Source organism: Malus sylvestris, chromosome 17 (assembly GCF_916048215.2).
Source record: "Malus sylvestris chromosome 17, drMalSylv7.2, whole genome shotgun sequence".
Lineage (NCBI taxonomy): Eukaryota > Viridiplantae > Streptophyta > Magnoliopsida > Rosales > Rosaceae > Malus > Malus sylvestris.
In genome coordinates, this window is record NC_062276.1 from 6,281,830 (window position 1) to 6,425,088 (window position 143,259).

The window sequence follows — 143,259 nt, forward strand, 5'->3', positions numbered from 1 at the left end:
CGGGGCATGACAGAATGATATCAGAGCATAGAGATTAGACAACCTTGGATAAAGCTGTGGTGTCGTTCAGATAAGTTGGACTTAAAGAAATTAGAGCCTTGGTAATTGGAACTATGTATTAATGGAGGTTGATAGTTGACTGGTGATATCACTTTGAGTCCATTAGTAGGAGAGACTAGTACTGTAGTTATGACGGGTAGTGTTAAGGGTTGTTAGAAAGTGACATATTTCATTTCACTGATTGTTTATTTTGAATTTTATCTTTGTTTTCATCATATGTTAGTTAGAATTCAATCAACTAGTCGGAATTCCCAGTCATGATCTCATATTGTTGGGTATTCTTTGTTGCTCAGTGAATTGTTTTGGATTATATGAAAGTGGTTATGAGCTAGATTCTTTCTGTTGAGGTTTAGTAGATGAAAATGGCTACCATACTTTTGTTTGCTTAGTTTTGCAAACGTGATCCCTCTTGGAGAATTGAGAGTTAAGGGTTGTGTTGGTTTTAGTAACGGGCTAAATGGGTATTGCCCGTGAGTTTACGGACCTACTAAATGAGCCGACTAAAACAATATTATCGGGCCACAATAAAAACCTAATTCTCTTTTTCTTTTTCTTTTCTATTTTTCTCTCTTCGAGTGACCTAGAGAAGTGATGGATAATCGAACTGTCACATGGTGTTACTTCATTCATGCTATAACATCTTTCTAGACATAAACTACTCTTTTTTAATCCACGTAAAATGAAAAATTATTCTCCCCACAAAAGTGACAGACGTTTATAAAAAATCACCTATTAATCACATACAAAAAATTCTCTTAAATAGTGGCCCATTTGTCAAACAATAGGATATTTAAATATACTTGTACAACCGGTCCATTAACTCACCCACAACAAGCCAAATGAATTATAGACAATGTAAAACGGGGATATTTGCAACATTCTCATTAGTTTGGACATTCTCAGTTTTTTGTAGAATCCTACGATATCGCTTGATGGTCAGAAATTTTGTTCTAATAATATAATTCATGATATATAGTTTATCAGTATCCAGCCCCTTCCATTGCTTGATCAATGGTGGGATGGTCAAAAAGGAGGAGAGTGCGTTGTGAGCGGGAATGAACTCTTCACACGAGATGGTAGAACATAAGTAAAGTAAAATAGTGTGGGTAAAGATCATACCCTCAGAGGTAGCCACATATACTGAGATTCTCCAAGAATCCTCGTCGATACGAACTTTCACCAATTAAAACCTGGAGGGGCGCAAAATAGAAAACATGAGTGGGCAAAAACAAAACTTTTCAAAACCATTTCTTTTTCCAAAAGTAATAACCCCTTGCCATAAAACATGTATAATTTCCCAGAAAATAGGATGCGTACATATAACAAAACCATACTCAAATTACCAAAATCCACATATATATCATGTCAAATGTCTCAGCATAATGAAATAAGTAAACCAGATGAAACAAATCAATGAAAGTAACATGTCAGCCGGATCCACCTATTGTGGTATGTACGGTTGAACGTATAGCTCATCAAGTATGCCTACACACGAGTCGGAACCACCTAATGTGGTTTGTATGACAGGGCTGGGTATAAAAATAAGTACTCTCAAGTGCTACGATCATGTGAAGGCTGTGCGAATAATTGCAGGTCACCTACAAGTCAAAACCACCTATAGTGGTATGTACGACAGAACTGTGCACCAAACTTGGATCCAAGGTGAGCGTGCGTTGCGGAAGGTGAACATCACATGAAAGACTGTGCCTTGACCACAGGCGGGAGCACTAACACCGGGGTGCAGGTTTATGAGCTCTAAATGCATTTATGTATAACCATCATAATGCAACTCACAATCATCAATACCTATATTCACCTGGAACTTACCTGTGCGTCCGCAGCGTCAACAATACCATACACAACTACTAGAAGCATATTCTAAGATATAAGGCACTTGACATGGCATTTAAATCATAAAATCATTTAAATCAACTTTTCTGGGAAAAACGTAAAGCATATATATAAATACTGAAAACCAAAAGCCCACTCACTGGTATGTGGCAGGGTCGTAACCCCCGAGTTTTGCCTGGCCCCGCTCGTCCTCAGGAAACGTCTCACCTATATGTGAAATAACTGATTAAACATTAATTCGATACCACATACATAAAACCTAGGATCAACTTCTCATATGTCGCTCAATTGAGATGTTTGAATATACTATCGTGGCCTACTCAACACCACGAGCATCTCCATATTTTTAGAATTTTTTTTTTTTGGACTTAATCTAATTTAAGTGAAGCCTAAATTAAAACTAAGTGGACTTAATTCACTTTAAATATAAGGCCTAAACCAATTAAATGGCTTAGGTCCAAATTGAAATGACTTAAAAGGTTGGGCTGGCCCAACAGATTTCAAAATATTATTATTATTATTATTATTTTATATATATATATATATATATATATATATATATATATATATATATTTTAATAACTGAACTGGGTTTTTGGTTTGGGCTGTCAACACAGCACAATAAATTAGGTTTTGGTTCTGGACTCATTTTTAACAAGGCTAATAAACTGGGATAGGACCACTTTAACCCAAAACAAATTGTGGCCCGCTGAAACTATTAGAGAAGAACACCGGAATTTGGTGTTCTTGCCGAACAATTTCTCCAACTCCGATTCAGGGTCAAAACTCAACCAAAAACCGTCATTCAAAAGCCAAAATGAAGATCAAGGAGTAAGGATTCGAGCCTTATCAAGATGACGTGACGTTGCCATCGAGATTGTCCGGAAAAAGCCCTAAAACTCATGGCCACCCGCCGGAAAAATTCTAGAAATGTTTTTCCCCAAAGGTTCTGCATCCACACCACTCCAAAATGTCTCAAAATATAATTATCTTGTCTAAACATAATTTTATAGCGGTCTAAGGTGCTTACCTTAATCAAAAGGTTCGAGATCTCGTCGGAGTCACCACACCATGACTACACAATATTGGGGGTGAAAAAGGATGAGAGTAGGACGTGAGGGAGAAAAGGGAAAGGTCCTGATAGTTGTAGTGTGTGCGCGAGCATGTGTGTGTGTTGTGTCTGGGACGAGAGCACCGAGAGAGGGAGAGGTGCAGAAGAGCGTGAGGGAGAAAAGGAGAAGTTTCTGGAGTGGGGGAAAAGGCACGGGTAGGATGGGTAAATAATAAGGCCCTTGATTGGGCCATAGGATTTAAGCCCTAAAAATGGGTCCAAAGAAGAAATAACCCCACCCAAAATAGAAATTCGCCCATTCTCGTTCTTAATTCATGCCATTGTGCTCGTGACGTCAAGCACCATTTAATTTTGCGAGCAAGAAAACAATTTAAAACTATATATATCCATCCACGTCACTAAACTACGAGGGTATTATCGATATTTTACATACTCGGGGATAAAATATATAATAATTTGGGACAAGCTGTTACAACCTACCCCCCTGAAGAAAATTTCATCCCCGAAATTTAAATCATTCACCAGACAAAAGTAGTGACAAGACAGTAGAAAAATGAATACGTGAAGGAGATATCAAGTTAAAGCGGTTACATAAAAGAGAATGTCATTGCGTCGCGATCGGATTGCACTTATTCCTCTTTCATGCCTCCAAACTCATACTTTCCTTCTCCTTTAGTATAATACTTCAATATAAAATTCTTTATGAAAACCTCAAGTCAAAAAAATAGATATGTAAAAACATAATTTCAAATTACGTGTGTGTGTATATATATATATTATAACATAAAATTAAAGTAATTATACTGAAATAAAAAACCAAACATAGAAAAATTTCACCTATGCTTTCGCCAACGGACCTAGATACCCACTTGCGTAACGAAACCAACAATAAGTTATTGATATCACAGTCTGCAACCCGAAATACCAATAACTCACTGTCGTCTCGACAAACAAGTAAGGAATTCCAGGGTGCAATATTACCATCTTGCCCCCTTATTGGGAAATACATATACATCGCCTAAACAAAGCCTCGATCAAGCTCACACACTACCTTCTCAAGACACATCATCAATATCATAAAAATTTTCATGTCACAATCTCGATCATTCAAATACCTGTTTGCAATACTCTTCTGTAAATCGCCTACTGCGCATAAATATTTATACCATTTCTCAAATGATGCCATCATAACCAAGAATGTAACCACAGTTACACATAACTTTAACCAGGGTAAGTGCCTACCAATTACGTACTGTGCATTATATTGGTTCCAATGACATCATATCTAAACCAAAATTGTATCCATAATTACAACCAACTAAAATAAAGATAATGGTATGTTGCAACCAAGCTAATGGTGGAATGAACAAAATGCAACTCGTCCACTAAGGTTTGAGTAACTTGTTTCAGTCTAATCATTAGTCTTAGGGGTGGAAATATGATACTAAACAACATCTAATACTCATAACCTTCGTAAAGACTTCCAAAGGCTTGGAAGTGAAACATGTAGCACGATGAAATATAAATATGCCAAGATGATAATCTTGTCGAGTTTCTGTTTGCCTAAACTTGTATAGAAGTCTAGAAGCAGCTTTCTCATAATACCATCATCCTCCGAAAGCAAACAGAGAAGAAAATGTGGTTGTCTAGGAAGTTTGGATTTTATTTCTTCAAACATCCTTTCTACTCTAACCAAAGGCGAGGCGCGCCTAGACTGAGAATTCTCTTCAAACACCTCAAGTGGAGCCTAAATTTTAATCTCTTTCCTATCTTCACATTTGATCATATCACATACACGAACTTTTAGATTACATTGCGTGGAGAAGTTAACAACATCACACTTCTATCTTAGTTGTCTTCACAATTGTTGTTGAAATTTCAACGCCCATTTTAAGGAAATAAATCATCACCAATACTTTAAGCTTTGAGGCTGGAAAAATACGGCTTTTCACTTAAGTAAAGCTACCACCAATTGAAACACCACATAAGCATAGCATTGGTTCAACATCATGATTATTGAATTTCACATTCTCTACACGTACAAAATACCTCGTACTGAGAGCATATAATGATACTTCCCAACTCCATTCATTCAAAAAAAGTGATTATAACTATTCGAACTATTTCTTGATGGGTTAAAGGTAACGCCATATCGATACTTGAATTTTCCAACTGAAATAGAATATGATAAGCTAAAAGTGGTCAAGGGTAGATATGTCATTTTTTTACAACTGGATTGATACACGATGATGGGTGACCCACTGAGAAGTTTTTGTGTGAGTTCTCAGAAACAAAATCGTGAAGGCGTGGTCAGGGCCCAAAGCGAACAATATTGTACTACGGCGGAGTCGAGCCCGAGATGTGGTCGGGGCCCGAGCCAGGATGTGACAATCATTGTTACATCCCACATCGCCCAGGGGAGTGGATCCTGTAAGCCTTATATGTATATTCTCATCTCTACCTAGCACGAGGCATTTTGAGAGCTTACTGGCTTTGAGTTCTGTAGGAATTTTGAAGTTAAGCGAGTTCGTACTAGAGAAATCCCATGATGGGTGACCCACTGGGAAGTTCTCGTGTGAGTTCCCAGAAACAAAACCGTGAGGGCATGGTCGGGAGCCAAAGCGGACAATATCGTGTTACGATGGAGTCGAGCCCGGGATGTGGTGGGGGCCTTGGTCGGGATGTGTCAATTTGGTATCAGAGCCAATCCCTGACCGATAGTGTGCCAATGAGGACGTCGGGCCCCTAAAGGGGGTGGATTGTTACATTCCACATCGTCCAGGAGAGTGGATCATATAAGTCTTATATGTATATTCTCATCTCTACCTAGTACTAGGCCTTTTGAAAGCTCACTGGCTTTGGGTTCCGTAGGAACTCTGAAGTTAAGCGAGTTCGTGTGAGAGCAATCCTATAATGGGTGACCCACTGGGAAGTTCTCGTGTGAGTTCCCAGAAACAAAATCGTGAGGGCATGATCGGGGCCCAAAGTGGACAATATCGTGCTACAGTGAAGTCGAGCCCGGGATGTGATGGGAGCCCGGACCGGGATGTGTCACTCATCCATTCCTTCCTTCAACCTTCGTGCATGGTGGGGGACTGGGAAAGATTTGTTTCTAACTTCTGTTAGGAATTTGAGCATGAAAGAAAATGAAACTTTAACTAACCGTGACTAGTAATGCATGTCACTTATGAACAATAAGAATATATATGACGAGTCGTGTGGGATCCGTGTCCATGGATTCGCTGAGGTATCTGGTTTTATGACGACTTAGTTCAATGGGCTGGAAGATGGTTTAAATTGCATATTATATATCAAAGGTTCAAAATTCCATAAACTTAAAGATTTGTGGAAGAAGTTCAAAATTGAAAAAATAAAATAAAATAAGATGATTAATTGCATTTCATGAAATTTCAGAGAACTCAATTTCGGTAATTATTCACTAACCAGAGATTTCCAGAAGAGGGTTATTTTTATAGAAAAATTAATAAAAAGGGCTTGAAAACTTTGAGTTTTAATGATAAGGACAAAATAAAGGGTAAAGTGAATAGTACTAGGATTAACTTTTTAGTGTAAAAATGTGGTTTTTCGTTAAAATGAACAGTACCATGTGCTTTTCGTTAAAGTTCCCTTTTTTTATTGCATGGTTTTATCTTTTGTCTATAGTTTCAACGCATTCTTTGTGTTTTAGGTACATTGAAAAATTTCATGTTTGGACAAATTGTCCGACCTCAAGTTTTCCTGGTCATCCCACTATTTTTTTTTTTTGAACAAAATGATATTATCTACATTAAGGGGGAGGAGATATGCTTAGCCTCACAATAAACTAGCAATAAGGTGGTTCAAATTCGCCTTTGGTGAGAATTGAACCTAAGACTCACTTACAAGTAAGGAGGAATACAATTTAATCGTAGTACTTAAGTGGCTGGTCATGATGAGGGAAGTAACGCTTTAATCAAATCAAGAAAAAAGAAAACGGCAACAGAATAATTGGACAACATGAACTAGAAGGCAGGAACAACATTGGTGATAAGTTTCATCCGTTGACTCCAATCTCATTATCTTCTCAATGCTTGACATCAATCATCAAAGTGACTCAGACGCAAATTAGACCAGATAGTCACGATAGTGTGTTCGCCTCTACATGTTTAAATATCCCTCTTTGTAAATCAAACAGCATAAGAAACTTTTAATTTGGACGGCTGACTAATTCTAGCTCAGGTTAGATGAGAATAATCTGCGTGACAGCATATGCTGAGTTCGAATCCCACCTTTCAGATAACTTTAATTCTTTCAGAACGATCCCAATGTTTCTCATTTTGTTTATAAAGACCTTGTACGTGCCGAAGGAAATCACATTCACGTCCATTGATCCACAAACATTGTACGAAATTTAGAAGAAATATGGCAGCCAGATCTCTTGATCCAAGGCTTAACCTCCAAGCAACTAGAAAACCTAACCAACATGGAGTTGTACTCAAAGAAATCGAAGGTCTCATCTGAGTTCACAAAGACGGATAAGTTGAAAGGCCTCCGATGATCCCAAGTGTCCACAGCACTCTAGCTCTACCACCTGGTGTCGTGGCCAAAGACGTTGTCATGGACAAATTTACCAACACGTATTTATGTTCTAAGCCACCCCAGAACCCCCCCCCCCCCAAAAAAATCTTTGTGACAAGGTTCTAAAAAACGATAGGCACTAGTCGGGCGGCAGCCTAGGCGGATTTAGGTAATTTTCTTGTATATCTTGTAAATAAGTGCATATTGACGCTTACAAAAAATTATACTTGTATGAAATCCATGGATAAAATAACAAAAAAAATGATAAAATGCAAAAAGAGTATCCAACAAGTCCAAAATTTAAAAACACATTAAGCATATATGTCATATAACCATAGTCAGGAGTATTGTAGGATAACAAATGTACAACAAGTTCATAATTTTAAACCACTTAGACTTGGATAGGATTTTTTATTTTATTTTTTAATTTCATTAAAAAAAAAAAAAAAACCGCCTAGCCCCGCCTACCCCGCCTAGCCCACCTAGGCGGCTGCGTAGAGCCGATCCGATTTGCAAGAAAACGCCTCGACTCACCACTACCTAGGCCGTTTTTTATAACAGTGCTCTGTGAATTACCCTTTAGCCCCCGACAACCGTCTCCCTGCTGCTTATGATGACGGATTCAAAGCCCTTATGTGGGTAAAACAACAAGCTCTGAATGAGTGTGGTGAGCAAAAATGGTGGTTAAGTAAGTGTAGCTTGTCCAGCTTGCTCATAGGTGGTGATAGTGCAGTGGCTAACATAGCCTACAATGTCACCACACAGTTAGGTTCATATGACCCCTCAATTTTAAGGCCATTGAGTCTCAAAGGCACCGTCTTGATCCAACCCTTTTTCGGATGAGAGGCTCGAACTTGGTCTGAAAAGTGTGCAACTCAGCCTCTATACTCCGCCCTAACTCTGCCAAATTCGAACACGTATTGGCGGTTGTCTCTTCCCTTAAGGGCCAGCATAGACCATCCGCGGTGCAACCCTCTAGCGAAGGCCAGCGTGGCCAAATTGTGCGATTTAAGTCTCCCGAGCATGATGGTATGCGTATCGGAATTGGATATATTGAAGGATAGGAATTTCGAGTTGCGACGCGTTGAGCAGCATGGGGAAAAGGGTGGAAACTACAATGCACAAAGAAGTTGGACATGCATTCCAAGTTCTGCATAACTATCAGCTCTCTTATTCCCGGACCCAAGAATTGATATCTCACATCAAGGCCTTCACGATCAAGCAATGATAGCTATTTCATGGATTCTTTTTCTAGTTTGATCTTTTATTAGGGTATTATGTAATATATTATGCTGAAATTAACTTAATATCGAAACTTGTTAATTACTTGTTATGTATTATATTTTCATGCTATATGAATTTTGTTCACTTGGTAATCTGTTGTGTGAGTTCGAAAACGTCATATTTGATGGAATCAACAACCCGCAATGAAGTCTTGATGATCCATCAGATGAAGGATTCATATGTGGATGATTGTCAAAACCTCTACAACAACTTGCATGTGATTTTTTTAGTTTAAAAGATTGATCCAGAGAATGGCAGCAACTTTCTCGAGGTATAAAGTTTGATTATTCCCATTCTTTTGGATATAGTAGACCAGATATGAGTAGATGGTCAAAAATTTGGAAGATGTACTGCAATTCATGGTGAGTGAGAGATATTATCTCTAAGAGTAAGAGCCCTTTCTCTCCGTGATGAGAGCAGTAGCAACACTAATGATTTTCCTCTTGCCACCGACCCTAATTCTGATTAGGGTCGGTGGCAGCCCTTCCTTCTTCCTCTCTGCTTCATCTTCTTTCTTTTTTCTGATGTTTTCCCCTGCTTTCCTTCCTATTTTGCTTTCCCTTTACACCTCAATTTTCACAGGTATATGCTGCTGCCCTCAGATCAAATCATCCATCCATCCATCCATATACATGTTCTTATTTTGGCTTCCACTGACTCCATCTCTGCTCTGATCTGTAATCAATTTTAACCGCGAAGTGATGCGGTCTTCAATTGAGAATGTGCGTAGAGTTCCGACGTTCACTCCTGCTCGAATGGCAACACCACCTCCTTCTCTCTGACATTTTTGGCAGTGCTGCTTGTGGCGATCCCACAGGCTTCTTTGGTTTCTCTTAATCTGTGGCTGCGATCGGTGAGATGTTTTCTAGTGGAAAGTGAAATTTATCTTCTTTTCATCACTGAGGTGTGGGTTTCTGGCGAAAGTTGGTGGTGGAGGCCCATGACCATCGTGGAGTGCAGTTTCGGTGCTTTCGGCGGTGTCGTTGGAAGGATGTAGCTAGGTTTAGCTTCTGTGTTTTTAATTTTTTTTTTGTTTTGGGCATTTGGGTCACTATTGAGGTCCATTCTTTTGCTTGAGTGGTTAGTGTACTTGGGCCTTAATTTGTGTAATTAATTGAGTTGTGTTAATAAAGTAACCTCTGACCAAAAAAAATATTAAATTCATGATACTTCAAAATCATCTACTCGTGGACAAGATAGTCAAAAATTTGACAACTCTCTATTTTATGATATTAAAAATTCAACAATATGGAGATTGAGCTCGTTCAGTCCAAGTTTAGCATAGTTATAGATGAGATGGTGAAGTTTAAGTATTTATTTTACTTTGCCACTGTTAAACTTTGCAATTTTTTTTAAATTAGTTCCTAGGCATTGGGCTAGGTCACAACTTCTACTTAAACAGAAAATAAAACCTCAATTTATACAACTATTTCTTGTAATTCTATTTAGTTTGAAGAGCTTTGTGATTATGTGAAATCTCAACGGTACATTATTTCAATTGCCAAACATGTATCCTAGGGCACGTTTGAGAAGTGATTTCAAGCATTTAAAAGCTTTTTTCAAACGAACTCCGATTATCTAATCTAATATTTGGGCCAACACGGTTATCGATCATGATCACATTTGAATAAGAGTGAGACCGACCGAAATGTTTTTTATTCAACCCAATGTTTTCCTACATTTGTGTCTTAAAGACTTTTCGGCCCAATTAAGAAACCCAAAAAATTACCGACCGACCAATAGCCCAATTTTGATCAAATTCAATTAATTGCAGGCAAAGAAATCAATCTGCCCTAACTCTGCGATTTTCCTCTTTCGCGAGCTTTTCCGTATCAATCAGGTAATCAATCTTTTCTGCATCGAATTTTCTTCAATTTTTCAAATTATTATACGAATTTGTTTTCTTCTAATTCGGTTTGGATTTAGGGTTTGCCTTTTAGTATTTTCCTTGTCCGAATTGGTTTCCTTCCTGTGGATTGTGTTGGTCTGAATTGTATGTAATTCAGGACACTGAGTAATTTTTTGTGTGTTTTGTGAATTCAACTTCAGAGACGTATTATTGTTATGGATGGAATTGGGATGTTGATGAACCCAATTTTATAAAGACCTGGACTCTTGAAGGAGAAGCCGATGATGAAGAGACGGGTATGGACGTTGACGGAGAAGCCTATCTCACTGACAAAGAGGATGGAGCTGTCTTGGAGGTTGATTCCGAGAATCAAACAGCTGCACCTGCTCTGCAGGATGATGAAATTGATCCATTAGACGCTTTTATGATTTCTACGGTGCCGCCTGAAGTTGAGAAGCTGGCCAATGTTGCGGAACAAACAATAGTTTCTGTTGAAAAAGATTCAAATAAATCTTTAGGCAGAATAATTCCTGGGAGGATTCAGACTCGGGTTATGGGGACATTGGGAATAATGACAATCCCTTGGAAGACGAAGACGACGATGAGTCCACTCAAAGATAACCCCAGGAGATGTGGGTGCATACCGAAAACAGTTGGAATTGAAGATACATGGTAAGGATGTCCCCAAGCCCATTAAGACCTGGCACCAAACTGGACTTACAAATAAAATCTTCCAAATGAGAAAGAGGCTCGGCTATGAAAAGCCAATGCCAATTCAGGCTCAGGCATTGCCGATAATTACGATCGGTCGAGACTGCATTGGCATTGCAAAAACTGGCTCAGGCAAAACCCTTGTATATGTGCTGCCAATGCTGAGGCATAGCAAGGACCATCCACCTGTGGTAGCTGGATGGGCCTATTGGTCTTGTAACGGCACCGACAAGGGAGCTTGTGCAGCAGATTCACAGTGTTATTAACAAGTTTGCCAGGGCACTTAGTCTCGGGTGTGTGCCTGTAAATGGAGGTTCTGGTATTGACCTACAGACCGGGGAGTGGAAGGTTACCCACAAGGAAACTTTGGGCCCTATATCAGAGTTGACTGGAGCTGCCATTACTATCAGGGGTCAATATTTCCCGCCAGGCAAGATTCCAGGGCCAGGAGATTGCAAGGTGTTCCTGTTTATTGAGGGTCTTACTGAACAATCTGTCAAGAGAGGTAAAGCAGAAATTTTTTGGGATAAAACTTGAACTTTGGGGTTAAGAAGAGGTTAGCCCAAAAAAAAGCCCAAAAGGAGGTTCAGAAGAAGGAAAAGTCCAAGGCCCAGCCGAAGTCCAAAAGCAAGAAGGGGCTTGGTTCCTGACCAGGTGCAAATCATTCAAACCACTTGCTCACCTACCTTGAGGTCAAGAAGTGTCTTTCAGCGGTTAGGAGGGGATTCCCAACCTAGAGCTTTATCAGAAGTGTTTCGAAATCACGAAGCTTCTGAGGAGGCAGAAGACAAGGAGGCTAAAGGTATAAAAGAGAGAGAGATAAGGCATCCTCAATATGGCCATGCAGGGAGAGAAGATAAAAGAAATGATAGGATACCAAATCCTGTAAAAAAGGAGAACCTTGCCCGTCTCGGACAAAAATGGTACGTGGTCGGGAAAAATGGCCAACCCACCAAACAAATGGGAACATCTATGATAAGAAGGGTCCAAGGGCAGCATAAAGCCTATATGAATTCTTTAAAGATTCCCGTGACATCTGAAGCCTCAAAAAATCAGAAGTTTGAAAAAACACCCTCTGGGGGAAGTAGTCAGTTTAACTGGAGGAGTAAAAAGGAGGTGCAAAGGGCTAATAGCAAAACAGAGGGTGAGAGAAACCATGTACCACAAAGCCTATACCCTGTGAAGTACAGGATATTGAGGAGAGCTCAAGAAGATATGATAATGATGCCCACTCCTGGATTGAGGACAGAGCCAATTTGTTTTGGAATTGTTTCGCCTGAGAGGAAGCTCCCTTCTATATCATTGGATCCTTTCGGTGAAGTTCCCAAGCAGATACCAGATTCGGGCATAAATCAACAGGAGGGAGCACCAGAACCTTTACTCCCAGAAGATGCGATGACCTGGTTAGACGAATTTATGGAACAGATCGGGAGCAAGAAAGAAGACTTTCCAGAGCCTGGTACCTTTCATATCAACATGACGTATGTGTTATCCGCCATGTTTGGTGATGAGCCTGATCAGCCCGCCACTATGGAAGGTGACTATTTGACAACAGAACCAATGATGGCCCATGTCAGCGTTGAAGTAGTCGAAGAGGAAGAATTAGGAAAAACTGAATCATCCAAGACATTCCAGAATGGTTCGTTAAGAATCTATACTAAAAAAATGGTATTCAGCCGCCCAAACATGTTGCTAGCCAACCATCTTAAGCCAATATATGTTGCAGCTCATTTGGAAGGAATTCCCTTCAAAAGAGTTTTGATTGATGGAGGAGCAGCTATTAACGTATTGCCCGCCAAGCAAATGAAGAAGATAGGAAGAGGTGTAGAAGATCCCATTCCCACAGATTTCACGGTCTCGAGCTTCTCCAGCGCTATCACCAAAACTCATGGAATATTACCTTTAGAAGTGGACTTGGGATCCAAGCAAATCATGCTGGCATTCTTTGTGGTGGATTGTGCTTCCACCTATGGAGCATTACTCGGAAGGGATTGGATCCACCAAAGTCTTGCCATACCCTCCACTCTACATCAACAAGTTGTTGTTTACCATGAAGCAGGAACAGAGGGACCCGGCTTTTGGGAGATGGTGGAGGCCGAGTCACGGCCATTTCTTCCTACAGCCAACAAAGCAGAAGCAAATTTCTACGATCCCAATGTAGGAATTCTGCAATGTTCAAGATCAGATAAGAACGGCCGTCCTACCAAGGTGACGACCCAAAAACTCTTAGAACAAGGAATGTTTCTCACTAGAGAAGAATGGGATAGACCCTGTATCGTCCCAACACCTCAATACCATCAATGACAGAACAAAAGAGGAATGATCAGGTAACGGCAGTCAGGTCCCTGATCAAAAGACTGTTGGTGTATGGAAGAGAAAGAAAACAAGAAAGGGAGCTCTTAGGAAAAAAAGACCATGAGCGGTAGCCAGAAACTTCAACCGGCCAGGATGAAAGCAGGGAAGAACTTTGCAGAGAAGAATTGGAGGTGGCCATACGAATGACCGAGTGCATATATGATTTGGATGGACCAGACGACTTGCCCGAGAGCCCGGAGTCAGTTGAATTTTTGTGTACAGAACCTGACAAGCCACCACCAGAAGTTCAGGATCTTTTGGAAGTTATTGATCTCGGGACAAAGGAATATCCAATACCTATACAAATTAGTGGCTTATTAGAAACTAATGATCGGGCAAAGATTGTCTGTCTTCTGCAAGAATTTAAATATTGTTTTGCTTGGCATTATACTGAGATGCCAGGTTTAGATTCAACCTTGGTGGAACACAGAATGCCCATCAAGGATGGATATAAACCTGTCAAGCAAGCACCACGAAGGATGTTAAAAGAGATAGAAGAAAAGGTCAAAGAAGAAATTGAAAGACTAGTGAAAGTTGGATTTGTTAGACCTACCAAATATGTAGAGTGGTTAGCCAATATTGTACCCATTTTGAAAGCCATAACAAAAGCAGTACGATGTTGTGTTGATTACAGAAATATTAATGGCGCCACACCAAAAGATGAATATCCCATGCCCATAGCTGACCTGTCCATAGATGCGGTAGCAAAACATAAAGTCTTATCTTTTATGGATGGAAATGCCGGATATAATCAGATAAAGATGGCCCAAGAAGATATACATAAAACAGTTTTTAGGTGTCCCTGTCATGTGGGGGCATATGAATATTTAGTCATGCCGTTCGGACTCAAGAATGCTGGTGCAACCTACCAAAGGGCGATGAATGTTATTTTTCATAATTTGATTGGCCATAACATGGAGGTGTACATCGATGACATCGTGGTGAAATCCAAAACAGAAAAACAGCATCTGATAGACCTCAGGCAAGCATTGACAAGGATGAGAATCCATAAACTCAAGATGAATCCAAAGAAGTGCGCATTTGGAGTAAAAGCGGGCAACTTCTTGGGATTCCTGGTTCATCAAAGAAGTGTAGAAGTGGACAAGAACAAGTCTCAGGCAATAATGGAGTCACTTCCGCCCACCAACAAAATGCAACTTCAGAGACTGCTAGGCAAAATTAATTTCTTAAAGAGGTTCATTGCCAATTTAGCAGGCAAAATTCAGCCGTTGACTCCTCTATTGAGACTAAAGGATACAGAAAGTTTCGAATGGGGACCACCACACCAGAAGGCTTTTGACAGCATCAAAGCCTATTTAACTTCTCCACCAGTGTTGGCACCACCTCAAAGGGGAAAACCCTTAAAGCTATATATCTCTGCTTCAGAGAAATCAATCGGGAGTTTACTAGCTCAAAACAATGAAGGCGAAAAGGAACAGGCAGTATACTACCTCAGTAGAATTTTGACTGAGGTAGAAACAAGGTACTCCCCTGTAGAGAAGTTGTGCCTAGCTCTGTATTTCACTGCTAGTAAGTTAAGGCATTACATGTTACCTTGTCATGTGCACATCATTGCTAAAACAGATGTGATAAAGTATATGTTGTCAAAACCAATGCTAACAGGAAGGATTGGGAAATGGATTCTAGCATTATCAGAGTTCAGCGTTCAATATGTACCCCAATGGGCGGTCAAGGGCCAAGCAATTGCTGACTTCTTAGCAGAGCACCAAGAGTCTCAAGAAGAGATCGTCAATGTACCAGGGATCCTTGAAGTAATTAATGTTTAGATCCCACCAGGCAAGGGCATCTCGGGCAAAGAAGAATGGGTCCAGCAAGAAACAAAAAGGGTAACTAGTCTTTGGATTACTCATTGGAAGCTTTATTTTGATGGTTCTTACACTCAGAAAGCTTCTGGAGCAAGGATTGTCATCATAAATCCCCATGGAGTTCACAATTATGATTTATTCCTTCTTGATTACCAAAGGAATACCAACAATCAGGCGGAGTATGAAGCCTTAATAATTGGCTTGGAGATCTTAATAGAGTTGGGGGCAATGGAGGTAGAGGTATTTGGTGATTCAAAGTTAGTGATAAACCAGCTAAACAGAGAATACAAGTGCAGACATATCACCATGGCTGGGTATTACTTGGCGGCCACACAATTGTTGAGCTATTGAAATTCTGAAGTATCAGTTAATCATGTTCCCAGGGAATCTAATCTGGCTGCCAACGAGATGACACAAATAGCCTCAAGAGTACCAATCCAGGAAAGGAAGTATGGAGTAGATGTCGAAGTTCAAAGAAGAAATCTTCCTTCTATCCTAGAAAGGGGATTCAGTCTAGATGTAATGGTCCTAGAAACCGAGACGGAAGACTGGAGATCGCCTCTCATTCATCATTTGAAAGATCCTTCTGCACCTACAAGCAAGAAGAATAGACAACAAACAACTAAGTATGTCTTATGGGAGGAGAACCTGCTAAGGAAAACTCCGGATTGGCTCTTACTGAAATGTTTAGGCCAAGAAGAATCTATGAGAGTAATGGCCGAGGTACATGAAGGGATATATAGGGCACATCTAGCTGGAACGAAGATGAGGTGGTTAATTAGGAGGTATGGGTATTTCTGGCCTGACATAGAAAAAGATTGCAAGTCTCATGCCCGAGGTTGTGAGGAATGTCAAAGGCATGGACCCCTCCAACATGTGCCTTCAGTACCTTTAAATCCAGTGGTTAAACTTTGGCCCTGTAGAGGATGGGTAATGGACTTCATCGGACAGATTTATCCATCTTCTAGTAAGGGGCATACTTTCATAATTGTGGCAACGGATTATTTCACCAAATGGGTAGAAGTATCAGCTGTAAAGACCATCACTTCAGCTGCAGTCAAGAAGTTTATTGAGACCAAGATTCTGCATAGGTTTGGGGTGCCCGAAACCATAATCATGGATCGTGGGCTATCTTTTATATCAAAAGAAGTTGAAGAATTTGCAAACAAATACAAAATAAAGATGATCCAGTCCAGTCCTTATTACCCTCAGTCAAATGGTCAACCAGAGGCCAACAACAAGATTTTGATAAACATTATCAAAAGGATGGTGACAGATAGCCCGGAGAAGTGGCATGAAAAGCTAGGGGATACTTTGTGGGCATACCGAACCTCTAAACGGGCAGGAACGGGGACAACTCCTTTTACTTTGACATTCGGGCAAGATGCGGTTCTTCCTATGGAAATCAATGTAAGTTCTATCAGAATTCAAAATCAATTCAGGTTACATAGTGAAGAGTACATAGAAGCTATGTGTCAGGGGATTGAAGATTTAGATGTAACCTGAATTGAGGCCTTGAACCAGATTCAGGAAGGGAAGAAAGCTGTTGCCCGAGCTTATAACAAGAAGGTAAAACTGAAGTCTTTCAAGGAAGGAGATTTAGTATGGAAGGCAGTCCTCCCTCTAGGAGCTCAACTTAGGGGGCTTTGGGAAATGGAGCCCGACATGGGAATGTCCTTTTATTGTTAGTCAAGTATTAGACAATGGAGGATATTACTTGGCTGATCTTGAAGGAAATTAGCATAAACATCTCATCAATGTCAAATTCTTAAAAAGGTATTACCCTACATTATGGGATGTTAGGGATTGTTATATTGAAGAAGATGAAAAATAAAGCAGGTGTTGGAATGCAGTGTATTCATCAACCATTCAAGAAGACAGAAAGATAAAAGTTGTTAAAATGATGCTTCATTCATTTCGACGAATTGATAAAATTACATCGGAGTAAGTCTCAATGTGTCATGTTTCATTCCTTCTACGTTGTGTTGGTGTCTCGACTAGTTTCTGGTATCTTCATGGACAAAACCTGGTCAGGCAGGTGATCGGGTTGTGCAGCCAAGATAAGCTTGGTAGAGGACCCTCGATAAGGATCATCACCAGATATAATGGTGAAGCCCGACTTATCAAAGCAACGAGCAGGAAGGCAAACCCTCAGAAGAAAACCACATGACCAAAGGTGTTGGGGATAGCAGGGTGTCTAACCAAAGGTGTTGGAGATATTAAATATTTGATGAAAATCCTTTTTCTCACAAAAATGAAGTTTTAGGAAACCCCAATTGAATCCAGAGGAACCCATTTTCCAGGTTTAGAAGAAGACTAAGAAGGTAGAAACGTCCGAGGGTGATAAAAGAAAAGGTTGAAGATGATCTGTTGGCTGGACAGGAGAAGTTTTGAGCTAGAATTTATAGGAACCTCAGAGGATAGTTCAAAGGTCATGAGAAGAGCAAGAGATGCAAGATTGCATTCATCACATCTGGAAAACACAAGTTCCGAGAGTAGGTATACATGCATGCAGCTATTCAATCAATATTAGCGTTTATAATTCTAGCCTGAATATTAATTGAAGGGGGCACTGTTTGGGATAAAACTTGAACTTTGGGTTAAGAAGAGGTTAGCCCAAAAGAAAGCCCAAAAGGAGGTTCAGAAGAAGGAAAAGTCCAAGGCCCAGCCAAAGTCCAGAAGCAAGAAGGGGCTTGGTTCCCGACCAGGTGCAAATCATTCAAACCACCTACTCACCTACCTAGAGGTCAAGTGGTGTAGACCAACCAGCTAATCAGCCCAAAAGTACTTTACAAGGGCAGTACAAGTAAAAAGTTGATGAGTCACTGCCCTTCAGATGCATTTGGGCAAAATCAACACTGCAGACAACCAAGCCAAATCGTCTATAAAAGGAGGAAGAAAAATTAGAGACAAGGACACTCAATCAAACAAACAAATACAAGCACAAACTCTGCTCAAACCAGATTTGCCTTCACGAAGCTATAGTTAACCCCCAAGCCTTCATCCTTTTTAGGATCAGCCCTCACAAAAGCCATCTTTTATCTAGTATATTAGCTATGCTGCTCACTTGTAGTATTGATCTCATTTGTAGTCTTTATGTACAACTCATTTTCAGTCATTTAAATTACAAGCAATCTGCAATATTAGTCACTTTCCTCTGTCATTTACATTTCCGAGCAACCTTATCATTTACATATTGTTTTATCTCTTCATATAAGTAAAGTCCTTATTTTTAAGGCAAAGGAAGGACCTTAATTTGAGCAACTCCCACTCAAATGACACAATCTCTTGATTTGAAGTCAAAAGGCGCAACCTCAATCATTCAAATCCCGTCTACTAGCGGCATCTAGTAGTGGCATGCCCGCACCCACCAATCTCGTATGTGAAGTAAATCCCCGGCTTGCCCGCGAGACCCATGGCGGATTTAGGGAGCAAACAGAAATAAAACGCAAGTAAGAAGAAATCATGAATTAGGCATTACCACTCTCGGGCGGTTCTTAGCAACGCATATATCAAGCTATATAAGTGAGAACGTGATTCCTACTTACTTTTTGCATAATTTTATCTGCGTTTGCTGAACTTAATCTGCCTCTCAGTTATTGGTTTATTATTTCTCAGTCACCTAATGAGTTTTCTTTTTGAATTTTTCTATTTACTAGAATATTTTTGTCATTCCACATGTCCTATCTATCCTACTGATCTTCAATATTCAACTTACCATACAAGTTTTATTAAGAAGTCATTTTATTTTAGGGTGTGCTATCCACACACCCCTTTTTACTTCTCCCACACCCTTGTTAATTTTTGTCATTTGATCTTCTTCAATTCATCCGATCCGACGACCGAAAATTAAAAGAGTGTGAGAGAAGTAAAAAGAGGTGTGTAGACTAGAAGATTCTAGAACACTTACATCCCTTTTTACGGCCGAAAATATTGTCAGTCACACGAGCATATGTTCGGCCAAACATATGCTCGCATGCTCAATATTTTCTTTGCCTTTACGAAGTTGTGCATGAGATACGATCATGGTGTGATTCTTCAGTTTAAAGGGATGTAAGTGTTCTAAAATCTTCTAGCCCATGTTGTTTTTTTCTTCTTCATGAGTTGTAGGACCTATGAATTCATTCATTTGGGTTCTTTCTTTGGTGCTTACCCAGGTTTTGTTTGGGAATTGCTGGAGCCGATCAGCTGCCCTCTAAAATGGATTTGCTTTTGTGGCATTGTTTGCTATAACGGGTTATTGAGTTCTGCAGAGATAACTAACCTTGCCACGCCCTGATCCCGACATATGTCCAGAATCGACGCGTGACAGTAGACTGTAGGGGGATGCTAGGAAATACCAACTGAAATACTAAACTGAAAACAACTATAATTACAACTATTTAAGGAAAAGTATAAGGGTAACCTAACACTCTAAACCCTCTGAACTCTGTCTACTACCCCAAAGCTCCTCGTATCTACTAACACCTGCACAATCGCCCTTACAAACAACGACCCGGATAAGCCACAAAGCTCGTGTGACTGACAATAATTCTACATATATGATACTATTAAAAACCAACCATCGATTTTGAAATCGAAGTCATGCCATTGAAATATCTCGAAGAAGTCACTCAGACATCCAACGGCTCGTCTGAAACAAATCACAACAGCTCACAACCATAAACTCATACAACACAATGAAAAGTAGGGCTAAAGCGACATAGTTTAGTCAAAGCATACATCTATAAAGCTATTTCAATCCAAACTTAATCCGAAGAATCAATAAAGCAATTAATCGGGTTCTGGACCTCTCAACGGAACCATAATACCAAACGGGATTCCGGACCACTCAACGGAATCCAAACCAGGATATGATTCTAGACCACTCAAAGGAATGGCAGAGTAGAAAGGATTTCAGATCTCTCAACAAAATTCGAGTGGATACGATTCTGGACCACTTAACGGAATCGTGGAGTATAATGGATATTGGACCACTTAATGAAATCCACAGCGAGATACGATTTTAGACCACTCAACGAAATCGTGGAGTACAATGGATATCGAACCATTCAACGAAATCCACAGCAGGATACGATTCCGAACCACTCAACTGAATCGCATTAGAATTGTACTTCTCCATGGTATATACTTCAAAGGGTACTTCTCCAAATTCGAAAGTACTGTTTTCTTTTTCTATCTAAACAGTGGAAAGGAAACATTAGAATTGTAAAAGTTGGAACTTCGAATGGGAATTGCAATGTTATACCACTCGATATGTTCAGTTATACCACAAGCTTGATTTCTTTGCGGAAATATGGTAATTAATTTGATCCAAGGAGATGTAGGCCAGATAAATCTCTTTGACATGGGAAAATTACAGAAGTCTAGTAGTGTGCCGCGGTATTTAAAAAACAAATTAATAGTAATCATCATTTAAGTCTTTGACACAAAAAATCCCGACTTATTTTGTTCCTTGGTTCATTATTGGTTAATTCAATCTTGTTGTGAATACGATACTTTCCGCCACCAATAGCCTTCGAAATCAATGTCATCCTCTGGACTCCATTGTCGCATCTCATGTTGTAGCTCCAATGGAAAATAAAGAATACCTTCAAATAGACATTCTACATTTTTTTTTGTTCGCTGAAAAACTCTCAAATAAATGAAATGTAATATACTCATCTTGATCTAGAAGTGTAAATAAAAACGTAAATTTACCTCTTTTCCTTTACTACTTTACTGGTTAAAGATAGAAAAGTAAATAGCATCTCAAAATTACATATTTTATGGTAATTACCCACAAAAAAAAGGAAATATTAAAAAACATAGTTTCTAATTGTTTAATGTAGTGGAGTTTCAATAATTGTAAAACGTGCGTTATAAAAAATTTATAGTATTCAACACTGTTCTAGTCTTAGTTTTTGAGGTCTTTAATTTCCTATTAGGATGATGTTGGACCACCTTGGTTTATGATAGAATCAAACTCTCTCTCCCTCTCTCGTTTTATTAAATACATCTAATTAAGTTTTCTTCTTGATTGTCTTTTGTTTCGCTAACCACTGGACTATGGAGACGCCGAGTACCACGAAAAGAATCATGAGGCAGTGCTACATAGCAAGAGCGCAACATAGTTGGTGGACGTGCCTTCGGCCAAACTTCTACTAGCGTAATTAGCCCAAACGCGTCCCTTATGCTTCCAATTCTTGTTTCTGAGCTGTATATGGTATAGTTTCGGAACCTCAGCTTGGGTGCAGGACCAAAGCTGAACACTCATCTAATTACGGCTGCTTGGGCACTATGTCGTTGGAATACTAGTATACGAGCTATGATCAAGGGACATAAAATAATTACTATCTTCAACAATGCATAAATTTTAACCTAATTGTGGGTAGACCTATAAACGGGTCGAGTTTATTGAGCTTGGATCGGTTTTAACCCGACCCGTTAAATTAACGGTCACCCGAACACAATCCGTTAATCTAATTAGGTCATCTATTTAACCCGTTAACAATTTTGTTTTTGTTTTTTGTTTTTGTTTTTAATTTTGCATTCCAATACAAATTACAAGTATTAACTTCCACAGCTTCGTTTCAAAACTTTTATCATGGTTTTCTGATGACCATCACTTTTGCACCATCAGTATATGGTATGTAATGGTTGAGAAGAAATTTACTTCGAATGCAAACAAATTCATTACTCAACATCAGATGCACCTCAATCAGGTCATCTAAGATTTTAGCCTAAAACTATTAAGCATCCAAACAAATATACGAACTCATATACACAATGATTTGGAGAAAGGACATAAAAAAAACTGGTTCTTTACATTCAAACCACTGCCATATATGTATGTATCCTTATTTACATTTTCCTTGCTGTGTGGAGTGCAGTGTAACTAATCTAACAGACACATTGTTCAATGGTACGATTACTTTTACGGCCTTACTTGGACCGGATCTGTTTTATAGGATCGTAGCTGTGTATTATTGATTAATGTAGTTGTTTTAGGCACATAATATGTACTAAGATTTCTTTAAACAGGTGGTGATCAAGTACGCGAAAGATAGACCGATCCTGCTTTCGAGCTTTCAGCCTGAGAAAATTGCGATCACATACCCTGTTAATATTTGTAAAAGGTATCTTGAGAAATCCAGGGGCAGTGACCAAGTTTAAACAGGCCAAACTTTGCATTATAACCTATGGACAATTAAAGTAAGCCATCATTAGTTTGGTAAAAGCACTTTTCAGATCAGAAGCACTTATTCAGCTAATAATATGATCATATCCTTTGTCAGCTAATAATATGATCATATCCTTTGTCACCACCGTATGCTTCAAAGTTCAAAGAACCAGTTCCTAACTTCCTAAAGCAGCACAAACAAAACCCAAAAAACCCCAAAATCTCCAATCCAATCACACAAGAAAGCATCATTTGCACAACAAAACAACAATCACAATCGAAATTCTCAAACACAAATCAACTACTTACAAATTAATTCGAAGCTGTTGTGAAGAGCACCACCTAAAACCAAGCTCAAGTAAAAAACTGAGAAAAAATAGACCAAAAGTCTAATCTTCAGAAACGTAAATAATCACCATGGAAGAAGATGTGGAAGGGAATCGGTGTTGACCGGAGAGAGGTGGAGAGTTCAGCAAAACCTTGATTTTTGAGGAAGAAGATGAGGGAGAGAATGGGAGCCAGAAGCAAAGAGAGCCAGAGAGCAAACGGCGCGAGACATAGAGAGCGATGGTTTCTCGATTACGTCTTTTGAAATTACGCAAAAGCCCTCAATGACGGGTGTTAACGGATTTCGTGGGTTAATGCTAAAGATGAAGGTGAGACATAACAGATAAGCTGAACGTTATCGGCTAGTGTGTAAGTCATCACATTTTCCACTAGTGTGTATACACTCAACTGTAACTCTTATCCTTTCAGTGGAGAAATATACAAGATATTCCTTGTATGGTATCACCCGCCTCTCTGAATAACCGCTTCTCTTCGATCCTGATCTGCTTCCTGCAATTTTCTTTAATCACCCAAAGCTGAATTGTCATCTTCTCTTATCTTCTTTGATCTTTCTCTTCTCTGATATTGCTCAGCAATTCCATGCGGTCTTCAAGTTCTTTGCCTGTGATCCATCCAGAGTTCATCGTTCCCAATTCTACTCCGATGAATCCCAAGTCTTCAGTTTTTTCAATTGTAATATTAGTTGTATGGTTCCTGCGACGCTTAAGCGAGACAATTATCTCATTTGGAAGGCATTTTTTGATCCTATCTTTTGTCGTTACAAGCTCATCGAAATTGTCAACGGCTTTGAGACCTGTCCGCCACAATTCCTTCTTGATCAATCTGGAAACTGCACTGGAATTCTTATTCCAGCATTTGAAGTCTGGTATGAAAAGGATCAAAATATCCTCATACAAGATATTTCTTATAGTTTCTTCAGTAACAGAAGATAACCAATTAGATATATGGTTTTTGGAGAATTATTATGATAGGAAGAAACTCGTGGGAAAAAGGACTACAACATACACATCAAGGTGAGTCCTAGTATGATAAAAAAAATTCATAGTCCTCTTTGTTAGGGTACTTTGCGCGATCTGTCGTAGGTGCTTGGAAGCATGGCATATATTTCAAAGGGTACTCCAAATTTGTAAGCATTGTGTTCTTTTTCTATGGAAACATTAGAACTGTACAAGCTGGAACTTCGAATGGGAATTGCATATATTCAGTTATACCAGAAGCTTGATTCCAAGGAAAACCGTTTTCCGCGATGAAATATTTGGCCACGGAAGAAGGCATGGCAGTTGGAAGACTGAGAAATAGAACAAGGGTTTGCTTATAACTTCACTTGAATCTTTGATTATGTACATGTACTTAACCATCTATCTTGCTTGTTTTTACTTCTCTCTGTTTGTGTTTATTTCACTTTGGTGGATTGAGCGTTGGCTCTGCAGGTTGAAGCTAGCTAGCAGCTGTTAGCATGACTACTTGGCCACACCCTTGCTTCTGAAGCAAGTTGTCATCATCTCTGTCAATTACCGTTCAGCCCCTGAAAAACATCTCGCCAGGTCTGCTGCTTATGATGGTAGATTATTAGTGTGTTTGGAGGAGTGACTTTAAACGAGTGTATTAACTTGAGATTTTGAAAGATTTTATGAGAAATATAAGTTCATGGAGTTCAATCAGTGTGTCCGTCCTTTTGAATCCGAGTTCGAAGCCCCCTCCCAAAACTATAACCGAGTTATGTTTCATCTTGAGTCGGGTTTGGATTGGGCTAGCCAGCTATATTTGATCTGGGCCTTTCAATCTTGGGCCTGGGCTACCAAACCAGCCCAAAGAACCAGAAACAAACAAGGTGAGAGAGAGAGATAGAGAAATGGCATTTTATCCTCTCACAATCTCTTCACATAAACAGATACATCTCCGTCTCCGAGTCCCCACTCAAAGCGGAAGATAAGAACTTTAACAGAAGAAGAAGAAGAAGAAGAAGATGTTATCTGTGGGAATGGGAATCGAGTCCCAGGCAAACCTGAACGCCGCCGTATTGCGGCTGAAGCTGCCGCAGCAAAATCTTCTATATGTCAAGAGTGTTAATCAACGAGCATTGAATTTGAAGCAGAAGACTTCTTCTTTCTCTATTTCTCACTCGATGCTGGAGCTGAGGCTCGGACATACTCGTGCCGCAAGAAACGTCAGGCTCTCCGCCGCCGCCGAGTCTCTGGTCGCCGAAGAAACGGCCACCGCAGACACCGCCCCGGAAAAAGAGGTCTGTTTTTTCTCCTACTCAGTATCTCTGTTGGGTTTTTGTGTTCCTTGGCTGTCTTGTTCTATAATTTAGAATTGTGCTGCTTTTCTTCCTGGGTTCTGTTTGGTTGCCGAGAAAGTGGAAACTCAGAAAACTGTGACATTGTGATATTCCTTAACACTAAGGTTAATTCATAATTGGGTTTATCAACAATTATATGCTGATCTGAGTTGAATGTATTTATTTTTATTTTTCCTCTGGATTTTTTCTGAGTTCGTAGAATTTGATATTTTTCTTACTCAGTTATAACTTATAATTACACATGGTCTTTATAGATTTGGAAAAAACGTATGATAGGGTCCCAAGAGACATTCTTTGGAGGATTTTAGAGAAGAAAGGAGTACGAGTAGCATATATCCAAGCTATAAAGGATATGTATGAAGGAGCAAAGACTGCCGTAAGAACTCATGAAGGACAAACCGAAAGCTTTCCCATAACTGTAGGATTACATCAAGGCTCATCCTTAAGTCCTTACCTTTTTGCGTTGGTAATGGATGAGTTAACACGACATATTCAAGATGATATTCCTTGGTGTATGCTTTTCGCAGACGATATAGTATTGATAGATGAAACTCAGGAAGGGGTAAATGCAAAGCTTAACCTTTGGAGAGAAGTGTTGGAATCTAAAGGTCTTCGCCTAAGCCGATCAAAGACAGAATATATGGAGTGCAAGTTCAGTGCAAATGGAGGCCAAAACGAGTTAGGGGTGAGGATCGGAGATCAAGAAATACCAAAGAGCGACCGTTTTCGTTACCTAGGATCTATCTTGCAAAAGAACGGAGAATTAGATGGAGATCTCAACCATAGAATACAAGCTGGATGGATGAAGTGGAAGAGAGCATCCGGCGTGTTGTGTGACCGCCGTATGCCACTGAAGCTCAAGGGAAAATTTTATAGGACGGCAATAAGGCCGGCGATGCTGTATGGCACAGAATGTTGGGCGGTGAAACATCAACACGTACACAAAATGGGTGTAGCGGAGATGAGGATGCTTCGTTGGATGTGTGGGCACACGAGAAAGGATAAGATTAGGAATGAGGATATCCGGGGTAAAGTAGGAGTAGCCGAAATTGAAGGAAAGATGAGAGAAAATCGGTTACGGTGGTTTGGACATGTGCAAAGAAGGCCTACTGACGTTCCGATTAGAAGATGCGACTATGGGACAGAGGTTCAGGGCCGAAGGGGTAGAGGAAGACCTAGGAAAACTTTGGAAGAGACTCTAAGAAAAGACTTAGAGTACTTGGAACTAACGAAGGACATGACACAGGATCGAGCACAATGGCGTTCTAAGATTCATATAGCCGATCCCACTCAGTGACTTGGATTTTCCAAGTCTCCAACCGAGAAGTTTTCCTCACTCGGGAAATTAAGGGAACACTACCCCAACCTACATGCTCCACTCAGAAAGCTTCAACATACAAGCTTTAACAAAAGAAAATTCAAAGAACTTAGCGAAGAAGGCTTTGGTGTATTTAACACAATACGTTGAAATGAAGGAAAGCTTATTTATTGATATCCCCGATAAGCTACAAATATGTACATATACATGAGTCAAAATAAGCACACAAGAGGGAGCCTTCACAAAGGTTGCTTAGGAGAAGTCTCAGCAGTCGGTAGAGCCCCAGAAAGAGAAGGCACCGGAGGGGGATCATTTGGAGCCTCAGTACTGGACAGAACCCTAGAAGGAGGAGGCATCAGAGGTTGATCATTTGGAGCTTCATTACGCGGTACAGCCCCAGAAGACGAAGGCAATAAATGCCTTTGGAACAAACCCACAAATCTCTGATGATCAAGTAAAACCTGACCATCAGTTTCCTTCATCTGGTCAAGCTTCCTCTTCATGTTTGTAGCATAGTCATGTGCGAGCCGGTGCAACTGTTTATTCTCATGCTTGAGCCCTCTAATCTCCTGTTTGAGACTCATCACTTCAGCCGCCAATGATTCAACTTGGCGGGTTCGAGCAAATAGGCGTTGGGCCATATTAGACACAGAACCTGCACACTGAACACTGAGAGCCAGCGAATCCTTAACAGCTAACTCATCAGACCGTTTGGAAAGTAGTCTGTTATCTTTGGGAGTGAGAAGGTTCCTGGCCACCACCGCAGCGGTCATATCATTCTTCATCACGGAATCCCCAACGGTAAGAGGACCAGTAGGGGAGACGAAGGATGGGCGCCATATGTTGTCTGGAGAAGGCGGGGCTGCCTCTTCAACAAGGTTCAAGTCAAAACGACGGTCGGAGGGGCCAGACATTTTCAAAGGTGTTGAAGAGAGAAGAGGTCGGACAAATCAAGATCTTAGAAGTGCAAGAATGAAGCTTCTACTGGTGGAGATTCAAGTGTGCTTTGGAACTTAATGCCAGCCCCTATAAAAATCTGCACTCGACGAAGCTTCAGAAATCGAAGAGGCGCCTGCTCAGAAATCGAAGAGGCGTTTGCTTTCTCAAAAGCTGGGCTGCTTAGAGATCACGAGGGTTGATCTCAGAAATCGAAGAGGCGTTTGCTTTCTCAAAAGTTGGGCTGCTCAAATACCACGAAGGCCGATCTCAAAAATCGAAGAGGCGCTCGCTTTCTCAAAAGCTGGGCTCCCCAGAGACCACGAGGGCCGATCTTAGAAATCGAAGAGGCACCTACTTTTCCAGCCTTTTCCAGCCTTGTCAGCACCTGTCACACGCACACTCAGTTTTGCGAAAATTATGGGCATTCTGTCAAAGACTTCTGGGGAAGTAGAAAACACATGAATCTTACTGTTCAATCACCCACTTCCCATACGCAACAATAGCTCATGGGTACCACAAATAACTTTGCCAAAGTTCTCTGCCAAAGTTGAGCACGTGAAGCTTGCAGCTCCCACTACATCGCTCTGACCAAGAAGGGTAAAAGAATAGCAAAGAAACAGCACTAACAAAGTTTAGACCCATAAATTTTGACGGTCTAGCTACCATATTATTACCCACAAGGGTAAAGGAACAGTACCACTGCTGGATAATTGGAAAGTCCCTGTGTGTCAACCTCTGTGCTTCGTGGCAAGGTAGACTAGCAAACATGCCCAACCTTTACTCACATTCGAGAAAACACTCCCAATAAGATTGTTTGCTCCAAAATCGAAGAGGCACCGTCCTCCGAATCTCGAGAGCCAGACTCCCAACATGACTACTTTCTTAAAAATCGAAGAGAGGGTAAAGGAACAGTACCATTGCTGGATAATTGGAAAGTCCCTGTGTGTCAACCTCTGTGCTTCGTGGCAAGGTAGACTAGCAAACATGCCCAACCTTTACTCACATTCGAGAAAACACTCCCAACAAGATTGCTTGCTCTAAAATCGAAGAGGCACCGCCCTCCGAATCTCGAGAGCCAGACTCCCAACATGATTACTTTCTCAAAAATCGAAGAGACACTGCTCCCCGAATCTCGAGAGCCAGACCCCCAGCATGATTGCTTTCTCAAAAATCGATGAGGCATCGTTCTCCGAATCAATCGAAGAGGCGCTCGCTTTCTCAAAAGCTGGGCTGCTCAGAGACCGCGAGGGCCGATCTCAGAAATCGAAGAGGCACCTACTTTTCTAGCCTTGTCAGCACCTGTCACACGCACACTCAGCTTTGCAGAAATTATGGGCATTCTGTCGAAGACTTCTGGTGAAGTAGAAAGCACATGAATCTTACTGTTCAATCACCCACTTCCCACACGCAACAATAGCTCATGGGTACCACAAATAACTTTGCCAAAGTTCTCTGCCAAAGTTGAGCACGTGAAGCTTGCAGCTCCCACTACATCGCTCTGACCAAGAAAGGTAAAAGAATAGCAAAGAAACAGCACTAACAAAAGTTTAGACACATAAATTTTGAAGGTCTAGCTACCATATTATTACCCACAACTGTAAAGGAACAGTACCACTGCTGGATAATTGGAAAGTCCCTGTGTGTCAACCTCTGTGCTTCGTGGCAAGGTAGACTAGCAAACATGCCCAACCTTTACTCACATTCGAGAAAACACTCCCAATAAGATTGCTTGCTCCAAAATCGAAGAGGCACCGTCCTCCAAATCTCGAGAGCCAGACTCCCAACATGACTACTTTCTCAAAATCGAAGAGAGGGTAAAGGAACAGTACCATTGCTGGATAATTGGAAAGTCCCTGTGTGTCAACCTTTGTGCTTCGTGGCAAGGTAGACTAGCAAACATGCCCAACCTTTACTCACATTCGAGACAACACTCCCAACAAGATTGCTTGCTCCAAAATCGAAGAGGCACCGTCCTCCGAATCTTGAGAGCCAGACTCCCAACATGATTACTTCCTCAAAAATCGAAGAGACACTGCTCTCCGAATCTCGAGAGTCATACCCCCATCATGATTGCTTTCTCAAAAATCGAAGAGGCATCGTTCTCCGAATCTCGAGAGCCAGATACCACAGACCACTTTTTCAAAGTGCTCTGACAGAGTTAAAACATGTGAAACTGGCAACTCCCACTACCGTGCTATGACCAAGCAGGGTAAAGGAATAGCATTACTACTTGTTGTTAGGGAGACTCCTATATATGTCGACCTCCATCCCCAACGGACAGGCAGACCTGCAAAAATGCTCAACCCTTCATCATATCTGAGAGGGCACTCCCAACGAAGCCTTTCGAAATATTCAGCTTTCTTTCCCCCCGATAATACCTCTGCAAACAAGCTATACTAGAGCAAGAATATCTCATATCATCAGGGTTAAAAGCAAGAGTATCCCATATCATGCTTTTTCCCTGTCTTTTCTTTTGGCCTTGTTTTTACCTGCAAGACAAGGAGAAAGAGAGCAATCAGTCAGCACTTGGAATCAAGCTTCCAGCCAGGAACTGACTGCCTGGAACCCCTTACCTGATTACTTACCTGGCATTGCTCTCGAGTACTCATCTTCAACATCTTATGTTTCCAGGGAAGATTCCGCATCTGCTTGAGGAACAGATAGGGCAAGTGCGAAGGATATAAGGAAGCATGTGGAGACAAGCGTAACAGCACACGTGCCGATACATTCATTACTCTGTCAAAAGCAAAAGTATCCCATATCAGCAGGGTGGAACGTACTCTAGATTTGATGGACTTGTTTTGACCCTCAAATTCTTCAGTCGGCCTTATACTCTGGAGGAAACCAGAAAACCCTCCAGCTCAGTTCAAGAATAAGCCTGTGGAAAGTTACTTCTTCAAAAGCAAAAGTATCTCATATCATCTCTTCTCATTTTTCTTCTCTTTATCCTTCATGCTGCTGCAAGATGGGGAGAAGGTGAACAATCAGTCGGAGCTCTGATTGCTTACCTTGTCTGTCACTTCTTTCAGCAGACCCCCTAGCTCGGCGACTTGGGGGACTCCTACTACATGGTTTGTATCGCGCTTGACCAAGCCTGAAACTACAAGTAAGCTTCAAGTGAAATTGATACATTACCTTGTGCATCTCCACCAGTTAAAGATACCACCCCTGGATGGAGGAAGAGTACTTCCAGAGAAGATGCCACATCTACCTATGAGACAGATAAGGCAAGTCAAGACGACACCACACTCCGATACTTAGAAGTTTCGTGATTACGAGATCATTCTCCCACAATATTTCCTAATGTCATTTGTACTAAATCATTCACTTGTACTCACTAAATGAGAGCTTGAACCTATGTACTTGTGTAAACCCTTCACAATTAATGAGAACTCTTCTATTCCGTGGACGTAGCCAATCTGGGTGAACCACGTACATCTTGTGTTTGCTTTCCTATCTCTATTCATTTATATACTTATCCACACTAATGACCAGAGCAATCTAGCGAAGATCACAAAAAGCGATCGTTTTCGCTACCTAGGATCTATCTTGCAAGAGAACGGAGAATTAGATGGAGATCTCAACCATAGAATACGAGCTGGATGGAAAGAGTGCATCCGGCGTGTTGTGTGACCGTCGTAGGCCACTGAAGCTCAAGGGAAAATTTTATAGGACGGCAATAAGGCTAGCGATGTTGTATGGCACAGAATGTTGGGTGGTGAAGCATCAACACGTACACAAAATGGGTGTAGCGGAGATGAGGATGCTTCGTGGGATGTGTGGGCACACGAGAAATGATAAGATTGGGAATGAGGATATCCGAGGTAAAGTAGGAGTAGCCGAAATTGTAGGAAATATGAGAGAAAATCGGCTCCGGTGATTTTGAACATGTGCAAAGAAGGCCGACTGACGCTCCGGTTCGAAGATGTGACTACGGGACAGAGGTTCAGGGCCGAAGGGGTAGAGGAAGACCTAGGACAACTTTGGAAGAGACTCTAAGAAAAGACTTAGAGTACTTGGATCTAACGGAGGACATGACACAAAACCGAGCGCAATGGCGTTCTAGGATTCATATAGCCGACCCCACTTAGTGGGAAAAGGCTTTGTTGTTGTTGTTGTTGTTGTTGTTGTAGTTATAACTTATAAGCATGAAACAATAAGTATGGATTGTTCTAAAAGGACTAAAAGTGTTTCTGACAACTAAAAACGATTCTGCCAATGTTTGCAGAAAAAATTAAAAGTGCTTATACATCAGAAAACTCTCTTTAGTTCTAGGTGGTGCCTCTGAAGCACTTGGATTTAAAAAAGAAAATATTTCGACTTTTCTTATGATAAAAGTGCTTCTATAAAAGGTGTGAACTACCTTTTGTTTCACACCTTTTTCCAATTACGAAATACAATTGTTAGTTCTAAAAAACGCTGCTGTTGCCATTTATTACTATGATTTAGTATTATTTCTCTTCACTGGTAAGTGAGAGGTCTTAAATTCGATTTTCGTCAAAGGTAAATTTGAATCACATTATTGCTAGCCCATTGTGAGGCCTAGCCAATTCCTCCACCTCCTTAGTGTAGATAATATCGTTTTGTTTTTTTTTTTTTAAAAGGACGCTGCTGTTACTGTGGAACTTACGTTTCTGTTTTTTGGATGATATAGAAGCTCGGAGTGGTGGTGAAGCCATTTGAGAAACCGAGGCTGGTATTGAAGTTTATTTGGATGGAAAAGAACATCGGCATTGCGCTGGACCAGATGATACCTGGCCACGGCTCCATCCCTCTCAGCCCCTATTACTTCTGGCCGAGGAAAGATGCGTGGGAGGAGCTCAAGGTCTTGCTCGAAAGCAAGCCCTGGATATCTCAGAAACAGATGATTATTCTTCTCAATCAGGCTACCGATATCATCAATTTGTGGCAGCAGAGCGGCGGCAACCTGGCGTAAGCTTTTATGTAGAAAATTGAGTTTTAAGCTGCCGTGTTCGTGTGTTATAGTTAGCAATGCTCTTTTATAACATATTTTGGTTATTTGTGAACCACATTTGTTAGATTTTCTCTTTTCTCTTCAGATGATATCGACTGTATCTTCCGAGTTCCAATCACATTTCGTTGTTCCGATCACATTTGTTTCGCTCAAACTTTGTTTCGCGTTTGCAATTGAATCGTGTAGTTCAATATGTTGGTATGCATTCGTCGATGCCAATCTTATGCAAGAGATTTCTCCTCGCAATGTGCATTTCGTGTTCAGCCCCATCGACTGTCTTGATCTCTTGATCAATCGACTTTAAAGTTGCACAAACTACATGTCTTCGATAGCAGCTCTCACAGCAACTGCTGCAAAAGCGTCTTCAGAATACATGAACTTGAATACGAATCACGAAAATCATACGGGGTTAGGTACGAATACATAAAAACCGAAATCATCCACTTTTTTCAAGAGAAGGATTCTGTATATAATATGGTAACCAATATTTAGAAACAGAGAACTTATGCCATCCAAGACATAAAAAGGGGATCGAGGCCAGCTCCTCGTTCTTGTTGCATGCAAAGTATACCTCCAGTACTAGCGCCCGATCGAAACCCATAGCTTCAAGCTGCAAGCAAAAGTTTCGAATTGTAAATCATGACCTAAACAATGATATTTCACACATACCAAGTGGAAAAAATGCACTTGTCACATGCATAGAGAAATACTACTTACGCGTTCAATGGCCTCTCGCTCTTCAGGGGTGACGGTCACAGCCTGTGGCACTGCTGCACCCAACTGCTCCAATAGGTTCCTGAAACATATAGAGTTCAATAACTTTGAACCGTGTGTATTCAGTTATCAACAAAGAAATGGCCAAGTAGAGCAGATTTTCTAACCCTTCACCCCCTTCAACGGGTTCATTAATCAAGCGTAAGAAGTCAGCTTGATGAGCTTGAATGAGCTGCATTAGATGTGGATTTTGTTTCCCCAACTCTTGAAGCATAGGCTGCAACAAGGTAAACCGCCGTGAGTCCTCAAATTATAATTAGAATGACAGTCTCGGCCAAACTGAGAAAATTAAAGGAGAACAAAATAAAATCAGCAAATAAATAATACCTGCAGAATTTGAGGGTTTGCTTGTACCATAGCTCGCAAGGCTTGGAACTGAAATGGTGAATTGGAAACTCAGATACCACTCTCAACCACGCAAAAAAAAAAAAGCAAAAAGCAAACTCACAAATACAAAATTGTTGTAAAATCGATGGCGGGTGCAGTGGAATAAATGAAACAAGACACAAAATTTACGAGGTTCCTCTACAGTCAGTGTGACTGGAGTACGTCCTCGGGGCAGCAGTGGTGCTTTCATTATAATTTGAAATAATAGAAGTACAAATATAACTCCTTTTATTATCTCCCCCTCATCTTCCTCATCTTCCTCTCTTCCTCTTCTTTCTCTCTCTTCTTTCCTCTCTCTCTCTTCCTTTCTTCCTTTTCCTTCTTCTCTCCCGTGAACCCTTTTCTTCCTCTTCCTCTCATTCATTTTATAATCAAATAGGACACTATTCACCTTACAAATTTTCCACAAATGAATAGTGAAAATAATGTGAATAAATAGTAACAAACTATTCATATGGGTCATCCACATAATATTTACAACACTCCCCCTTGGATGGCCACAAGTCTTCGACTGACTCGTTAAAATATTGATCTGTTTTGAATGCTCCCCCTGATGAGTATCTCCTCCTGATTTCAAATCATTTAGGTTGATCGTTGATCGTTCTACTTTAGTCTCTTAGTAAGAAGAGTTGCTGAAAGAATTGCTTTACTTGTTGTTAACTTTCCACAGGCTTTTTCTTGAACTGGGTTGTAGGACTTTCTGCTAGACTTGCATCCAAAGGTCTGAATTTACTCCTTTGATCTGGAGCAGATTTGATTCAAGTATGGTGGACACTTGATCTTGAATCGGACTTGTAATTTCTTTAAGGACCTTCAAAGCTGGATCTTGAATGAAATTGGACCATGAGGAGCTTCATGTGGCAAGTGATCTTCAGTTTTGTCAGGGATGAATCAGCACGCGTTCATTGCGCTTGTCTCCACATGCTTCAATGTATCATTTTCACTTTCCTTACTTGCTCCCCTGGATTCAGTAGTATTTTCCTTGGTTTCCCCCCATGCATGTGTGGCATCTTCTCTTGTAGGATTTGTCCCCTGATGCAGGAGTGGAATGCAAACCCTTGCATTTGAATGGTTCATCACTTCTTGGTGACTGGGGACCCAGCTCCAACAACAGTTGAAGATGACTACTCGAGAGCAATACTAGGTAAGCAATCAGGAAAGGTTCCAGGCAGTCGGTTCCTTACCGGGAGTTTGAGTGGAGGTTCCGACATATTGCTTTCTTTATCCTTGTCTTTGCAGGCAAGAACATGGACAAAGGAAAGGACAGGGAGATTGCATGATATGAGATAATCTTGCTCTGGTCCCTGAAGATATGTGATAATCTTGCTCTGGTGTGACATGTTTGAAGAGGTATTCTCGGAGAGGAAAAAAACTGAGTATTTCGAGATGCTATGTTGAAGATGCATTCTCGGAGATGAGGACGAGTTAGGTATTCTTGCAGAGTTGCAGGTCTGCCTTGTTATGGAGAACAGAGGTCGACATATATAGAAATTCCCCAATAGCAAGTGGTGGTGCTGTGCTTTTACTCTTGTCAGCAACTGTGGTGTAAATAGAACAGTAAGATTTACGCGGTTTCAACTTTGTCAGAGATCTTTGACAAAATTGCACGCGACATCTGAAAAGCTGGGATTACGTCTGAAAAATGACAACGAACTTTATTCAGGAAAATCTGGCTTTTTGAAATTCGGAGAGCCGTGTCGCTTCGATCTTTGAACAAGCGGCTCTGTTGCCTTTTCTTTTATAGAGACATCAATTGCGTTCAAGAGTATGCTCAGAAAGTTGCTGCTTGTAGAAATTTCCTCTATCTTGCACTTCTGAAATTTTATTTGACCTCTGTTTTTCCTTCATCATTTCTGAAAAAATGACTTGCCCATCTAACATTTGCTTAGATTTGAGTCTTAGGAGTGATACAGACGAGCAGCGTCAGGATAATATATGGCGCCCGTCCTTCTTATCTTCTAATGGTCCTCTTACGGTTGGGGACTCTGTGATGAAGAATAACATAACCGCTACTGTGGTAGCTAGGAATCTTCTCATTCCAAGGGATAACAAGATCATTTCAGAACGGTCTGAAGAGTCGGTCGTTCAAGACTCCTTGGCTCTCAGTGTTCAGTGTGCTGGCTCTGTGTCCAATATGGGCCAACGCCTACTTGCTCAAACTCGCCAAGTTGAATCATTAATGGCGGAGGTGGCAAGTCTTAAACAAGAGATCAGAGGGCTCAAGCACGAGAATAGGGTGTTACACGTGCTTGCAAATAGTTACTCTACGAGCATGAAAAGAAAACTCGTCCAACTGCAAGAATCCGAAAGTCGGATTCAAAGTGATCACCAGAGGTTCGTTGCTAGATTCCGAAAGCAACTGATGCCTTCCCCTTATGGTGTTTTGCTAAGTACTGGGGTGCCACATGATCAATCTCCAGTGCCTCCCCCTTCTGGGGTACTTTCGAGTACTGAGGCTGCACATGAGTAACCTTTGTGAAGGCTCCTTCCTGTTTGTTTGTTTTAACTCATGTGTATGTATATATCTGTAATTTCTTGGAGATATTAATAAATAAGCTTTATTTCATTTAATGTATTGTGCCAAATACAATAAAGCATATACTTCACTAAGATGTGGTACTTCTGGACCAAATATTAATTTATCTTTACTCTCACGAAGATAAATGATTATTCTTAGTGTCTTCATCATTTGAGTATTCAACTCATAATCTTCAATCCATATGGTTCTTTTAATATCATAAATATCATGGATAAGATTCGTGTTGGTAGATTGTTCGATCTGCAGCTCGAGACAATATTTCCTTCAACACTTTATAATTTTTCTAGACTCTTCAGGAGTCCCAATTTAATATCATCAACTCTTCAAGAGTTATAATTTATTGTCATTGACTCTTGCAAGAGATTTTAGTATGTTGCAACAATATCATAATGATAGTACTCACTACGGCAATTTATATCATCCATTGATATTGAGTATATAATTTATGCTTTACCCTTAGGGGGCTTACTTCAAGCAATTTGAATCCTTCAGGGATTTTCTACACTTCATGACATATTTTCCTTTGGAATTTATACAGAGCAATTTGCTCCCATGTATATTTGAGGGATTTACTTATGGAGATATGATGTGGGTGACTCACAACCCTTCATATATAATTCTCCATTTATATGAACTCGTTTACAACCTTGTGTCATATCATGTAAGTGTATTACACTGTATTACAAATGCCCATATATAATCTCATTGGTTCAACATCTTTTGGCTATTTGTATTACATTCAAATATATAGGTCCATTTTTCCACGTTCTTACAAAATTGTAATGGAATTGCCTTTCTCCATTTTGGCCAATAATTTTTCTTTTGTCGACGAACAAAAGAACGTGACTCAATATTAACACATCTCATTGATGAATTTAGTAGCTACTTGTAAAAACCAAAATTATCATTGGTTATCATCAATCCGTGATCCCATATTCTCATGTGCATGCGCATGCATAAAAGCTTTTCATTTCTTTGGATATCCATTGCCTCTTCAAGGGCATGACGCTATCTCTTCCAGGATAGTCATAATTTAGAGAATGTGGATCATAACCTTCTCTTGAGCGTTATAGAGCTTGAATTTTAATCTCCACTTCAGGGAGTTGAGTCCTTGGAACCTATACGTCTATCATGCTTTATGCATGAGACATCAACATTCCCATGTCCGCGGATTGTCATATCAGGGACGTGTATCCATGCGACGACTGTCATGCTTCTGGCATGCAACAGTTATGCTTCGGGAATGCAATAGTTCAGGAGTGCCATATTATTATTCTTTCGAATAACTGAACCTTTTGAGTCTAAAAATCTACCACGCTTCAGGCCTGCAACAGATAAATCATTTACTTTCTCATTATTTTTATCCAACAGGGACATCAATTCTTGTAGGCACATTTGCAGTAAGTATATGTGATTTCATCACTTTCGTTGCATCATTCAATTATTCATATTTCATTTTCATATTGATTACTTCGTGAATCAAAATAAAACAAATTCTCTTCGTTCTTCTGGAACGGTCTTTTCTTATCATTCTTCTGGAATGATATTTTCTCATCGTTCTTCTGGAACAATGTTATTTTCTCCCCCTAATGACGGGAAAACTGTCTTATCAAAATCATAGTCCGCAAATCATGCGGTAGACATATCCCCAGTCAAGGGTTCCAAATATTGAATGATAGATGGTGTTCAACATCAATGCCTAATCTACGATGATGCCTCATTTCAGTACGTTGTGGCAGTCTTACAGGCACATAGATAACACAACCAAAAACTCGTAAATGTATAATGTTTGACTAGTTCCCAAACACGAGTTGTACTGAGCAATATTGATGGTTGGAAATTGGTCTCATCCGAACTTAATAATGCGTCATGTAAAATGACATGTCCCCATGTAGAAAACTGGTAATTTCGTTTTCATGAGCAGAGCGCGGGTAATCAATTTCATCCGCTTAATAAATGCTTCTGCTAAACCATTTTAAGTATGGACATAAGGAACTTCTGGTCCTTATTAAATAGTTTATGAACTGAAACTTTTATGACCTTTATTATAATTAAGTTGAGGCACTGTGGCACTTCAAACTTAAGGCACTCATCAAGGAATTTCATGTCCTGATCTTCAGGATCAAAGGACTTCATGCCTTATCTTTTTGTATGATGGAACTTCGGGTCCAATCATTTTATATGATGAGGATCAAGAAACTGCAGGTTCTGATCTAATCAAGGAACTCTGGGTCCTTGTTATACTCATTGTAATAAAAGATAAGTACAATAAATAAATTAAAGCAATAGACGGTAATTACAGCCATAATGAATAAATTGCATTTAAGTAAATAAAGCTTATGACAAGGGCTTTAATTCAGCACCATCAAAACTTAAAGCAATAGGCGGTAAAACCGTCCATGGTAAATAAATTGCTTTAAAGTAAATAAAGCTTGTGACAAGGGCTTTGATTCAGCACCATTCACATAAATATCAAAGCTTTAAAGCAAAGGGTAATAATTCTACCCACTGTATATAAATTGCTTTAAATAAATAAAGCTTGTGAAAGTGTTTTAAGCCAACACCATTCACATAAATATGCCAAAACAGAAAATGCAATGATTAAGTCCTCATGTTTTGCTTTTTCATTTTCTTGGTCTGCCACTTCTTTTGTTTCATCCCTTTTATTTTTATTATTATTTCACAGTTCGAAGTCATTTTGGTTACTCAGTAAATAATGGTAACAATAAGTTCCAATTGGTGTTCCTCCTCCGGTGAGTTTCGAAAAAGTCGAAACGATTCCCATAAGTTTTGGAGTCAAGAGTGTCTGCAACTTATGAGAAGATCAAACCGTTAGATTTAGTTCAAAATTTAGTATGATATGGATAAGAGGATACCAAACAACTTTCGTGAAGAAACAATTTCGATTTGAGCTACCGAAATGGAGTTTTGGTACTCATAAGGTGGCTGCCCAGTTTTCTGCGGAAATTGGAAACTGGTTTGGTATTTCAGACACCTGCGACGATCGCACCGTTAACATTTTCTGAAATTTTGATATGTTGTAGATAATGAGCAGACGAACAACTTTCCAGAAGAAAGTATTTCAATCCGAGGTCCGCAAGTTGGAGTTCCGAGGCTATTTACATGGCTGTCAAATTCTCTTACAAATTTTGAGTCTTTTACTCTTTTGCTTCTGCAAAGGATGATTTACAGTCATATAACAATATATATAGTTGCTTCAAGAAAATCAATTGTACTGAGATTTGAAGATGAAATGAATTTTTTTTTCTTATCTGTGAGATTCCAGCTGAAGGAGGTGAACAGGATTTGTGGCGTTGTGCTTTCCACTGACATGAGAGTTTCTCGTGCTGATAACGTGTTGTAAAATCGATGGCGGGTGCAGTGGAATAAATGAAACAAGACACAAAATTTACGAGGTTCCTCTACAATCAGTGTGACTGGAGTACGTCCTCGGGGCAGCAGTGGTGCTTTCATTATAATTTGAAATAATAGAAGTACAAATATAACTCCTTTTATTATCTCCCCCTCATCTTCCTCTTCTTCCTCTCTTCCTCTTCTTTCTCTCTCTTCTTTCCTCTCTCTCTCTCTTCCTTTCTTCCTTTTCCTTCTTCTCTCTCGTGAACCTTTTTCTTCCTCTTCCTCTCATTCATTTTATAATCAAATAGGACACTATTCACCTTACAAATTTTTCACAAATGAATAGTGAAAATAATGTGAATAAATAGTAACAAACTATTCATGTGGGCCATCCACATAATATTTACAACAAAAATGCATATATACATGTTGTGCTAGGATAGCACCAAGCTTTATGGGACCAACTAAAGTTAACCTAGGAAATATATCAAATTGAATGTAAGAATAAAATATTAAAGACACCAAGATTTTAACGAGGTTTCTTAACAGTCAGTGTAACTGGAGTGCGTCCTCGGAGCAGTAAGAGCTCACCCAATGATCCACTATCAACCAAATGGGAGTTTACAAAGTGTTGGCAAGCTCACAACCCAAAGCCCCAATACAACTAATAGTTCTCACACACCAAAGAAACAAATAGAGAGAAATATAATGAATAATTTCTTCTCTATACAAAGCTCAAAGCTATTACAACAAATAACACTTTGATGGAGTGAGAACTAAACAATGAGAGAGCACACTTTCTTCTTCTCTCCAAAATGGAGCTACTGAAAAAACCAATATGTGCTCTCTATTTTTCTGCTATTATATGGCTGCCTTGCTCTCTCAAAGATAGGCTACTAAAACAAATGGTGCTCACACCTCTCTCACTCATTCGGCTGCCAACTTCATCATCCATAAAGTAGCAAAATACAAAACCAATAATAAGGCTACTTGCTAGCCTTTATCCTTTTTTCCACAAACATCATCATGACCCTTTTTATCTTTTCAACAAACATAATGATGTTGTCTACCTTCTTTTGTTTATTTTATTTAATCGAAAATTATTTTGTCATTTGGCCATAATTTAACAATCTCCACCTTGGCCAAATTCTGAAAGCACCATGGCGAGCCAACCAACACAATCAACAAAAAGATTACTCCCAAACACTAGCAAGAGAACAACTCATGCCGAGCCAAATGCTCCAAAACTCCTACTGCTCAACGCCTTCTTTATATAGGCAAAATGTGAGCCAAGTTCAAACAATGAACAAACTTGGCTACACCAATAACCCTAGTCAACATATCAGCTGGGTTGTTTTTAGTTGGAATCTTCTGGAGAATAATCTCTCTTTCACCAACAACTTCACGCACAAAGTGATAATGCACATCTATGTGTTTGGTCCTCGCATGATGAACCTGATACTTAGCCAAATAAATGGCAATCTGACTATCACAATGTACCTCCACGTACTTCTGATCAATCCCCAAATCTCTAATCAGCCCATGTATCCAAATGGCCTTCTTTAGAGCTTCAGCAACTGCCATATATTCAGCCTCTATAGTAGACAAGGCAACAGACGACTGCAAAATGGAGCTCCAACAAATTGGCCCTTTAGCCATAGTAAACACATAGCCTGTAATAAACTTTCTTCCATCCAGATCACCTGCATAATCTGAATCAACATAATCAACTGGAAAATGACCAATACCAGAGTCATCTCTCTCAAAGCATAAACCAACAACTCGAGTACCATGGAGATACCTCAATATCCACTTAGCTGCTTACCAATGCTCTTTACCTGGATTATGTATATATCGACTCACCATGCCAACTGCATGAGCAATATCCGGTCTAGAGCATACCATTGCATACATCAAACTACCAACCAAATTTGCATATGGTATATTTTTCATTTGCAACTTCTCTTTATCAGTTTTAGGACATTGTAGAGAACTCAATTTAAAATGAGAAGCCAAAGGGGTACTAACCGGTTTGGTTGAATCATGAACTCCAAACTTCCGAATCAACTTCTCAAGGTATTGTCTTTGATTCAAACTGACCAAACCCTTCTCTCTATCTCTAGTGATCTCCATGCCAAGGATCTTCTTCGCTTCACCAAGATCATTCATCGCAAACTCATTCTTCATTTGCTTCTTCAATTTCTCAATCTCTTCGACATTCTTTGAGGCAATCAACATATCATCAACATAAATCAACAAATAAATGAAAGACCCATCTTGCAACTTTTTGAAGTACACACAATGATCATATTGACTTCTAGAATAATTTTGGCCTCTCATAAATTTATCGAACCTCAAATACCATTGCCTTAGAGATTACTTCAAGCCATAAAGTGATTTCTTCAATTTGCAAAACAAATTCTCCTTCCCTTTCACTGTATACCCATTCGGTTGACACATATAGATCTCTTCATTCAAATCACTATGTAGGAAAGCCATCTTCACATCAAGTTGCACAAGCTCAAGATCATACTGTGCAACAAGAGCTAACATAATGCGAATTGAGGAGTGTTTCACAACTGGAGAAAAGATTTTGTTGTAGTCAATGCCCTCATTTTGTGCATACCCTTTAGCAACTAATCTTTCTTTGAATCTCACATTGCTTTTCTCATCAACACTTTCCTTCTCGGCATACACCCGTTTACAACCGATAGCTTTCTTGCACTTAGGCAATTTAGCTAACTCTCAAGTCTTGTTCTTCAAGAGAGAATTCATCTCATCACCCATGACATTGCACCACTTCTCATTCTCTTCACTCTCAATGGCTTCCTCGAAATTGGATGGAATATCATCAATGATAATAGGAAGAACAAAAACAACATAGTCACTATACCGAACTGGCTTGGTAATATTTCTCTTTCCTTTGTTCCTGGCAATAGACTCTTGAGGTGAAATTTGCTCTTCAACTTGAATAGAATCTTCAAGTTCAACTTCTTCAACATCCTTATGGTCTCCAACTTCTTCACTTGTAGTGGCTTCGACATTAGTGGAAATAGGATTTGAAGTACCAGAGGCAACTTTCTCAAGCTCTACCTGTTGGACATCTTTCACATTCTTCTCAGAGTCTTTGTACATACTTTCTTCATCAAATGTCATATCTCTGCTGATTACAAGTTTCTTCATCTATAGGCACCATAACATGTAACCTTTGACAACACTACTAAAACCAAGAAAGACAACCTTTTTGGCTCTAGGATCAAGTTTATTTTCAATTACATGAAAATAAGCAGGCAAACCAAAAATATGAATATAATCATAATCAGTAGAAGATTTCTCAGTCCATACCTCCATTGGTATCTTACCCTGAATAGCAGCTGAGGGTAACCGGTTGATAATGTGACATGCATAAGTAACTGCCTCTGCCCAAAACGACCTGCTCAAACCCGACTGAGACAACATGCATCTAACCTTTTCAAGCAAGGTTCGATTCAATCTTTCTGCAACTCCATTTTGTTGTGGAGTTCCTCGGACACTAAAATGTCTCACAATCCCTTCCTCTTTGCAAACTTTAAAGAAAAGGTCGGATGTGTATTCACCACCATTATCCGATCTCAAAATCTTAATCTTTCTCCCAGTCTGGTTCTCAACCATTTTCTTCCAACTCAAGAAAATGCTCAATACCTTACTCTTGTGCTTCATAGTGTAGACCCAAGACCTTCTTGAATAATTATCAACAAAGTCACAAACCAATGTCTACCACTCAAAGAGAGAGTCTTTGTAGGACCCCAAACATTCGAATGCACATAATCAAGAATGCCCTTCGTCTGATGTACTGCAGTACCAAACTTTACTCTAGTTTGCTTTCCCAAGACACAAAGCTCGCAGAAATCAAGTTTACAAGTCGTGGCACCTTTTAGAAGACCTTTTTTCACAAGCTCTTGTAGAGCTTTCTCACCAGCATGACCTAATCTCATATGCCATAGTTTAGTAGTATATGAATCATATGTGTCTATATTTTCTTAGACTACAAACGCTTCACCTGTCACGGTGCTTTCTTGCAATAGATACAAATGACCACATCGAGGAGCTTTCATCACAACAAGTGCACCATAAGTAACTTTCAATGTCTGCCCATCTGAATGAAACCTGAAGCCCTTAGATTCTAAAGTACCCAAAGAAATAAGATTTTGCTTCAAATTCGGTACATACCGAACACCTGTCAACTCTTTAACCATGTCATCATGCAACTTCAAACAAACTGTACCAATCCCTTTTGTTGTACAATGATTGTCATCTCCCATGAACACAACACCATCATCAAACTCTTTCAAGTTTGAAAACCAATCCTTGTGAGGAGTCATATGATGAGTACAACCCGTATCCAATATCCACTTAGTAGCATAATCAAATGATGAGGAAGTGGTTAAAGCAAAATCAAAAAAATCTGTTTCAACCTCAAGAACATTGACTTCAGAACTTTCTTTTCCTTTGGTCTTCAACTTAGGACAATCTTTCTTCTAATGACCCTTATTATGACAAAATGCACATTCATCCCTTTCCAAGGTTTTTCTACCTTTAGAGTTTCCTCTAGGTCGAGAGTGTGATTTTTTACTACTAGAAGAGGATCTCCTCTCCGATAAGCTACCTCTAACAAATAAAGCTTCAAATGTACCATCATGATTTTTATCTGTATGCCTCATTTCATAATTCATCAAGGCATTTGACACATCTTCAAATTTCATAATTTCTTTACCATGCACAATAGTGGTAACAAAATGCTCATAAGAATCCGGCAAGGAATTCAACAATATTAAGGCCTTATCTTTATCCTTAATATCCTTATCTAAATTTAACAAGTCGGCAATCAACTTATTAAATGCATCAAGGTGTCTAATTATTTTTGTACCTACTTTGTATTGGAAGTGGTAGAGCTTTTTCTTCAAGTATAGACGATTTTCTGCACTCTTCGTCATATACTTGTCTTCCAATTTTTGCCACAACACACTTGCTACTGTCTCCCGCATCACAAAATACTTCTAAGTTTTTGCAAGGAACAACCGAATTGAAGAGCAAGCCCACAAATTTAATTTCTCCCATTCCGGCTTCGACATAGCTTCTGGCTTCTCTCCCAAAGCGGCAAGTAGATCTTGTTGAGCCAACACATCTTTGACCTCACATTGCCACATCCCGAAGTTGTTTGTGCCATCAAACTTTTCCACTTCGAACTTTGCATTTTGCACTGCAGTTCTTGCAAATCCGGAGCTACTTCCAAAAGGATTCTCATCTTGCCCATCTGACATCTTTGGCAACTAGACAGTACCTAAGAGCAACCAGTGCTCTGATACCAATTGTTGTGCTAAGATAGTACCAAGCCTTATGGAACCAACTAAAGCTAACCCATATGAAATATATCAAATTGAATGCAAAAACAAAATATTAAAGACACCAAGATTTTAACAAGGTTCCTCAACAGTCAGTGTAACTGAAGTACGTCATCGGAGTAGTAGGAGCTCACCCAATAATCCACTATCAACCAAATGGGAGTTTACAAAGTGTTGGCAAGCTCACAACCCAAAGCCCCAATACAACCAATAGCTCTCACACACCAAAGAAACAAATAGAGAGAAATATAATGAATAATTTCTTATCTATACAAAGCTCAAAGCTATTACAACAAATAACACTTTGATGTAGTGAGAGCTATTACAAAGCTCAAAGCTATTACAACAAATACCATAATTCAACAATACATACTTGTGGACTGTTGCGCAGGAAATCCAAATTGCCTGCACCAGCATTTGCACCCATATTGGGAAGGCCCTGATTCAACGAGTATTGTTAATCACTTGACCCTATACGTTATAATGAGGTACATAGATTACTAATCAACAATATCTACCTGGGGAAAAAGATCAAGTGGGTTTGCATTGGACCCACCAGTAGGTGCTGCCGGTTGTGGAGCCTGAGCTGGAAGATTTGCTGCCGGAGGATATGCTGCTTGTTCACCAGCAGGAACTTGGGCCGCTGGTGGGATTTCAGCTTGCTCAGGAATGCCCTGACATGGTGACATATATATCAAATTATCAGTTTCTGTGTCAATCTGATAGTAACGCCTAAACCTGCTTGCTAATGCATATAGGGATACCATATACTGGAATCAAAACAAGTAATTGATGAGGATTAAACAACCAACAAAGTATAAGTTTTCTTTTTCCAATTTTATTCAAGGCCCTGACGGCAAACTTGTACGAAAAAAAAAACTTAGAAAATATGACAAAAACATCTGGTGGACATCAATTTATAGTCTGTCTTATAAGTTATAATCCAACTCAAATCACCCGCCAATTTCAATTGTATATGTAGTTCTGAGAGGGAAAGGATCATAACCAACACCATAGAGCATCATCATTATAAAACTGAATATCACAAAGTACAAGGTGTTTATCAACAGAAAGCGTAATGGTTCTGAGATAAACAGAGAGACAAATAAATTTGTCTACTGCTAAATGTGTTAGATAGAAAAACAGAAACACACCTACTAATTAATCAAGTTTAATATATTAACTATTAATTTTTTTTGCTCCTCTTTTTTTGTAATCAAACTTCCTTTTCCATCTAAATTTCCCAACTAGCAACATGAAAACAAATAAAGAATCAAAATATCCCAGTTGAGTACTCACAGAATATAGATACTCAACAGCCCTTTCAGGGTTGTTAAAAGCAGCCCGTAAAGCACGGAACTTCCTCCACCCATATCTAGAATCTGCTGAACGGTAGACTCTAAAGTAGTTCCTGCAACAAGGTTTGATGCAGCTTGGCCATACACATCTGATCTCGAATCAGTAGGAGCTACAACAGCAGCAGTTTGGGCGGCAGGCTGTGACCTGGACCAAAGGATGTAATAGAATTATATATTACATATAAAACCTTGAAATGCAGGTTGTATGGTAAACAACAAAGACAACCTTAATGAGTTAGTACTTCTTAAAAATCAACCCTAACTCTGCGTTTTTCCCCTTTCGCGAGCTTTTCTGCATGGAATTTTCTTAAATTTTTGAAATTATTATACGAATTTGTTTTCTTCTAATTCGGTTTGGATTTAGGGTTTGCCCTTTAGTGTTTTCCTTGTCTTAATTGGTTTCCTTCCTGTTGATTGTGGTTGTCTGAATTGTATATAATTCAGGAAAATGAGTGATTTTTTTTGTGTTTGTGAATTCAATTGCAGAGAAGTATTATTGTTAAAGAGGGAACTGGAAGCAATGGTAGATTGGGGCAAACATAAACCTAGGAAGGAGCGAGAATCGAAAAGTATTAGCGGCCGTCGAGATGGCAAAAAGGAGAGAAATGGAGAGAGGAGACATCGGTGAAAAGATAGAGATAAGAGTGATTGTGCTCTAGTCATTCTGCGAGAGACGGGTTTTGTGATTCTGAGGAAGGAGAGGGACGATGTAGAGAAGCGGCATCGAGGAGATAGGGAGAGTGGTAGCCATAGGAAGACTAGAGATAGAGAGAGGGAAGGGGAGAAAGAGAAAGAGGGGGAAGAGAGAGGGGGCTAGGTAGAAGGAAGAAGACAACGATCGAAAGAGAAGAGCGCGGAGTGATGTTATAGATGAGGAGAAGGTTGATAATGTTATGGAGAGTGATAGGAAGCCGCGTATGAAAGATGACAAGGAGATTGCAGAGGGAAAGAGGGAAAGGAGCAGAAGTAGGTCAGATAGACATAGGGATGGTGAAGTTGATAGCCCGGTAAAGAAGAGTGATGAAGATGATTTATTTATGAAAGAGAAGAAGCCAACCTAGGAGTTAGAGGATGAACAGAAGAAATTGAATGAGGAAATGGAAAAGCGGAGGAGGAGAGTTCAGTAGTGGCTGGAGTTCAGAAGAAAGAAGCTGAGGGAGAGAAGCACGGGGAAGGGAATGTTGATGAACCCAATTCTATAAAGACCTGGACTCTTGAGGGAGAATCTGATGATGAAGAGACGGGTATGGACGTTCACGGAGAAGCCTATCGCACTCACAAAGAGGATGAAGCTGTCTTGGAGGTTGATTCCGAGAATGAAACAGCTGCACCTGCTTTGCAGAATGATGGAATTGATCCATTAGACGTTTTTTTGAATTCTACGGTGCCGCCTGAAGTTGAGGAGCTGGCCAATGCTGCGGAACAATCAATAGTTTCTGTTGAAAAAGGTTCAAATAAATCTTCAGGCAGAATAATTCCTGGGAAGGATTCAGACTCAGATTATGGGGACATTGAGAATAATGACAATCCTTTAGAAGACGAAGACGATGATGAGTTCACAAAAAGGGTGACAAACAAAAAAGTGGAGAAACTTTCTCTAGTGGACCACTCAAAGATAGATTATGAACCATTCCGGAAAAAATTCTACATTGGGGTGAAGGAGATCTCAAAAAATGACCCCAGAAGATGTGGGTGCATACCGAAAACAATTGGAATTGAAGATACATGGTAAGTATGTCCCGAAGCTCATTAAGACCTGGCACCAAACTGGATTTACAAATAAAATCTTGGAAACGATAAAGAAGCTCGACTATGAAAAGCCAATGCCAATTCAGGCTCAGACATTGGCTATAATTATGAGCGGTCGAGATTGCATAGGCATTGCAAAAACTGGGTCAGGCAAAACCCTTGCAAATGTGCTGCCAATGCTGAGCATATCAAGGACCATCCACCTGTGGTAGCTGGATGGGCCTATTGGTCTTATAATGGCACCGAGGAGGAAGCTTGTGCAGCAGATTCACAGTGTTATTAACAAGTTTGCCAGGGCACTGGGTCACAGTTGTGCCCAACAGACCGCGGAGTTGAAGTGGGGTGCTGCATTTGTCGTCTGTACCCCTTGTAGGGTGATTGACTTACTTTGTACAAATGGAGGGAGGATAAAAAATATGCAGAGGGTGATTTACATGGTTGTGGATGAAGCTGATCGAATGTTTGAATTGGGTTTTGAACTTCAAATCAATCAAATTGTTCAAAATATTCGGTCAGATCATCAGACTGTATTGTTTTCTGCCACGTTCCCTCACCAGGCTAAAGTCTTGGCATGTAAAGTCTTAAACAGACCCATGTCTCTGCTGCCCAACTGCTTCCCAATGGTGGATTACCTGTTTCTTTTCCAGGTGTCCTTGGTGGTGTAACTTTACCAGGAACAACAGCCGTTGTGCCTGGGATTGGTCTGGCATGATAAATTCTGGTGAGTTGGTTTGGTTCCTGGAGGCAGACAAGAAAATGAAACAGAGAACACAGAAATCGGGGGAATGTGAAAAGGTTTCTTATCTGTGAAGTAATCACAGAAATATCAATAAATATCAACTTAGGATATTTCCTTACAAGCTAATCTAGAGCAATCTCAGCCCTTGATTCAAAACAAAGATCTAAAGCATACACTTGTCTTATGAGACTAGACATACACTTTTCTATTGATTTCTTCATTCTTAGACACTTGAACAAAAACTGAATTCTATTTAATTCCAACACTCCCCTTTAAATGAATTCTGGTTTTGATCCCAAGCATTCCTCTGAGGTAGACAAACCTTTCCCTCGGTAGAGCTTTGGTGAAGATGTCGGCCATTTGATCCTGTGATTTGCAGTAGATCAGTTCAATGGTATTCTCCTGCAAGGCTTCCCTTATGAAGTGAAACTTCCTTTTGATATGCTTGGTTTTCTGATGAAAAATAGGATTCTTGGTCATAGCTATTGCTGATGTGTTGTCACACATAAGTGGTGAAGCATCCACTTGCATTTCACCAAAATCCTTTAACACAAACCTCAACCATATAGCTTGGGAGGTAGCCATTGCAGCACTCACATACTCTGCTTCAGCCGTAGACAATGCAACACTTTGTTGCTTGACAGAAGCCCAAGAAAATATACCAGAACCGAATGTAAATGCATATCCTGAGGTACTTCTCATGTCATCTTCACTGCCACCCCAATCGCTGTCACAGAAGCCTACCAGAATTGCTTTTTCTCCCTTTTCATATTTGATTCCATAATCCAAGGTCCCTGAGATATACCTTAGTACTCTCTTAGCAGTTCTCATGTGAATTCTCGTGGGATTATGCATAAACCTTGATAAGAGACTGGCTGCATACATAATGTCAGGTCTTGTAGCAGTCAAATAAAGCAGACTTCCAACCATCCTTCGGTATAAGCATTCATCAGCAGATTCAGAACCATCCACTTTACAAAGTTTCTCATTCGTGATCAATGGTGTTGCCACAGATTTGCATCCTTTCAGATTGAATCTTTCAAGCAGTGATTGTGCATACTTCTGTTGATGTATGAAAATCCCAGTAGTTTCTTGTATTACTCCAATTCCCAAGAAGTGATGCAACAAGCCAAGATCCGACATCTCATATTGTCTCATCATTTCCCTTCTGAATTCTTCAATCATTTCTTCACAATTACCAGTAAAGACCACATCATCAACATATATAGACACAATAAGCATCTCAGAGTTCTCACCAGTTTTTGTATATAATGTTGCTTCACTAGGACTTTTGTTAAATCCACTCTTGCTGAAATAGGAGTCTATCTCACTGTACCAAGCCCTGGGGGCTTGTTTGAGTCCATACAGTGCTTTGTTTAACTTGTAGACCTTCTCCTCTTTATTTGGCACTTCAAATCCTTGTGGTTGATCCACATACACTTCTTCCTCCAAAATGCCATTTAGAAAAGCTGATTTGACATCTAACTGGTGAAGTTTCCATCCCTTTTGGGCAGCAAGAGCAATCAAGGTTCTAATGGTGTCTAACCTTGCCACTGGGGCAAAGGTTTCATTGAAATCTACCCCAGGTTGTTGTGAGTAGCCCTTGGCAACTAATCTTGCTTTGTTCTTCTGTATTGATCCATCCAAATTCAGTTTGATCTTGTAAATCCATTTCACACCTATCACAGGTTTATCACTCGGTCTATTTACCAATTTCCAAGTAGAGTTTTTCTCAATCATGGCAATTTCTTCACTCATTGCTTTCTGCCAAGATTGATCCTTCTCAGCTTCTTCAAAACTCTCTGGTTCAACAACACAATAGTTACACACTGCATAGATCTCATTTAAACTCCTCATTCTCGATGGAGTTGTTTCAGGGGAGGAATCCTGTAATTCTTGTCCTTCTGCATTTGAAGTAGAGGACTGAGATCCTTGTGTTGGAGTTGAAAAATCAGTTTGACTCTCATCTTGTATAACAGGTTCATTCACATTTTGCACTTCAGCTTGTGCTTCTTCCATTGCTAGTGGAAATGAGATAGTGTCTATGTTATTGGTTTCCCAATTCCATGCTTCATTCTCCTTGAACACCACATCCCTTGAGAGAATCACTTTACGTGACTCAATATTGTAGAGCCTATAGCCCTTTTCACAGCTTCCATAACCTACAAGGACACACTTGACACTATTGATCTCAAGCTTGTGTCGTAGTTGAGATGGTATCTGTGCATAGCAGATTGATCCGAACACCTTCAAGTGCTTCACACTTGGTTTTCTGCCACTAAATGCCTCAAATGGTGTTTTCTTCTCAAGTGCTTTAGTTGGACACCTGTTTAGGAGATACACAGATGTATTGACAGCTTCACCCCAAAAAGAAAGTGGCATTTTCTTATCATGGAGCATTGACTTGGTCATTTCAACCACGGTCCTGTTCTTCCTCTCAGCCACACCATTCTGTTGTGGTGTGTAGGCCACTGTCAATTGCTTCTGTAATCCTGCTCCTTCACAGAATTCTTGGAACTCTAGTGAAGTGAATTCACCACCTCTGTCGCTTCTTAGTCTTTTGATCTTGAGACCACTCTGAAGTTCAACCATCATTTTGAATTTCTTGAAGATTGAAAAGACTTCACTCTTGTTTCTCATAAGATATACCCAAACCATCCTGGTGCAGTCATCAATGAATAGCAGAAAATATCTGTTCCCACTGAGTGTAAGTGTCTTCATTGGACCACACACATCTGTGTGTATGAGTTCTAGAGGTTGACTTGCTCTCCATGCACTTCCAGTTTCAAAAGAGTCCCTGTGATGCTTCCCCAATATGCAACCTTCACACGGTTCTTTAGTCTCTTGTAACTCAGGAAGACCAGTCACCATTTGTAGTTTCTCCAATCTCTTTAAACTGTGAAAGTTGAGATGTCCGAACCTCTTATGCCATAACCAAGAGTTTTCTGCAACACTTGCTTTTAGAGCAATTGAATCATTGTAATCTAGCATAAGTGGAAAGCTTTTGTTTTCTGTCATGCCAACTTGTGTTACCAAGTTTTGGAGGCTTCTGTCATCAAAGATCTCCACCATATTGTCTCCAAAAAGTAAGAAGTAACCATGAGCAATCATCTGTCCCACACTAAGGAGATTCTCATCAAGACCTGGTACAAGTATTACATCCTTGATGAATCTTCTTCCACCATTTGTCTCTAGAACAAGAGTTCCTTTTCCAGTAGCTTCCACTAGTTGTCCATTCCCCATTTTAACTCTGCAATTGAAGCTTCTGTCAATGTTGATCAGTAAGGATTCATATGCAGTCATGTGATTACTGCATCCACTGTCAATATACCAGATTCCTTTCTTGTTTTCAGTTTTTGCAACACTACAAGCATAAAAGACATTTACTTCCTCTTCTTCTGCTCTATGTGCATAGTTGACAACTTGGTTCCTTCTTGGATTACAATCTTTTGCTAGATGGCCAAATCTGTCACACTTGGTGCATTTGGGTTTTCCCTTGAACCAGCAAACACCATAGTGTAATTTGTCACAGATTTTACACTTGGTTTTGGTAGACTCACTGCTAGATTCTGATTTTGATTGTGAAGTATGGTTGTTGTCCCATTTCTTCCCTTTTCCTTTCCATAATTTCTTTTGATTTGAGTTGCTCCCCTGACCCCTGTAACTGCTATCTCTCTCAGTCACACTTAGGCTAGTAAAAGCCTTTTCAGCTAAGTTTTCAGAATGCATATTTAACCTCTGCTCATAGCCTTTCAATGTACCAATCACTTCTTGAACCTCAATGGAGTCAAGGTCTTTAGTTTCTTCTATAATAGATGCGATGGAATCATAAGATTTAGGCAAGCTAATAAGTATCTTTTGCACTAATCTTTGATTTGTCAGTTCTTCACCAAGAGTTTTCATTTGATTCACAATATCAGTCAATCTTGTTAAATAAACAGATAGAGCTTCACCATCATTCATCCTAGTGTACTCAAAATCTCTTCTTAAACATTGTAGTTTGACAGACCTAACCTTTTTATCACCACGAAATTCTTGTTGAAGAACATCCCATGCAGTCTTGGAGGTTTCAAAGTTTGAGATTCGAGGAAAGATCTCATCAGACACTGCCCCTTGAATGATACCAAGAGCTTTTGCATCTCTTGTTTCATTAACTTTCATTGCTATCTTCCTCACAGACTGTTGATCTTCATCGCTAGAATCATTTTCAGTTTCTACAGTTTCATAACCCTTGTCCACCAAATTCCAGAGATCATGTGATTTGAATATGGTCTTCATCTTGATGGACCAAAAATCGTAGTTGATCCCATTGAAAATAGGAGCCCTCAGATCTCCTCCACTGCTCGAAGTAACCATGTGAGGCTTTGTAAGAACAGATGAGATTTTCACGATCTGGGTATGTTTTTCCCCTTTCCTTTTCAGAGATACGAAGCACACACACAAAACGCCCAGTCCTGAATTTGATCAGAACCTAAGCTCTGAGGCCATGATAAATTCTGGTGAGTTGGTTTGGTTCCTGGAGGCAGACAAGAAAATGAAACAGAGAACACAGAAATCGGGGGAATGTGAAAAGGTTTCTTATCTGTGAAGTAATCACAGAAATATCAATAAATATCAACTTAGGATATTTCCTTACAAGCTAATCTAGAGCAATCTCAGCCCTTGATTCAAAACAAAGATCTAAAGCATACACTTGTCTTATGAGACTAGACATACACTTTTCTATTGATTTCTTCATTCTTAGACACTTGAACAAAAACTGAATTCTATTTAATTCCAACATGGCACTTGTTGGACACAAGTGGGTAGCTCGGGCAGCAGAAATTGCAGCTGCCATGAATTTGCAGCATAACGTGGCAAAAATTCAAGTTGATGCATTGCCCGAGCACTTTGAAGCAGAGTTGGAAATAAATGATATTCCCCAGAATGCCCGATGGAAGGTTATCCACAAGGAGACTTTGGGCCCTATATCATAGTTGACTTGAGCTGCCATTACTATCAGGGGTCAATATTTCTTGCCAGGCAAGGTTCCAGGGCCAGGAGATTGCAAGGTGTTCCTGTTTATTGAGGGTCCTACTTAACAATCTATTAAGAGAGGTAAAGCAAACACAAGTTGGAAGAAATCATGAATCCGGCATTATCACTTCTTTGCGGCGCTCAGCAACGTAGATATCAAGTTATACAACTGAGAACGTGATTCCTACTTACGTTTTGCATAATTTTATCTGAGTTTGCTCAACATAATCTGCCTCTCAGTTCTTGGTTTATTGTTTCTCAGTCACCTAATGAGTGTTCTTTCTGAATTTTTCTATTTAATAGAATATTTTTGTCATTCTACATGTCCTATCTATCCTGCTGATCTTCAATATTCAACTTACTAAACGATTATTATTTAGGAGTCATTTTATTTTTTACAATGAATAATCTGATGCATGTTGATTTTATTGTGTGAATAGCTATGAATTTGTTTTGTCTTGCTTTGCACAATTTTCAATCCCACTCTTGATCTTTTTTTTTTTGCCTTCTTTTATTTGTCATCTCCCCTGGCGCGAGAGACAGTATGTGCATATGCTCGCATGCTCAACATTTTCTTTGCCCTTACGAAGCTGTGCAAGAGATGCGATCATGGTGCTGTTCTTCAGTTTAAAGTGATGTAAGTGTTTTAGAATCTTCTAGTCCATGTTTTTTTTTGTTTGCATGAGTTGTAGACCTGTGAATTCATTCGTTTGGGTTCTTTCCTTGGTGCTTATCCAGGTTTTGTATGGGAATTGCTGGAGCCGATCAGCTGCCCTCCAAAATGATTTGCTTTTGTGGCGTTGTTCGATATAACGGGTTACTGAGTTCCTGCAGAGATAGCTAACCCTGTACAATTTGCTTTTATTTGACTGTTTTCGATTCTGTTCACTTTTCGCTTTCTAGTTAAGATTTTCAGTTTTGGTTTGTTTTTACGTTCTTTTGATTTTCATTAGCAGATTTAATTTGTCCGCTTTCTTGTGGAGACGATCTTATAATGTAGACAGTAGTTGATCAACACATTGATGATATACTGATATCTTTTGTTCGTTTCAGCTTGAGCGCTCAACAGAAAATAAGCCAATCGGAATGATCTCATGCCAAAGGTCAGAAAACCCCCACTTCCTTAAGTATGCTATCAGTAGATTTTTATAAGAGAAAAAAAACAATCAAGAGAGTAGAAATTATAATATAGTTGGAAAGAGAAGTTCAATATATCGTAGTAGATTCTCTCATTATAATTTTGATTCTTACACATTACATCTCTCTCTTACAAACCAATATAGCATTGATGACAGATGACAACGACGATTATGATGTTGAACGTGGTGAGATTCTTCGGTTTGAATTTTGAAGGCATGTATGTGCTTTAGAATTAAGAGAAGAGAATGTTTTGCGATTCTTCAGTTTGAAGGGATGTATGCGCTTTACAATCTTCTGGTCGATGTTTTGTCTTTTTTTATGTTCCCTGAGTTGTGGAACCTGTGAACGTGGTGCGATTGTTCAGTTTGAAGGCATATATGTACTTTAGAATCAGAGATGCGAACGTGGTGTGATTCTTCAGTTTGAAGGGATGTATGTGCTTTACAATCTTCTGGTCGATGTTTTGTCGTTTATTTTTTTGTTCCCCGAGTTGCGGGACCTGTGAATTCATTCATCTGGGTTCTTTCCTTGGTGTCCAGGTTTTGTTTGGGAATTGGTGGAGCCGATGAGCTGCCCTTCAAAAAGAATTTGCTTTTGGTGGAGTTGCTCGCTATAATGGGTTACTGAGTTCCTTTAGAGGTAACTAACCCTCCGCACTTTGCTTTAGTTTTGCTGCTTTTGACTTTTTTCACTTTTTGATTGCCGTCATCGTTTTATTTGTTGTGAATGCGTTTTATGATCTAAATTCTAAGAGATTTTTCAGTGTGTCTGGAAGCTGGGCACATATACCATATGTCTAAATCGCAGGCTCTGCTTTGGCTTTCTAGGAAGGAGGGGTGGCTTTGTGTGTCCCTTTCATTCATACAATTTTTACTAGCCTATGCTCACACACTGTGTGAGAGCAATTTTGTTTGCTTTCTTTATTTGTTTTTTTTATTGCAAGGTTTGTGCAGACATGGGGTAGAAATAAGAAGTGGGTGAGATGCTATGATGACATGTGGGTGAGAGAAGAAAAAAAAAATTGTAAAATTTGTTTGTGTGAAAGTACATTACTCCTATGATTTTATTTTGTGATGTAACATATAATATCAAATTATCTTTTCACTTTCTTTTGGTTGACAAAAAGAGTTTTGTTAAGAAGTAGTTTAGATTTGTTAAAATAAAATTTCTAACTTCTCAGGAAATTATTAGTATTTTTTTAATTGTTTTCACTATATAAATGATTATATTTTTCGATAGAAAGTGACTCAGATTGTAAAGGTTGGAAAATACAATGACCATATTGACTAAATAAAAAACATGGTAACTAAAATAGATTTTAACCGTACACAATGACCAAAAAGACTTTAACCTATAAAAAGTATTGTGGGGCCCAAACTGCCTACTTGTTTTGTAGTAAAAAAATCAATTCAATCACTGTTCAATTGCTTAATTCTTATCGTTGTTTTTGTTTGACATTTTCAATCCGATCACAAAGATATAGAGAGATGTGCAAGACTTTAATAATTGTGGGTGAAAATAGAAGGTATTGCCAACTTTTGAGGAGTAGGCATCAATTCCCTATACCATTTAAGTTAATTTTGACCTACAGGGCTCATCAAATGAGTTTGAGTATTCAATTACTTACACTATCAGAGATCAAACTGAGTGTATGCATGATGGGAGGAGCAAAGAAGGCTCCACTTATCAAATGTGTCCAAGAAGAATGCACATATATGTATATCACATATTTCACATCTATCACTAGTTTCACGCAAAATATAATTTTTTAGCTTTACGTGGTATCGCTCATTCGGGATGACTTTATGTGGCCTCGTTATTTGGCGATGACTTGTTGTATTCACTGATACAAATATGTTGCATTTATCGTTTTGTGGTATGGGGCGATGACTTGTGGTCACTGATACAAATCTATTGCGTCTATCGTTTTGTGACATATTAGTATGGTGGCGTGTGTAGTTTTGGTACATGTGGTAGCCGTTTAGGGGTTTACTATAGTTCCCTTGTCTGAGAAAATTCACACTAGATCATTTTTTGGTCACTGGAGCATTGTCCCCATCAACACTTCTGTATTTGTTTGGAAAGTTAAGTGAAAGGATAATGATAGGGATACCAAATTTTTAAATCAAACTTGCAAACCAAATGATGTATCGCCAATAGGAAATAAGCACATTAATCAACACTTAAGTAGTAATCAAATTATCAACATCCACATCATTTGATTTAGAAATTTATTCTCCCTAGCATTACCCTAAATGAAATATCAACCTATCGCTTCTTGTAAAAAAGAAATAGTAAAAAAAGAAAATATAAGAGCACAATTAGACCAAAAAAGAAAAAAAGAAAGAAAGAAAGAAGAGATAAAGAAAATGAACCGATGAGATAAAAAAAAAAAAAAAAAGATCCAAGTAGAAGTGGAAATCAAAGCTAACGATTGAAACACCCTTAACATTGAATGATACATAGCATTGAAGCCTTAGCCAATTTTATACTTTACTTCGGTCTTTTTCTTTTGTGAGAATGATATTCTTACTTGTCTTAGTAGTTCAAATTTCTCATCTTACGTCAGAATGAGATTCTTTCAAGTTTCTATAAGCTTCTCTCCACTTCTCTCATTTGATTTCATTCTCTCCCTTCATCTTCCAAATCTTGTAACCATTTTGGAGACTTGTATTTTCAAAATTGTTAATATTTTGGACTGCAGGTTCTTCCTTGTCAAATCGGGACTTTGGTTTGTTTTCGTTCCTGGATCTTGTTGCTTCCCTTATTTTCGAAATATACTATGATTTCTTATCTTGTTCTTAGCATTTATATAGAGTAGTGTCATTTTTTTTTTGTCAATAGTTACGTGGGGTTCTGAGGAGTAAGACAGGCTAACTTTGTTTCATTTTTTACTTTCACATATGCTCGATTAACATAAAATCTCGTTGAATAACTGGGCAGGTTGAATATGACAACTACAGTTGTTCCTACAGTTCTTAGCTATAAGAACTACAAGGATTGGAGTTTTCGGATGAAGACCTACTTTTTGGCCGAAGATCTTTGGGACATCGTCAGCGGCACCGTTACGAAACCTCCTGAAGGAGAAGAACATAAAGCTTGGAAGAAGAAGGATGCCAAGGCCTTATACGCAATCCAGAATTCTTGCGGGGATAACACTTACAAGCTTATCAAAGGCAAAACCACGGCCAAAGAAGCATGGGATACTTTGGTACAAAAAGTTCGTTACGGGTCTGTAAATTTATCAGATGAAGATTCATCAGATGAAAATTCATCAGATGAAGATTCACATGATGAAGGTACGTACATACATGAAAAGTTGAAGGAAATAAACATACGGCAATGGTTGTACTTGTACCTTGTAGGTGATTTAGGATTCTATATATTCTGATTTTTTTTTTTTTTTGGTCAAACTATATATTCTGATTTGATGAGGACTAGTTTGTAATTATTTTGACATGCGTAGGCATGTGCATAACGGGAAAAGAAAAAGAGTACTAAGAATTGAATGACAACATCTGTCATCTTAACATCAAAATTTTCATTTTCAGCAAACAAGCCAGTTTGTCATGTGTATCCAACTCCGCCTGATCATGATGCTACGCTAGGGTCTGTAAATTTATCAGATGAAGATTCATCAGATGAAAATTCATCAGATGAAGATTCACATGATGAAGGTACGTACATACATGAAAAGTTGAAGGAAATAAACATACGGCAATGGTTGTACTTGTACCTTGTAGGTGATTTAGGATTCTATATATTCTGATTTTTTTTTTTGGTCAAACTATATATTCTGGTTTGATGAGGACTAGTTTGTAATTACCTTGACACGCGTAGGCATGTGCATAACGGGAAAATAAAAAGAGTACTAAGAATTGAATGACATCTGTCACCTTAACATCAAAATTTTCATTTTCAGCAAACAAGCCAGTTTGTCATGTGTATCCAACCCCGCCTGATCATGATGCTACGCTAGAGTCGGCAATGGAAGAAGCACTGAGCACTAGAGGTATATATGTATACTAATTAATTATTGTATATAATTCTATTTAATAGTAATTAACGATAAACTTTTAGGTCTAGTATGACTAACCACTAACATCACCGATAGACCTCGGTGATATTAATTAGGGATGAAATTTCCTATATATATTGTATATTATTTTGTTATATTGTCCAATGTAGGATTATTTTGTTAAGTTTTAAGTCAAACTTCCCATTTGTTTTCAAATTAGGAGTGGAATCTCCCTCTTATATATATATATATATATATATATATATATTGGTTATATTTTCCGTAGAATTTCCCATTTGTTTATTTCAAGAGGAATTGTATTAATTAATTATTTTGATGCAAGTATGGGAAATTTAGCAATTAAGAAACATGGGATGCAGGAGCAGGACATGATGAGAGCATCCAAGAAACTTTCGTGAAATATGTCAAGTCTAATGATTGGGATAATGCGATCAAGTTTCTTCGCCAACATCCCCAGGCAGCAAGTGCAAGGATGACAGATTGGCCATATACAACAGCTCTTCACTACGCAATCGGGAAGAGGTGCAGCGTGCGCATTATACAACAGTTGGTGGATTTAATGGCAAACGCACTATTGGAAACAGCAGACAGCTTCGGATCAGCTCTTGATTGTTTAATAAATGATTGTCCAGAATGGGTTGAAGCAGCTGAATGCATTGTTAAAAAGAACCTCAATATAGTTACTAGTGTACCTTCTAACCGTGTGCCTCTAGTTCTCGTGGCCCAAGGGACGGCAAAGGGGGAAAGATTGGCTCGCTTTCTCTATTCCCTCACTCCACACGAACAACTAAATGTTTCCCAGGCCACTCATCTTATTTCTCTTGGTTTTCATCTCCAGAGACTTGGTACAATTTTTTGCCGTGTGATTTCTTTTTGGTTACAAATTTTGACTGTATACTTACAATCTTCTTTTGTCACACTTTTATTATATATAGATATTGCTTGGGATTTGATACAACGTTACCCAAAATTGGCTATAACTAAAGACTTGGACAAGAATATTCCTTTAGTGACATTGGCCTCTAACGGTTCTGCATTCAAAAGTGGAAGCCGACTCAATTTATGGGAAAATTTGATCTATCATGGTTAGTACATTATTGCTTTTTATTTTCTCATTATACTTTTTTTTTTCTAAAAGATAAAACTTGATATAAGTCTAATTTTGTGAGTTACTATTTGGATTAGTCTACCAATTACGTGAAATTAGTCCAATTTGTGTCACTGTTAGATTCAAACCAAGGACCTCTACCTTACAAGTGAGAAGAAATACCATTAATCGTAATACTAAGTGACAATCCATAGCTAATTAAAAAAACTCATTGTTATTTGTTTGGTTTGAGGGCCGAGTTCTTTGGGAATGTTTAAGAACGCTGGAACGGTTTAAGTAATCACTCTTAGGGGGCGTTTGTTGCGCCGGACTATCTCAGACTGGACTAGCTTCAAGGACTAAGCTGGATTGGTTTAGACTAGACTAAGGGCTGGTTTGGTGTTGCTGTGCTTTGAAAAAAAATTGCTGTGAGAATAAGCGGCTGTGCTGTGAGAATAAGCGGCTGTGAAATAAATCAGTAGAGTGTTTGGTAAACTTTTTTTTAAAAGTGCTTTTGGAAAAAAGAAAAAAAACAGTCTAATAGTGGATCTTTTCATTAAAGAAGCACGGTAGCTTCGAGTGCTTTGAAAAAAAGCCGGTTTTCCAAAGCTACAAATAGCAGCTTCAGCTTTTTCCTTTGATTTCAGCTTATTCTCACAGCAGCTTCCAAAATACGCCATTTTTTTTTCAGTTTACCAAACACCTAAAACCCTCACAGCTTTTTTTCTTGGGTGCTTTTTTTTTAAGCACCTCACTCCCAAACTAGGTCTAAGCTGGATTGGCTTAGACTAGATTAAGCTGGATTAACTTAGTGAAGCGTTTGGTGCAGTGTCGGACTAAATCACGGACTCAATTATTTTTGTAGATCAAATATTTTTCTGTCATGTTTAATTCATTTTTTAATAATTTATTATTATTATACACACTTTTTTAATTTGACTCCCTCTCTCCCCTGTCGCTCTACTTCTCTTCTTTCTTTCTTTCATACGTTTCCTGTTCTTGGCATGCCAGATTGCTCCCATTCCCATTAAAAATCAAACTCAGAAAAATCAAACCCATACTTTCTCTTCATTTCATTTTCTTTCTCTTCAATTCAAACCTTCTCTTCTTTTAATTTATTTCTCTTCAAATCAAACACAGAAAAATCCCAATTTTTTTTTTCAATTTACAGAGGCGTCATCAATTTTTGCAAATCGACGTCAATCGCTCTTGCAGAAGAAAGCAACAAACTTGCCGGCGCATCTTCCTAGCGGAGCGCTTGAGGCCTCGAGGAGGACGCCATGGTCAGTGCTCAAAATTAAACCCACACCACCAAATCAATCGAAGTTTTCCTGCAGTGGCAGTCGTCGTCCTCCCTAGGCTTACGGTGATAGCCTGGCTATGGTGATGGCGCCGGAGAAGAAGGTGGAGCGCAGAGGGACTGGGTGTCTAGGTTTAGCAAGCAAAAATTGGGAATTGGACGTAGGCCTCATTTCCTTTCTAGTCCCTGTTAATACCAAGCGAAAGCTTGGGATTAGATAAACGGCTTTAGTGAAGTGCGGCGGGACTCGTAGTCGAGGCGAGTCCCACTTATGTTAGTCCAACAACTTACCAAACATGGGATTATAGTCTTGCTTAAGACAGTCCAAGCCAGTCCCTCTTAAGGAGTTGCAACAAACGCGCCCTTAAGGGTTATATGTTTGGGGAGCATTTTGTGCTCACCACCTGCTCACCATACACCTAATTAATTGACAAGTGTCATTTCACTTAATCTTGGTTAATTTTTTTTTCAAAATTGAAAAACTAACATTTAATGTGAAAGTTAACTAAAATTAAGTGAAATAACACGTATCAATTGATTAGGTGTATGATGAGCATACATCATAGTTTATGGTAGTGAGCAAAAATGCTCCCATATGTTTGTGATATTGTGTACAATGTATAGTAATAAACATTAAAGGCTTATTTACAACAACTCCTGAACTCAGAAGACATTCTTACTTTGCCCCATGGACTTAAATCGTGTCACCTAACTCATGGACAAGCACAACCTAACATAAAAATCTTGCTTCAAAAGAATATTTCATTGAATTAATGATTGGGCTTGTATTCTTATCTTGATAGGTATCCGCATAAAACCTCTTCCTCCCATCAACAAGGAAAAACATGAAAGTGACCAAAAAGAGAATCAAGGGCATCATCTCATTTCCTCAGGTATTTTACATGTCTGCAATCCAATTTAATTTTTGTTAATGCCATGCCAATGCTACTACAAAATATATGAACACAAAATACTTCAAACACAGAAAATAAACAAAATGGGCAGACTATAGTGCCCCTTAAAACCGAAATAGAATAAGGCACCTTAATTTCACCCACAACCTTCCATTCTTCTCGGCCCAGGACAACCTTGACTCACCTTCCCCCTCCCCAGTCTTCCACATACATACACAAAATGTAATTAAAATTCCAAATCTAGAGGAGAGGATCATTTTTACCTCTTGGGTCGAGGTCCTATTCCGGCAAGTTTGGCCAAAAATCCCGCTGTCACCATTTCTTAGATCTGAAATTGAGGAAATTCCGCCACGAATTTGTAGAAACTAACTTGGGAATTGAAAAGAGGACCGGAAGAGTTTCTGAAGGTATAATTTGACAGTCGTTGGTGACCGGTGGACGTCGACGCTGCTTGTCTTTACTGGGTTGCTGTTGCAGCGTGAAAGGGAAGCGGAAGAGAGAGGATGCGGGAGGGAGGAGGGAGAGAGAATGGTTTTCTAAAATTTTAAACCTTATTTATTAAGTTCACCTTTCAGACTCCTCCCAAGTCCCAAATCCTTCTAACGCGCGCAGCGCAGCACAGCAGCGGGTCCGCGACATCCAAGGTTTTAAATAAGATCTCAGTTTATCAGCTGAAGTTTTTAACATTTTATTATTTTATACTTTTTTTTTTCATTTCAATCTGGAACATAAATCATAATTTTAAAATATTTTTATACATCTATTAAATTTTTCGTTAGAGTTTCCGTTAACTACTGACGTGGGACCTACCTAAACACTGACACATCGACTACACTTTTGAAAGTGTAGGGGTTCTTAAGTCCTTGGGTCCTTCCACCTATTGGACTAGTCTTTTGGGTTAGGCTCTTCCCTTGGGCTTGAGTACTTAACATTGGTATCAGAGCCTAGGTGCCCGACGCTGCGAGTCTCGGTGATGTGACGTGCCGCCTCGTGATTACCGCCTTGGGAGTATGAGCTCCAAGGGACTTGGTGACGAGGGACTGGGCGACGTGATTATCGCTGTGGGCGTCGGGTCTTCTGAAGAGTGGTGTAATGTTATGATCCCACATCGACTACACTTATGAAAGTGTAGAGGTTCTTAAATCCTTGGGTCCTCTCACCTATTGTACTAGTCTTTTGGGTTTGACTCTTCCCTTGAGCTTGAGTACTTAACACTCAGATCTGTTTCTCCCTCTCCAATATCTTCCTCCAAATTCCAAACCCTAATTTTCACAAACCAGCGCAGAGACCTCCATTGTCCCCAATCCGCACCGTCTCGCACTCTCCCGACGCTGATAGCAGTGTCAGTGTGAGGCGTTTGAAGCAATTTATCTTCAATTTCAGTTTACCAGTGCACGAGTTAGGCTTTTGAATGTTCTCCGGCAGATGGCGATTTAGTTCCTGAAGCTTTTGTTCTCTGCGGAGTCGTGAGAGTCTAGGTTTTATACGGAAGAATGCAGAGCTCTGCGCCGGCTCAACCAAAGGTGATATTGCAATGGCTTCACAAGGAAATGGGGTACCGGTCTTTGGGTCCGTACAGTGCTGCTTCTAGCAAATCGCAATTGCCCTCAATTCATTTGCTGAGGAATATATTTTTTTGATAGGATTTACTGAGGAAGATTTGCCGTGGGAATATGATACCATTTGGAATTTCTTGATTACCCATTTAGGTTTAGATTTTTTAAATTTTTAATTATTATTTTTAATTATTTTTAATTATTTAATGTTCACATGAGCCAAATTGACATATGGCTTCCAATCATAGATTACGTAGACGCGACGTCATCAGATAACAAAGGTTTTGATGGAAAACTTGACAAATAGATGAAAGTTTCATAGAATTATGACCTTAGATACTAGATTGGGACGAAAAAAACTTGATGTATGAAATATTGAAAAACAATGAACTTTAAAATAGTAAACTAAGATTTACTCTTTTAAATATTTAATTTTACAAAAATATCGATAACTCATTTTATGGATATATTGACATATATTACATACAGAGCAAATTGGATTAATCATCCTCGTGGTCATAGGGAACTTATTCGATGGTCCATGTGGTAAAAAAATTAAGAATTAAATCTATGTGGTCAAGATCGTCAGTGAATTTAATCCAAAAAAAAAATTCTATTAAAGAAAAGCAAGGGCAAAATTGCATTTTCAACTTCAGTTCTCATATGGGAGCTCGGCAGAGCTCTTAATTTCTTCCCCGGAAGCTTCTTCGTCGACTTGGCAGCGAAATTCTTCTCCTTCGGCACCTCAATCGCCGATGCAGTCCCCCATATGACGCTGTTCACGAACTGAGTCCTGCTCTCACCGCCGATCTCTCCTTTTTCTGTTTCTTTCCTATGTCCTTACTTTTTATATATTGGGTGCTTAAGGAATGGTACCATCTTTGACCCAATTTCATCGTAGCTGGAGAAAGTATTAAATTAAAAGCATAAGTCATCACTAATCTATAGGGGTAGGGGCACATACAAGATAGGGAGGGTGTTAGGTCCGAAAAATCTATCCAACTCTACGAATGAGAAATCTATTTGGATCCTCTTGGTAAGGATCCTAGAGATCATCAAATCACATCCGTTCATCGTACATCGTGAGTTAGAAATTATTGTAAATTTTTTTATTTAAAATTGAATATAAACAGTACCCGACGAAAACTCACATCCGTTCATCCCAGTTTCAAATTCTTCTTTCCGAGAAGAAATTGTTGAAATGTCTCACATCAACTGTATCTATGAGAAAAGAAGAGTTTAAATATCCTAACTCTACATTAATTAACACCGAAACGTTTTGTGATAAAACCTCACACCTGACGGATTGTACAGGTGGTAATTACCAAGTTTGGGACATTATCGGTATTGTTGGAAGTGGGCCCTCGGCTCGTCTCACTGATAATTCTACATAATATCAGAGCCAGGAAGCGGGCCAATAATGTAGTCCCGTCTCACTGATAAATACCTATGTATTTATTCAAACATCCACACAAAATTGTAATTCACTTTCCTCATGTTGTTCAATGACTTTCATGTTTCATGTGGTGCATATGTGTACGAACTTGTGTTTAAAAATGAGGTAGATTGTATGAATTTTCATTATTTATTGGAATTTGAATAGAATGTTTTTTTTTTGTCATCAAATTTGACATGTAATGCAGGAATGACTTTATTCCGAGGACTACTGGCGAATCTCCAAACACTTTTGGGTAGGCCAGATACACTTTCATATCGTTAATTGATTTTTTGATGATATTTTTACTAATAGTCAACTAGAATCTGCGTACACTTGTTTTTTTTTCTTTTTTTAATTAGAAGGAGAGAGGGAAAGAGAGAACGTGGATGGGAGTGAGAGTGGGAGTGTCAGGTTTTTGTTTTGTTTTTGTTTTTTTTTAATGTTAGATATGTCTTAACATAATCTGTAGGTTATGCTTCAATAAATTAAAAAAAATTAGGTTATGTGAAATTATGTTATTGCTCATAATTTTTTGTATAAAAGAAAACTAAATGGTCTTTTCACCTTCTTTTAGTTGACAGAGGGTTCTATTAATATAGGTAGTTTAGATATTAATTTAAAATGATTGTAACTTTGTATTTGTTTTTAATAAACTTAGGAATCACTCATATATATCAAAAGAAATTGATGCATGAGCGGGTCCAACAATTTCTACCTCTCATGTGGAAAGCGAGCGAAGGAGATGGGAATATTTTAAAAAGACAAAAATTGATCAAAGCATTGTGCGTGGCAGCAGAACGAGGGCATGTGGAGTATATTTTTTCTTTTCTCAAATGTTCCACATTGGACTTTGATGCAGTTCAGAATGAAAAAGGCCAAAACCTGTACCAAATTGCCGCTGAATGCCGTCACCACAAAATTTATAATCTTATACATGTCCACGATCAGTTGCGCAAGAATGGTATAACATTATACTTCTATCCTACTGCCGAAATGAATAGAGTGGGGACAACAGAATCCTATCTGGGGAAGAAAGATGACTTTGGGAATAATATGCTACATACGGTAGCAACTATTAGCCCATCGTCACAAATTCATGACATTCAAGGTGCAGCTTTGCAAATGCAAAGAGAACTACAATGGTTTAAGGTGACTACTTATCTATCTATCCAACTACATAAGCTTATATTTATGAAATATTTTGCCTACATGTTGGTTTATATATATATATTTTTTGTGACTATAATTTTCTCCTACTCCTTCACATATTTTTGCTACTTATTTATTCAATTTCAAAGAAAAAGAAGAGAAAGCATAAATTACTCTCTTTAAAAATAAAAAATTAAAACAAAAATTTTGTCCACATGCACAAGACGAGAAAAAAAAATGAAAATAAAAAGGGAAACATTATTATTTAACTACCTACTTTACTATCATCCTACATGCTTAACTATTGATTTTGGGTTATCTGGTGTCTCAAACGACAAAAGTTCAAGGATTTATATGAAGAGATAAAGATTTCAAAGTCACATCCATAAATAATTTTGTCAAAAAAAAAAATGCAGGAGGTAGAGAGGATTGCAAATCCCATGGATCTTGAATCTGTAAACAAAGATGATAAGACACCACGAAAAGTATTTACGGAGAATCACAAAGAATTGGGGAAGGAGGCAGAAAAGTCAATGAAGGAAATAGCAACTTCTTGTACAGTTGTAGGTGCTCTCATTGTCACCATCATGTTTGCTGCAGCATTCACAGTTCCTGGTGGAAATGATAAAAATGATGAAAAGGCAGGTCCTCCTACATTCTTAACTAATAAGGTATACACAACTTTTATAGTTTTAGATGCAATCTCACTCTTTTCTTCGACAACCTCTGTTATCATGTTTTTGGGCATTCTCACGTCACGTTATTTTGAAGATGATTTCTACAAATCTTTGCCCATAAAAATGATAATAGGCCTTCTCACCCTCTTTTTATCTATCGCCACAATGATGATTGTTTTTTCTTGTGGCCTTTACATTATGCTTGACGAGAAATCCTCCATTGTTGTCCCAAGCATTTTGCTTGCCACTGTTCCAGTTACCTCCTTCATCTGGATGCAATTTCCGTTGCTTGTTGAGTTATTCATATCTACTTTTGGACGGGGAATATTTTACAGGAACCAGAAAAAATTGTTTTGAATTCCTATGTTATCTTTAGTTGGGTTTGGATTTGCTACTTTTTAAAAAACTTGTAAAGAGAAGCCAATTTATGCACTTTCTATTTGTCCAATTATGTATACGCATTCTATTCGACAATTGTGTATGCGCTTTCAATTTGACAACTATGTATGCGCTTTCGATCCTTAAAGAATTTCAACTTCAATTTATATTTTTGAGTTTTCTTTATTGATGAATTTCTATTTTGAGTTAGTTACTAAGACAAGCTATATAGGCTCTACTTTAGTGTCGATAATATGAATTCATTGAAGAAATCCCAAAAGGGGGAAAAGTACATCAAAGACATAACAATTAAAATACCGGAGGACATGCGGACGTGGTAGTTCATTGCGTGACAGGACCAAGACCATAGACATCATATTTATGAAAATTACATATACATCTAAGAATGTTTTTAACTTTGAAAAGACGATTCACGTGTTACTAGCTTAAAATGTGTTTCAAACATGAGAAACCTTTCCACAAATATTATCAACATTAACAACAATAGATGTATTATGACATGTAATATATCAGCTTGTATATCGAATAAGAAAAAATTAGTATCCGGTCCATATCTACTTATGTTCATTAACTGAGACCTTATTAGTTTTCAGATTTTGATCGAGTCTCTAGCATAAATGTATTAATGCTTTTACATGTCAGTTACATAATTTTTTAAAATAAAAATTTAGTAATTGATCTACGGTTTTAATACTCACACCTCAATTAAACTTATAACTAAGTTTCAATTCAAAACATTTCCAAAATAAAAAATAAAAGTTTGTACTCGTTAATTTTTTATAAAAGGATTGTACTCATTTATTTAATTTTTCAATTTTTTGTAGTCTTAAATGTACCAATTCTTAAATATACCAATCTGTGATATGTAAAATGTACTATTTTTTAATACAAAATGTACCCTTCAATTTTTTTCTAATCCATTTTTTAATCTTGTACGGGTGCATTCTTTTTTGTTTATTTGAAAATGTATTCATGTCAAGTTTAATCGAAAAAAATCACAAATGTTATTAAGCATAATATCTATTATATTTTTTGTGGTTATGAAGAATGTACCCATGTTTTGGTACAATAATTTTTTGGTTAATTTTGATGAATGTACCCATGTGTGTGTGTGTATATATGTTATAGATATTATATTAAAGTGTGATTGTGTGTAAATCTTAGATAGAATTGGTTACTTGTTATTCTTTCCATACTAGGATTGTATTTCCTTGGATGACAATGATTCTTCACCTGTTACTACTATAAATAAAGTCACAGGTTGCGTAACTAATTGTAGTCTTAGTGTGATTAGTTAGGCTTGATTAGTTAGTAATCATTATTAGGAAATGTATATAAACTCAATGGTAACTCTCATTCAATTGTAACTCTTATATGGTATCACCCGCCTCTCTGCCTAACTGCTTCTCTTCCATCCTGATCTGCTTCCTGCGATTTTCTCTGTTCTTCCAAATCTGAATCGTCTTCTTTTCTGATCTTCTTGATCTTCTACCACTTCTCTGATATTGCTCAGCAATTCGATGGCGTCTTGAAGTTCTTCGCTTGTGAATCCAGAGGTCATCGTGTGAAAAAGACTACAGCATACACATCAAGGTGGGTCTTAGTATGATAAAAAATTTCATAGTCCTCTTTGTCTCGTGGGTTTTCTGCGTGATCTGTCATAGGTGCTTGGGAGCATGGCATATATTTCAAAGGGTAGATACTCCAAATTTGAAAGTATTGTCTTCTTTTTCTATCTATACCGTGGAAACATTATAATTGTACGAGCTGGAAATTCGAATGGGAACTGCAATGTTATACCACTCGATATATTCAGTTACACCACAAGCTTGATTCCTTTGCGGAAATATGGTGATTTGATCTAAAGCAGATGTAGGCCAGAGAAATATCTTTGACATGGGAAAGTTACAGAAGTCTACTAGTGTGCCACGGTATTGCAGGGAAGTTGGGCAGAGAAGCAGCACTGCAAGGAAAAACAGTTTTTAGGACAAAATATTTGGCCACGGAAGTAGGACAAGGGTTAACTTACAAGTAACTTCACTTGAATCTTTGCTTATGTACAGGTACTTAATTACTATCTATCTTGCTTTTACTTGTTTTTACTTCTCTTTGATTGTGTTTATTTCACTTTGGTGGATTGTGCGTTGGCTCTGCAGGATGAAGCTAGCTAGGAGCCTTTACCATGAGGACTTTGCCACACCCTTGCTACTGAAGCAAGTTGGGTCATCAACTCTGTCAATTACCGTTTAGCCCCTGAAAGCCATCTCGCCCGGTCTGCTGCATATAATGATAGATTATTTGTGCGTTTGAACGAGTGATTTTAAACAGATGTATTTACTTGAGATTTTGATAGATTTTATAACAGTTATAAATTCATGGAGTTTGTTGATGCACAAAATCGGAGGGGTCTTGGAACAACGTAAATCCGACCGTGAATCTGCAAGAAAGTAAAGAACACAAGATGTATCGTGGTTCACCCCAATGTTTGGGCTACGTCCACACTGATGTTGATATTGTTTCACTCTGAATGATGAATATACAAGAAGGCTAGAGGCAGTGTGCTCTCTAGCCTATTTTCTATGTGCTCTATGACCTAAGCCTTGCCCTCAAACTTGGCCTCCCTTAATGAGGAGAGTGTGGAGTCCTTTTATAGAATAAGGGCTCTTCACTTATTACATATTTGCCCATTCCTTTATTACATAATTACATTTGAGTCCCCCGAGTATTTATACGAGGTCTAAATACGGAGGCCCTAAGTATGGTAAATACGGAGGCCCTAAGTATGATACAAACAGTAGTCTCCCAAGTCTTCAGTCAAGAGAGTCTTTTAGCTGGAGACTTGAAATTCAGTCCATGTGTGGGCCGAAGTAACTAGATATCGTCTAGAACTGAATACTCGATATGAGGCGGTGTTTAATGTGAAATGGTGCTCAACTAGAAGTAGCACATGTTGCAAGGCTGCTCGGCTTGTGGCTTATGTTGCCTTGGTTGGCTCGACTTGTGGCGTTGAAGGTGAGGGAGTCCCTTTTATAGAATAAAGGCTCGCTCATCAATACATAAATGATGGGCTAGAGTTGATGCTCGCGGCGATACTCTCTAATGATGGTGAGGGAGTCCTTTTTATAGAATAAAGGCTCGCTCCTCAATACATAAGTGATGGGTTAGAGTTGATGCTCGCGGCGAGTCGGTTGCTCAGCTCACGGCGATGCTATCTAATGATGGTGAGGGAGTCTCTTTTATAGAATAAGGGTTCGCTCCTCAATACATAAATGATGGGTGCTCTCTAATGAAAGTGAGGGAGTCTCTTTTATAGAATAAGGGTTTGCTCCTCAGTACATAAATAATGGGCTAAGTCCCCCAAGTATTTTTCATGAGGCCCAGTTGCGGAAGCCAAATATATGGTACATAATGTAGTCCCCCAAGTCTTCAGTCAATAGAGTCTGTTGGTTGGAGACTTCAAATTGAATACATGTATGGGCAGAAGTGGCGGTTGTTCGGATGCGGTATTTGTATACCCTGCACTGAAGCTTTGTAGATGAAGCTTTGCAAGTGAAGCTTTGAAGCTGGAGCTTTTGTAAATGAAGCTTTTGAAGCTAGAGCTCTCGAAGCTGGAGCTCTGTAAATGAAGCTTTCAAAGCTGATTGATATGAGTGATGCTCATGAATGTTTATGTTGATTGATATTAGTGATGCTCATGGATGTTGACATGAGTAATGCTCATGAATGTTGACATGAGTGATGCTCATGAATGTTGACATGAATGATGGTCATGAATGTTTATGTATGATTGGTATGAGTGATGCTCATGAATGTTTATGTATGATTAACATGAGTGATGCTCATGTATAATTTTGGAGTACTGGACGTACTTTTGATCACCTGGTTGGTGATAATAGCAGCAGGATGCCGAATAATTTTTTTGTAGTACTGGACATACTTTTGATCACCTGGTTGGTGATAATAGCGGCAGGCTGCCGAATAATTTTTTGTAGTACTGGACGTACTTTTGATCACCTGGTTGGTGATAATAGAGAGTCTGGCTCTTTTGGGCATATGGGCCTTCGCCCTCCACATAACATTCCAACCCATTATTTTGGGCTTGCCCTTTTTTTTATTTTTATTTTTTATTTTTTTTATTATCTTCTGATGGGGTTATACAGATGTGTCTGAAAGATAAATAAATCACATCATTCAAAAATAAATCTGACCCTCTGCTCAATGGGTCATGCCCATAATTCCCTTTTTTGCATGCTATCACCACCGCAATTATGTTTGCTTCTTCTTATTTTCTTTTGCTTTCTGCTTTTACTTTCTGCTTTTCTTGATCTCTTTTCCACCGCACCTCTCTCTTTTGCTTTTGTGTTTCCTCTGCAACTTTGAAGCTTGCCTCGCTTGAACCGACGAATAGGACTCATTAGTGACAGCTTGCACCTCTCTCTTTTGCTTTTGTCGTTCTCTTTTCCACCGCACTTCTCTCTTTTGCTTTTGCTTTCTCCTTTTATTATTCTGTTGCTGCTCCTCCTGCTGCTGAATCCCACCAAAGAACGACTTTTGGCTTGTTTGAAAACGACCACTGCATCCCTGAAGCCAGGCCGTCGTAGAGCATCTTGGCTAACAGGCCGCCATTGTTCATCATTTTCACGGAAGAAAACAAGGGTTTTGTGACAGACTGGTGCTTTTACAACCAACAACTCTCTATCTCTCTGCAAATACAGAACACTGAAACCATGCTAGAAGAAAATTGAAGTTAGTAGCAGGCCTCAATTCCAGTTGGAACAGGAAATCGGGGAACATTTTCGGCTCCTCTCTATCCTTAATTCCTTGCTGGGTGTCTTTAGTATTTTTCATCCAATCGAAAACCTGACTCGAAAAAAGCTCTTGAACTTGGGGATATCAGTCTCGTTTCTGTCCGTCAAAGTTGTCGTGGGTGAGCTCCTCAACGACGTAGTCTTGGCCGAGGAAGTTCCAACTCTGACCCGTGGAGCGCTTGGAGGCGAGCATTTTATTGGACAGAAAGGAAAGTCTCGGTCTTGGAGGACGGAGAGGGACTCCTAACCGACTGCGCCGGTGACGCCGACCACGGCGAGTTTTACAGATTCACATGTTGGTGGTGTCGCTAGGAGAATCCGGATTGTTGGGGAGGAGACCCGAACCCGACTCGGCATAGTGGAAACAAACTCAATCAGCACACTAACCAACCAATAAAAGTAACCTATGAAGTCTATGACAAGGCGGCCATCAGCGGCCCTCCCGGCCGGCTTATGGAAGAATGCTTCGCCGTTATGCGGTTTGATTGACTCAAATGTAGCAGATATGCCGCCAATGTCGGAATCTGAGTCCCCGAAGTTGTAAATTGCCGGAAAAGAACAGGGTGGTAAGTTTTGGCCTCCCACTGCCAAAACCCACGAAGCCAAGAAGGACCCGGATGCCAGAAGCAGTTTCCAAAACTCCATTTTTCACTGTTTGGCTGATGGTAGTGAGGCTAATCAAGCAGCATTTGGAAATGTGAAATCTGGATAGGAAGGGACTGGTTTCTTGGGTTTTTGTGATTTTGCAGATTCACGGTGAAGGTGAAAAAAATGAAAGAGAACACGCATAACTTTTCGTATCGATTCCCACAGATGGCGCCAAATGTTGATGCACAAAACCGGAGGGGTCTTGGAACAACGTAAATCCGACCGTGAATATGCAAGAAAGTAAAGAACATAAGATATATCGTGGTTCACCCCAATGTTTGGGCTACGTCCACACTGATGTTGATATTGTTTCACTCTGAATGGCGAATATACAAGAAGGCTAGAGGCAGTGTGCTCTTTAGCCTATTTTCTGTGTGCTCTATGGCCTAAGCCTTGCCCTCAAACTTGGCCTCATTTAATGAGGAGAGTGAGATTACATAATTACATTTGAGTTCCCCGTGTATTTATACGAGGTCTGAATACGGATGCCCTAAGTATGGTACAAACAGAGTTTAATAGAAATTTTAGTGGACTTACATCGGGGCATGGTTTATTAAAGTGTAAACTACACTATAAAATCTCTCCAAATTCTTTGAAAAAAATCCTTCACTTTTATAAATCATGGTTGAATGCACTCGGACTTTTATAGACTCCTTTAAAATCTAAATTAAATACACAAATTCTATGGACTTTTATAAACTCGTTTAAAATTCTTATTGAATAACCTTGGACTTTCATATATTCATTTAAAATTCTGATTGAATACTCAATTGAATACACCCTTCTTAAATTCCAGACTTACCTTCCCATAACATACATACATCATCCCCTTCCTACAACATGCGAATTTTTTTGAATTAAACTTGGAAAAGGGGTTTTGTAACTTTAATCCTTCAAGAAGATTGAAATTTAAAATAAACCTAGTGTTGGATTACATATTGATTATAGTCCTCAAGAAGATTGAAATTTAAAATAAACCTAGTGTTATATTATATATTGATTATAGTCCTTAATTCAAAATAATTAATGTGTATTTTATTTAATGTCTCCCATTAAATATTTAAATTTATTAATAATACAAATTTTAATTTATTTTTTGACCTAAAAAAAAGTTTTTTTTAATTTATTAATTTAACATTCTTCAAACTTGAATGACTCAATTAATGTACCAAAATCTATGTACCGAAATGTATTATATTGAATTAATGTATTTAAATGTTAGTACTGAAATGTATATACCGAAATATATGCACCAAAATACATTATATTAAATTAAAGTACCTAAATGTGTGTACCGAAATGTATGCACCTAAATGTTAGTACTGAAAATGTATATACCGAAATGTATTAAATTGAATTAAAGTACCTAAATGTTTGTATCGAAATGTATGTAACGAAATGTGTGTACCTAAATGTATGCACCGAAAATGTATAATAATGAATTTAATGTACCTAAATGAATAAGATAAAGTACATCGAAATGTATTGTATAACAAAAATTAGTTTATCTAAATGTTTACAACAAAATATATTACGATGAATGAAATGAAAATGAAAATTATAATAAAAAAATTAATCCACGAAAATTAGGAAGAAAAAAAGAAATAATTAAAACATCAAAATATAATTAATAAATGAGGTGATTAATGTATCAAGGGACTAAAATTCGATTTTGATCTTACTCATGGTTTTAGTCTAAAAGTCATATTTGCCAAGGATTAGAATGAATAGATATAAACAATAATTGGGTATTTCTGATATATTCATTAATCTCCAAAGTGAAATATATATAGGAGTTACAAGTGATATTACATATGTACTTCGTTGATGTGGGACAAAAGACTACCATTTACACTTAACTAATATTTACACATATAACTCGCAACACTCGCCCTCAAGTTGGAGCAAGGATGTCATTCATGCCCAACTTGTCAAGCGAGTTTGAAAACACACTACTAGACGCATCTATAGTAAGCACGTCAGCTAGTTGATCTTCATATCCCACAAACGAAAAAGCAATAACTTCGACATCTAGTTTTTCCTTGATAAAATGCCGACCAATATCCACATGCATTGTACGATCAAGTTGCACGGAATTATAAGCAATCTCTATAGCATCCTTGTTAATTATTACAATGAAGATTTGTTGCACCCTTGGGTTTAAAACCAAAATCCCTTAACAACTTCTTCAACCATAACAACTCACACACTCCATAAGCCATACAACGGAACTCAACTTTTGTACTTGATCTATCAACCACTTTCTGCTTCTTGCTTCTCCAAGTAACTAGATTACCACCCATAAACATTAAGTATCCAAATGTAGACCTCCGATCAGAAATAGAACCTTCCTAAAATGCATTTGTATACCCTTCAACATTTAAATAACTATTCTCCGAGAAAACCAAGCTCTTGCCTGGAGTCATCTTCAAATATCTCAAAATACGAATTACTGCATCCATATGACCTTTACTACTAGAATGCAAAAACTAGCTTACCATGCTAACTGCATAAACGATATCAAAGTACATGTGAGACAAGTTGATTAACACCCCCACAAGCCCTTGGTATTGCTCCTTGAGTAGGAACTTGATCTTAAAATATACCCAAACAATGATTCTGCTCAACCGGAGTATCCCCTCCCAGCAGAACTATCACCGAGTTATGTTTCATCTTGGGACCGGTTTGGATTGGGCTAGGCAGCTAGATTTAATCTGGGTCTTTCAACCTTGGGCCTGGGTTACCAAACCAGCCCAAAGAACCAGAAACAAACAAGGAGGGAGGGAGAGAGAGAGGGGGAGAGAACCAGCCCAAAGAACAAGAAACAAACAAGGAGAGAGGGAGAGAGAGAGGGAGAGAGAGAGAGAGAGATGGCATTTTATCCTCTCACAATCTCTTCACATGAACAGATATCTGTCTCTGAGTCTCCACTCAAAGCGGAAGATAAGAACTTAAACAGAAGAAGAATATGTTATCCGTGGGAATGGGAATAAAGTGCAAGGAAAACCTGAACGCCGCCGTATTGCGGCTGAAGCTGCCGCAGCAAAAGCTTCTATTTGTCAACAATGTTAATCAACGAGCATTGAATTTGAAGCCGAAGACTTGTTCTTTCTCTGTTTCTCACTCGCTGCCAGAGCTGAGGCTCGGACACACTCGTGCCGCAAGAAATGTCAGGCTCTCCGCCGCCGCCGAGTCTCTGGTCGCCGAAGAAACGGCCACCGATGACGACAACACCGCCCCGGAAAAAAAAGGTCTCTTTTTTTCTCCTCCTCAGTATCTCTGTTGGGTTTTTGTGTTCCGTGTCTGTCTTGTTCTGTAATTTAGAACTGTGACATTGTGATATTCCTTAACATTAAGGTTAATTCATAATTGGGTTTATCAACAATTATATGCTGAGCTGAGTTGAATGAATTTGTTTTTATTTTTTTCTCTGGATTTTTTCTGAGGTTGCAGAATTTGAAATTTATCTTACTCAGTTATAAGCATGAAACCATACTTATGGATTGTTCTAAGGGGGCTAAAAGCGTTTTTCTTACGACTAGAAACGTTTCTGGCGAAGTTTGCCGAAAATTTTAGAAGTGCTTATGCATTAGAAAACTCTCTTTAGTGCTAAGTGCTTCTTCTAAAGCACTTGGATTTCAAAAAGTAAATATTTCGAAGTTCTTGTGATAAAAGTGCTTCTATAGAAAGTGCTTATGAATATAATTGGTTACTTGAATTTACCTTTTGATTTCACACTTTTCCAATTACCAAATACAAGTATTAGGTCTGAAAAACACTGCTCTTGTAGTTATAGCTAAACCCTGTTTCTGTTTTTGGATGATATAGAAGCTTGGAGTGGTGGTGAAGCCATTTGAGAAACCGAGGCTCGTATTGAAGTTTATTTGGATGGAAAAGAATATCGGCATTGCGCTGGACCAGATGATACCCGGCCACGGCTCCATCCCTCTCAGCCCCTATTACTTCTGGCCGAGGAGAGATGCGTGGGAGGAGCTCAAGGTCTTGCTCGAAAGCAAGCCCTGGATATCTCAGAAGCAGATGATTATCCTTCTCAATCAGGCTACCGATATCATCAATTTGTGGCAGCAGAGCGGCGGCAACCTGGTGTAAGCTTTTATGTAGAAAATTTGAGTTTTAAGCTGCTGTGTTTGTGTGTTATAGTTAGCAATGCTCTTTTATAACACATTTTGGTTATTTGTGAATCACATTTGTTAGATTTTCTCATCTCTCTTCAGATGATATCGACTGCATCTTCCAAGTTCCAATCACATTTCGTTGTTCCGATCACATTTGTTTCGCTCAAACTTCGTTTCGCGTTTGCAATTGAATCGTGTAGTTCAATATGTTGGTATGCAATCGTCGATGCCAATCTTATGCAAGAGATTTCTCCTGGCAATGTGCATTTCGCTGTCTTGATCTCTTGATCAATCGACTTTAAAGTTGCACAAACTACATGTCTTCGATAGCAGCTCTCACAGCAAGCAACTGCTGCAAAAGCGTCTTCAGAATACAGAACTTGAATACGAATCACGAAAATCATACGGGGTTAGGTACGAATACATAAAACCGAAATCATCCACTTTTTTCAAGAGAAGAATTCTGTATATAATATGGTAACCAATATTTAGAAACAGAGAACTTATGCCATCCAAGACATAAAAAGGGGATCGACACCGACTACTTGGAGATACAAGACAAATAGCTGGAATAAGAGTATAAGAAACCCTATTGAACTTAAACCCACATGGCAAAGTGTTTAGACACAGAAAAGATAGACCAAAGAAAACCCAATTGCCACCATCATTCCTCAAACTCGTGCATGTGATCAAGAAGATAGTTGGCGGCCAGCTCCTCGTTCTTGTTGCATGCAAAGTATACCTCCAGTACTAGCGCCCGATCGAAACCCATAGCTTCAAGCTGCAAGCAAAAGTTTCGAATTGTAAATCCTGACCTAAACAATGATATTTCACACATACCAAGTGGAAAAAATGCACTTGTCACATGCATAGAGAAATACTACTTACGCGTTCAATGGCCTCTCGCTCTTCAGGGGTGACGGTCACAGCCTGTGGCACTGCTGCACCCAACTGCTCCAATAGGTTCCTGAAACATATAGAGTTCAATAACTTTGAACCGTGTGTATTCAATTATCAACAAAGAAATGGCCAAGTAGAGCAGATTTTCTAACCCTTCACCCCCTTCAACGGGTTCATTAATCAAGCGTAAGAAGTCAGCTTGATGAGCTTGAATGAGCTGCATTAGATGTGGATTTTGCTTCCCCAACTCTTGAAGCATAGGCTACAACAAGGTAAACCGCCGTGAGTCCTCAGATTATAATTAGAATGACAATCTCGGCCAAACTGAGAAAATTGGAGGAGAACAAAATAAAATCAGCAAATAAATAATACCTGCAGAATTTGAGGGTTTGCTTGTACCATAGCTCGCAAGGCTTGGAACTGAAATGGTGAATTGGAAACTCATATACAACTCTCAACCACGCAAAAAATAGCAAGAAGCAGACTCACAAATACAAAGATGCATATATACATACCTGTGGACTGTTGCGCAGGAAATCCAAATTGCCTGCACCAGCATTTGCACCCATATTGGGAAGGCCCTGATTCAACGAGTAAATTAATCACTTGACCTATGTTATAATGAGGTACAAAGATTACTAATCAACAATATCTACCTGGGGAAACAGATCAAGTGGGTTTGCATTGGGCCCACCAGTAGGTGCTGCCGGTTGTGGAACCTGAGCTGGAAGATTTGCTGCTGGAGGATTTGCTGCTTGTTCACCAGCAGGAACTTGGGCCGCTGGTGGGATTTCAGCTTGCTCAGGAATGCCCTGACATGGTGACATGTATATCAAATTATCAGTTTCTGTGTCAATCTGATAGTAACGCCTACACATGCTTGCTAATGCATATAGGGATACCATATACTGGAATCAAAACAAGTAATTGATGAGGATTAAACAACCAACATAGTATAAGTTTCCTTTTTCCAATTTTCTTCCAGGCCATGACAGCAAACTTGTATGAAAATAAAACTTAGAATATATGACAAAAACATCTGGTGGACATCAATCTATAATCTGTCTTATAAGTTATAATCCAACTCAAATCACCCGCCAATTTCAATTGTATTTGTAGTTCTGAGAGGGAAAGGATCATAACCAACACCATAGAGCGTCATCATTATAAAACTGAATATCACAAAGCACAAGGTGTTTATCAACAGAAAGCGTAATGGTTCTGAGATAAACAGAGAGACAAATAAATTTGTCTACTGCTAAATGTGTTAGATAGAAAAACAGAAACACACCTACTAATTAATCAAGTTTAATATATTAACTAATAATTTTTTTCCTCCTCATTTTTTGTAATCAAACTTCCTTTTCTATCTAAATTTCCCAACTAGCAACATGAAAACAAATAAAGAATCAAAATATCCCAGTTCAGTACTCACAGAATATAGATACTCAACAGCCCTCTCAGGGTTGTTAAAAGCAGCCCGTAAAGCACGGATAACAGTTTCCCGATCCCAACTTCCTCCACCCATATCTAGAATCTGCTGAACGGTAGACTCTAAAGTAGTTCCTGCAACTAGGTTTGATGCAGCTTGGCCATACACATCTGATCTTGAATCAGTAGGGGCTACAACAGCAGCAGTTTGGGCGGCAGGCTGCGATCTGGACCAATGGATGTAATAGAATTATATATTACATATAAAACCTTGAAATGCAGGTTGTATAGTAAACAACAAAGACAACCTTAATGAGTTAGTATTTCTTAAAAAGAGTCGATAAATGAAAATTAGTAACACTTACAAAAGGGCCATTTATTGGGAACTCAAAATTATTTAAATGATAAATAAAAAATTGAAAAAGAAAGGAACGAGCAAGGGGTAAAAGCATATTGTACAACCAAAACCATAAACTACTCTAAAAATTTAGGAACCATTTGAAAATTGAAATTTCTTCCTCTATTTTGGTAAAAGTATATAATATGAATAAAATATGTAGTTTTCACTAATTTGAAATGTTTATACTTCATATTGCTCTCAGCAGTCAGTAAAAATATTACCATAGAGTTAACATCTATAAGTTTTCTGTCAAACTATTTTAGATGAGTGATTCAAAAGAAAATGCAAGGTGTGAAAGTATACTCACTCTACCACAGCTGGCGCAGGAGCTGGAGCAGGAGCTGGAGCTGCTGGGGGTGGTGCTGCCGAGGTAGGAGCAGTACTAGCAGGTTGGGGCTGCAAAAACATAGCCCACATAAGATGTACTTTCAAAAACAAATATAATACTGCTTATTTTTGTATTGTATACCTCATAATGAGTGGCTATATAGTGAACATCTATACGCCTACAATTCACCAGAAAGTATATGCAACTTCATACGTACAATTCCCCAAACAAGAATCCCCCATACATCATTCCGCCCATATTCACAGAAACCTCTTCCTAGATAATGAAAAGCAAACATGCTTCCAAGGTTTGTTCATTAAGGAAAAAAAAGAAGATGTTCTCTATCCATGGAGTCAATAAAAAGATTATCAGAATCACATGCAGAACCAAAGTGAAAAAAGTTCAATCCAAAACAATGATAAAAAACATAGAAAATGAGCTGACTTTACCTGACTTGTGGCTGCACCTTGCTTACTGGAGGCTCCGGCTGGTGAGGCCTTGGGCTGCAATTGTTAATTAGAACATAGTTAAGTAATTAGCATCTGTAGTATAATTATAATTGTAAGTTTATTAAAAATGCCACATACTTGCTACAACAGTATAGTAATACAATTATAAAAACAACAGACAACTCATAAAACGAAACAACATAAACCAATCAAAGTGAGATACTTAATGGTTATCGCATAACCAACTTGATGCTTAATATTCTCTTTAAGGTTAACAAGTAGACTTCGAAATTCTTTCTTGTAAAGATTGAATAAAATAGTATATATGAGCACAGTTTCATATCTGACAATTACAAATCCTGTCAACAAAAATTACAACACCTTCATTTCTTAAGCAATCCCGACAATTGTAAGAAAATCACTCTCACCTTGGTTAACATTATCACAATAAAACTATTTTCAGCAACATTATTTGCTTCTAGAGTTGTGTCATCCTTAAGAACTTTCCCCTGATGAATAAGCATCTGCTGCGGGGCAGGGTACACATCTGCACCCTGTGCCGTCTCTATAATTGTCTTGACATCAGCAACCTGGGAGAAAGGATTAGCACAATAAGTACCACACTGAGCTGGAAATCATTAAAAAAAAAAGGATACAAAAAAGCTGTTGAGTAACCAAAAGTGAATGCATGAGTTGCTTAGTGTCCTGCATATTAAGTGGGCTAAGTAACGAAACAGGAACTTGAAATAAATCAGTTCGATCTTTCATTCATCCAATCCTGTGTAGGCTTGAGACTATCCCATTCACTTATAAACCATGACTTCGAATCAACGTATAAAGGATAAAAGATTTGAGTCCAAATTAACTAAAAAACTAAACGCCCATAGAAGTGCATCCCTACTCCAATAAACATGAACTTCTCCGAGCGATCAAAGCCGAAAAATTCCGCAACAATGTCAATGTTTGACCATAACACTAACGCTAAAGCTACAGAATTTGCACAACTGGACAACAAATTCACTAAAACTTCAACCAAATTCAACAATTATGCAAACACAAAACAGCGAACAATCAAACAATCTGAACTGAAACTATACCGGGGCGTGAAAAGCCCTAATTAGCATTCAATCCCCAAAAACACTAATTACCCAAAAACTGAAGCGATTAATATCCCAAATTAAGCACAAAAGCAATTGAATTTTCCGTCTCCGATGATTAATTATTGAAAATTTGTATATGCGTGTGTTTATACCGTCTCTTCGGGTTTCACTTCGATCTCGAAGTTGGTGCCCTTCAAAGTCTTGACAAAAACCTTCATCGTCTTCTTCAACTTGTACGATTCGGCCCAATTCGTAGAGTTTCCGCAAGACTTCGATCTCCGGTTGCCGCCGGTCACGTTTTCCAGAGAGAGAGGAGAGAGAAACGCGAGAGAGAGAGAGCAAGAAGTCACTGTGATAACGAAAAGCAGTAGTCCTTGTTCTATCGCTTATATAGTAGCTACAGAAAGTAGAAGCACCGATCCACTAAACTGGCGATTTCTCAGGTAGTAGTTCCATAGCCAATGCAATCACGCCACGTGTAAGATAAATGTGTACCTATCGGTGGGGCTTGGGAGATGGTAAAGTTCGGAGAGGATTTGGCTTCGTGAAGAAGAAGTTAGGGAGGATTTGGACCTTGGAGATTACCCAAGTTTGTGATATATTTTTTCGAAAAAAAAAATAAAAAAATTTACAAAACGATATATTGTTTGGATAGTACTTATTGATACGAATGCATGGGCGTAAGTGAAATGTTTGGAGTTAGAATGAAGATTTTGCCATCATCATCTTCTAGAATCAGTAGGCAAAATCATCAAGGATTCGACTTACGTAATCCTCCCAAGAAGTGGTCTAATTCACATTTGCTAAATTTTATGGGTTGGGTAAATTTTTTTTATTTTATTTTATAAACAATAACATTAACGGATTAAATTGTTAATTGTAAGAAGGGAGGGAAATCGAATGTGCACCAGAGCACATGAACATGATTGTTTTCGCTATTAATGCAACGCGCCATCTGCTATGGCTTGGGTAATTAGATTTTACAATTTTTCATGAAAGCTACAATAAGCTGATATTTTTCTTATTTATAACAAGTGTACCGCAAGAATGATCGACATTAAAATTCTCTCTTTTCTATTTTTGGGTGTTTTATATATTGGCCAATTACAATAGAAATAAAAAAAACAGAACAATAAAGTATGATGCACTCAAGGAATATACTCTACTTCTAAGCATTGCAAACATAGATTCTTTTAGCCTCTCGAATGTTTATTAGCTACATATTCATTGTGGGTGGGGTGTACTGTAAGTTTAATATCAAACGGTCTCGTATAATAAACCACTTTAATATTCTATTTAGTTACAATTTCGTACTTTCAAACTCAACAAAAAAACATAAGAGATGCAAGTTCGACTATTCAAGTAAAATTGTTTCGATATTAGATCACAAGTATGATGTGGTTACGAATTTTTCAACTCGACATATTGTAGTGAATAAAGCCCTTACATGTACATTTTGAAAATGTGGATATTAACCTCATTTTTCTTAATTTGTTTTCTTGTTGAGAATTCATATTGAAATGACAATTTAAAAATCTTACAATCAAATAATGACGATATATTAATCATATAATAACCGCATGTAAAATTCAAGAAAGTGATCATTCTAATAATTGAGGTTTGTTCATCCATACAAACAAATTTTTAATTTTATATAATCTTATTTTCATAAAATAAAAAGAAAACTAATGAAAAGGGTTTGAAAACTTTGAGTTTTAATGATAAGGACAAAATAAAGGATAAAGTGAATAGTATCATGATTGACTTTTTAGTGTAAAAATGTGATTTTTCGTTAAAGTGAACAGTACTGAGAGCTTTTCGTTAAAGTTCCCTAAAATAAATTTAATTTTATATATATTTTGTTTCTTTAGTGTGTTGAATCCAATTCCTAAAGAATAAAATGGAGGTCCAAAGGACCGTAGGCACAAACAAAACGCGGCGGCCCAACTTTCGGAACGGAGGCCCAGCCCAACAACACAAAACCTAGGAATTAAAAAAACAAGCGTCCCCAAAATACCAAAGCTTTCGCATTACTCGACTCTTCTTCTCCGTTCGCTCAAGGATTTTGTCTCTGAACTCAATTCAGGTACACAGATTCTCTCATCGGTTCTTCGTTTGGGCACCAATAAAGTCTCGAACTTGAAACTATTGAATTAGTTCGCATGTTGTTATCCACCGCCTGAGGAACCGACAGAAATGTAGGATTGCCAGTTAACTAACTGACTTCAAATCTTGTCAAACATCCTCAATTTTTATTTGTTTTTTTTATTGTGTTTGAATTTTTCGTAGTTTCCTGTGTCGTGGATTTGTTATGGTGTTAACGTTTGCCATATTTGTCGTATCTGTAACGGATTTCATGCATGAAATGTTTGACTGGTGAAAGAATGGTTAATGTTTGATGCTGAATTGTACTTCTGATGATGTTTGCGTATCTGGGTTCGATTTAGTTGATGTTCATTGGAAAATTTTCATTATTTTATCTTACAAGTTATTTTTCTTTTTCGATCTTCGATTTTTATTACTAAGAGATAAATTTTTGTGGTGATTTAGACTGCCAGATAGCCCGAAAAACCGGTGATTGGAAGTGTTTGATTTATACACTGAGCAAACGAAATGAAGGAAGAAGAAGTGAATAGATGCCAGATACAGGAATGGTACCCGAAGTTTAAATCCGTGTCTATCAGAACCCGAATTCATGAGCTTCCTGAATCCTTTGTCCAGTACCTTCTCGATGATTCGGGCCCCTTCCTTCTCCCTGTTTCAATCTCAAATGATGATGCATTTCCTAATAGAATTCATAATCCGGAGGAGGAAGACGACTATCAAGTATCAGAAGGGTCTGGTGATGAGTCGGAGCAGCCTTCTCTGCCGCCCTCTTTCCCTGAGCTTGAGTTGGAGATCAAGGAATCGATTGAGTCCCTTGGAGGGTCTGTGTTCCCTAAGCTGAACTGGAGTGCACCAAAAGACTCGGCTTGGATCAGCACAACTGGGAGTCTCAGATGCTCTTCGTTCAGTGAGATTGTGCTCTTGCTACGATCGTCTGACTCATTGGTCCACGATCTGTGTCACGCGTATGATTCCTGCAGTGACAAAACCTCATCAAGGCCTAGGAGTTTCTTCCTTGCACTTCGGAAATGGTACCAATCTCTCAAGCCAGAGATGGAGTTCCGTTGCTTTGTACGAAATCAGAACTTAGTTGGAATTTCCCAACGTGAGGTCACTACTTGTTATCCTGCTCTGATTGAAAAGAAAGACAGCCTTCAAGCGTTGATCGAAGACTTTTTCTTGGAGAATTTGATGTCGAGATTTGAATCAGAAAACTACACCTTTGATGTCTATGTGACAAAGGATGATCGCGTAAAGGTTGTGGATTTCAACCCATGGGGCGCATTTACGCTACCTCTGCTGTATACGTGGGAGGAATTGGATCAGACTCATAGTGAACAAGGAGATGGTGTCGACTTCAGAGTTGTAGAGAGCCAGTTATCTGTTAGGCCAGGTTTGAAGACAGCAGTGCCGTTTGATTATTTGGACACTGGCACCGGGAGTGGCTGGGATCAAGTTATCAGAAATGCTAATGAAGACTTGCAGCAACAAACTAGGAATGCTCAAGCAGGTGCTTAAGGTCATCATCGGTTCGATCTTTCAGGTTCAAGTTCCCTAAGTAAGCAACAAACTGTTGCAGTGATAGTTTTTGTGTTTATTACTATTATCCTAGATCTTCATCAATGCTAATCTGTTGATGCATCTCTTAAGATCGGTAAGTTTTAGAGTTTCCATTTCAATACATCTTAAATTTCTTGTTGGATTAGGTCAATGTAGTTCGAAATTTGTTTGTGGTTTGATGGCTCCTACTTCCTGTGCGTCCTTCTGATCTGCAGTGTGTGTTAGCCCGAATTCTCATCAACTTATATAAACTTAGTCCCATGTTTTAAGTTTTAATCTCAGCCTCCCTTTCCTTAATTTAGCCAAAATTTCAACTGTTGCTATTTGAAAGATATGAAGATGTTGAAATCGATATTTAGACTAAACACTTCTTGGCTCCTTAGTTCGTACGGTCAAGGACTCATACCTCACCACCTGCAAATCACAGACTGATATACATTAGTACTTATTTAAAGCACAAAATAAAATGTTGGGGATGTAACTTCAATACTACGTGGTAGTGCTACGAGTGTTTTAGCCGTTAGATTTGATTTTTATAATTGTTAGATCTTCTATTTTATTCTCACCAATTCATTTATTAACCACTAAATGTTAAGCACCGTTGAATAAAATTTGGAAAATGTGTTCGCATAAGTAAAGCTTGAGTCGGGTTAAGTAAAAACTAGTTATACATTTGAACAAGAACCATTGAGATCATTTAACCTAATGGAATCCAACAGCTCCTGTTTAGATGTATAACTTAAACATGCACTAGAGAGAGCGCCTCGTAAACATCTCTCACTTCACATCACATTTTCGTGTACAAGGGATGGGCTTTCTAGTGGACTTAAGCTGGAACTTGGTGGTAGGCTTACTGTAGGCAAAATATCCAGTTCTTGACGACCAACTCTTCTTAAATGGACCCTAAAAATTGAAAGGTCGCTCTTGCAAAAATACTGTATTTTTAGCTAATTAATTTTAGGACACACCTACAAGGAGGGTTCTTAAATTTTAGTGATCTCTGTTGCCAAAATTAGGGTTCGCAATTAACACGTTATGCGACTCAAAAGTTACACGAATATTAAGAAAATAATTTTTTTTTCTTATTATCGTGAATTCGTGATATTAAATACGAGTTGTATTTTTATATTATTTGGGTGTTGATTAATCCGTATGTAAACTCAAACCGCAAGAAGAAAAAGATTTCAAATTTTGCTTTGTAGTGTATAGAGAGATACCAAATGTGTATCAACGTAGCGTTTAGTGCTACGAGTGTTTTAGCCATGAAATTTGGTTTCTATAATTACTAACTTTATTTTTAATTTCAACCATTCATTTTTCGTACCCATCAATACTATATTTCATTAAAAGAATATTACAAATTTCTTGCAGTTTTATACTCAAGAAAAAACAAAAACAATCAGTAACTGATGTAACAAAAAATCAAATACCAAGCAAAATGCCATGGTTTTGTTCTCCATTTCATAGGCTCTATAACTTTTGTGGCTCATGCCCTTAATTTTAAGGGCAACTTGCCCTATAACTATAAGAATCTTTTTCTTGCTTTCCTACGGTAACCTGCATATGTGCATGTTTTCCCCCTTCCCATCCTTTTTGACTCATACACTCAACAATTCCTCTCTAATCCTTATCCTCCCTTTACATAATTAAATACTTAAAGTTATGGTCATTTAGTCAAATAGCAGATTATGATTCTGCAAGTCCTTTCCGCTAACGATAACAAGTTTTAATCTTAGTTTTAACAGTAATTAAACATTTGGATTAGTATTACGCACCGACGAACCAATCATTAACGTCTGGTAATGGCACTGCGTATAGATGGAACATATCCATAGATTCTTGGAAACTGTTAATTAAGCTACCTACCTCTTTTAGCAGGTCTTGATCAACTGTTAATGCAGATGTTTATGTATTAGTTTAGTTTGATCAATTCTTAATGGAGATATCTAAACTTGTTTACATTCGGCTGGGTTCCCAGTTCCCTGAGCCCCAGTTGGGTATCGGGGAGATAGCTAAACAGATTAGAAGATTCGTTGTGTATGTCAACCATCAAAGCTGATCGAATACTTACAGTAGTGGCTGCTAATCGAGCTTTACTTACTGTTCATACTTCATCTCACTGTTCTAAAACTAGTGCCGTGCTAGGAAGCTAGCCACCATCTTGATTAATATATAAGCATTTGAAAATTAAGAAATGGTGCCTAGACCTCCTTAGGTATCCGTTTAACCCGCCTAGACTTGCCTAGTCACCCGCCTAGGTTGGGAATATCACTTAGACAGAAAATAGATAATTTTCCTTTTGCATTTTAATTTTGTTCAATAAATTGTAAGAGACTTGTCGAATACTTTGATGAACACTCATTATATACTTGTTTCCAATATTTTCTAATAATTTAATCTACATTTCATTTTATTTTGCAATTTATGTTTCTCAATACAATTAAATAATATAAGCACTTATTTATACGATATAAATAAATTTAATTAAATCTGCCTAGACCCCTTCTTGCCGCCTAGAATTTAGGCTCCAGCCAACCGCCTGACTGGCTTCTAGCGTCTTTTAGAACCTTGCTTCATCCCATCATCAATCTACACTGTTTGTGCTACGCATGTACATTATAGAGTGAGACATACAATTGCATAACTGAATGAATGTGATTTAGACTATCAATCTGAATCCTTAATTATGTTGATTGTGATGTGAATGTGTGATATTCATATTTACTAACGACTGGAGAGTGTCAAACAATCACAAACAAGAACCAAAAATATCTGATGTGTAATTCGTATAATTAGTCATATATCAATATTTTTGTGATCGTGAGGTTAAAGTATCGACAATATCTCATAACGATGTATCGATTATATATCTGTATTGTTAACTGCACCGGTTCTGTATTTAATAATGCAGTATCCGTAACCACCTTTCGAATTATTTTCCACCAGCAGCCTCACCATCTGCGAGAGCAGAGTCTGAGAAGAAAGCTGCTGTGTAAGATGGTGGAAGGGCATGTGCAACCCAATAAGGAATTAAGAAGCACTGCACTAGGCAAATAATCGATAATGTTATTAATTGCTGTAAAGCATGCAACGCAATGGGATGAAATTCATGTGGCGTAGCCAGAAATTATTCGGTGGGTGGGCTAAACTAAAATTATTACTACAAAATCAAATATTTAATCCTATGTTGCCTACATAAAGTTATATAATCTCCTCTGCACTTAGATTTCTTGGGCATGCCAACCTACAGGTTTGTCTCCTCTTCTTGATGTGTGTTCTCCTTTCTTTTCCTAACCTTTTTGGATTCCCTTTTGTTTTGCAGTTTGTCTTGTAGGTTATTACCTTTTAAGGTTTATAGAGGGGTTTGGGCTTATGTCCGCCTAATCTTTTCCTTGTATTTTCTTTTCCAAGAGGGGTACGGTCTATGTCCCCCTTCTTTTTCCGGTATTTCCTTTCTCAAAAGGGGTAAGGTGCATGTCCCCCCCTTGTATTTCTTTTCTCTTGTTCTATGAGGGGCTAAGTTTATGTCCCCCCCTGTCTAGGTGTAACTTTTTTTTTCTTATCAATAAAATTCCCTCGTGCCGCCGAGGTTCCCAAAAAAAAAAAAAAAGTTATATAATAGTAAAAACTTGAATGTAGTAATTTAAAGCAAGAATTTTATGCTATGTTTTCTAGGTTTCTAGCCTTCAAAGCTTTCAAGTGAATAAAACAAGGAACCATTTGTGGTATGGAAGTTTTAATTTATTACTACTAAATATAATATTGGTTAAAGTGATGAGTTTATTTAACATCTATTAACTCTTATTATTCTTAAAAACAGCCGTACTAATAAAAAAATTATTTATTAAGTGGAATATGACAATTAAAAATCACAAACTAACCCAAAAATTAATATTTTTAAGCTTGAAGAATCAAACTCTCCCTATACTATAGCTTAGGAGAGCCTTGTCCTTGGCTCCGCCCTTGATCTGATCTACCTGCATATACAAAAGCTTTACGTACGCATATATTTATGTAAAAGTTGTCTCACAAGTTGCAGGAGAGATATAATCCTGCACCATGAATTCGATTAATCGTGCGTTTTAAGCAAAGATTAACAAATAATTAGACCTCATTCGATGACTTTAACTTTGATCCCACCTGACAACTTGTTCTTGTTTTTTTGACATGCAGCGGATGATAAATTCCACATCACACTGACACAAAAAGTCAAGAGCATCTCCTTTGGATTTATTTTTTTAATTTTACTTATTCTTTTGGTAATCACCTTTGGAATTAAAATTGACTCAAAAGGTCGACCAAGTCAAAGTAGTCAACTGAGGAACGCAATGGCCCAAAACCCCAAGTCACACATGGATTTCACATATATTTTTAGATTAAGTTATCATTAGGAAATACTAAAACCAAATGTTAATGTAATATTGCATCAAAACTCGATGTATTAGACTGAGTGATTAAAAAAAAATCACATGATAAATTATGTGAAATGAAATTTGTGTTTTTACTTGTATCTTGTCATCATTGCGAATTCATCTAACTTTTTATGGATGTTGTGCATAAACCTTAGCTATGTAATATATATAAATATAGAGGTTGATCATTAAGAGATTTTTAGATCTTTAGAATATGTTTATCATTGTCTAAGTTAAGTTCTATTTAACACATGTTTTAGATGCATGGTAAACGTGTGTTTCTGAGTAATTTGATTTAATAAAAAAAATGTATAAACATCTTAGTTAATACATGAAAGATATATGAAAAACGCAAACAAGAATACTTTGGCTGATCATGACGGCAGAGAACTATAGGTCCACATGCACGATTATAAAAATGCAGAAACTGATTGAAACTGCTGAATATTGTTGTCAAACGAAAGAAAGTTAAGGTTTCACCGTAAAATTAATTGAAAATATGGGAAGTAGTCCAACCTCTTATAAGTTCTTGCATGGTTTGGTCTCTCACCGATGTGAAACTTTGTCCTCACATTCTCACACGCCCCCACATATCGCTAATTTTCAAGCCTAACGCATGAACAACACAAATGGGGTGACGTATGTTAGCAGTAATGAATTCAAGCTCAAGCATCTGAGATTGAAGAAGAAGGAAGAGAAGTGGGAAAAGTAGAGAGAGAGAGAGAGACTGAGAGAGAGAAGTGTGACAAATTAATTAGTTGTTGACTAACGTGTTTATTTATATTGGTAACACATTATTTGGTTTGCAAGTTTGGTTTAAAATTTTTAGGGAGCATTTTTGCTCACCACCTTAAACTTTGGTATATGCTTACCATACACCTAATCATTGTCATTTCACTTAATCTTGGTTAACTTTTTTCAAAATTGAAAAAGTAACATTTCATGTGAAAGTTAACTATAGTTAGGTGAAATGACATATGACAAATAATTAGGTGCCTCATGAGCATATACACCATAATTATGATGGTAAGCAAAAATACATTTATATTTTAGTCTCTATAACATTATCCATAATACAATGGTTAAACTCATCCCCTCACATATATGTTTGACAATTGCCATGCACGTTCTTCCCTGCCGTTAATATTGAATCCCAAACAAATTCCACTTTCCACTTTTCAGTAAAATTAAGGATTCGATTTTAACACACATATGGTTAAAAATGAAAATGTAAGCACTACAATTGCCCTGTACCCCTCCCAACCAAAGAATATTTCACCCAATTTCCTTCTTATTTTATGTGTACGTTTATTTATTAATATATATAGAACGACTGTAAGATCCCACATTGTTCAGGGGTGAAAATCATGTAAACCTTATATGTATATTCTCATCTCTACCTAGCACGAGGCCTTTTGGGAGCTCATTGGCTTTAGGTTCCATCAGAACTTCGAAGTTAAGCTAGTTCGCGCGGGAGCAATCCCATGATGGGTGACCCATTGAGAAGTTTCCCAGAAACAAAACCGTGAGAAAGTGGTTGGGGCCCAAAGCGAATAATATCGTGCTACGGTGGAGTCGAGCCCGGGATGTTGTGGGGCCCGGGTCGGGATGTGACAATTTGGTATTAGAGCCAATCCCTGGCCAGAAGTGTGCCAACGAGGACGTTGGTCCCCAAGGGGGGTGGATTGTAAGATCCCACATCGCCCAGGGATGAGGATCATGTAAGCCTTATATGTATATTCTCATCTCTACCTAGCATGAAGCCTTTTGGGAGCTCACTGGCTTTGGGTTCCATCGGATCTCCGAAATTAAGCGAGTTTGCGCGAGAGCAATCCCATGATGGGTGACCCACTGAGAAGTTATCGTGTGAGTTCCCAGAAACAAAACCGTGAGGGCGTGGTCAGGGCCCAAAGTGGACAATATTGTGTTACGGTGGAGTCGGGCCCGGGATGTGGTAGGGGCCTGGTCGGGAATGTGACAACAAAGACTTGGGTGCAATCGAATGATGATTTTGAAGAATTTTAAAAGACTTTTTAAAGTGATAGATTTGATAAAATTATAAAATCCTTACAACTTTCGAATGGATTTTGAAGGATTCTTATAGACTTTGATTAAATATTTGAATGGATTTTAAGAGAATTTCTTGTCATTTAAAAAAATTACTTTTTAAATAGAAAATAAGATTAAAAATAAAATAAAAAACTTGAAAAAAATTAATGAAAAACTTTGCCCTATTCTCCCCAGTAATCCCAATCTCCATGATCCTTCACAGAAGAAAAAAAATATTTTACCCAGATTTTTCTTCCTAACCCAAAATGCTCACGCTAAACCAGATTTTCTCCCAACTATAGACTAGATTATTTACAACCAAAAAAATGTTGCCACCATCATTCTCCTTCAACCTGCGGAGCCTCTTCTATTCAACTTGCAAGCCACCATCTTTTGCCTCTTCTTTATAAAAATAAATGAGTAACTCCCTGGCCAGAAGTGTACCAACGAGGATGTCGGTCCCCAAGGGGGGTGGATTGTAAGATCCCACATCGCCCAGGAATGAGGATCATGTAAGCCTTATATGTATATTCTCATCTCTACCTAGCATGAAGCCTTTTGGGAGCTCACTGGCTTTGGGTTCCATCGGATCTCCGAAATTAAGCGAGTTTGCGCGAGAGCAATTCCATGATGGGTGACCCACTGAGAAGTTATCGTGTGAGTTCCTAGAAACAAAACCGTGAGGGCGTGGTCAGGGCCCAAAGTGGACAATATTGTGCTACGGTGGAGTCGAGCCCGGGATGTGGTAGGGGCCTGGCCGAGAATGTGACAACAACCACAACAAAGACTTGGGTGCAGTCGAATGATGATTTTGAAGAATTTTAAAAGACTTTTTAAAGTGATAGATTTGATAAAATTATAAAATCCTTACAACTTTCGAATGGATTTTGAAGGATTCTTATAGACTTTGATTAAATATTTGAATGGATTTTAAGAGAATTTCTTGTCATTTAAAAAAATTACTTTTTAAATAGAAAATAAGATTAAAAATAAAATAAAAAACTTGAAAAAAATTAATGAAAAACTTTGCCCAATTCTCCCCAGTAATCCCAATCTCCATGGTCCTTCACAGAAGAAAAAAAATATTTTACCCAGATTTTTCTTCCTAACCCAAAATGTTCACGCTAAACCAGATTTTCTCCCAACTATAGACTAGATTATTTACAACCAAAAAAATGTTGCCACCATCATTCTCCTTCAACCTGCGGAGCCTCTTCTATTCAACTTGCAAGCCACCATCTTTTGCCTCTTCTTTATAAAAATAAATGAGTAACTCCCTGGCCAGAAGTGTACCAACGAGGACGTCGGTCCCCAAGGGGGGTGGATTGTAAGATCCCACATCACCCAGGGATGAGGATCATGTAAGCCTTATATGTATATTCTCATCTCTACCTAGCATGAAGCCTTTTGGGAGCTCACTGGCTTTGGGTTCCATCGGATCTCCGAAATTAAGCGAGTTTGCGCGAGAGCAATCCCATGATGGGTGACCCACTGAGAAGTTATCGTGTGAGTTCCTAGAAACAAAACCGTGAGGGCGTGGTCAGGGCCCAAAGTGGACAATATTGTGCTACGGTGGAGTCGGGCCCGGGATGTGGTAGGGGCCTGGCCGGGAATGTGACAACAACCACAACAAAGACTTGGGTGCAGTCGAATGATGATTTTGAAGAATTTTAAAAGACTTTGTAAAGTGATAGATTTGATAAAATTATAAAATCCTTACAACTTTCGAATGGATTTTGAAGGATTCTTATAGACTTTGATTAAATATTTGAATGGATTTTAAGAGAATTTCTTGTCATTTAAAAAAATTACTTTTTAAATAGAAAATAAGATTAAAAATAAAATAAAAAACTTGAAAAAAATTAATGAAAATCTTTGCCCAATTCTCCCCAGTAATCCCAATCTCCATGGTCCTTCACAGAAGAAAAAAAATATTTTACCCAGATTTTTCTTCCTAACCCAAAATGCTCACGCTAAACCAGATTTTCTCCCAACTATAGACTAGATTATTTACAACCAAAAAAATGTTGCCACCATCCTTCTCCTTCAACCTGCGGAGCCTCTTCTATTCAACTTGCAAGCCACCATCTTTTGCCTCTTCTTTATAAAAATAAATGAGTAACTCATTTTTATTATAATAACACATTCTGATACAATTTGTGTTCTTCATTTAAATACATTAATTCATTTAATATATTTGGGTATATCCATCGATATAAACATTTAGGGAGTAAATACATTTTGATACATACATTTTGGTATTGATATATATATATATATATATATATATATATATATATATATATGTATATTTAATATAATATCATTCGGTACTTGCATTTTGGTACAAACATTTGGTACATAAATTTCGATACATATATTTTGGTACAGACGTCCCCAGTCCCCAAGGGGACACCCACACTGTGATTGGCGGCCACATTGTGAATTGGCTTTGGTTGTTTGATTTAGGGAATGTATTTTAATTTAATGTATAAAAAATAATATTTTGGTATAGGCATTTAAGTTCATTATAATATATTTCAGTACAAATATTTAGGTGCAGATATTTCGGTGAAGGCATTGTAAATTATTTGATTTATTAGATCTTGAAGTTTAATGAACTTTTTCTCGTTTTCAGCAATTCATCAAAGAATGGAGATATTTTTTAGTGTGACCGACACACGGGGTGGTACACCACGTGTCACTATATGTCACAACCCGTCCCGAAGATATGTATTATTTTATTCTCGAGGACGTGAAAAGACGGTTTTATCCTTAGACGTTGAAATTGTAGTGTATGTGTGTGTGACATATTTTGGTACTTGGATGTCATTTTCTTTGGTTTTGGGTTGGTGACCCACATGGACCACACACACGCACAATCTCCCTCTCTCCCGTGGACTTCTCTTTCTCATTCTCTCGGATTTCCTACAACTTTCATACAAACTGTACGGACAGCCTTCGAACTCTCCATTTCAGGCACAGATCGAAGTTTTAAAGGTAAGATTCTTGCTTATTGTAAACTCCTGAGTTCATTGGTACCTTTGTTTGGACGTGAATGCTTCGAAAAACCCTAGAACCCGTAACCCAGAAATTTAGCATTGTTCATGTGGACGTAAATATGATTGTTTTAGGGAATTTCAAGCTCATAGGGAGCTTAAGGAGGTCCTTACGAAGCTCGGAGTACTTCGTTTAAAGAAATTGGACGTCAGAATCATGAGAACGAAGAGTTTCAAATTTAGCCGGAATTATCAAGGCTTTTTCCGGCGAGTTTCCGACGAGTTGGAGGTTGGGGCAGGTATGGTTTTGTTCGTCTTGTTGAGATCTTTAAAATGGTACCAATTATGTTGAAAATGGTGCAAAAATGAAGAAGTTAGGACAATTTATTTAGTTTTCCAGAAACCGGCGACCAGCGACTCGCCGGGAAGACAGAGAATATTCCGTCAGTTTTGATGGAATATGCTAACGGTGTTGGCTGACGCCGTTAAGAATCTAACGGTATATGTGGGGATTTGATGGAATATTCCTGACGGCGTTAACTGACGCCGTCAGCGTGCCTGGCATGTGCCCGCGCATGTGAGACACGTATTGCCATGCCTTGGCCGGCGCGTGGATGGTTGGAAAATTATTCTAAAAATATGGGGATGTTCGTGGAGTTGTGTAGATCACGTTGGTATATTCAAACACCCCATTTGAGCATTGTATGCGAAGTTATTAGCTAGTTTTGTCTATAAGCTTTAAATAACGTTTTTATAGTTAATTCGCATATAGGTGAGACTTATCCCGAGGACGAGCATGTTCAAGGGTGACTCGGGGGCTACGACCCTTCGACATACCAGTGAGTGGGCTTTTGGTTTTCAGTATATATTTATATACTTGATATTTTCCCAGAAATATGCGTTTAAATGAAAGTATGCCTTAAATGCCATGCATATGAATTTATATTTCGTATATGAATTGATATTTGATGCATTATATATAATTGTGGTGTTGTGGACGCTCAGGTAAGCTCAGGTGAGTTATGTTTGGTTATGTGAATTATCAATGGTGCGATATGTGATTGAATAATGTTGAGCTCATAGAACACCTAGGGTGATTGTGATTTAGCTAGAGATATGGCACATGTCTGTTTATTATGTCACATCCCGCACCATATGCTCATATTGGATCCAATTTAGGTGCACAGTCCTGTCGATAGACCATCTTAGGTGGTTCCGACTTGTAAGTGACTAGCGATTTATCGCCCAGCTATTATGTGTGAGTGGTATTGAGCATGATTATATTACACCCATTATTGTTGTACATACATTTTCATTTGGTTCCGACTCTTGTGCAGTATAATGCCGTATAGGTCATTGTAGTGACTTTGGCTAGATTGACTTTTGAGCTATGAATTCGGCCGTACAGACTACTACAGGGGTTCCGGCTAACACGTTATATTTATATGAAACTATTCTCACCTAAATTGCTTACTCTATTATATCTTGGCATGGCATACATATGAATATGATATTGTGAAGCATGATTTGAATTAATATATTTACATATATATTTATGTATATGCTTATATTCTGATTCTGGGAAAAATTATACATGTTTTACAGCGAGGGGTTAGAAATGTTGATAAATGAAATGGTTTTGTAAAACATTTGTTTTTGCCCACTCACGCTTTCTGTTTTGTGCCCCTCCAGGTTTTAGGTAAGCTTGCTGTCGATGGCCTTGAGGATTTCGGCGGTTCTGACTTATCAAAATAATTGTAGGACATCTTATGGTACTATATAATTAGTACTTGTCCTACTGGACTACACCTAGACTTTTTATGCTCTGATTAGGAGTACTTACTTTTGTATCTTACTCCTATCACTTCTTGTTTAGTAGTGCACTCTAGTAGATTCGGTTCTAAATATTCATATATTTCTTATCCTTAATGCTTCTGCACTGTGCACATGGCTACGTCACCTTCACTTGACGGCCAACATGCCTTGATCTTGGTCGGGGTGTGTCACTATACAAATGGTGGGATATGTGTGCTAAAAGTTAATAACTTAAAAAATAAAATTTCTCACCATTTCTATTAAAACACGTGGTATACCACTTGTGTTCCCGTTACAATGAAAAATTTCTCCAAAAAATGAATTGAGTATAAAGAAGTCAATTTAATATGTCATTTATGTACATTTATGTATTTACATATTTTTCTTATGTGTCACTAATTTCTTTTATTGTTTTCTTATTCAGATTTATTTATAACTAGAAGAACTAAAATGTGCATATTAATAAAATTACAATTTTAATGTGGATACATTAAATAAAAATACACATCAAATAACAAAAATAGAATATGAATTTTAATAAAATTACACTTCAAAAGATTAAAATCAATATGTAATCAAAAACTAGATTTAAAAAAAAAATTCAAGCTTTTTCAAAGACTAATGTTTTTTTTTCAAGGACTAATGTTAAAAACCCTTTTACTTATGGAAGAGAGAGAAGAGGAGAATAATGGATTTGAAATCCTAGGGTGAGGTGGGATTTTCTTTTTGTCTTAGTTATATATAGATTTTGCTCTCAAATATTGCAAAATCCACTACCTAATAAATACAAAATCTTTAATTTTATAAATATCTATTAAAATATTAATTTATTACACCTAGATTTGGATTGATTTTATAAATATCAATTTATTACACCTAGATTTGCATGGATTTAAAACTTTCTATTAAAATCCTAATTGACTCAATTAGGATTTTTCTCTCAAATCCTAGTTTGATTACACCCTTATTTTATTAAATGAAATCGGTTATATAAATTCTAAAACGTTAAGGGTTGCACTATACATATGTCCTAATTTAAAATTGCCGACTTTGACAAAAATAAAATTTTAATTGCTGACAAGCCTTCCTCTTGGCCAATATAAATTGGGGTGGTCGCTACTTCACATTACACACACAATCTCTCTTATTTAAGTGTGAGACGCCAGAAATTTGCAAGATAAAAAATCCTCTGTTTTTCTACTTCTAGTTTTATTTGATCACCACCATGGCTGCGGTGCTCCTAACAACTCTGCTGGTCATATTTCTTAGCTTATTACTAAGAGTTGCTTACGATACTCTCTCATGCTACTTCCTAACCCCAAGACGCATCAAGAAAATCATGGAAAAGCAAGGAGTGCGTGGCCCTAAACCCCGCCCTCTCAACGGCAACATCTTGGACATGGCCACCCTTGTCGCCAAATCGACCTCTCACGACATGCACACGATCAACCACGACATCGTCGGCCGGCTCCTGCCCCATTATGTCGCATGGTCCAAACAATATGGTTCGTAAATTCTTTCAATTTGATCACCACATCGATCACTATATAATTTTTTGTGTCTTTTTCTGATATTTGAGTTGGGTTTTAGGAAAAAGATTTATATATTGGAATGGAATCGAACCCCGGATGTGCTTGTCGGAGACTGAATTGATCAAGGAGCTTTTGTCCAAGTACAGCACCATCTCCGGCAAGTCATGGCTTCAACAGCAAGGCTCCAAACATTTCATCGGCCGCGGATTACTGATGGCCAATGGCGAAGATTGGTACCATCAGCGCCATATCATTGCACCGGCATTCACAGGAGATAGACTCAAGGTATGAATATGATGATTCTTAATGTTTCCGTTATGTATGGTATCTGTTATTAACATTCCAAAAATGTCATTATTGAATTCTCTCTGGCAAAAAAAATAAATAAAAAGGAATATGAAAGTGCATAAAGACTATTTTACAGTGTTAATAACAATTTCCTAACTGGAATTATTGTGATGAATTAAAAATTGCGATTTTGATTAGAGCTATGCGGGGTACATGGTGGAATGCACTAAAGAGATGCTCCTATCGCTGAAAAATGAGATAGAGATTTCAGGGAGAAAGGAGTTTGAGATTGGAGAATACATGACAAGGCTCACAGCCGACATAATTTCGAGGACCGAGTTCGATAGCAGCTACGAGAAGGGGAAGCAGATATTTCGACTGCTCACTGTTCTGCAGCAACTATGCGCCGAAGCAAGCAGGCACTTGTGCCTTCCCGGAAGTCGGTGAGTAGTACACAAAAGGATTTGAGGTGCATTTTTGGGAGGATATTTATTTGAATTCGTTTATGTTTTATAAATAATAAAAAGAGCCATTAGATTTCTTTTACGTGGTCGCGTTTTCTTATTCTTAATTTCTTTGGCAGATTCCATGTTTTTCCAATAAGCTTCTCTTTTTTGTCTTTTTTATTTTATTTGATTTGGTTTGTTTCAATAAATAGTTATTATAGTTTGTTCTTGGTCAATTGTCAATCACTTTCAAGAGTTAGTTGTTGATCGGCTTCAAACCCATGACATATGTACTAATTATTTTTGTAGGTCAAACTAATTTCTTTCATATTCAGAAGTTTTTAATTGGATTTCAGGTTTTTCCCAAGTAAATACAACAGAGAAATAAAATCTCTGAAAATGGAGGTGGAGAAGCTGCTGATGGAGATAATCCAGAGCCGAAAGGACTGCGTTGAGATCGGTCGGAGTAGTTCTTATGGAAATGATTTGCTGGGGATGTTGCTCAATGAGATGCAGAAAAAAAGAGAGAATGGTTTCACCTTAAACTTGCAGCTAATCATGGATGAATGCAAGACATTCTTCTTTGCAGGACATGAAACAACTGCTCTTTTACTCAGTTGGACTGTCATGTTATTAGCCAGCAATCCCTCTTGGCAAGAAAAGGTTAGGGCTGAGGTGAAGCAAGTATGCAATGGTGGAACTCCATCTGTTGATCAACTTTCTAAGCTCACTTTGGTATGCAAGCTTGCTTTATAGCTTTCTAATTATTGTTAGCTTTTAGTTGTTTTGGTGGTTTGGTATGGTGGTATTTAGGCCATGAAATTACTAAAAAGTTAAGGTAGTGAGAAGGGACAAGATATTATAGCCACTAAGCAATGCTTCCAAAATTCTTAAACAAATATAGATTTTTTGGCATGAGCCTAAAGGCTAAAACTCCACACCTACCTGTAAACTTAAGTTTGGATTTTACTCGCTTGTATTAAATTAAGTGACTACAGTTTTAACAATTTTTCAATTTAATTACTACACTTTCTGATAGAATATTCAATTTTGAATGCAAACGATTAAATAAAGTGTCTAAACTAACACCCAAGTAAGTTAGTAGTATAAACAATTTACTGCATTTCTTCCTGCAAGAGGTACTTTAAAAGAAGCCTCAAAAGTGAAGCTAGCTAGCCCTTGCTATAGGCTTTTCATTCTAAGAGAGGACCCATAATCTACTCCTATCCATAGTTCATGGCACACCATCTTAGTTTTGTGGTTCTACTTAATTATGAAAAGGCTAATTATAAAAAAACCATAACACCAAATTGAAGTTTTTTAAAAGGAGATTTAGCTGATAATGGCAGTCAAATTAGTCAAAAGGCTTGGCAGCGGCAGTGCCTTGCATGTCTAGTAATCATCAAAACTTTAATAAGCCTTGCCAAGCTAGCTAGGTCATGCCTTTAATTATATCTTTAATTAATATGTTTTTTCTGATCCATGTTCCTAAAGTTTTAGTCTGAGCTTATTGGTCACATATATTATTATTTTTGTTTGATTTGTTGCAGTTAAATATGGTAATAAATGAATCACTGAGGCTGTATCCACCAGCAACTGTTCTACCTCGAATGGCTTTTGAGGACATCAAACTCGGTGACTTGCATATTCCAAAGGGGCTATCAATATGGATTCCAGTGCTGGCTATTCACCACAGTGAAGAGTTATGGGGTAAAGATGCAAATGAGTTCAACCCTGAAAGATTTGCTTCTAAGTCCTTCACACCCGGGAGGTTCATTCCGTTTGCTACCGGTCCAAGAAATTGTATTGGTCAATCTTTCGCTATGATGGAAGCTAAGATCATATTAGCGATGTTAATCTCGCGATTTAGCTTTACTATTTCACCTAATTATCGTCACGCTCCAGTTATTGTCCTCACCATCAAACCTAAGTATGGTGTTCAAGTATGCTTGACCCCCATAGACCCTCCAAATTAGCATACTGATTTTGGGATTAGTGTGCATGATATGTTTATCATTTGAGGAGCTAGGGAACTTGAGACGGAATTTTAGCCAACTCTATCCTTGTAATTTTTGTTTCTTGGGTTATAGATAGGGAAGAGAATGGGATTGGCGTGGGGTTTGAGCGGATTAACAAAAGAGTAAATGTCAATAAAAATGAATCACAATAATTATTGTCACTTTTAGCCTAATATTGATGATATGTTATCTTATTAAGCCGTCTTTGATGAATATATGTTATATTATCAAATTGTTAATTTACTACATTCACGCTTATTTTCAATGTAAGTGCATATTTACAATACTAGAGTTATTTAAAGGTCAAAACTTGCAATCGAAACACACACAAAGCGATTGATGAGTTAAACAGGGTCTCTTCTAGAGGTGGGCACAGTTCGGTTCGGTGCGATTTTGAGTGAAACCGAAATTTTTTGCGGTTTGGTTTGGTGCAGTTTTGAAGCCAAAACCAAACTGTTTGGTTTGGTTTGGTACGGTTTCAAACGGTTTTGGTTCAATTTTTAAGAAAAAATATACAATTTAAAATACGAAACGCTCGTTATCTCAAGCTTTACATGAATGCAATCAACAAAGAACTATTTTTAAGAAAACTTATCTAGAAGAAAAGTAGTTTCTAGTAAGATCATAAATCAGAACTTGAAATGAAAGATTAGAATATATTATAAAGCATTTCCCAATCTAGACATCTTAGAGAGTGCTCCTACAGGGTACAAATTAAACTTAAGCAGTAGCTAATTGAACTGCTACAAAATGTCATAAATCCGTATATAAAATGAAACTAACCCCTCATTAAAAACCAGTAAAAAGTCCTCACAAATCAACCTTATTAACTAGCTAGGTACCAATTGCCACACAAAAATTTAAGGCTTGGGAAGAAGAAATGAAGGAACGGTTTGCAACTTTACATGCATACTATGTGCAGTAGATAACATGTATTAATGATCCAATGTCATGGACTCATGGCAGATATACATTATAATTGTCCAGCAAACAGACTTGCACGGTTGCACCCTCAATTCTATGAAGAAGCTATGCATTATTTCCTTTGCAATTTTGATTTCTCAACATCCTTTGTGTGGAACATTCACCCATTGATCACATATCCAGTGTAGAACAATGCATTCAAGTGCCCACCCTTACTGATGAGTGATGATATTATATAGAAGAGAAAGAAAGTGATGAATGATAATATTCTAGTGTTGTTGAGTTCATAATAAATGTATGGACTCTAACAAACAACCAATTAAAACATGACATTTAATATGAACATTTAATTAAATGCTTATTAATATTTACGGTGAGGTTTTCAAAAGCCAAAACCGAAACCAAACCGTTTCCTAACTGAACCGTTCGATACGGTCTAATTTGGTTCGTGTTTCGGTTTCGGTTTTCAGTTTTAAGTACCCACCCATAGTCTCTTCTTTAGCTTTGATGGCCCATATAACTTATATCGAATGATAAATTGATTCCTTTTATTCTATCAGATTGATTTAACAAAGTGCTTATCTTTCAAGATTAATTAAAATAATCCAACTTGTATTTGACGCCGCCCCCCGCCCCCCGGGGGGTAGGGTCAGGACCTTCCTTTTAGAGGCTTCATATAAATGAAGAGTGCTTTGGCAGCTACCCCATCATCTCCTTGCACCAATCTCCGATTCTCTGCGCATCCCACTAAATTTTTTTTCTCATTGTTTTGCTTTCAACTACCATTTATTTATTTCTCTTCTCTGTCACTGTCTAATACACTGCATTCGAAAAATTCCAATGCCACACTTTTTAATACGACTTCATTAAGAAACAGCGAAGCTCTCCACCCCAATCTCGAAAGGTTTTGAACCATTGTATTCGATCCATAAATCAATTAGACTTTACCTGAATTCCTTTTCCACAAGAATAATTTTCTAACAAAATAGCTTTCTCAATTTTTTTTTCATGATACACTTATTCTTTGAAAACCTAAGGTTTAGCAGTTTCACTTTTATTCAAGTGCTCATTTCAAGTCACTCGATTGTGTTTTGAGGATAAGAGATTCAAATTTTAGACATCTTCTTACAACAAAGTTGAAAATATCACTAACACAATAGTTATGCAATTACTCCCTTACAATGTGCCCATACCATCTCAATATGGGTAACTTTTAATATTCACAACTGTCTCATGTTTTTTTTTTTTTTTTTTGTATAGGTAGATAAAGATGTTAAATAATTGTGTAGATATCATTCTCATAGTTAAATAATTATATAGTCCATCGCAGTTGCTAATTTATTTGTTTAAAAGTTTTGTGTATGATTCAAATTAAAATTTCATATTTGGAAAAGAAAGACATAACTAGGAAAGGCGAACAAGTCATACAAATAATAAATAAATGTAAAATTAGGATTTAAATTAAATCAGATAGATGCTCGGTTAAATAAAAAAGTAATCTCATTGACTAGGTTTAAATCATAAGACCCTGTTTGGGCCCAAAAATATTGTTTTGGACCGAGTTTAGATATTTCTCGGCCCAGTGTTGGATAGGCCGAGTTCAAATTCTTTCTCGGCCCAGAAGTCGTGTACAGGTGTCATTGGGAGATATTCAACCCATGGGCCGCGCGATCGAAGTTGGCCATATCCTATCGGGAATTGGGAATGTGGACGAATCTTGTTATGAGAAAGAGTTTTGAAGGGATCATGATGCTGAGATTGAATACGGTCTGACAACGAGTTATGTTCAAAGTCCTAGTGGGAATAGGATTGGCCGAGATAAAGTTGGATCATGATAATGAGTTCTAATCCGGGAGTGATTGTGATTCAATACAGGTTGATTGCTATAAATAGGGAGGGAAGACATCGAAACAAGCCTCTCCAATTCAACATACAAATTGCCCTGCGCATTCTCTCGCTTTACGCGAAACCTCTCAACAACCTTGAGATTTTTGTTTTCCTCTTTTCGCCGACTCATCTTCAGTTTGGATAAACAGCACTGTGAAGGCAACCGACGAACATCTTCAGTTTGGATAAACAACACTATTGCCATAGAATCAGCCGACCGTGGAGCATCTTCAGTTTGGATAAACAGCACTGCGACATGGCCGACTGGTTACCTATCAAAGTCTCGGTCGAGACGGATTTTTGAATCCTTATCGGCATAGGTCATCTCGTTAGCCTTCTCAGCAAAGCGAGGTGTTACAAGTTATTATACTCGGCACATTGAATGCCGAGTCGTTTATGATTGGTTATTCGTAAGTAGGATTTAGAGTTCGGCATACTGACGGCTGAACCACTTTCACTATCAAGACGTATATTTGTTTTAAATACTTGTGTCCTTATACTCTGGTGTTGATTCGGCGTGTTTATACTCTTATGAATATAATCACAATGACCGAATCCGGCGCCGACAATTTGTGAACTTCGCAGAACTAGTAACTTTGTCTTCAAGCTCTAGAACCTGAAGGCTGAGGCATGTTCCTTCCTTGGCCACAACCGCAAGATCGAGAAGTCAGCCGCGCACCCAACGCAACATCTACAAATTTTACTCCTCGGCCGACTAGTATAACGCCCCACATACAACCGAATGACGTAGTTAGCTTACTAATTATTCAGTCTGCGCGCCACGTAGGTTTGGTAGTTTTTAGGGTCAACAGATCCCAAGAACGGGGATGATTGGAGGGTGAGCTCAGTATAGAGGGATGGACCAGGATCCTCTCCTGAGCAAATGGTGAGGATCCTTCTGATCAAGCCCATTGGGCCGTTAAAATTTTATCCAACGGCTACAATTATTATAACTTTTAGAAAGCCCATGTTTGTAGCCATTGGATAAATTTTCAACGGTCCAATGAGCTTGATCAGGAGGATCCTCATCCTTTGCTCAGGAGAGGATCTTGATCTAGTATAGAGATACCGCGCGCTAGCTATTGTGTCAACTACAACTACGTACTCAGCCTTTTTGTTCCACATATTTGGCAAAGGTTCTTTAAACCCCTAATATATATATGGGAATTTTAACGAAAAGCACCTGGTACTGTTCACTTTAACGAAAAACCACATTTTTACACTAAAAAGTCAATCTTGGTACTATTCACTTTACCCTTTATTTTGTCCTTATCATTAAAACTCAAAGTTTTCAAGTCATTTTCATTAGTTTTCCTTATATATTAGTGTCAGAAGGATTAATAAACTAATTAAAATCAGAAATTCTTCTTTTTTTATCCGACAGTGATACGTAGAGCTAAAATACGAGTGTCATCACCATATAAATTTTAATACATACATATAATATTATTTCTCAAAATAAGTATTAAATCACATCTTCATCTATTCAAGCTGGACAAGATTAAGAAGAATAGATGGTCTGCATTCTTTTATCCATGTGATTGAGAAACTTCTGACAATGTTGAAGTGAAAGTAGCGGATGATAGAAAAAGATAAGCAGCTAGGTCATATTCAAGTTTTGGGAAGTTGACAAGGCCACTTCCAGCTAAACATTTTACAAAATAATTCAACTAAATTAGTCTGCAGTCCTATCATGTGAATAGGATCCAGCGTTCACATACTTGCTCATATTAACATGAGAATGAGATGCGCAAGGGTTTTAATCAAATATGATGCAGTGAATAGCATTGCCTTTTTTAATTAGTTGGTGGCGACCTCGTGTTCAATGCTTCAACTATGAATAAATTTATTTTTTATTTTTTTTAAAGAACCCTCGACGGTATGAGTAGAATTTTTTTGATATTGAAAAAAATGGTAGACCTAGTTAGAGAGGACATAAACCTAATCCCTCGTAATACAATGAGAAAGAGAGGGATATATATGAAACCAAAACCCTCTAAAGCTAAACCTAAAGGTCTAAACCTACAAAATAGAACAAGCAACATCACAAGGTTAAGAAAAAAATAACAAGAAAGTAAGAAACTTGCATGCAAAGATGAACATTAATTTAAGAAGCGAAAGCCAGGAAAGTCAACATAGCCTGAAAACAAAGCAGCACGAACCAGCACAAAATCAAGCCATACAAAGTTGGAGAAGACAAGCTCATGTTAACAAAATTGTCCGCAACCACATTTCCTTCTCGATATATCTGAGGGGCATAAAAAGCCATCTTCCGAATGCAGTTCAAACAAATAGACAAATGCGTACAAATAGGTCAAGAATTATCAAAACTAGTTGATTGTTGTGAGATCAAAACTATATTTTCGGTAAAAGAGGTTTCGTCTTGTAAATTGTTTTATTTTAATATTAACAAGACTATATTGAGTAATTACACTAATACATTTGAAATAGTTGAGTTCTATTCTTACTTAAAACTAGTTTCCTAGCACGCGTGTCCCTCGCTTAATTAGTTATCAAAATGTATGATTTAGGATAATTAAAGACGAACCTTATACAATATTGTATATTATCCCCGTAATTAAATAATCCTCATGTATATGTACATCAAAATTTCTGGGAGCACGCACACACATAAAATATAGAAGAGATTATCCGATGATATACAATGATTATAAACCTTTTTCTTCTCTACTTTTCCCCTTGCACGAGTGGGTCTGGGTGGCTCAAAACTAGTGATTTTCTTCTCTCCCTCCCTCATATAAAGTAGTGTCATGATACGACCAAACTGGGGTCCCTTCCATAAATTAATACGAGCTTTGTGACTTCTAGACAGAGTCAAAACTAGATTATAGGGTTGATGTCTCTTTTAATACAGGTGATTAAGATTTTGCTAATGATTAAAGAATATATAAACAAAGGCATTAGATGTCAAATTATATGCGCCACCATTAATATCACCTCCACTCCCACCACCACCTCCTTCTTCCCTACCACAACTCTCCTGGCCTCGCATATTATGCATAACTACTCAATTACATGATAATTAATGAATTTTTTATTTTATAATGAAGTAGTGCTTCTCAATTTAAAAATTATTATGTACCTGACATTTTGTTTAAAAAACATTAAGAAAACTATATCTTTGTACTACATGTATGCTACCTGATGTGACAACTAAAACATGTCATTTAAATAATGAGTTTGTCTCATTAGATATTAGTTGTATGAATCACTTGTCATATCATATAATACATTATGTTAGCCTAATTAATTAGGGTAATGCTAGGTAGACAAGTTTTAAATTAAATTTTATGAACCAAATGATATGATTGTTAATGATTAGATGATTAATTAAATTTTGATTAACGTACTTATTTTCTATTTGAATATTTCACGCCGTGACTTTTACATAATTGCAATGTTAAAGCTCAGTTCACCAAATTTATGGTGAGCTAAAAGCCATCTCCAAAGGGCAATACTCAAATTCTCATACATAAATTCTCTCGTTTGGGCTCAAAAGTGGTAGGACCAAAAACTTATCGTTTTCTTCGTTGCGTATCAAAAGTTATAATTGAACTTAGATATGAGCATTTTAGTTTGGGGATTTTCTTTTCCTGTGTTGAGTTTTGTATTTCTAGTGCATGGTACCCTAACCAAAATTTGAAAATGGCCCAGACGTACTACTTAAAGTGAATGGAATATCACTATTGTATTGGACAAAAATGATTAAGTTAGTTGGGCATCTAAGAAAATTTCTAAATTTTATTAAACTAGCAAGTGCATTGACACATCCTAACCTGAGATGTCCACTAAAACTCTGAATTGAGTTGTGCTGGCCGACACCTGGAAGGTGACGAATCCATAAAATGTAGTGATGTGGAAAATATGAATAAATTTAAACCTAAAAGTGTCTAAATATAAGAGTACGCTGGTGAGCGGGAATGAACCTATTTCACACATGATGACAGAGCATAAGTACAGTACAATAAAATAGGGTGAGAATTATATCATCGATGGTAATCGTCTACACCAAGATTTGCCAATAATCCTCGTTGACACGCACACTACTACTAAACCTGGAGGGGTGAAAAAACAAGGGTGAGTGTGCCTGAAAATAAAGTTTTAATAAAAACCTTTGAAAACGTTATAATCACTCGCTGTAAAACCTGTATAGTTTCCAAAATATCATACTACCTATAAGTATGAAAATCAAATGCATGCCAAAAGTAAGTCCAAAAATATGCCACAACAGAAACGCTCAACAGCAATATAGATATGATCATGTGCTGAAATCTATACTAGCATGACAGTCTGAGTCACCTAATGTGACATGTACGACTGCACCTATCGCTCATCAGTCATATGTTAACACACGAGTCGGAGTCACCTAATGTGACATGTACGACAAAATTGAATGTAAATATGTATGCTCTAGTGCTACGATCACGTGAAGGCTGGCGATAAATCGCTAGTCACCTACAAGTCAGAGTCACCTAATGTGACGTGACCTGTACGACAGGGCTGACACCAAACTTGGATTCAAGGTGAGCGTGAGGTGCGCGAGGTGAACATCATGTGAAGGACTGTGCCCTGGCTCAGGACGGGAGCACTAACACCGGGATGTAGCAATGATAAGCATTCTAAATGCAAATGCATGCCATAGTGATTCAACCATTTCAATTCACCACATAGCCTTACCTGGACTTACATGCGCGTCCTTTGATACCTTAGCCTTTCAAACCATTCACAACAATTATAAACAGGTAAAATGCATATGAATATGCCATGATGATGCATAAAACCATTTAAAAACATTTATGGAAACTATAAAGTGTATATATATACACACACTATAAAAAGGAAAAGATCCATTCACCTCGAGTCCGCGCTATAACTCCCTAGCATGAATATTAAAACGTCTCGAACGATCGGCGCCTAGAACAATTATCAAATCACGTCTCAAAATTCTTATCGATAGAACATGTAACTTACATAAAACACATTCCAAACACATTCCCAAGGACGTTCTCAAATAATTTGGAACTCATTGACGAAAAGTCAATCGTCGGTCAAGGTCAATGGTAGGGTCCACAACCCAACGTACCTTGATCCGGAAGATCAGAATATTATATTTTCGATCCGTAACTTCCTAAATCCACATTATGCTTCTAGAATAACATACTAAAGTTTCATTATGATCCAACGGTTGGATCTCCACCAATTGCAAATTCAAGTGGCGGTCAACGTTTTATTTTACGAACTTACAAATCCAATTCGGGAAGATCCGTACGTTGGATTCACATTTCGTAAGTTTCTAATATCCTCAAATATTACATACTATAATGTATTAAAGTTTGGTGGCAATCTAATAACGGTTGAATCTTTAATTCATATAAGGATCAAGTAGCGGTCTCTATCAAAACTATGAGATTTCATCAATCAGACTTCACCTATGGAATTGGGGTATCAAAATTAGCTTAGGAAGGCCAAGGGGTGCCTTGGCCTACATGCCACCCGACCGTCCCGACTCGTCGGAAAAATCAACTATTTCTAAAAATTCTCAAATTTCACAGAAATGAAGATCTCAATGAGTAAAGCAAGTTTTATACCTGCAGTCAAGTCCAATTTGGCCGGAAAAAGCATCAAATCGTCGCGAACCAGTTGGAAACCCTAGAATGGGTATTCGTCGATTCGACTTCTCTGGTGTTCCAACGGCCCTATCACTGGTTGGGTCTTGTTCCTGGGTCCAAGAGGAGTTGATTAAGGGTAGTGGTGGGTGGTGAAACTCGCCGGATCGGAAGAATCACCGTCGAGCACCTCCGATGCTCCGGTAAGGTTCTACACGATTTTGGACCTAAAAACCTTCGAATTTGGGTGGAGATGGTAAAGGGGAGGTTGTGGAAAACATTGCAGGTGTTGGATGATGGCGGTTTGACGGGGAAAATGGCGAAAGTCGCCGGAATTGGTTGAGTGGGGTGTGCAGGTGTACGGGTCATCGGGAAGGAAAGCTTCCTTTCTTTTTTTTTTCTTCCTTCTCTCTGATTGGTTGCTCACTCCCCCCTAAATTCTGATTGGTCCTCCACCATTTAACTGATTGGTTCCTTCCCTTTAGCCTGAATGGCCTTTTTCCCACAATGTGGGAGTTTATATTCCCTTAAATCTTTAATTTAGTGACATGATTTCAAATGTCCGTAACTATACAGTTATAATCTGGACTCGCAAATGGCTTTCGCCTATGAGTTCGTAACTTCAAAATCAATTCGGAAACATTAATTGTGACTTCGAACAGTCAACAAAAGTCAAACATCCTTGCCTCTAAGGGCATTTTCGTAAAATCACTATTTTAAATTTGGGACACTTTGGATGCGGTCCCTAGCTATCAATATTCTTTGATTGAAACCTTGTTAGTTTTTAGTTTTTGATTGAGGTCCCTGACATTAATGTAATAATGTAAGTTACTATATATTTTTTAATTAAAAATAAAAATGGAAATTTGTAATTGTTTATATTAATGAGATTTTAAATAAAACCCATAATTTATGGGATTAAAAATAATAAAATATAAATTATACTCTCTATTATATTGTGTGTGTGTGTATATATATATACATATATGTATGGGTACATTAACCAAAATTAACAAAAAAAGTTATTGTACCAAAACATGGATACATTCTCAAATCAACGAAAAAGAATGTACCCATATAAGTTTAAACATGGATTAAAAAATTTGAATGGATTTTATATTTAAAAAAGGGTACATTTTACATATAACAAATTGATATATTTGAGAATGAGTACATTTAAGATTAAAAAAATTGAAAAATTATATGAATGGGTACATTTAAGATTAAAAAATTATATGAATGTGTATATATATACATATATGTATGGGTACATTAACCAAAATTAACAAAAAAAGTTATTGTACCAAAACATGGATACATTCTCAAATCAACGAAAAAGAATTTGAGAATGAGTACATTTAAGATTAAAAAAATTGAAAAATTATATGAATGGGTACATTTAAGATTAAAAAATTGAGAATCTTTTTATATATAAAAAAAACTAATAGGTACAAACTTAATTTAATTTAATTTTTTATTATTTTGGAAATGTTTGAATTGAAAATTAATTAGAAGTTTAATAGAGGTGTGAGTATTAAACCCTAAATTAATTACTAATTTTTATATTAAAAAATTATATAATAAACAAGTAAATTCATTATCACATTAATGCTAGGAACTTGAATCAAAATTTGAGAACTAATAAGGTCTTAGTCAATGAACAGTAAAAACTAGAGACCGGATACTAATTTTTCCTTTAAATTTTATAAAACTTAAAATTAGGGACTGGTTGTCACAATGCATAGCATTAAAAAAATTATTTTAGCTACTCAGTTTAATTTTTTATCACTAAGAACACTCTTTATTTTATAAATTTTGAATATTTTATTTTAACAATTCAAACTCAACCCACTCATTTTCTAAAACTATATTCTCTTTCTTTCTTTTCTCTTTTGCTCATGGGTCCACTCTTGTGTTTTATTATTTTTTTAATATTTAGCTAATGAATAGTTTCTCTATAAATTTAAAGAGTGACTATTCATTTTGTTATAATAAAGACTCTTTTACTAAGTTTTTTGAAGATGTAATATTTTTTTTTAAATTTAGCTCACTAAAATAGAATTTAAGTTGTTTTAGAACATCTTTTGGAAATGCTTTAAATGGTATTCATCTCAGTTTGAGCAATAGTAATGATAGATTAGATTATAGAGCATTTCCTAAAAGGGGAAACTTGACATAAGTCTAATTTTTTTAGCAAATAGTAGGAATAGTCTACTTTATTAAAATAAGTCCACGTCCTTAAATTTAATTATTTTAGAGAATGTTATTAGCACTCCAAAAATCTCATTTTGCATTCCACACTTTCTTTAATTAGAAAGAAAAATACACTTGCAAGGAATGTAGAATGAGATTTTTAGAGTGCTAATAATAGTTCCCTTATTTTATTCTCCATAATTATCTTTTTGATGATAAGATTTATTATAAAAGTTAATTTTTAAACTAATTATCTCTTTAATTATTTCTTTTTATTTTTGTTCTTCCTCCAGCTTTAAACCCCATTTATAGATTTCATTTTTAATGTTTATAATCAACTTCTATCACAAGTTAGTTGTATTTATCTACCTATATTACAATTTTTTTAATAATAACCTATATCACATATTAATGTGTCTGCTTGTAGGTATATTATGTTTTTCTACCTTTTAGTTAGGTTTCATATCTTTCTTATATGTATAATATACATTCATATATTTGTTACTCGAGTTAGGGTTGTATGTTAAGCAAATGGATTTGTGTTATATATTGGTTTTTGTTACAAGATATTAAGTGTATTTTAATTTAAATCTCCAATATTTAAAAAATAAAATGAGTATAAAAGAAATAAAAGTGGTAGATAAGATAATATTAACCTAATAACGTTGATTTACGTACCCAAATCTAAATGCCCCTTTCGAAAATAGTTTGTAGTTTGGTTCTAGCTATTTTTTTCCTAGGTCAGAGTTCTAGTTCAAGCTTCTAGCCAAGCTTTTCCTCCAATTCAGAGACGGTAGGCGAACTTTACATTTCCCGCTTTCCCCATTGATTAAAATTGGTAGGATTTCTAAAGACAAATCTATCATTTGGAGTCTCCATCTCAAGGATAAAGATACCTATTAACTACGTAAAAAGAATTATGGGATCTTTTACAGCAAGTCCTTCTAGGTAAGGTAATCCATCGAATTAGATACATATGACGATTATATGAAAGGCGAGCCACCTCATAAGTCATGACATTAGTCAGCTTCTAGAGATCAACCTTAACTGTTCACCTTTCAATTTTTCAATTCTATATCATTGACCAACGTTGAAATATCGAGCGATTTAAACCTAAATCAAAAGATAATGATGCCAATCATGTTCCATAATTTTGAACAATGTAAAACCTAAATGCTTACTAATTAATTATCTTGTTTGACTGGAATGCAAGAGAAGATCCAACCCAAATCTCACCGACGAATCTGCTGCATTAGCAAGATTTTGTTTTTGAAGAGGTCAAGATCATCTTAGGACTTGGGAATGTTTTGGGTAGACTTTTGCAATGGTTGACATATTTTATAGGGTAGTGTTATCCATACATTCTATTTATCTCTCATGCACCTTTTTCAATTTCTGACCGTGAGATCAAATGAACTGAAGAAGATCAAAGAAAGAAATTAATAAGGGTGTGTGTGAAAGGTATAAATAGATGTGTGAATAGCACCACTCTTTTTTAATACACAAGCAAGCCATATCTGGTTATCTAAGTGTGAGGTATATGACTCATCGACTTTCAGAGTATTATATATGAGAATATTTTGTTCTCACCATTTTTAAGTGGTAGTTAAAAGTGGTAATGCTCACTAGTGAATGAGTTTAAATTTTAAATTTTGTGTAAACCTAAATCAAAATCCTAACACTAATCAATACCACCATTTAAGGGTGATAAAAAATGCACTCATATATAGGGGATATTTTGAAAACTACCTAAAAATTTCAGATCACCGTTTGAATTTGTGTGGAAACTACCTGAAAAATTGCGCCACCCAGCAACACCCATGTCCAAGTGAACTGCTGCAAACAGTTGTTTTTTCCTTAATTTTTGGATGGGCTAGCAGTATTCTAAAGGCACCCATATGAATTTAGAAACACGTCAATTGTGATCCCCAAACATAGCACTAGGACAAATAATTATCTATAACCCGACAAGAGAAATTCTTGCATACAATGTTGATCTTATGCACGTAGCAATAATTTATAAAAGAGAAGAAAAAAAACTCTCACAACATATAGTTAATCACATGATAGAGCCAAATTGTTGCGAGTGAAGTGAAACGCTATACATTTATCGTATGCAACAATTTTCATGGTACATACGTCAATAAAAAGTCAAAACCCTAACTATAAACTTGCCAGCAATAGTGAGCCCAAGCACTCTTAAGTAGGGATGAGCAACGGTTATAGCGGGCGGGTAACCACTGTTATTTACCCATAACCGTTTAAGTTTTTATCCGCATAATCGTTTACCCGTTGGGTATTTACATAAACGGGTATACTCATACCCATAACCGTTTATAAACGGTTATCCATACACATACCGCATACCCATTTACCCATAATCGCATACCCATTTAACCATAACCATGTACCCGTTTACCCGTTTTTAACCCTCCCCCTTTTTTTATTACCTGTCTACCTATTTTTTTAACAACTTGAAAATTAAAAAGAAATTTGTCATAATTTTTTTCAAACAATTAAATACCGTTATAAGTACATTTAACATGTATTTTTGTATTAACGGCAATATCATTTATGAATATAGGTGATGTCTCCCAATTATTTGACAATCAATCTATTACAAGAATCATGCATGGTTATAGGTTAATTAATATTCTTGTATACATATACATATACATATACATATATATATATATATATATGTATATGTAAGTATGCATCAGTCTGCTAATAAGCTTATTTGATAAATGTTTGGATTTTTATTTAGAAACATATGTTCATCGATCCAAGCCATTTAATTGATTTCTAATTTTTGGGTCAAATATTTATTGAAAACTCGAGGCCAATTTTATATATATATATATATATATGTACGCATCAGCCGACAATAACATATTTCTAAAATCTCATGGTAATCATTATCTTGAATTGGCCAAAGCTTCAAAAGACTCCAAAACAAAAATGTCGAACATTCTAATGCTTTAGCATATTCAATCACATATGTTAAACATTGATCCGTTCTATCAACTATATTTTTCTCTCAAGTGAGGCATATATATATATATATATATATATTATATGGCCCTTTATAACCAAATATGTCTCGGGATACTAAACTTAGCTAGAAACTTTTTTTTTTTTAAGTTTTACTTATATTAAAATAAACGGTTAAATGGGTACCCGTTTATAACCGATGGTAATACTCATAACCGTCCATTTAAATTTCACGGGTAAATAGTTATACCCATAACTGTTTATTTATCTAAACAGTTATCCATAACCGTAACAGTCAAATTTAAATAGGAGGATAACTGTGGTTATCCATAACCAATAGATATTTAGCCATCCCTGCTCTTAAGAGACAGAGATATATACAGTGCTGAAATTGATTAACATGAGAACCCTATCTTATAAAATGAATGTTCGAGATGGAGATTTGTCTCGCAACGTACACATACTAAGCGAGTATGCAATATGCACAAAAGTTGTCGGACCACTTGCGTGAATGGAATACTGTGCATGATGTTCCCTTTTTATTCCTAGGCTTGCAGGCTTCATAGTCATGATTCATGCTAAAACAAAAGTTTGATTGACTGACGGCATATATAGTAGGATTCGCATGTTAGTCAATGGTCTTATGCCATGAAATGATGAGACCATATTGTTCAGATAAATTATAAATGATGGTGAAACAAAGAAAACATCAACTTGTAATGGGGTGGAAGTTGAATTGGAAACTATTATTCTACCATTAAAATTTATATTCTGAATTCTAAATTTTCGAAAAAAAATTGCATACATGTACACTATGTTTATATGAGAAAAATAAATTTGAAATTTGAATTAAAGTCGAAATTTATACTGACATGTACCAAAAAAAATTGAAATTTAGGATCTCTAATTTTGAAGTTTAAATTCCATGTAAATGTGTGTCATTTCCCAATTTTTATGATTAAGAGTTTAAAAATAACAAATTTCGTATTCAATTATATTATTCTCTTAGGTTAACCAAAAAAGAAAATTCATAAATTCTAGGAAATAAAATCTCGTTATTTCAATTTCCATCATTTTAAAATTCTGGCTGAACCAATTTTTTTTTTTTTTTTTGCCAAACTTGTTATGACAATTTTTTTTCGAAATGTTCCAATATTTGATAGTGATTTGCTAAAATTATGTATCTTTTAAGGAATTTTTCTTTTATATTTTATCACGTTCATTGTCAGTTTTGGACATGTTCTCATATTTGATCACAAATAGTCTATGAAATTACCTCAACTCCTCATTTCCCACAATTTCAAAATCGATCATTGTCTTTGAAATTAACTATCACAAATCAATGTGGTCCTTATGTTAGGTTTCCGTAAAAAAATATATATATTAGTGTGCCCATGTGACACAAAATTATATATACATCCGTTGAAGAATTTTCACGTGTCTTTGATTTTTCTAGCTCGAACCTAACTTTACCACTTCAAATGAGGAGTTGGGTCAATTTTAGAAACCATTTGTTATAAAAATCTATTTTTTTTTATATTTAATGATACACTTGTACTATTTTATTTTGTCTTATATGTATCTATGCTACAATCATAGACATACTAGTGTACTAAATTTTTTTTAATTAGATGCACTAATATATACTAATTACTAAGAAAGAACATTAAATTGTATATACAAAAAGTTCAAGAATATCCAAAAACTTGTAAAATGTAAGAATTCCAAAATATGTTTTAAAAGTTTCTCATTCCAAATTGGTAATAAATTATTCGAAACTATTTGATCTATCCAAAAATCAGCCATAGCTGAGACTAGACAGTATTAGAACTGATCATCTTAGTTTCGTCCTATAGAATTACCACTTTTGGAGATGGAATATGTTGGATAGTTGTCAAGTTTAACTAATCACCGTTGTTAAGTTCATCAAACATGAAACCTGATAATTAGTTCATTTCAAATGTTCATGTTCTTTCTAGTCCCACCTACTAAATGAGACCATAAATTCTACCGGATAAGGAGAAACTTTGCCCATGGGTTTGAGAAAAGACAATTTAGATCTCATGATGGATGAACACTAAATCTCTTATTTGTTCGTTCAATCAATATATGATGGTGATGACGGTGGTCATGTTAGTGTTCGTAGATATCGATGATTCTACGAGGCCAATTAAACATATATGGATAACATGAAAAAAAAAAGTGTTCTATGATGGGATTTCATGGGAATGGATGAAGGTGACAAGGCAAACACCAAAAACTTCTCAACAGGGCTCACCACAAGGCACAAATTCCTATACTAAGTGGCCAAGTTGAAGAAGCACTTGACCTTACCGAGGCTGAAAAATTGTACCATCTTGTGCAAACTCTCTTTTCTACTTCTTATCGTGGGGCTTTTGAGGTACTAGGGTTATCTAATTGGGTACTTGATTACCTATGCACGTGTGGAATTAAAAATCTCTCTTATAATTCCAGCAAGCAATGGAAGTTTGTACTTTTTTCTGGTACCAGATAGAAGACCACTCATTATCAAAAGGTCAAACCCTAGATTGGAACAAGTGCTACACACCCATGTTTGTAATGCAGTAGTAATGGATGTTGAAAGTTGCCTCACTTGATGGGACTTGCCGACATGCTTTGACAATTTGGCATGTAATTATGCACTGGTGGTAGCATTTGGATATGCAAGCTCCTGAATTTCTAGATAGCTGTCTGATTAGGATAATTTTTATATTAAGAGAAATAAGCGTGTATTTGGACGAAATCAAAATACATAAAATTTTATGTTTTTATGAGAGACAGATGACGTGACTAGATACCTCTATTCAAGTTTTTCTTGCGAATTATAGTATAGAAGAAACCATAAATCTTTCAACATTTTATTTCCTTCACTATCACCATCATATATCTCTCATCCATTTCATAAGAGAGAAACATGAGCCATGCTTCTTCCTCATTCAGTTGGCATGGTCCAAAATGTTTGGAGAAGTACATTTCGTTGCAACGAAAAATGGTACATGTCTGCTAATTCAGGTTGGGTTTGAGTCTGAAATCTAGAAATAGGCTTGTATATGATTTTTTACTGTAAAAAAGCAACAGTGAAATTATGAGATTATGAACAATAGTTTGGGAAGTGGTTTTTTCATTGACTCGATTTTAGCTTCAAATGGATGTTTAGGCCCATCAGTGTGGCTTGCGGGCCAAGAAAAAGTGTGATTTCATTGCATTTTGTTATTGTTAGCGGATTTTTTCAGAGACTGGATCCCCCAAACCAATGTAGTTGCTTTGCAATTACCAGTAATTTTTTCTTGTTGGTTTAGAAGATATCTTTTCAGGACGGAGAAGAAATGGTAAAAGAGAGTAAAGAATGGAAGAAAGGAAAATTCATGAACAATCGATCACCGTCCGAACAGAAAATCCGTACATTGGAAGCTCTAATACATTCCTGTTAGTAAAGATGTTTACAATTCCCTGGTGCACATAACAGAAAGTGTTTCTTGAGTCACCAAGAAACTCAATGAAATTTAACAATTTGTTTGCTAGTTACCCTGTTGGTTTGCTAATAACACCAACAGTTATCTAGAAGCATAATATAAATTAGGCTTTTTAGCCAAAATGATCCCTGAGATTTGCATAACACATCACTTTGGTTTCTGATATTGAAAATCAATAGAAATGGTCTCTAAGATTGTTCACCATCTATTATTTTTGTTCTTCCATTAAAAACTCCGTTAAGTGTCCCGGAGCTCTTGGCTAAAAGTTTAGGCAATTTTTAAAGCTTCGTAACTCAATCATTTCTTAACCAAATTCGACCCATAATATATCCAAATGAAGATAGTAAAGTGTAGAACAAGATTATACCTATTTGGAAGCCCAATGGTTGCCGGAGATGACCGGAAAATAGCCTGAAAGGTGACTGGTCCGTAAGAAAATTGGAAAACTCGCCGAAAACTGGGTAAACTTTAAACGTTCATAACTTCTTCAATACTTAATGAAATCAAGTGATTCAAAAATGAAAATCATACTTATTGACGAGACAGAGAATGGTACCTTTCTTGACGGCTAAATTGCCGTGGTTTGGACGAAAAATGGCTCGAAAATGACTGTCTCGGTCTCAAGTTAGCCACTTTCGAGCCGTTTTCTAGTCAAACCATGGCAAATTAGCCGTCAAGAAAGATACCATTCTCTTCGTCTCGTTTAGAAGTATGATTTTTGTTTTTGAATCACTTGAATTCGTTGAGTATTGATGAAGTTATGAATGTTTAAAGTTTACCTAGTTTTCGGCGAGTTTACCCAATTTTCCCAAAGACCAGTCACCTTTCAGGCTATTTTTCAACCATCTCTGGCAACCATTGGGTTACCAAATAGGTATAATCATGTTCTACACTTTTCTATCTTAATTTTGATATATTATGGATCGAATTTGGTTAAGAAAAGATTGAGTTACGAAGCTTTGAAAATTGCTCAATCTTCCGGCCAAGAGCTCCGGGACACTTAATGGAGTTTTTTTAACAGAATAACCAAAATAATGAATGGTGGACAATATCAGAGACAATTTCCATTGATTTTCAATCTCAGGAACTAAAGTAAATTATGATAGATTCCCAAATTAGAGCCCGGTAATGGTAGGCGCTTTGTTGCAAACTAAGGTTGCTGCGGTCGGCGCCCTAAGGAGCATTCGTGTTTGGGTATGTTCCTTGTTGAAAGCTCAATTGTTAGGGGCTTTCCTGAGCATTTATCTGGTAGGGGCTGTACGAAGCTTTGACTTGATAAGGGCTATGCTGAGGATTGATTCGGTATGGGCTGTCCTAAGGATTGATTCGGTATGGGCTGTGCTGAGGATTGAGTTTGTAGGGGCCATGCTGAGGATTGATTTGGTAGGCGCTGGGCTGAGGATTCATCTCGTGGTAGGAGACTTGCGGAGCATTTACATAGCGGTAGGAACCAGATAGAGAACTCACGTTTTGATCTGCAGAAGCCAAGAATGCCCGAAGGGTATTCTGTGCTGCATTCAAATGATCAGAACCACCGATCTCAACAGAATGCTCAGAGCCACCACCGTGGGAGTCTTGGAGCTGCGCTCTTGATACGTCAACCTAAATAGCAATTTCAAAAGGCTAGATGTATAATTTTCTTTGTCAAATCCGTTGGTATACTATAATTTCTCTTATCCTACTACTCTCACAAGGTTCTGAAAATATACCTCTCTAATAGTGGAAATGCTGCGCCCTACTGTTCCAGGAAAATCGACTGCATTCGTTGGGATCCTACCCTCCATAGCATAGTTGACCCTTGGATAGCTGGAACAACATAAAACAAGCACAAAAATCAGAGTGATAAAATATGAGTTTTACTTTGTACGAAAGTATGAATACTTCCATACCCAGAAGCAGTTGGAGGAATCTGATAAGTCTCTGGTTGACAAGGAACTTTTAGCAATCATTCATAGACATGTCATTTCCACTTATCTAGATTTACTTTGTTATTTTATTATCGTCTTGACAAGAATTCTGGTTCAATGTATGAGCATTTTCATACATAAGCTGTGCATTGCATGCACTGTTATTTCTAAGCAGGTCATATATCATCTTAATTGCCTAGAATTCCATCTAAAAAGCAACCAGGTGCACATAATACATTTTATAATGTATCTAATACTCATACATAAAGGAAGACATCCGTGTTCTGTAATAAATATGAGGTCAAAATGGCAAATATCAGTTGAATCTCATTTGGAGATACCCAATTACTCATTGCTGCAAGCTTCACCTTATGAGAACCATTTCTTGCCATCAACGGAATGCCTCCTTTCACCAGTTCTGCCATAAACAGTGGTTTGAGCACGCATAACTTTTAACTTGATAATCATATGATGGGAATTGGGATAATAATCAAGATATCGACAGTGATGCTCATGGTGTCACATATCTAGAAAGTTCAATTTTATTTAACCTCTCAAGTAATTTGTGACCTTTCAGTTAAACAATAAACTCTACATAAAAAATATAAGTACAAAAGAAGAAAAGTTGTCAATCTCATGAAAAAAAATCAAATAAAACTAACTGCAAAACGAAGGCAATCAAATTAATACTCCTCCGAACCAAGATAAACCAAAAAGTTGGCCTATCATCCTTCGAGTAAACACGATTATCAGCCTGGGTTCTCCTTCTCGCCTCATTTATAACTTACCTCCTTGTCCAAGGAGGCATCAAACTTTATTTGATGGTTCAAGAATCCTAGTAGTGATTATGCCTTTATCGGAATTCACTTGTTCTGTTCTGAAGCTCAAGAATTGTCACAATTATTTGTGATCTGGGATTCCACAAAGCCTGAAAAAGTATGAGCAAGGTGATCCACTGCTGGCATATTCTTGATCCACAGGCACCAGCAAACAGTTGGTGCACAGTACGTTGTCCATGCAAATAACACTTCTAAGCCAATATGAAAAGAAGTTAAAGACAGGAAATGGCCGTGTATCACAAGATGGCATACCTCAAAAGCAGAGACGGGAATTACACTTTCTTCTCAATCCTTTGATGCATCCTGAACATGAATTTTGGCTCCTGTTTCCAGTTGTAATTGTTTTACATTAAAACCACAACAACAACAACAAAGCCTCCACCCTTGTCAATAATCCCACCAAATGTCCCAGCTGAACACAAAATTTTCATGAAAACTCAGCTAGAGCTAGAGCTTCACCCCCATGTCCAGGAGGAAAACCATTAAAACCACCATTGGGCAAATCCACGACGGTTTTCATATCCTCCTGTGGCATTGGCGACATAATGTGGAAAGGAGCCCGATTAGACAACATTGGATTTCTAGGTGAAAGAAAGGCATAGGAAAGATTGAAGGAGGCTTGTCCTTCCTAGGATTCTGATGCAGTAGATTAGACACTTCATAAAGTGCCCTCTTTGTCATATTTGGTTTTGCAGATATCTCTCACTTTTGTTGGAAGTTATAGGCACCAAAAAACATATAACAAAGAACTTTTCATGGGAGTTTCATATAAGCATGTTTGAAGATTGAGGTAACCAAGCTACAAAATCATATGCTTTTACAAATGTAAAAAGAAGACATGAAAAATCTCAATACACCCACAAGTTTCCAGCGGCAGACTTCACTGGCACAAAGTGACTGCATACATGGACCACTGGACCTTCATTTGCATACAGACATATTTAGGGTATATATTTTGAGCACCAATAAATTTCCCAGTAACAACATACACAGCTGGGAACACATATTAAATTAAAAACAACAAAAATCATTTCTAACACAAAAATAAGTTTGAAAAAAATTAACTTTAATCAACAGATGAGCTCATACGACGTCATAAGATTTGCTCTATTAGCTCAATCAAAAGTCTAATGCCATCTACATCATATAAAATCTTCTTTTGGAACATTATTTCCTATGAACATGCAAGGAGCACAAAAATTGAAAGAGTACCAGCACCAATTCATCAGTTTCCATAGCACAAATTGGAAGCTGATCTGCAGGAAGGACAACCTACCATATTGTTTGGAACTAGAAGTCTTGTGGTAACAACACTGTTCTTGTTGTCATCATCAAATGTAACTCCACCAAAACGATCTTCCTCTACTATCCTGTCATGAACTTTCAACAGAGCATCCAGGGTAGCACAATGCGGCTCCATTTGATTTCCCTCAGCTAAATTTTCATGGTTATTTGGTTTGCTTGAAATTTTTGTTGGAGAGCTATAACACCACCGATCTTTTTAGAAGGGCAGAGAATACGATACACAGTGTTGAGCAATTGATAATCCTCTGAAGGTTGCTTACTGCTTGAATCATTCCACTTTCCTTTCTTGTAGTTGTTGTTACCCCCTCTTCTTTTAAACTGGATATTAGGGCGTTTCTTGAAAAGGTTTCGATTGTTCCCATCAATCATACCCCTCAATACTAAAAACTAATAACTGAAGCGGACTGAATTTTAAGCAAACCTTAATACCTGGATTAAACAAAACAATAACAAAAGTCGCCATTACTGCGAAAGAGCCAAATGCCATCCTAATATTCTCAAGGAATGAAACTGGGTTCATCATTTCCAATTTCGAACGGAACAGTAAATTAAACAAAACTCATTGAATTCAAGGATTGCCAATACAAAAGTTCAATTATACATTGTAGTTAAAAAAGGTACCTTGATCTAGTAAAGTATTTCCAACGAGCTAGCAGCCTTAATTCGTGAGCGTTAGGCTTCGATCCATCGCCCTAGGATAACCAAGCTCATACAATATCAAATTCAAGCATTTCCTTTTCTGGGAACTAACCAAAACAAATAATGCAAGAAAAAAGTTGGAAACTTTAGTTAATATTAACGACAGGAAACAATGATTTAGATGGAGGGTGATCGGAGAAATGAGAAGAACATAGCACAGGCCAGTCAGTAAAACTGTAAGATTATGGTTTGTGGGGGAAGTTAATGAAAAGTTTTTACCTTTTTACGTACCGGAGCGCGCGCGCGCGAGAGAGAGAGAGAGAGAAAGAGAGAGAGAGAGAGAGAGGATGAGAGGTAAAGGGAGTGTGGCTACCGCTTGCCGGGGCGACTGGCGGTCCCCATCTTCGGAGAGGAGAGACATGAATCGAGGTAATGGAGCTTGAAGTCTTGGACTTGCAGAGTTTTGTCTGTATTTTTTTAAGGTGGAAAAGGAGATGGGCTTCGACCCATTTCCAATTCTTAGGAAAGGCCAAACTTAACTTCGACCCATTTCAAATTCGACATGTCACAAGAGGTCTTGTGCATGTCCAATTTGAAAAAAATCCAGAAATATTCAAAGATTTTTTGTGGGTTTAGATTTTGCAGTATATACAGAACACAAATTGGTTCATCACGTATCATAATATAAGGAGAAAGACACAAAAAATGTATATTTATCCAATATCCACTTGTATTATGATACATAATGTACCGACTTGTGTTCTGGGTACATAAAAAAATTTCTTCCTTTACTGATGTTAATTCCAAATTCTAATGGAGTTGATCCTCGTGGGATATCTAAATACTTCAATGTTGAAACTTCAAAATAAAGGATAAAATTCAGTGACAGATCCATTCAAATAAAAATAAGAGGAAACTGAGGTGTACTCCACCAATTATTTCTTCATCGGCTTCTACAAGTTAGGTTATTATTCTTACAAAGACAACACCAAAACTAGATTTCTTCTCGCCCAAGAAAGCACCAAGAGCATTTAGCACTGAACTAGTTTGGTATTTTTCATCGTTCCTACATGAAACAATGCAACGACAGACTGTTTTTCAGTCACGACCTTTGCAAACAGATGGTTTGATGGAAACCGTTTTATGAATAGGGATGCCCATTGCACCATTCAATCATCCAATTCATCCCTAAAATTCTGCAAAAGATTTTGTCAACAATATTCTTTTCGTTTTTTCTTTTTCATAAAACAATGCCTAATCGGATAAATGGTTGCTATGGTGATAGAGTATTCGGAAGATAGTCCATCTAATAAAAAAAAAATTAGGAATTGAATCCTCATGATGGAGACTGTTAGGAATCGAGCCCCAGATTAAAAACTCCGTCAAGTTACAGTTAATAGACTGCACGTGAGCTCCAAGTGCAAGGTTAAATTCATCATTTCAGCTCTATTAACCCAGTAAGCGTTCAAATCAGCCTATACAGCGTCCCTCCCCTAGTCTGAAAGACTAAAACGATGAAATCGCTATCTACGTGTGGGTGCTGGAGTTTTTGCTGAAAATTGGGGTGGGAGACTGAGAGGCTCTCGATTTGAAATCGTCGACTCGAATCTAAAAGCTCTGAAGTTCCAACACCAATTACAGAAAACAATAGGCCTTCCTTCCCATTTTAGCTCGCCGATTCATACAGAACCAATTTCATGTAATTTGGCTTTCTTTGTTTTTCTTACAACTTGCATTGTTTGAGTCATTTGATTAACTGGGTTTTATTGTTTCTTTGTTTTGGGTTTCAATGAGTTCAGTTGGAAGAATCGCCACCGAATTATGTTTTGGTTTTGAACTCAAACTTCTCTTACCCAAAAATAAGTCAAATAAGCAAGTAGCCCTCTACCACAGTAGTGAAGTGGAGTGTTACTCTTACACCATGATATGGGTTCGAACCCTGTTGGCTCTCTAATCTAACATTTAATCTAACAAATGTATTGTTTGACAAAAAAAAAAAAAATCAATCAAATAAATATAAACAGAAGAAAGCAGCAGAGAGACAAAATTTGCAGTCAAAATCGTTTTACACCCCTGCAAATCTGTGAGAGTTGAGATGTGGGTTATTAGTGGAGGCAAAATGATATTTTTCCCTTTTGCCAGTGTGAAACAAAAGAGGTGTAATGTGTTAACAGATGTATAGTAACTAATTTAACTTTGCACGTGAGGATCACGGCAACATATTAACGAGACTTAACATAAATTTTAAGTTGGGGTTCAATTCCTAACAATCCTCATTACAAGAGTTTATTTCCTAATTTGTTTACTACATGGACTATTTTCCGAATACTATATAACTACGAAAACCATTTATCCGATTAAGCCTTCCAAACAAAGAAAAAGCAATTGACGTCATAAATATGTCAAACATCAATTTGGCTTCCAAGTGTTATGAGATTTTTTTTTTTCGTACGTATGGCAAAGTCTTGCATTGTACATTAGTCTAGGTTGTTGAATTGTGGCCAAGTGGCCAAGTGGACAACAAAACAAAACCAAAATAAAAAAAGGTGAAAGACATCATGATGAGGAGGCATCATGATTATGTTTGTTGAAAAGGAAAATTGATGGTCATGATGATGTTTTTGAGTTTTTTATTGGGTGCTTTTGTATTGATGAAGTGAGGATACAGAAGTGAGAAAGAGAGAGGAAGGAGTGTGCACCATTTTCTGTTTTAGTAGTCCATCTTTGAGAGAGCAAAGAGAGCTGCAGAGAGCAGAAAAGAAGAAGAAGGTGCTCTTCTTTTTGGTTAGCAATCATCCATCATAGTTATTGTTGTAATAGCTTTGAGCTACATGTATAGAGAAGAAATTATTCATTATATTTCTTTCTCTATTTGTTTCTGTGGTGTGTGAGAGCTATTGGGTGTATTGGGTTATTTGGGTTGTGAGATTACCAACACTTTGTAAACTCCCATTTGGTTGATAGTGGATTATTGGGTGAGCTCCTACTGCTCCGAGGACGTACTCCAGTTACACTGACTGTTGAGGAACCTAGTTAAAATCTTGGTGTCTTTAATATTTTGTTCTTGCATTTCATTTGATATATTTCCTGTGGGTTATCAAGAGTTGGTTCCATAAGGTGTGGTGCTATCCTAGCACAACATAGGTACCATAGTGTAGGTACATTAATTAGTCTCGGTGCCATAGTGGAGGTGCAATGGTGTAGGTACAATATTTTCTTCTTAAGTGCATTAGTTTAGTTATATTACATGTTTAGAGGCAATGAATTAGTCTAGGTATAATAGTGTAGGTACAATCATACTTATGTAGAAATTTCCTAATGATTGAAATATAATATATTTTTAGATGGATTGGCATAGTATTATGAATATAAAATGGTTTAAATTTGGAAGGAGGATGAAAGTAGTTTGGTTGATGCTCAAATATTTAAAGTTCAATCTATTTAAAATAATAAGAAATCAAGCTATAAATGAGATTTTAAAAGTATAATACTTTTTTTTGTCAAACGATAGATTTTGTTAGATTAGTCATCGATGAGATTTGAACCCTCGCCGTCATACAATGGCTCAACACCTTTCTACCAAAAACAGAAATGACTAGACATGTGGGATATGAATGCTAACATAAATACAAGGTTAAAGGTCTAAACATTCTTGAAGTTGGAGTTTATTACCGAATCGGGAACACATGCATTATACATTCTTTAGGCCCAAAAACAGAAAGAGTCTGCAGAAATCCCTTATCATTATTCCTTGAGCAAATTCTAAAAACTTCCTCAAAAGTGACAGAAACAAATATCAATGCAAAATGAGTAAACTGTTTAAGATGAATTGAAGGACCAAGGTTTTCCTTTTTTGTTGATCAAAAATATTCCAGCTCCGTAAGTAGAAATGAAGATCTCAACAAGAAGGGAAAATTGCATCCATACGAAGGAGACAACCGGAACACTAGCAAGTAAAATGATCGGAGCCACTATCCACTCTTTTGCTTCCAGCATAAGAAAAAGGGTTGAAGAAAACGCGATCATCATGGTAACGATAGAGGAGAAAAGGGTGAAAAGGCCTATCATCATCTTTGTTGGCAGTGATTTCAGGAAATCATCTTCAGCATAACGCGAGTTGAGGATTCCTAAGAATGTCACAACTGAAGTTGTAGAAGAAAAAAGTGAAAAGACATCCGCGGCTATGAAAACCATAAATATCCTTTTATTTAAAAACACGGGAAAGCCTGCCTTGATTCCACCAGGAACTGAGAACACTGCAATAAACATAATTGTAACAATAAGAGCAGCTACAACCGTACAAGAAGTTGCAGTTGCTTTCATTGATCTTTCACATTCGTTTGCCAATTCCTTGTGGTTCTTTGTAAATAGGTCACGGGCGGTCATGCCATCTGTATAGTTAACAACTTCAAGAAACTTGGAAGGTACAATTTTCTCCACCTCCTGCATTTCAGTGAATTGAAGAAACTTAAATATCTTTCTTTAATTTATTTTCTTCAAAGGCACTCAAATCTAATCCCAAGTAATTAATATTTTTGTACTCTTACAAATCCTTGATGTATGCCCTTTGACCTTGAATATATATGCTATATGCTCAAATCTAATCCCAGATAACCTAACATTCTGAGTTCGTAACAGTAATCAAAATTTCATTTTTGCGATTTTTTTTTTAGACAGAATGTGATTTCATTTTTAATTTGGTTGTTTCCTATATATGAGAGTGCAATTGACCAAAAAATATATATATATATGAGAGTGCAAATTGCTGTCACAAATAATCAAGTCTAATCAAGTAATATACCGATTGACCACGTGAATAGAACTTTATACAGTAAAACCTATTAATTTATAGTGGACCTTGTGGATTGCTTTGGTGGTGAACTCATTTTTCCTTAACTCACTTGGTCTTATTAAACTCTCATCCATTTAGTCCAGCTTAAAATAGTAATATTGTTTGTAAAATTTTGGTCCCAATTTCAGCCGATCATAAATCTAAATTATCTCCATTTTGTAATAAGCTATATTTCTTTTAGATCACGCCCTAAGAAGAGAGGTGGTGTTTAAATAGAATACTCTCATATGGGTTTGAATGAGGCCACATACTAAAGTCACTTAAGTTTGTAATAATTTATATATATACAGATTGCTTAAGGGAAGGGATCCCTATTTTTTGAAAAAAATGGGGATTAGGTGTGGGGCCCACTCCACATCGAATTTCAACGATCCGAACCGTCTATTTTGTTAGTCTCGATTCATAGATCATCCTTGCAAAAATTCAATTCAATCCAAAACCGTTTGCCTATTTAATTATCAAGATCAAATTTCATTTTTCTTATATAACAAAGTATTCGTTCATTTTCTTGAACCCAATTAGATGTCTTAAACATTTCCGATTTAGCTAATATTTTGCAAGGATGATCTATGAATCGAGACTAACAAAATAGACGGTTTGGATCGTTGAAATTCGATGTGGAGTGGGCCCCACACCTAATCCCCATTTTTTTCAAAAATGGGGATCTCTTCCCTTAAGCAATCTGTATATATATATATATATATATTGGTGATGGTGGTGGTCAGTTCACATTTATATTGTGTCTGTCATAATTCGATATCAAATTTGTTGTCGATGAGAGTCAAATTTGAAATTTGATCAACATTATAGTGAAATTTGATTTCTTGATTAGAAAAAAAAAAAAAAATATATATATATATACACATATATAGGAAGAAATTCTAACCTTAAACCATTGCAATTCTCTCTGCATTTGCAATGCTGCACATTGGATATGTTTAAGCTGTGCAGGTGGGGATAACCTCGCTGCTGAATGTAGTAACGTATTGTTGAACTTATCTACTCTGGATTCAGTGCGAACATTCATGACTCGGATAAAGTCATGGAAAAAGTTATAGACTTTTTCTTGACGGCATTCAATGGAAAACTGAAACATGCCCCTTGCATTTTCGTCATATATCCCTAAAGCTAGGATATTTGCAGTAAACAGCTGACGAAGAAACTCATCATTCCCATGTTCAACAGCCTTGAAGAGTGCTGTTTGTACGGAACTTCCTTGCATTTGTTTAAGGCTTAAACCTTCTGTCATTTTGCACATGCCTTGTAAAACTTCAAGGGATTGGACATGGATCTGTTTCATTTTGTACATGTGATCGATTCCTAGGTTGACATAGAAGAATTATTAATCATTAAGTTTCGAAAAGTACAACCAAAAGAAGTTCTAAACGATGACTGGATAAATGTTAGAGTAAAACTTGAATGAAAAGATTAACAAAGTATTGAAATGAAGCATTACCGAAAAGTTTACAGAGATTTGAGACGAGCCCTCGCAGTAAAGCCATAACTACAATATTGCAAATACAAAAATGTTTTGCATTAGCTATTCAAAGAATTTGTTAATTAGGTATGATCTATAAGAAAGTAAAAGATGCGCCTGAGGTCATAACTCTCGTTTTACTATATATGCACTGGGAAAAAAAAGCATAGTGCCATTTTATATGGATATTGCATACCTGAGCGAATTATGAAATCCCCTTGATCATTAACCGGGTCATTGGCTTGTTTTTGAACATCTATACGAACATCACGGATCCCAGAAGCATGTCGTATGTGTATACCTATCAAGAAAATAAACACATGCCTCTAGTCAATATATAGAACTTTTTTTAAGTCAAGGGTCTAGAAATATTGATCCTTTTCTTTTACTGTATAAATATTTAGAGTAAATTGTAGCAATGGTCCCTAAATTTTAATCAAATTGGAGCAATGGTCTCTCAATTAAAAATCCATTACCATTGGTCCCTCAACGTATCAAAATGTATAGCTATAGTCATTTTCATCAATTTGTTCAAAATTTTGTCAAAATAAGTTATGTTGGAATAACCATTTATATAATTATGGTCCCTCAACTCATCAAAGTGTGTAATTATGGTCATTTTCGTCAACTACGTCAAAAATTTTGTCAAAACGAGTTATGTTGGAAGGACCATTGCTACAATTGGGTTAAAGTTAAGGGACCATTTCTCCAGTTGAATTAAAGTTGAGGGACCAAAGGTAATGAATTTTTAGTTGAGGGACCATAGCTGCACGTTTTGATGAGTTGAAGGACCAATAGTAATGGATTTTTAGTTGAAGGATCATTGCTCCAATTGAGTTAAAGTTAAGGGACCAAAGCTACAATTTACTCAAATATTTATGTCTGTGAAAAAAGAAGTTAAGGTGCATACCCAAAATAAATGATTAATGGACACTGATAAGAAGTACACACTAAATTTTTTAACACTTATTTTTACACACTAAAAAATAAACTCAAGAGGGAAAATAACTTACACTATAATATTTGAGCAAGACCCAAAACAAAAATTCTAATTTAACTCATAACCTTAAACCTTAACTGCCATCAAATATTGAAGTTGTGCCGCTATAGAACTCATCGCATCCCACCTTAAAAAAACTTGTGAAACAATTGCGGGATCTGTGAACTCGAACTTGAAACACGTTTGTATATGAGCACATCAAGTATAAGTTTGTCTTATTTGTCTATTTGTATGCACGGGACTTACCGGTGAAGACAAACATAAGAGCCATTTAGGTTTCGGCGCATTGTTTTACTATTTCTTGACTTAAATTAGTAAAGAAAAGCATAGTGTGGAGACATAAATTAATCACGTCCAATCATAATGTGTGAAGTGTTATCAGCTCAATTTGATAGAACTACCTCTGATATCGTGAGAAACCACCATCTCCACTCTAATGGGTTAAGCAGACCAACCCTCTAAGGACCGGCAGATCAACCCTCTAAGGACAGGCAAGTGCCCACAACTATCATGCCCTAACCCTCGATTCTCGCCAAGCTAGCTAGCAAACATTTTGTTTTTCTTCGAAGGACATGGTTGTCAACCTCTTGCACCTCATCCTTATATGAAGTTGATGTTCAATCATAAAATCAATTAGCAATATAAGGAGTAATCCAACCCCTTATAAGTCTTTGCAAGGTTTTTCTTTTCACCAATGTGGAATTCTTTACCTTCACATCATCACACAGCCCCTTACGTCTGATTAACTTTTGAACCAAACATGTGGACAACAAAAATTTGGTGATATTAAGTACATGTGACCATTGAGCTTCATAACCTATAGGTGTCTAAGCAGGCAAGGGAAGGGAGACCCGTTGACTTGCCTAAGCCTGCTACAGCCTACTAGTAGACGATTTACGGACCTCTTCCACTATAAATAACCAAGTCATACAAGAAAACGAGTTTATCACAAACTCTATTTAGAATTCTCTACTGAATTTTAGTTTTTCTCAGACACTTTTTGACTTTGACATCGGAGACAGAAATCTCCATCTAGACATAGAATGCATTTTATTGTTTTAATTTTTTTTTCATATTAAGTATAAAATATATATATATATATATATATATATATATATATATAATATCAAGTTTTGAGATAAATCAAATTGCGGGAATCGTGTGCAGGTCTCTTTGCATGTATAACATTTAGGAAATATCTTATTGAAAAACCGGCCGACGACCACCCACTAGAGGGACTGAGAAATTAATAAAGTATAAAATTCATCATAGAATAAAAAATGTAGTTACTAACTGTTATAGATCCATTGTTGCCAGAATCTGAGACGCGTTCCACTTAAAAAGAGAGAGGGCATACAAGCCAATTCCTGTAAAGGTGTTTTCCCAGTAGAGTTTATGGCAAATGCCAAGTTTGGACAACGCTGAATTAAATCCAATGCAATATCTACAATAGGGCAAAAAAAAAAAAAGAATTATATACATGACAAAAGTAAGTAATCAATATTTGTTAGGGAACATGCTATTTAAACACATTCTCAAATATAGGTGAGGTCTATAATCAAAAGGTCCACCTTAGTTAGAGCGTGTCAGAAAATGTGTGCGAATATTGTATCGAAAACATTTATGTACCCAGTTCTTTGGAGCTAAAGCAGTGGGAAATAAGATCAGCACCAGTTCGACAGTTATCTTGGGTCGACGTCAAAGCTTCCAATGGAGTAACTGAATAGAGATAGCGAGCCAATCTCCAATGGCCGCCATGACAAGCCATGATCAGTGGGATCATATTCAGGAGATTGCATGGTATGCAAAGCAATCTCTTGTTCTTTTCGATTATGCATCTAGCCACTTCGGGTCCTATTAGCGTAGCTAAAGCTATAGCTGTGACACCATTAGCGTCTTCTATTTCCAAGTCTTCCTCTGTCATCCACTCCACTAGTTCTTTCGCCATATATTCGTTTTCCATTGAAACTGCCATGTGAAGAGCTGTCGAGCCTGATAATGAACCTCTTTCTCTGATTGCGTCGGGATGCATAGTAAGATACTTCTTTGCAGAACTCCAGTCACCTTTTGCAACAGCATCAATCAAGGGTTGATGGTAGGGGAACTCATTGAAGTCGCCGTTAGTTTTATAATGCTCTGTCAAGTAATATTATTTATTGTTTGTTAACTAAACGTAAAGAATTTGGGGACGATTTATACATAATGTTGAAATAAAAGAGAACTGAATCAAATAAAATTAAACAAAACAATAAAGATTCATGCATGCTGCAGTAGATATCACATAATATTACTACGTATGTACCCTCATTCCGCGTCAGACCGGTATTCAACTCTTCATGTGCCATCAAAGGCACATCCTCTGCATCGATCACGCACGGTAACTTTATTAGAGGAAGAAAACTAAATCTTAATAGTTATAATATTGGAATTAACTAGGAAAGGAGACATGTAGTACGTGCGTACACGTACCTGTGTTTTCCAAGGCTGGATCGGCCGGCTTCAACTTTTCAGCCAAAGTATCCCAGGCGACTTTGGCTGAGCTAATGCCCTGGATAATAAAATAATTATCATCCCCACAAGAAGTCTGGATTGCATGTAAAACCTTGGCATTATTCTTCCTCCAAACCATAAATTCCACTTCATGATCTTCTCGTCTAGGAGGTTCAGAGGTCTCTTCCACAACCTCCCAAAGATCTTGAGCCAACAAGTAGGTTTTAAAATGGAAACTCCAATCTTCATAATTATCATGACTAAGAACTTTAAGATTAGTGATTCTACTAGAAACAACTGTAGCTGCCATGTTTAATCTGCAAATGTAATCAATTATCCAAATTGATATTAGGTCGATTAATTAAGAAAATAATGAAACAAAACAATATAACTCACTCACTCTGCTCGATCCAGTAGTGGCAATCTTAAAAAATAAGTAAGCTGCAGCTATTATCCAATGAGCTTAAGTAAATTCCCACTCTGTGCACTTAGAGTGACCACACTTCTGATGTATATATAGATGTATAACAAATAAGCAATGAAAAAGGACAAGAGACTCGGAAGACTATGCCACCTAATACTCCATTAATTTCATTGTCGGTGTTAACTGCGCGTATTCAATAATGGGAGAGTTCTATCCCTAGTTTCAGCCATACACTTCCTGTCTTCAATAATTAACGGGAGAGACTTCCATCTACTTGCTGCCATACGAAACTGCTTGGGGCATTTAGATTTAAAAGGGCGTAAATAAGATTATTTTGTATTATGACCTGAATGTGTTTTTAAATTTAATTTTAGTTTTTTTTTTTTAACAAATGATAGATGGTATCTAATTTTACTCTAAAATTTAAAATTTATTATCACGTCATGTTAAATGCCCTTGCCCACTGTTATTTTTATTTTTTTTTCTAAAATTCCTAATTTAATATCAATTAAGGCTTAAAAATAAGAATTTTGATTTCTACAAATCAATTAAGAAATTTAAAATGGAAGATTTTTAAATAACAATTTGTTAATGAGAAATAAACTGTATATAAAAATTTCAACAGATAATGCACAAAACTATTAATATGTCGACATAACCACAGCAAGTAGCCCAGTGGTAAGGGCGCGAACTACGGCTTCCCAATAATAATAAAAACATGACAGGTCCTGGGTTCGATGCTCTGAGTTAGTGAGTCTGCGTGACTGTGGCCAAGATCAAGGTGAAATTCCCAACCTCTCCGAGCCCGGAAGGTGTATATATATATGTGCGTAAACATATATTCATGTACATATACACATATATAGGTGCACATATATACATAGGTTCCTATGTAGAGGTATACAAATGTATATGTAAGTGCATATACATACATACATACATATATATATTGGTACATATGTAAATGTACACAAATTATTTTACACACACACACACACACACACATATATATATAAACTATATATTAATGAAACCTTCTTTGTCAACCAAAAGACGGTGAAAATACAATTTGGTCTTCTACCACAAAATAAAATCATGGGTAGTTAAGTAAATTCATAGAAACTAAATTTTACTCCCATTCCACATTCCTCTTTCTTCTCCCTCTCTCCTTCCCATTTAAAAAAACAGATATTATCACACACAAAGTGTGGGACATTATGCTATATATGTGTGTGTGTGCGTGCGCGCGTGTGTTTGTGCGTGCGCGCACACATATGAATTGTTATCACTTAAGCAATACGATATTTAGAAACACATTGTATTTTTTTGAAGCATTTAAAATCCCCTACATTTTTTTTTAAAATTTGTTTAGACTAAATATTTGTTCTTTTATAAAATTTGATTAAGACGTTTTGATTAATTGTCACTCACTATGTTTCTATTTATTTAATATATATCCAGTTAAGCCAGCTAACAACTAATTTCAACAATCCAGAAATTTTAAATTCGTGCCTTTTCTATTAAAAATATTAATTTAACTAATTCCACATTATCACTAAAAAAGTGGTAATTTTTTATTTATATTGTTATATATTAATTAGTCTCTTCCTACATTAAAAAAATTCATTAATACTTTCATAAGAAAACTTCATTAATTTTTTACAATTTTACATATAGTTATATAAAAAATGTGTTTAAAACTTCTAGTACATTTGAAATAAATGTACTGACTTTTAATACATTTAGATTCTAAATGTACCAAGAAACATAATGTACCATAAAATTAAATGTATCCATATTATAAGTGATCAAACGTACATATATAATCAAACGATCATACAATCAAATTTACCTTCATTGTGTTTATGTATGTGATAATGAGTTTTGAACATTCTATTTAATTCACTAAAATAAATATTATAATAAAATATAAAAAGTTCTAAAATTGACACAATGAGATGCATATAACTATTGAGCAGGAGAACAAAATTGTGGTGTATAATAATACTGCATTTTTACTTATTTAATTCTTTTAAAGTGTTGTACTTTGCAATATATGTTATTTTATGGGCAGAATACATGGACCATAAAACCCTTTGCGATGGAACTAATTAGTATTTATGTCATTAGCATGATAAGTCAGGGCGATGAGATGAGACTACTGAACTTGAGAGTTTCGTCGGCCTTGTATTGATATTGTTTAATATCTGCTTAGGAATATGCATATGTAGTCTTCCACTTAAAAAAATGTTATATTTTATTTCGTAAAACAACCTAGCTGCTCTCAATTTGGAGTGAATAGCGAGAAGAGCTACGATAAGTCAACAAAATACTAATCCAAAGTGTTATCTGATACTCTTCACTTCCGATGTCCCTAGCGTTTCTCCTAGTGTAGTAAAACATGCTAGTCAAAGGATTCCACGTCCGATTCACAGTATAGGTTACATTGTTCAAGTTATGTGAACCCCAATAATATGGAAGATTCATAAACAAGTAGAAAATTCATCAAATTATTCAACTTGTCCTTAGAAGTCGAACGCCATTAAGCTTTCATTCCCATAAAGAAGTAGAAACTTCACTAAATTATTCAATTTGGGATTTTATTTTCTAAATGGGTGTAAAGTAACTTTACATTATAAATTGGGTTTGTGAGGGTATTTTAGGTAGTAAATTTGGGTTTGAAGAGATATTAATTTTTAATTAAAAATAATATAGGTGTAAAGCAAATTGAGTATAAAAAGAGGTTATAAACGTTCAAATAAAATTTCTCTAGAATAATAAGAAAAAAAAAAAGGAAAACGAAAGTAAGTAAAAATCTTCTATTATAATTTAAAAAAAAAGTTAATAATTATTAGCTAGATTGTAGGTGGTACAAAAAAAAATCAATATTTAATCTCACACCCAGCGTTAATGAAAAATAGATCTTATTTAGGATTACAATTTAGTTTCCTATACCTCTATTATGTGTCCACCCATTTAACATGGATCTGTGTGCTTTTCTTAAGCTGCAATACAATCAACACTCCTAAACCATCTTTAAAGGAGATGTTAAAAATGTCACATGAACATATAACGGTAACAAATGACATACTGTTTACTTCAACCGAGATTTCAGAGATGATATGAAAAAGAATGCTCAGCTGACATAGACAAAGAGATGCCAAATTTAAAGCTACCTTCAAATTTGATTTTTGATATTTCCAAAAGCATTCCACTTGCCTTACCTTAAATGCTAGCATATTTAAGTATTATTTTATTATTTTTAAACCAACAACAACTCAAATTTTATCATTCTTGTTTTAAAAATAAATAAATGAAGCAATAAATTTTGGCATACCGAGTGAAAGGAAAATATTAATAATATGTCAAATTGCTAAGTCAGCCATCAAATTTAAATTTGATGTTTTGAATTTGACGTCTCCTTTGGAGATGCTCTTAGATCAAAATCCTAGATGGAATGCTGCTGTGCATATTTGACATCAAAAGACTTTGGGAAATTTTATTTAAACCCATGTAACATCTTTCTACACCCAACTTACTTTTTGCACCCATTTGATTTTTAACTAAACTATTAATATCTCTTTAAACTCAAATTTACTATCTAAAATACCCTTACAAACCTAATTCAATATGCAAATTTATCTTTACACCCATTTGACTCTTAACTTTATTAATGACTTGTGCAACCATCCAATGATTTTAGCTTTTGAAAAGCTATCAGGCAAGATGGATTTGTTAGCTATTTAATTCTTTATCCGAAGTGATTGTGGACGATTCATTTCCTAAATCAGTGTCTTCAAACATTGATTAGTTACAAGAAAAATGTAAATCGTATTGGAAGGCATGTGGACATAGGACATCGGCAACCATACATGTACCAGCAACAGCAGCAGAAATCGTATTGGAGTGTGTTTTGGGGTGCAGACAGACACCGGGGGAGTGTTTGCAACAATTTGTTGTTGCAGAAAGTTTAACAAAGGGTACTAAGCGAGATTGATGAAAAAAAAAATTGAAACCCAAATGCTCATCTTCTAAACTCTAAAAAAAGTTAAATTAAACGAATAAAATATCCATAAATCGAGTCCTACCTTAATTAGAGGATTTAAAACTTCAAAATCACCATATATCAATAAAATAAATTTTTTAAAAAAAGCTTGTTTTTCTCTATAACAACTGTTAAGGTTATGTAGGATAAACAAAGAGTGATGCTAGGGTTTAATTATAGTGTATGGGTTTATTGATAAATTTGAGTTTTATTATTAATTTTATTTGTTACTTAATAGTAATTATGAAATATGGTAAAATAGACAATTAACATTTAAAATTTAAGTTGGATGTATAAAGAGATTACATGGGTTTAAATAAAATTTTCCAAAGACTTTCCAACTGAAGTGTTATCTACTAATTGGATTTGAAGGTTATGTGATTAAAGCATCTCCAAAGGAGATGTCAAAAAGTTCAAGTTAGCAATAATAATAATAAAAGACAGCAACAATGCTTTCAAACCGAGAAGCCAAATTTGATATGGCATGACATTGGAAGACATATATTGCCCTTACTGTCAAATTTGACAGCAGCTACAAATATTTTTAAGCTAATTATTAACTCTTATTTTTTTAATTTTTTTATTGTTTTATTCTCTTTTCCATTTTCTCTTTCCTCTGTGTTTTCTTTCTGTGCCGGTCTAGTCCCCTCCCACATCCACCTCTATCTCAATTCTCCTCATCTCAATCCGTCTTTTCGTTGCCCACCTCTTAACCTAGCATGTCCAACCCCTATTAAAACCAATCGGTTCACCTGCAATATCTTTACTATAATCTCCCCTCTGCTTGCTAAGTTCCCGCCACTTATTTCCCTACCAAATGAAGATGTTGCGTTCCGCCCCCATCCTCGCCTGTTGGTCTCTCCGAGTCTCTTTCCACACGTGTTCAGGTGGCTTAGGTAGTGGTGCTAATCTCAATGCCAGCAGCGGCTGCTAGTTCATGAAGATCTTTTGGTGCAGGTCTTTTAGGGTTGGTGCTGATTTGAGGCTTCTTATACTTTTGTTAAATTATTTGTATTTGTATTCCCTTGTTAAGACCATCTCCAACCCTTGGGCTAAAAGCCAAATTTTTTAGCCCGGAAAATTTAGCTTTTAGCCCAGAAACATCTTTTCTGCTCCAACCCTTCTACCCTAAAATTTTAGCCCGGAATTATTAAAGAATGAAATTAGCCTAAATTTTTTTCTTAAATCAATTTTTTTTTTAAAAATAAATATGTAGATTATTGTAAATTAATTTTATGAACATTTTAATCTAAAAAAATTTAAATTCCGATAAACATTTCGCATTTAGCCCGGGGGGAAAGCTGGGGGGTATTTGGCCCAGAAATAGCATTTGGCATTTAGCCTAAAATTTTAGCATGGGTTGGAGAGTGTTTGGGGGGGGTAATTTGGCTTTTAGCCCAGGGTAACCCAGGGTTGGAGATGGTCTACCCTTGGGCTAAAAGCCAAATTTTTTAGCCCGGAAAATTTAGCTTTTAGTCCAGAAACATCTTTTCTGCTCCAACCCTTTTACCCTAAAACTTTAGCCCGAAATTATTAAAGAATGAAATTAGCCTAAATTTTTTTCTTAAATCAATTTAAAAAAAAAATGTAGATTATTGTAAATTAATTTTATGAACATTTTAATCTAAAAAAATTTAAATTCTGATAAACATTTCGCATTTAGCCCGGGGGGGGGGAAGCTGGGGGGTATTTGGCCCATAAATAGCATTTGACATTTAGCCTAAAATTTTAGCATGGGTTGGAGAGTGTTTGGGGGGGGTAATTTGGGGGGTAATTTGGCTTTTAGCCCAAGGTTGGAGATGGTCTAAGTAATATGATTTTTTATTATCAATTATCTATGTATGTAAAATTTTGAAATATATTATGAACAGAAAATAGTGTAATAAAATAATAATTTAATTTGACATATCAGATGAAGGACAAAACTTTGAAAAATGTCAAAATGGCACATAAGCTATCAAATTCAAAATTTATGTTTAAAATTAGAAGTCAAATTTGACATCAATGTTAAATTTATTTTTAATTAATTTTAATGGTGGGTCATTCCACTAACATTTCACCAAATAAAAATTTTATTTCAACATGTTTTTTTAATAATTACAACCATTTAAAGATATATTTTAATAAGAAAATAATATTTGACAATTCGGTTGAATAAGTAGAAAATTTGACATAAGATTTCAAATTATCACATTAGCCATTAATTATAATTTGACATTTCCTTTCACGGTGATCTTATTTGGTATCATATTTTTTTCACCAAAAAGCTGCTTTAAAGTTTTTTTTTTTTTTTTAATTTATGAAAATAAACGATAGCATTTTATTCAGAGAATGATAAATCAAACTTCATGGAAGAGGGCCTCCACAATCACTGCTTTAACGTTAAGCACTAAAACATTTGGTAAAAAGTAAGCAGCTTTGCTGCTTTCATAAAAAGTAGAGCTTAGCTCATTTAATAAATATTTTCAATTTTTGTAGTACTTTTATTAGTTAATTAAAGGACGTTTATCTTTTTACACACGTATTTTCTCACTTACAAAACAAAGTGAGCACCATATTACCTACCGCTTTATACACTACATTACCACCGTCATCATAACCACAACCACAACAATTGATGTTGCCAACCTTACGACCATTGCTGCCTTTGCATCCCCAATTACTATACATCATATTAACACCACCACCATAATCGCTATAACCAACATCACAACCATCGCCACAACCACCTATGATTGCAAGTCTGCAACCACCACACCAAACATGGCAAACAAGAAGAATCATAAGTGTAAAGTGAAGTTGGATATTTTTTTTAAGATTGAAGTGCATACATTATTAGAAAACACAAACACACACACACAAATATTAAAAAAAATTATCTTAAGAGTTCCTAGAAATTTTTTATTCTAAGTTCCTAGAAATTTTTTATTTTAACCATGCTCTTTAATTTAAGAAATTAAGTGACTTCGAACTAATAGAAATATAATTTTTATTTGTCGATTGGTGTATAATATCACTTGAAATTAAAAAAAATTTAATAATGAAAGTGAGAAGCTCCTGTCACTCCTCAAACGTCAAAAACTGAATGCGATTTTGCCATCTTAAGTGCATAATAAGGTGCATGACATCGAGTGATTAAAGAAAGATTCCCGACTCCAAATCTAAATTATATCCCACGTGAACTTGATGATATTTTTTAGGCAAAAGTTTTGAAATGTACTACGCAATACCTGAACAGTCCACATCAGACGCAGTTTTTGTGGGCACTCTCTCTAGTCTCTGCTAATAGAATTGCCCACAACAGACGCCGTTCTTTTGGGCACACTCTCTAACAACCACTACTAGAATCCCCACAACAGTAATCAGACATAGTTTTTCTTGGCCATACTCAATAATGGTACCGTCATACCCAACAACGGCACAGACAATGTGGTTGATTGATTCGGACATGGATCCTCTCCTGATCCAATGGTTTTAATCTACCAAGTTTAATCATCCGGATCGTTGAAATTTGATCAAACGGCTATAAATAGGGGCCTACTTTAAAAGTTATAATAACTTTAGCTGTTAGATTAAATTTCAATGACCTGGATGATTGAACTTGGTGGATTAAAATCATTGGATCCGGAGAGGATTCATGTCCGATTGATTCGGTGTCGGTTAAAAAATCGAAACATATGGGACCACCATTGCAATGATTATTTTGCATTCACACAAAAGGCAGGCTGGTCCTTTTCTTAGTGGTCAAGAATGTCTTATTTTTTGTTTACCATCTTTTTCTTTCTTCTTTTCCCACCACAAACGATGGCCGCTCAAAATCCACGAATCACAATTTTCATATCTATTCTGTCTGAGGAACGAGTGGTTTCTGGAGTCTGCAGCAAGCGTGATTCTCAATTCATAGACCTTTTCAGAAAGCCAGTGTTTACTGTGCACATAGTTTCCCAATGATTGATAATTTTCTTTTAAAATGAATATTAGGGCGTCTTTTGCAAAATTTGTGCTTGTTCTCATCCATAATGTAGTTAATTTGTGCATATTATCAGCTTGTAAAGTATTTTCAACGAGCTAGTGGCGAAGCAGCAGTAATTTGTTGGGTGTTCAGCTTCAATCCCGCACCCTAGCTAGGATCCCGAAACCAAAGCATACACAGCTCAGATAAATGGAGCAAAAAGGAAGCCCTTAGAGCATTTTTACCAATTTTGAAATATTTGAGTCTAGGAATGGGGTTGGGGCGGTAACTATTCATTTGAATACTTGCTTTAGCCTCTAAAAAAAGGAATTGGATCCTCTATGAGGCAAAACCATCGGGATCCTCTTGACTCACTAATGTGAGCCGTTGGATTTTGATCCAACAGCTACAAACATAGGATTTTTATAGAAGTTATAATAATTATAGCCGTTAGATTTTGGATCAAAATCCAACGGCCCGTGTTATTGGATCAGGAAGATCCCGAGGGTTTGCGTCAGAGAGGATCCAATTCCCTCAAAAACCACTCTCCATGCACCCATTTTGAACAGTAAGCAGTTGTTATTTACAATTATTATTACTTTTCATGTTTGATTTAATAATTTAATAATTATTCAACGAAAAAGATTAATATAGAATAAGCCCATATTTTTATTTTGCTAAATAATATTATTTATGAAGAATAGTGGTTTCGATTTCTATTTCAAGATCATGATATCTTTTTAAAAAGGAACGATAAGACGAGTCAACTCATCACATTGTCACGACTGGAAAATGGATTTGGCATTTTAACTTCGTTTACAGAGTTAAAAACAACTTTTTATTTTATTTTATACATATTTCATGTACTTTTATAAATCACATCATTGATTTCTAATAACATTTTTAGTGACTATGATTTGTCTATGTATCCATATCTATTAGAAATCTTGCCGAGATTTTGAATAAGATTGGAACGTAAAAAAATGATATTTTAATAGAATTTTGGTGTGAGGAGTGAAGAATATGATTTAATATTTATAGAAAAAAAAATATTCATATACTTTTTTTTTTAATTTTAGTTTATTTCAAAAAAAAATTGTGACCGTTAGATTGAAGTGTGAAGATTGGTATTTACTATATATATTTACACATTGATAGTTTACGTATTTTTATCAAATTTTTATGTATTAATAGTTCATAAATGTTAGAAACTTCCACACATCCTCCTATATACGTGCATTACATTTTACTTCTTGTCATCAAATTGGATTGGTTATCCATCCGTAAAACCTCATCTCCAAACTGAGCAAGATGGCACTTGTACTGTTGTACACTCAACTTTCGAACTCTATTTCATTTAGCCATGTGTCCATGTCCATCCAAAAGTGTACCACCTATATTACTTGGCCAACTCTCTTTTGGTTGGATAGATATATGTGCAGGTTACTATTCATCCTTTTATTGTATTTTAACTTAGTTCCTTACTCCAGTGGCCGACTTTATGTGACAACGAAAATCTTTATGATTAGATGAAAGATGTTAACCATTCAATTCTTAATTTGTTTTTTTTTCCTTTTTCTTCGTACAAATGCATAAGTGTGTAAAATACTAGTCAAAAAGTAATTGTTGTGCATCTGATACATCACATTTCTCATCAATGAAAATACTGTAATCCACAATAATTACTAAATATTTCTCATCAAATTTTAAAATAGATCACCAAGCTGCAAGGTACAACCATTACCGTATATTTATCAGGTTTTCTTTTTTCCAACTTTTGTTGTCTGTACGTACCTACTTCGGGTAATTGTTAATTCTGCCTTGGCTTCGAAATTAAACAAAGTATCCCATGCTTCTTTGGCTGTGGTTTTGTCCTTTATAAATTTATACGTTTCATCCCCGCAAGAACTCTAGATGGGATATAAGGCCTTGACATCCTTCTTCTTCCAAGCCTTACGTTCTTCTTCTTCTTGAGGTTCATGGGTGCCTTTGACAATGTCCCAAAGATCTTCGGCTAACAAGTAGGTCTTTACCCGAGAACTCCAATCATCATAGGTTTTTACGGTTAAGCATTGTAGGAACAATTGTAGCTGTCATATTCAATATGCCATTTATTCAACGAGATTTCATGTCAACCGAGCATATGTGAATATAAAAAAAAAAAAAGCAAGAAAAAC

At 37.1% G+C, this 143,259-nt stretch overlaps 13 protein-coding genes, 3 long non-coding RNA genes and 3 pseudogenes across 26 annotated transcripts; 11 read left to right on the forward strand and 8 right to left on the reverse strand.

Moving 5' to 3' along the window:
• The first annotated feature begins 6,161 nt into the window (after positions 1-6,161).
• On the forward strand, positions 6,162-8,768 carry LOC126610773 (probable carboxylesterase 17; annotated as a pseudogene).
• Positions 8,769-10,543: 1,775 nt separating this feature from the next.
• On the forward strand, positions 10,544-14,376 carry LOC126610026 (uncharacterized). 2 transcript variants are annotated; one of them, XM_050277999.1, is made up of 2 exons: positions 10,544-10,664; positions 10,765-14,376. In XM_050277999.1, the coding sequence occupies exon 2, from the start codon at positions 12,345-12,347 to the stop codon at positions 13,686-13,688; it is 1,344 nt and encodes a 447-aa protein (XP_050133956.1). In that variant the 5' UTR covers positions 10,544-10,664; positions 10,765-12,344; the 3' UTR covers positions 13,689-14,376. The 2 variants fall into 2 exon arrangements, with proteins under 2 accessions (XP_050133956.1, XP_050133955.1); XM_050277998.1 differs by having other exon boundaries at positions 10,874-14,376.
• A 196-nt stretch (positions 14,377-14,572) lies between these two features.
• LOC126610774 (uncharacterized) lies at positions 14,573-17,254 on the forward strand. Its single transcript, XM_050278901.1, has 8 exons — positions 14,573-14,721; positions 14,827-14,954; positions 15,126-15,269; positions 15,387-15,511; positions 15,644-15,822; positions 15,949-16,688; positions 16,842-16,975; positions 17,090-17,254. The coding sequence occupies exons 1-8, from the start codon at positions 14,573-14,575 to the stop codon at positions 17,252-17,254; spliced, it is 1,764 nt and encodes a 587-aa protein (XP_050134858.1).
• A 5,042-nt stretch (positions 17,255-22,296) lies between these two features.
• On the reverse strand, positions 22,297-23,450 carry LOC126610045 (uncharacterized). Its single transcript, XR_007618353.1, has 2 exons — positions 23,037-23,450; positions 22,297-22,744 (listed from the first exon to the last, which is right to left on the reverse strand). It is a non-coding gene; the product is annotated as an uncharacterized LOC126610045 (long non-coding RNA).
• Positions 23,451-23,460: 10 nt separating this feature from the next.
• LOC126610036 (uncharacterized) lies at positions 23,461-24,478 on the forward strand. Its single transcript, XM_050278010.1, has 2 exons — positions 23,461-24,088; positions 24,237-24,478. The coding sequence occupies exons 1-2, from the start codon at positions 23,655-23,657 to the stop codon at positions 24,295-24,297; spliced, it is 495 nt and encodes a 164-aa protein (XP_050133967.1). The 5' UTR covers positions 23,461-23,654; the 3' UTR covers positions 24,298-24,478.
• On the forward strand, positions 24,423-32,746 carry LOC126610034 (30S ribosomal protein 3-1, chloroplastic-like). Its single transcript, XM_050278008.1, has 2 exons — positions 24,423-25,317; positions 32,289-32,746. Exons 1-2 carry the CDS (start codon positions 25,042-25,044, stop codon positions 32,568-32,570), a joined length of 558 nt encoding a protein of 185 aa, XP_050133965.1. The 5' UTR covers positions 24,423-25,041; the 3' UTR covers positions 32,571-32,746.
• Positions 28,287-29,914, forward strand: LOC126610047 (uncharacterized). The gene is made up of 2 exons (XR_007618356.1): positions 28,287-28,351; positions 29,383-29,914. It is a non-coding gene; the product is annotated as an uncharacterized LOC126610047 (long non-coding RNA).
• A 169-nt stretch (positions 32,747-32,915) lies between the features above and the next one.
• Positions 32,916-46,493, reverse strand: LOC126610039 (ubiquitin receptor RAD23d-like; the record flags this gene model as incomplete). The annotated part of the gene is made up of 7 exons (XM_050278013.1): positions 32,916-33,219; positions 33,327-33,405; positions 33,491-33,600; positions 33,711-33,758; positions 45,421-45,486; positions 45,566-45,721; positions 46,347-46,493. Coding segments are annotated over 7 exons (780 nt in total), but the record flags the coding sequence as incomplete, so codon positions are not given.
• On the forward strand, positions 46,493-54,230 carry LOC126610022 (DEAD-box ATP-dependent RNA helicase 42-like; annotated as a pseudogene).
• Positions 54,231-55,306: 1,076 nt separating this feature from the next.
• LOC126610019 (uncharacterized) lies at positions 55,307-67,754 on the forward strand. 7 transcript variants are annotated; one of them, XM_050277993.1, is made up of 11 exons: positions 55,307-55,324; positions 55,589-55,688; positions 57,993-58,348; positions 58,601-58,726; positions 58,972-59,061; positions 59,448-59,933; positions 60,024-60,173; positions 62,279-62,368; positions 65,589-65,636; positions 66,042-66,532; positions 66,949-67,754. In XM_050277993.1, the coding sequence occupies exons 3-11, from the start codon at positions 58,000-58,002 to the stop codon at positions 67,564-67,566; spliced, it is 2,448 nt and encodes an 815-aa protein (XP_050133950.1). In that variant the 5' UTR covers positions 55,307-55,324; positions 55,589-55,688; positions 57,993-57,999; the 3' UTR covers positions 67,567-67,754. The 7 variants fall into 7 exon arrangements, with proteins under 7 accessions (XP_050133950.1, XP_050133949.1, XP_050133944.1 ...); XM_050277992.1 differs by lacking the exon at positions 55,307-55,324 and adding an exon at positions 55,442-55,481; XM_050277987.1 differs by lacking the exons at positions 55,307-55,324; positions 55,589-55,688 and adding an exon at positions 57,604-57,780.
• Positions 62,328-63,187, reverse strand: LOC126610046 (uncharacterized). 2 transcript variants are annotated; one of them, XR_007618354.1, is made up of 2 exons: positions 62,653-63,187; positions 62,328-62,381 (listed from the first exon to the last, which is right to left on the reverse strand). It is a non-coding gene; the product is annotated as an uncharacterized LOC126610046 (long non-coding RNA). The 2 variants fall into 2 exon arrangements; XR_007618355.1 differs by having other exon boundaries at positions 62,519-63,187.
• A 4,905-nt stretch (positions 67,755-72,659) lies between the features above and the next one.
• LOC126610775 (GDSL esterase/lipase At5g14450-like) lies at positions 72,660-73,061 on the reverse strand. The gene has a single exon (XM_050278902.1). It carries the CDS (start codon positions 73,059-73,061, stop codon positions 72,660-72,662), a length of 402 nt encoding a protein of 133 aa, XP_050134859.1.
• A 2,839-nt stretch (positions 73,062-75,900) lies between these two features.
• LOC126610037 (uncharacterized) lies at positions 75,901-77,057 on the forward strand. Its single transcript, XM_050278011.1, has 2 exons — positions 75,901-76,315; positions 76,893-77,057. The coding sequence occupies exons 1-2, from the start codon at positions 76,033-76,035 to the stop codon at positions 76,919-76,921; spliced, it is 312 nt and encodes a 103-aa protein (XP_050133968.1). The 5' UTR covers positions 75,901-76,032; the 3' UTR covers positions 76,922-77,057.
• A 130-nt stretch (positions 77,058-77,187) lies between these two features.
• On the reverse strand, positions 77,188-82,175 carry LOC126610029 (ubiquitin receptor RAD23d-like). The gene is made up of 11 exons (XM_050278002.1): positions 81,961-82,175; positions 81,137-81,298; positions 80,709-80,762; positions 80,239-80,327; positions 79,536-79,758; positions 78,757-78,912; positions 78,616-78,681; positions 78,473-78,520; positions 78,253-78,362; positions 78,089-78,167; positions 77,188-77,981 (listed from the first exon to the last, which is right to left on the reverse strand). Exons 1-11 carry the CDS (start codon positions 82,024-82,026, stop codon positions 77,865-77,867), a joined length of 1,170 nt encoding a protein of 389 aa, XP_050133959.1. The 5' UTR covers positions 82,027-82,175; the 3' UTR covers positions 77,188-77,864.
• Positions 82,176-83,777: 1,602 nt separating this feature from the next.
• On the forward strand, positions 83,778-85,750 carry LOC126610050 (uncharacterized). The gene is made up of 2 exons (XM_050278015.1): positions 83,778-83,894; positions 84,359-85,750. The coding sequence occupies exon 2, from the start codon at positions 84,422-84,424 to the stop codon at positions 85,430-85,432; it is 1,011 nt and encodes a 336-aa protein (XP_050133972.1). The 5' UTR covers positions 83,778-83,894; positions 84,359-84,421; the 3' UTR covers positions 85,433-85,750.
• Positions 85,751-97,898: 12,148 nt separating this feature from the next.
• Positions 97,899-101,206, forward strand: LOC126610051 (cytokinin hydroxylase-like). Its single transcript, XM_050278016.1, has 5 exons — positions 97,899-98,254; positions 98,340-98,566; positions 98,768-99,012; positions 99,372-99,750; positions 100,566-101,206. The coding sequence occupies exons 1-5, from the start codon at positions 97,975-97,977 to the stop codon at positions 100,989-100,991; spliced, it is 1,557 nt and encodes a 518-aa protein (XP_050133973.1). The 5' UTR covers positions 97,899-97,974; the 3' UTR covers positions 100,992-101,206.
• A 16,873-nt stretch (positions 101,207-118,079) lies between these two features.
• LOC126610062 (uncharacterized) lies at positions 118,080-120,574 on the reverse strand. The gene is made up of 3 exons (XM_050278032.1): positions 120,428-120,574; positions 119,862-119,958; positions 118,080-119,754 (listed from the first exon to the last, which is right to left on the reverse strand). Exons 1-3 carry the CDS (start codon positions 120,439-120,441, stop codon positions 119,467-119,469), a joined length of 399 nt encoding a protein of 132 aa, XP_050133989.1. The 5' UTR covers positions 120,442-120,574; the 3' UTR covers positions 118,080-119,466.
• A 9-nt stretch (positions 120,575-120,583) lies between these two features.
• LOC126610057 (uncharacterized) lies at positions 120,584-121,579 on the reverse strand (annotated as a pseudogene).
• A 4,912-nt stretch (positions 121,580-126,491) lies between these two features.
• LOC126610054 (uncharacterized) lies at positions 126,492-133,291 on the reverse strand. Of its 3 annotated transcripts, none has more exons than XM_050278027.1 (9): positions 133,058-133,289; positions 132,641-132,978; positions 132,474-132,530; positions 131,801-132,307; positions 131,466-131,615; positions 129,368-129,472; positions 129,151-129,198; positions 128,581-129,014; positions 126,492-127,285 (listed from the first exon to the last, which is right to left on the reverse strand). In XM_050278027.1, exons 2-9 carry the CDS (start codon positions 132,969-132,971, stop codon positions 126,662-126,664), a joined length of 2,256 nt encoding a protein of 751 aa, XP_050133984.1. In that variant the 5' UTR covers positions 132,972-132,978; positions 133,058-133,289; the 3' UTR covers positions 126,492-126,661. The 3 variants fall into 3 exon arrangements, with proteins under 3 accessions (XP_050133984.1, XP_050133983.1, XP_050133985.1); XM_050278026.1 differs by having other exon boundaries at positions 133,062-133,288; XM_050278028.1 differs by lacking the exon at positions 131,466-131,615 and having other exon boundaries at positions 133,062-133,291.
• Positions 133,292-143,259: the final 9,968 nt, after the last annotated feature.

Coding starts and splice junctions, on each gene's coding strand:
- LOC126610029 (XM_050278002.1), bottom strand. CDS start 82,026: ATGAAGGTTTTTGTCAAGACTTTGAAGGGCACCAACTTCGAGATCGAA. Junction 81,299..81,960: donor AAGTGAAACCCGAAGAGACG/GTATAAACACAC, acceptor CCTTTCTCCCAG/GTTGCTGATGTCAAGACAAT. Junction 78,913..79,535: donor CTGTTGAGTATCTATATTCT/GTGAGTACTGAA, acceptor TCACCATGTCAG/GGCATTCCTGAGCAAGCTGA.
- LOC126610062 (XM_050278032.1), bottom strand. Junction 119,755..119,861: donor GCATTTCCACTATTAGAGAG/GTATATTTTCAG, acceptor ATTGCTATTTAG/GTTGACGTATCAAGAGCGCA.
- LOC126610774 (XM_050278901.1), top strand. CDS start 14,573: ATGCCGTTCGGACTCAAGAATGCTGGTGCAACCTACCAAAGGGCGATG. Junction 15,270..15,386: donor AGCTCTGTATTTCACTGCTA/GTAAGTTAAGGC, acceptor AATGGATTCTAG/CATTATCAGAGTTCAGCGTT. Junction 16,689..16,841: donor CGAAACCATAATCATGGATC/GTGGGCTATCTT, acceptor GGATGGTGACAG/ATAGCCCGGAGAAGTGGCAT.
- LOC126610037 (XM_050278011.1), top strand. CDS start 76,033: ATGTTATCCGTGGGAATGGGAATAAAGTGCAAGGAAAACCTGAACGCC. Junction 76,316..76,892: donor CACCGCCCCGGAAAAAAAAG/GTCTCTTTTTTT, acceptor TGGATGATATAG/AAGCTTGGAGTGGTGGTGAA.
- LOC126610036 (XM_050278010.1), top strand. CDS start 23,655: ATGCGGTCTTCAAGTTCTTTGCCTGTGATCCATCCAGAGTTCATCGTT. Junction 24,089..24,236: donor ACTACAACATACACATCAAG/GTGAGTCCTAGT, acceptor TGGAAACATTAG/AACTGTACAAGCTGGAACTT.
- LOC126610026 (XM_050277999.1), top strand. CDS start 12,345: ATGGGAACATCTATGATAAGAAGGGTCCAAGGGCAGCATAAAGCCTAT.
- LOC126610051 (XM_050278016.1), top strand. CDS start 97,975: ATGGCTGCGGTGCTCCTAACAACTCTGCTGGTCATATTTCTTAGCTTA. Junction 98,255..98,339: donor CGCATGGTCCAAACAATATG/GTTCGTAAATTC, acceptor GTTGGGTTTTAG/GAAAAAGATTTATATATTGG. Junction 99,751..100,565: donor AACTTTCTAAGCTCACTTTG/GTATGCAAGCTT, acceptor GATTTGTTGCAG/TTAAATATGGTAATAAATGA.
- LOC126610019 (XM_050277987.1), top strand. CDS start 57,620: ATGAGATTCTTTCAAGTTTCTATAAGCTTCTCTCCACTTCTCTCATTT. Junction 58,349..58,600: donor TGAAGATTCACATGATGAAG/GTACGTACATAC, acceptor TTTCATTTTCAG/CAAACAAGCCAGTTTGTCAT. Junction 59,934..60,023: donor TTTTCATCTCCAGAGACTTG/GTACAATTTTTT, acceptor TATTATATATAG/ATATTGCTTGGGATTTGATA.
- LOC126610034 (XM_050278008.1), top strand. CDS start 25,042: ATGTTATCTGTGGGAATGGGAATCGAGTCCCAGGCAAACCTGAACGCC. Junction 25,318..32,288: donor ACACCGCCCCGGAAAAAGAG/GTCTGTTTTTTC, acceptor TGGATGATATAG/AAGCTCGGAGTGGTGGTGAA.
- LOC126610050 (XM_050278015.1), top strand. CDS start 84,422: ATGAAGGAAGAAGAAGTGAATAGATGCCAGATACAGGAATGGTACCCG.
- LOC126610054 (XM_050278027.1), bottom strand. CDS start 132,971: ATGGCAGCTACAGTTGTTTCTAGTAGAATCACTAATCTTAAAGTTCTT. Junction 131,616..131,800: donor CTTTAGCTCCAAAGAACTGG/GTACATAAATGT, acceptor GCCCTATTGTAG/ATATTGCATTGGATTTAATT. Junction 129,473..131,465: donor GCAACAATGGATCTATAACA/GTTAGTAACTAC, acceptor TTTTCTTGATAG/GTATACACATACGACATGCT.
- LOC126610775 (XM_050278902.1), bottom strand. CDS start 73,061: ATGGAGTTTTGGAAACTGCTTCTGGCATCCGGGTCCTTCTTGGCTTCG.